At 53.5% G+C, this 103403-nt stretch overlaps 9 protein-coding genes across 14 annotated transcripts; 4 read left to right on the top strand and 5 right to left on the bottom strand.

The window, feature by feature from the left end:
* Window positions 1-489: 489 nt before the first annotated feature.
* Window positions 490-36261, bottom strand: ACSF2 (acyl-CoA synthetase family member 2). Its single transcript, XM_050319256.1, has 16 exons — window positions 36122-36261; window positions 30943-31138; window positions 29098-29226; window positions 28089-28142; window positions 25857-25975; window positions 25477-25639; window positions 24954-25049; window positions 23856-24004; window positions 23174-23265; window positions 21968-22044; window positions 3231-3338; window positions 2959-3110; window positions 2402-2543; window positions 1036-1146; window positions 793-861; window positions 490-702 (listed from the first exon to the last, which is right to left on the bottom strand). Exons 1-16 carry the CDS (start codon window positions 36208-36210, stop codon window positions 652-654), a joined length of 1797 nt encoding a protein of 598 aa, XP_050175213.1. The 5' UTR covers window positions 36211-36261; the 3' UTR covers window positions 490-651.
* Window positions 12362-20692, top strand: CHAD (chondroadherin). Of its 2 annotated transcripts, none has more exons than XM_050319257.1 (4): window positions 12362-13216; window positions 16940-17103; window positions 17282-17427; window positions 19714-20692. In XM_050319257.1, exons 1-3 carry the CDS (start codon window positions 12437-12439, stop codon window positions 17421-17423), a joined length of 1086 nt encoding a protein of 361 aa, XP_050175214.1. In that variant the 5' UTR covers window positions 12362-12436; the 3' UTR covers window positions 17424-17427; window positions 19714-20692. The 2 variants fall into 2 exon arrangements, with proteins under 2 accessions (XP_050175214.1, XP_050175216.1); XM_050319259.1 differs by having other exon boundaries at window positions 19717-20692.
* Window positions 36262-40278: 4017 nt separating the features above from the next.
* On the top strand, window positions 40279-44603 carry LRRC59 (leucine rich repeat containing 59). Of its 2 annotated transcripts, XM_050319328.1 has the most exons (7): window positions 40279-40520; window positions 40870-40929; window positions 41429-41587; window positions 41891-41995; window positions 42586-42658; window positions 43124-43297; window positions 43802-44603. In XM_050319328.1, exons 1-7 carry the CDS (start codon window positions 40416-40418, stop codon window positions 44044-44046), a joined length of 921 nt encoding a protein of 306 aa, XP_050175285.1. In that variant the 5' UTR covers window positions 40279-40415; the 3' UTR covers window positions 44047-44603. The 2 variants fall into 2 exon arrangements, with proteins under 2 accessions (XP_050175285.1, XP_050175286.1); XM_050319329.1 differs by lacking the exon at window positions 40279-40520 and having other exon boundaries at window positions 40874-40929; window positions 41433-41587.
* A 1443-nt stretch (window positions 44604-46046) lies between these two features.
* EME1 (essential meiotic structure-specific endonuclease 1) lies at window positions 46047-50322 on the bottom strand. The gene is made up of 8 exons (XM_050319327.1): window positions 49860-50322; window positions 49654-49781; window positions 49382-49474; window positions 48820-48941; window positions 48490-48622; window positions 48020-48135; window positions 46881-47070; window positions 46047-46535 (listed from the first exon to the last, which is right to left on the bottom strand). Exons 1-8 carry the CDS (start codon window positions 50320-50322, stop codon window positions 46359-46361), a joined length of 1422 nt encoding a protein of 473 aa, XP_050175284.1. The 3' UTR covers window positions 46047-46358.
* A 198-nt stretch (window positions 50323-50520) lies between these two features.
* On the top strand, window positions 50521-53712 carry MRPL27 (mitochondrial ribosomal protein L27). The gene is made up of 4 exons (XM_050319473.1): window positions 50521-50565; window positions 51918-52040; window positions 52766-52833; window positions 53307-53712. Exons 1-4 carry the CDS (start codon window positions 50544-50546, stop codon window positions 53511-53513), a joined length of 420 nt encoding a protein of 139 aa, XP_050175430.1. The 5' UTR covers window positions 50521-50543; the 3' UTR covers window positions 53514-53712.
* A 6894-nt stretch (window positions 53713-60606) lies between these two features.
* XYLT2 (xylosyltransferase 2) lies at window positions 60607-73481 on the bottom strand. The gene is made up of 11 exons (XM_050319319.1): window positions 73324-73481; window positions 67874-68345; window positions 67228-67403; window positions 66729-66931; window positions 66248-66328; window positions 65882-66098; window positions 65311-65487; window positions 64177-64439; window positions 63865-64060; window positions 63105-63438; window positions 60607-62771 (listed from the first exon to the last, which is right to left on the bottom strand). Exons 1-11 carry the CDS (start codon window positions 73474-73476, stop codon window positions 62449-62451), a joined length of 2595 nt encoding a protein of 864 aa, XP_050175276.1. The 5' UTR covers window positions 73477-73481; the 3' UTR covers window positions 60607-62448.
* A 1054-nt stretch (window positions 73482-74535) lies between these two features.
* On the bottom strand, window positions 74536-79075 carry LOC126641999 (CMRF35-like molecule 2). The gene is made up of 7 exons (XM_050319235.1): window positions 78954-79075; window positions 78516-78854; window positions 77698-77824; window positions 76578-76684; window positions 75965-76038; window positions 75252-75389; window positions 74536-74972 (listed from the first exon to the last, which is right to left on the bottom strand). The coding sequence occupies exons 1-7, from the start codon at window positions 78991-78993 to the stop codon at window positions 74838-74840; spliced, it is 960 nt and encodes a 319-aa protein (XP_050175192.1). The 5' UTR covers window positions 78994-79075; the 3' UTR covers window positions 74536-74837.
* Window positions 79076-79777: 702 nt separating this feature from the next.
* On the bottom strand, window positions 79778-86686 carry LOC126642197 (protein CD300H-like). The gene is given in 6 exon segments (XM_050319625.1): window positions 79778-80069; window positions 80293-80380; window positions 80584-80919; window positions 81307-81328; window positions 81330-81378; window positions 86589-86686. Coding segments are annotated over 6 exon segments (885 nt in total).
* Window positions 86687-86730: 44 nt separating this feature from the next.
* On the top strand, window positions 86731-102262 carry RAB37 (RAB37, member RAS oncogene family). Of its 4 annotated transcripts, XM_050319330.1 has the most exons (10): window positions 86734-87095; window positions 92303-92413; window positions 96581-96691; window positions 98456-98497; window positions 98654-98720; window positions 98806-98858; window positions 99373-99438; window positions 100194-100250; window positions 100518-100594; window positions 100708-102262. In XM_050319330.1, exons 1-10 carry the CDS (start codon window positions 87036-87038, stop codon window positions 100811-100813), a joined length of 750 nt encoding a protein of 249 aa, XP_050175287.1. In that variant the 5' UTR covers window positions 86734-87035; the 3' UTR covers window positions 100814-102262. The 4 variants fall into 4 exon arrangements, with proteins under 4 accessions (XP_050175289.1, XP_050175287.1, XP_050175290.1 ...); XM_050319332.1 differs by lacking the exon at window positions 100194-100250 and having other exon boundaries at window positions 86731-87095; XM_050319333.1 differs by lacking the exon at window positions 96581-96691 and having other exon boundaries at window positions 86751-87095.
* Window positions 102263-103403: the final 1141 nt, after the last annotated feature.

Genomic DNA, 103403 nt, shown 5'->3' on the forward strand with positions numbered 1-103403 from the left:
GGAATTTTGGTATTTCTGCAAAAAACCTTACTGTCTGTTTTGACCAAAACAACAAAATAAACTATGCCAAATTTACCTCGGAGAATTTTTTTTTTGGGGGGGAACACCTGGGGGAGCTGTGGGAACAGGGTAAGCTTTTCAAGCCAGCCTTAGGGAGCCACTTCTCATGCAAAGTTTCATTATCTGAACCCCTTGCCCCTCATTTCAAGTTCAGTAGCTATTATATGACCCAGGAGTCTCACAACACCCAAGCAGAGAAGGCATCACCTACCCTGGGAAGCCAGGCCAGGGTGCTGGGACTTAAAAAATATCAGTGAAATACCTACCAGCATCTGTTCAACTCCTCTGAAATGGCTGCAGCCAAACTGCTCAGAGACACACAAGATTTTTAAATCTTCATAAGGTCTTTCAGTAACCAGACAGGATTCCAGAAATAAGCATCCCTTCCTCACACCACAGTATTTGTCCTGGCAAAGAATCAAACCCAACTGTGAAAAAAAGACGTTCTGTTTTATTGACTAAAAGTGCCATCAGCCTGATGTCAGGGAGGGAAGGTCTCCACTGCGTAGCCCAAGGCACAGGTGAAAAGCAGACTCAGAGCTGCTGGTCCTCCAGTTGATTTATCCCAGTTTTTGCTCTGCCTTCCCAATCTCAGAGCTGAAGGTGCTTCTCCATCTGCTCCCTCAACTTGTATTTCTGAATCTGGAATAAAGTGCGGAGAGGAGGAGGGAGACTCAGGCAGCAGCTGGGACAGGAGGCCAGAGCTCCTCCCCTGCCCCAGCCCCCTCTTACCTTGCCTGAGACAGTGAGTGGGTACTGGCTCACAAACACAAAATAACGTGGGATCTTGAAATGGGAAATCTGGGAAGAGGAAAAACAATGGCTACACAACCCCCTAGGAACAGCACAGCCAGCCCAACTGGCACTGCCAGGGCTGGGTCCCCCAGTGCTCTAAATCCATGTGTTTTCATCTGCCAGTCCCCAGCAGCCACTGGGTGTACCAGTCTGTCAGGGAGCTGAGCATGACAGACCCACCTTCCCTTTGCAGAAAGCCTTAATCTCTTCCTCAGTGCAGTCCTGCCCAGCCCTCAGTCGGATGCAGGCACAGATCTCTTCTCCCATCCTCGAATCCTTCACACCAACCACCTGGTTGGGACAGATGGACAGTGTGACCCCTGGGGACAGCCCTGTCCTCTGGCAGGGTGTGTGTGCTGCCCCATACCACTGGGTGCTGGAGCCATGGTGTGGGGCTGTGTAAAGGCAGTTTGAGCTGCTTGACCATCCCACTGGGGCTTTCTACACGATATCAAGCCCCTCCTGGAAGGAGTTCCCAACTATTTGCCAGAGGAAAAGTGGCAGAGCAAGCTGAGCACCTGGATGCCAGCACCTTCCTCCTCTGGTTTTGCAAAGTGACTGGAGTGAGGGCTGAGTCAGACCAGACCAGCTCATCGTGCCTGCAACACGGATCTGTTGTCCCTCCGCTTCCCAAAAAATGGGGCAAGAGGTTTCACAACCAACAGAGAGACTTGGTAGACTGCCATGAGTGCTTTGGGATCTCCAGATGGAGTGGCAGGGGTGGGATGAAGTCAAATTAAAGGATTATTTGAAACCCTTACAATTTCAGATCTTAGTGGACCCCCGCCCGTGACACCAGGAGATGGGCTTCCTGAGCCTGAGCTCTCTCCAAAGTTTGCTCACACTATTCCACAACAATCCTACTGCCATTCCCTGCCTTGAACCAGTATCTCAAAATCCTAGAGACACGTCGATCCTTTTGAGTCCAGAGCAGTGACACAAAGCCCTAGAAACCACATAAACAGGGCTGGTTTGCAACCCATCTGCACTGGGACTGTTCCAAGGAGAGATGCTCGCCTGGCACAGGCACAACACTGACTGAATAACCAGTTTATTTATGGGGAAACTTGTCTGGCACAAAACCTGGAGGAGAACAATCCCAGCAGACTGAGAGCAGCTGCTCAGTGCTGCAAATCATCGCTGTCTTGAGAAGGGGTGAAACAAAGTCTCACTCCTCATCTCCAGGGACTCACCGGAGGAGTCTTTTTGGATGTCAGAGTTGAGTAATTACTAGTAAAAACTGTCCTCCCAGACTGCTTTCCAAGTTAAGAATTTCAGAGGGAGCTCAGTGGACAGGCAGTTTAAAACTGAGGAATGACAGGCACTTTGCAGATGTGCACGAGGGGATTGCTCAAATCGATGTGCCCCACTTCAGGAGCTCTGCCCACCCCTCCCATGCCATGAGCCTCTCCCTCCTCCTTGCCAACCAATACTACACTGCAGTTGATGCTGAAAGCAGGAAGACAACCAGGTCTCAAGCAGAAATCTCTGCATACAGGTTTCCCAAAAAATAGCTGCTCACCTACCTCACCTCCCTCCCACTCACCTGGACCTCCTCAACCTTGGGGTGGGTGTGGAGAAACTGCTCAAGTTCTGCTGGGTAGACGTTCTCTCCACCACGAATAATCATGTCCTTGCAGCGGCCTATAATTCTGCAGTAGCCGTGCTCATCCAGGGTCCCAAGGTCCCTGCAATGACACCACTCTCCTAATCCTGTCCCAGCTGGGTGGGAGAATGGCTGATGCTCCCACAAAGTCAGGCTATCCAGAGGGTAAAGGCTGAGGTGCCAGCTGAACACACGGCAGAGATCAAAGACTCCTGCTCCAGTCACTGGCAGCATCCACACTGCACCAGGGTTTAGGGGGGAGGCAGTTCTGTGCCCCCACAGTCCCTCCATCCACCAGTGGCCAAGTGATGATCCCCTTCTCCAGGGACACTCAGCATCAAGGGCTCTGTACTAAAAGCTGTTCTGAAGTGTCACACATAGATCAGAGGGATAAATTAGGTCAATTTTCCTTGCTTTGGAAACCCCAGCCAAGCACACCCATGCATCCCTTTCCAGTGTGGACAGTCTGGGAGGAGTGGGGCTGTTCCCAGACTCACCCTGTCTTGTACCACCCCTCAGGAGTGATCACTTCACTCGTCTTGGCGGGGTCATTCCAGTAGCCCAACATGACGCAGTAGCCGCGGATCTGAAGCTCCCCAGGAGTGTTCAGAGGCACAGGCTGCCCTGTTTCTGGATCCTCAATTTTTGCCTGGAAGAGAAGAAGGGCTTAGTCAGAGCCCAACGTGGTGGCACGTCCCAGCTCCAGCACCAGAGAGGGAGGTCTGCTGCAGGCAGAGGACACGGGGCGGGTGGAGAGGGTGATGGTCACCTCTGTGTGGGGGAAGATGTATCCCACTGTCTCGGTTCTCCGGACCAAGCTGTCATTGGGGAACCCCATGAAGGTGACAGGGCTGTTTTCCGTGGTCCCATAGGCAACCTGCAATCACAGGAGAGGAAATATGTCTCAGGGGGAAAGGGGACCACACAGCTCTGGGCACAGGAAGGAAAAAGCCAGTGCTGACTGCAGAGGAGAGTGGGGTGGGAGGAGTCACAAGTCATTCAGGTCACAGGCAAGCCCTGCTCTCCTGGCTGTGGATGGGGCTCCCCAGACACTCCTGCCAGAGAGTCTTGGAGAAACAGGAGCTAAAGCAGCACTGCACCTGCCCACCACAGCCTTCCTCACCTCCATGGCAGTGCTCCAGACCCAACCACACTTGGAGAGTCATGTACTTTTCACACCCCAACTACTATTCTTGGAGGAGTTCTCCCTCCTATTTTTTAACCCTTTTTTTCTCCAAGCCCTGTCCTGTTGACTCCACACCATCTCTGCCAGCCCCTGACTTTGCCTTGGTGTCCTTGCAGCCAAGGTGCTGAGTTCACCTTGCATCTTCTCCAGCTCAGGGCACATAGGACATCACTTTGGAAAAACCCTGGAGCCAGCAGCAGGCTCCTGTGGGAGACGGCTCATCCCACAGCTCAGCTGCTTGCTCCAGATCCTTTTGTGCAGACATCAGCCCCTCTAACCCTCGTAAGGGCATCACGAGGCTGCACAGTGCTCAGCACAGCTGCCCTCACAGACCAAAAGCCTCACAGCAGGACAAAAGCTTCTCGCTGCTAAACCTCCCTCACCGCTAATCCCAACGGCAGGCTCCGAGTCACCTCAGCTGAAGGTCACTTCTCCTTGGAGGAAAATTCCAGCGCTTTATGCCCAGCTCAGTGGCCCGCTGAGACAGCAGGAGCCGTGCAGGAGGTGCTCTGGGCAGCTCTGAGCTCTCAGGAGCTGTGTTTCTGCAGCGTGACATTCTGGAGCACTGCTCTGGTGTCTCTAACCTGCTCACTGCGTTCTGTGCCACCAGGCAGGGTGACACCAGTGATGTCACCCCAGTAATGCCACCAGTGGCCGCTTTGCTGGGAGAGCACGGCTGGGAAAGGGCTGATGCTGGAAGTATTTGCTCCTTTCTCCTCCACATTCTCCAGACTGACATGTGAGCAGCTCTGACCTGCTGAATCACAAGGCCCAACCATATTCTTACAGCCTTGGCACCACATCCTGCCAGTTCCTTCCAAGCAGATGCCTGGGCACGCCTATCTGGTTATGGCTTCTGCATAGTGCTCATCAAGCTCCAGGCACTGACCCCCAAATTAACAAGGGGATCTGCAAAGGACTATGATGAGGCATTTGAACAAGCATGGAAATATCCTGAGCGAGCTAAACACAACACTGCTATAATGTACAGCCCTGTGTAATAACACTGGAGCACGTGGCACTTTCCACAGCTCAGGGCTGCTGAAGGATCTCACGTTGGGCACAGTTTGTCACGACGGTTGATGCTCTTGTTGACTGCACTAGGGTCAGCGTAAATGCGAGCTGCAGCCTGCTCTTAGCCAGGAGTCTGGGGGAGAACGTCTCCAGGATGCTGCAGGGACCATCTGGTGCAAACTGCTCTGCTAGGAGCCTGGCAGCCCCCAGGGAGCGACTGTGAATAGGCTTCTCCTACCAGACACAAGGACAGCTTCCCAGTCGGGTGGAAACCCACAGCGTCTCATGCTCAGACAGGATTTCTCTCCCACCCACTAATACGAGTCCTGTGGCTGGATCAAATGACTGACGAGACACAAATCCAAGACCTTAAACACTTATTAAAAATCCCAGGGCCTTTGTTTTTTTGTTTTACTCTGCTGGATGAATTGCAGTGTTGGTCCCAGGATCCCAGCCAAGCCCTGAGTCAACCCTTGCCTCCTCTCCGGGTCGCTCCAGCAGTTTAATTGGACACAGGAGCAGGCAGCTCCCTGGCAGGACGATGCTGCGAGTGCCGTGGCTCACCAGGCTCCTCCAGATGCCTGGCAGTGTGCCGTGCCCGCCAAGCACCGGCTGTCACTGCCTTGGCTTGTGGCTTGTCCCCATAAACACCCTCACGCCCTCAGGAACGGGATTCCTGACCGGCCCAGAGGGAAACATGGGTCTGAACCTCCAGCCCCAATCTGCTGCCCCATCCCTGCCTTCCCCTGCCTGCACTAGCACCCTATTCGGCAGCCAGATGTTGCTGCAGATCTTTCCAAGGTGTTATTTCTCTCCTGAGATGGTTTTCCCCAGCTGTATTCCCAGAAGGAGGCTGGAGCAAACCCTTGTGCAGCACTGCTGTCCTTCCCAACCCTTATCTGACACGTGGAGCATCCTCCAGCATCTCCATTGTCAGCAGCAGATGGAACAGCACTTCCTCAAAACCCCAAATAACAATTTAAACTTGGAGATATCCATTAAGATTCCTAGCTTTCATGACCCAAAGGGACACTTAGCATCATCTAACCTTGTCATCTGGTGCAATTCAGTCCAGAAAACCTCACCCAATAATTTCAGCATCAGCTCCATAATTTCCACTGGAGCTGTATCTAGTGTCAGAGCAAAGCTTTCCAGAGGCAAGGGTCCAGCTCAGCCCCTTGGCTTCCAGAGGAGCTACAGGAGTATAGAATATAATTAACTGTAAAGTCTTTTTTTACTGTAGGACCACAAGTGACCCCCCACCAGCCAGATCAGTCCTGCCTTCAGTCATGACAAGGACAGCTCCAAAACAAACCGCTGCCTGACTTGCTCCTACCAACAAGAGATTCATTCTTTGTGAATCCTAAGCCTCTGTCTAAACCAGGAATAAAAAGAACATCTTAGCAGGACTGTGTTTTTTGAGGCACATTTCACAAACATTTCCTGCTAGTCCTGTTTAAACACTGGCCACTGCGGAACAGGCAAAACAGCCTGAAGAGGGAAGCGTCTAAAAATTAAAAATAAAGTGAAAACAATCAGACTCCAGTCTCTTTAGTAAACATTTGGGAGGCAGGCTGATCTGGTGGGGACAGTGGGGACTCTGAAGATCCTGGGTTTCTCCCAACTGTGCCGCTTATTTACTGCATAATTTGGAACAAGCCACATTAGCCCTCTGCTCCTTGGTTTTCCCCTGCGTTCAACAGCAATAAAAACACCCACTGCCCTCTGTGTTCAACTGCTGCTGAAAGGCTGTGATGAAAAGGCTGGATCTGGTACTACCAGGACCCAGAGTGGGGTTATACCAGCAGAAGGTCAGGGGTACAGGAGGACACTCACCCCTGGACCTGAGAGATGCTCAGAGAGGATCTTTGTGACCCTCGTCACCACCCTCTGGTTGTGCCACGCTGGAGGACGGTGATGGCAGGGCTTGAACTGCCAAACTAAAACCTACAGAAATTGAGTTTTGCTGGAGACAATATTGGCCTTGGAAAAAAGCAGCAAATTGACTGTGAAATAATAGGGATTTTCAGACTTCAAAGAGGGCGTAATGAACAACAGAAAGCAGGCTGGCAACCCAAGAGATGTGCTCAGGGACCTTGAAGAGGCCCTTTGAACCCCTTTCAGTGTGGATGGATCTAATTATCCCTAAACCCGTGCTGAGTGTGTGTCTGTCTCAGTTATCTCCACCAAAGTCAGCCCCAGCCCCTCCCACCGCAGCCAGCTCCAAATTGTTCTCAACTGAGCCACGACCTTTCCTCATTCAGCTGCTCGCTACCAAGATCACCCTAAACTTTACTGTCCTCTGTGCACACCTTGCTTTGGAGATATCCCACCATCCCAAACTGTACTGGAATATTCCTGAACCTTCGGGTCAACTTTGCTGCTGCACAAAACAAAGTCTGATCACATCCAGCCTGTGTCACACCGAGATTTCGTTTCCTTCCCCAGCAACAGTACCATCTTTGTGTCAAAAACGTCAGGACACAAACAAGTAGGTCTTGTAGGACAAACCTCCAACGGTGGCCACCCTGTTGGCATCTCTCCCCATGCAGAGAGCTGCCAGACAGTCCCAGTTTAGATGGGGCTTAAAAGAGTTCCCAAAAATATTAGGTGCCCAAAGCACCCTCTCTGTGCTGTGGCACGCAAGGGCTTTGCCCCAGGAGGAGACCACTGCAAAAAGGACAACCCAGCTTGCCCAGGCTGAGACTGCCCTGGGAATGAACCTCCTGTTATTGCCCAGTGAGGACAAGCTGCTCCTCACAGTCTGGAGTTAAAGCTGCCTCTCTTCCCTCCAGGCCGAGCACAAGCCTTGAGGCTTGCAAGCACTTTCCTGCCAGCGTTGCAGAAGTGCTGCCCAGTGGCAACCAGCAAAGGCATGGGCAGTTGCTTACTGGTTTATCCACAAAAGATCTTTGCTGTGGAATTAACTCCATCCTTCCTGGCACTAGTGCCAACGCATTTGGGAAAAGCGGAATTAAAAGGAAAAAGTGAGAGGAAATGTGCAGAGAAAAAGTGTCTTGTGAAGGGAGAAAACCACCATTTCGGGAGTACCTGAATGCTCAAAGCTGTCAGAGAAGGAAACTTAGTAAAAATCTAGAGTCAGAGGTAACATCCCTATGGATTTGGAGAGCTCAGCTACCACCAAAGACATGGCTGGAAGTCCAGGATCTTGTTGCCTCCATGCTGCATTTTCAGTGTTCTCACATCCCATTCTCACAGCTTCTGCAGCCACTGAAGCCACCTACTCGCCAGGTCCCCCCCAAAATCGAGGTGGGGTGGGTCGAGGAGGCCATGGACAAGCAGGGAAATTGTCACCATGAAGAGCCCATTTTCCATTTTGTGAATAGGTGGAACTCATGGCTCAGGATCATTTGGGAAAGCCAGAAATCTTTGATGGATGTTCCTCCAGGGAAGAAGGCTCTGCTCTCCTTCAGAGCCTTCAAGATCTGCAGAGAGGACAAGAGCCCTGGCCAGAGCAGTGGGATGCTAGGGAATGCCTGGTGCCTTGCAGGGGGAACACAGAAGGGCTGGGAGAGGCAGCAAGGGCTGGGTGAGCTTCACAGGAGAGGCCAAGAGCATCACTCAGCAGCTGCTGGGATCAGCAGAAGGGAAGGGTGGGTGGACATTACAGGGAGCCAAACTGGCAACAGATTGATGGGTGGAGGCCATGCTACAGTGGAAGAAAACCATCAGAAGGAAGGAGGTGGACCCACCACCACCCCGTCCAGCTCAGCAAGCAGCCTGGGTCCCCACACTGCAATGACAGGGACCCTTCAAGCACATCAAATAGAAATGGTACCTCAGGTCTGAAGTCAGAGCCCCGGATGCCACTGTCACTGATGGGACCTTCAAGTACTGCTGAGAAGAAGGGGAAACATGGAGACCCTCTGGGGCTCCCCACTGCCCACCCACCACTGCTCTGCAAACACTGCCTGGAGTGTGCTCCGTGGTTGGGACAAACCCCTGGGACACTGCAGAGCTGGTGCCTCCTCCCACCCCACTCCCTCCCCAGCACCTAGTGCCAGGCAGAGGCTCCACAAGGCCTGGGGCACCTCATGACACCCCCCAAAGCTTTCTGAGCCCTCATCTCCAGCCAAAAATGAGGAAGGCTACACCCCCAGGCCAGCTACACTGGTGTCACCTCAAGAAGATAACTGATAGTGTGCACTGACACACAAAACCAGACATGGAACCCCTAAAAGCTAAGGAATCAGGCTGAAAAGAGAATGGAATATTTTAACATGGAGCTATCTTGATATGCCAGAACTGTTAATACTAACGAAAATAAAGATTAGACATGGAAAAGACCATCTCCAATGTTGCATCAAAACAGCTCAGACCAGCAGCACCAAAGAAACATCCCGAATCTATATTTATACTGTTTAAAAAAATGTATTTATTTCCTTATCCCACTATGCCTCCAAGAAGAAGAGGAGGGGAGTCCAGCACCTGAAATCACCAGGAATGTTTGCACAGCTGTTAATCAATTAAGAAAGAGAGGATGGCAGGATAATCCTGCCTCTCCTGTGATGTCCTCGCAGTGCCAGTCCCGGGGGACGTGCGAGGTCGGGGCTGGCCAGGACCCAGCTCCCTGTGGTCTCCCACCACAGCCCAGGAACACAGACACTGCTGCATTGTCACCTCCAGACTGCGAGCCACCCACGAGTGGGACCCAGGCAGGCTTTTGAGGATCACTGGATGTTTGCTGGCCCGTCGAGGGCTGCAAAACCCGGTGTGGGAAGACCAGAGAGCAGCTCAAAACACAAACAGCCGGGAGGGAGCCCAGGGGCGAGGTGCCAGCGCTGCGGCAGATGCCAGCCAGCTCCCACCACAGGAATGTGCTCACCAAGGCTTGGAAATCAAAAAATATTAGGGGAAAGGACTTCCTTTTATTCACTATTTGTGCCTGGAGAAATGGAGCTGAGGAGCAGGCGCCTTTTCCCTGCTGCCACTCCACCGTGGCACCAAAAATAATCCAGCATCCACATAACCTCTGCTGCAGGCATGGGGCTGGAGGGAGTCCTGGGGCAGGGACAGCTTCCCACCTCACACCAGCATGGTGGCAGCTAATTCCCAGATTTTCATGAGGAAGATATAGGTCTCACTGGTATTCACAGCACACACATCCCTGTAGGGAGACAAGGGTGTCCCTCTTCCCCAAAATTTGCAGCCTCAGCCAGTAAACAGATAAGGGTCAAAGAAAGGGAATTTTATCCTCAGAGGAAGAAAGAAGAAAGGAGATTTGAGCAGTTTAACTTCTGAAAGAGGTCTTGTTCCAGAAATACACATGGGTAAGGATGTATTTATGGATGGGGTTTGCAAGGCCCTCACCAGCTTTTTGCTCCAATCTGACCCACACTGGTCAGATTTCTGGACAAAATCTCTGGAGAACTAGTAAGCTGTGAGCTGGCATTTTTCACAAGGGGATGGGAAAACCAAGTACCAGACACTCAGGGAGGGAGCACAGATACACTCCCCAGATTCAGTGCCCAGCAGAAACAGGCTGGGTTTTAAATTTCACCCATCAGCTGCTCTTGCACAGAAGAGCTGGTATGTAACCACGGGAATTGTTCATCAAACGATTACAGGTCAGGCTAGAGGGGTTGAACGTGCTCAGAGGAAAAAAATAAAATCAATGTGTGGATAGAAGATGATTCCTTAAAGGTGAATTTTTTTCCTTTTCCAATCATTCACCCAGCTCCCTGCCTGAGCTTTACGAGCAGCACGCACTCAGTGGCACTCTTAGTCATAGGATCGTGGAACAGCAAACTGGAGAGGCAAACAAGGAAAACACAGAGGGCTCTGTCTACCTCCTCTTTCTCTGTCTCAAAGGTCTTGACCAAGACACTCAAAGAGCTCCTCCAGAGACCAAAGCATGTGCATGATCATTGTGGTGCCTACTGAATCAGGCACGAGCCAAAATACTACTGCTTTTACCACAGAGTTTTAAGTCCTACAGTGACCAGGAGGTCCCTCCAGCAGGAACCTGGAGCTCCTATGGTCAGACCATCTCTCTGGATATGACAAGCCCTTGGTGCTGAGGTTTGCTGCTCAACGTCAGGGCATCGCACCCCAGGGCTGACAGGCACTGGAAGCCTGACGTGGCCTGGTTTGCACCAAGGTTCCACATTACATCATCGTTTGGCCAACACCATCTCTCCCACAGGCTCACCAGAACCACAATCACACCCCAGAAGCCCATTTTTCCCCAAAAATTATTCCTGCAATGAAAACACAGCTCAGACTGACAGCTGCTGACCAGAGCAGGGCTGCCAGGCAGTTTGCATAACACAGTCCGGAGCATGCTCGGCGGCGCTGGCTAATTCCTCACTGCAACAATGGAAAAACCCAGAAATCTTGGTGAATAAGCCAGTCTGTGTCCTAAGTCAGCCCTTGGATTTCCTCCCTTTCTTGAGCCTGTCTCGCCTCTGCTCAGGCTCCACTGGGGCTCTGCAGCCAGCCCCAGGAGCAGAAATCTCAACAAGCTCACAGTTATGTGCTCGTCTCTCAGCTGCCTGCTGCAGCCAGGAACTGGCTGGAAATCAGTTCAAAATGTTCCAGTTCCAAACCCCACCCCACAGCCCCTGGATCTCTCTCTTCACACTCACAGAAGCAGCCGCTGGGGCTTTTAACCACTTTGCTTTAGCCTTCTCTATTGGGAGAGCAGAGGACGTCCCCTGTGTTGTTAATTCATCTTTGCTACTGCCACCCCAAGACAGAAGCCAAGGAAAATCCCAGTCCCAGCTCTAGCAGTGATTTCCTTGCTCTGCCAGCTCTCCATCCCTTTACCAATGTCCACACCTCTGCCTGTCCACAGCTCTGTCTCGAGAGCCACAGGCATTGCCAACCACCTCCTCCAAGCCAGGCACGCAGCACGACATCACTGCCTGGCATTTCATACCCACCAGTCCATGTCACACCACTTCCCTGCCGGCTCTGATGCTGCCCCATCCCTTGTTGGAAGGCATCAGCCACGCACACAGGTGTCCTGACCATGACCATGGTTGTGTCATGCTCAACTGCTCATAAGACACAGCAGAAATTAGGTCTCTGTGCTCCCTTTCTTGTCCAGCTCCTCAGTGCAGTCTAGACCTGGAAGTCTGCAACCAAAATTTTGCAATACAAGAGCAACTGCAGCACTGTTGGCCTTTGGCATGACCCCATATCACTCCCATCCCTGGCAAACTCCTTTTGAATCAGTGAGACAAGACTCCAATCCCCCCCCCAAAACACTTCCTCTGTGAGAACAGGCCAAGGTTCTTCTCCCCGAACCAGCTGAGGCTAAACAGAACTCAGGAGCCTGCTGAAAGCTCCGGCACGAGGTGGCTGTGGAGCACAGCAGTGCTCCCTGCTATGCTGTTCAACCAAAACAGGTTGTTTTCCCCCCACTGATGAAACTGGACCCCACTTGGCTCAGCAGGGACCAGAGAGGTTCCCCACTGAGCAGGTCTGCATTGGTTCTTCCTGACTATTTGCTTCCCATTTTCCTCCAGAGAGGAAAACTACCTCTGCACATCCCTCAGCAGCAGGGCCAGGCAGGGCTGTGGACACTCCTCTGCCTGGTGCCAAGGGGTTAAGCTCACAGTAAGTTCCCAGAGCCAGTTGCTTCCAACTGGCTGCTGCCTGCGGTTTGTGGGAAGGGATTTTGCTTTTTAATAACATTATAAATAGGGCTGTGTTCAGTATGCTGCAAACCCAGTTACTCTCTCTCTCTCCCACCCATCTCCCTCCTCCTCCTGCTCCTCTTCCCACCACACTTTATTCCAGATCTGACCATGAATGGGTCAGGTTTCTTCCTCGGTGTCCTCAGCCTACTGGCATGTCTTGCCCCCACCATGCAGGCATGTCCCCCGAGCTGCCACTGCCACGGGGGAGACCTGCAGCACGTCATCTGCGACAACGTGGGGCTGAAGAAGATCCCCAAAGTGCCTGAGCAAACGCGTCTTCTCAACCTGCAGAAGAACAACTTCCCTGTCCTGCCGACCAATGGCTTCCGTGACATGAAAAAGCTGGTGTCCCTGCACCTCCAGAGCTCACGGATCAAGGAGATCTCCACCGGAGCCTTCCGGGGGCTCAAGAGCCTGGTCTACCTCTATCTCACCGACAACCAGATCAGCGTCATAAAGCCAGGAGCCTTCGATGACCTCTCTGATCTCACCTACCTGTACCTGGACAAGAACAAGATCCCAGACCTACCCAAAGGGGTCCTCTCCCCTCTTGTCAACCTCTTCATCCTCCACTTAGGCAGCAATAAAATCCGGGAGCTGAAACCAGGGGTCTTCAATGGGGCTAAAGACCTGCGCTGGCTCTTCCTCTCTGACAACTCCCTCACCAACCTCCTACCTGGGACCATGGAGGATGTAGAAAACCTCGCTGTCCTCCACCTGGACAAGAACCAGCTGAGCAGCTACCCTGTGAATGCAATGAGTAAGCTGAGAGTGCTGGAGGAACTGAAACTTTCTCATAACCCAATTGAGGTCATCCCTGACAATGCCTTCCAGTCCTTCGGGCGATACCTGCAGACACTCAACCTGGACAACATGAAACTGAAGAAGGTGAGTCCTTTCTCTTTCCATTTGCTCCAGATAAGAAACATGGGGCTTGGTTTTCTTCCCTTTTGCAAAGCCCTCTATTTGCTGTCTTTCCCTTGCAGAGGAGAGGGGAGATGCAGGTCTGCAGGCTCTGCAGGCAGCGAGGCACTGGCCAGCTGACAACACCCTGACGTGGCTCTAGCAAAGGATGAGAGAGTACTCCACCCTTCTATTGAGTTATTTTATGCAAAACCAAATTATCTGGAGCTGATTAAACCCCTTGGAAAGGCAGCACATTCCCTCCCAAGCTGGAGGTGACACAAGACACTGACAAAGGTATTTGGGATGCTCCAGGACAATGAGCAACCTTCCATTCTTCCAGAAACAAGGTGTGAGATGTGAGGTGAACATCTGCCTTGTACTGAAGGGACTGGAGGGCAGTGCCTCCTTGCAGAGCAGAACTGCTCTGCCTCCTTTGCTCAGCCCCAGTACCTGCTGTAGGTTGGGAGGGGGAGACTCCTCAGATGGGCCATGAATAGCCATGGCTTCTTACCCACACCCTGCAGGCAGGTAGACACAGGGACCTTCACCTTCACCTCCCCCAGGCCTCCCAACCTGACACGTTATAAAGAAAGGTTTGTTTATTGATGCTCTCTCAAAAGGAACTCTCGCAGCATCTTACAAAGGGGCCCTGTTCCCACTGGAGAGGAGGAGGGATGTTCAGGTATCCCGGATGGCAAAACAACCCCCTTCTTTTTCTGTGAGAACGCAGGATCCATAGGCAGGAACATCACACTGGCTTTAGGACCTCTGAAATGCCAGGCAGTGCAGGAACAGAACCCAGCACTAGTGCAAGAGCAGCAACACCCTGAGGCATCCTGATGTCCTGGGGGAATACTCCAGGGGTGGAAAGGGAGGGCAGAGCAGAACAGTTCTCCCTGGGATGATGCTTTGCCAGGAAGCCCAAGGACAAAGAGTATCCAGGGAGGCTGGGACTTCATAGCAAAGCAACACCCACCAAGTGCAGGAAGATGCGATGAAAAAGAGAATTTCTTTTGCAACAAAGAGCAACTCAGAATGTCTCACAGAGACGAGCAGATCACAGGAAGGGTATCAGGAATGCAGAACAGCACAATTTTCAAGGGGATATAGCATCTTAAAAACTTCATAAACTGGAATTACAGCTTGCCCAGGTGGAGAACAACACTACCTAACCAGCTTGGTAGCACTCAGTCAGTACTTAAGTCCTTGTCCAATCTCAGCATTAACCTCTACAGGATGGGACTGAGTAAACTTGAATCTTGACCTCACTAGGCAAGACCTTAAACATGATGTCACAGCACTTTTGTAGACTCAGTTCTGAGGCACTTTCAATCAAATTTTATAGGTTAAATGTTGTACCAGCTGTAGAGACATCAGAATCCCAAGTTACACATTGAAGGAATTAGACTAACCCATGATGCTGGGATGCTCCTGGTAATTAAGTGTCCTCTGATTGACCAAAGAGCAAAGGTTAAAAATTCTAGCCAGAAAAAAAAAGACTTTGTTTTTCACAGTGACCACCTGTGGAGAGGATCTTTAAAGACTCTTCTGCAGCCAATGGCTCCTTTCCTCCCACACAGCCCAACAGGACACCAGTTTACGGGATCAGCACTGACAGGGGTGGCTTCTGCAGCTTTAGGGCTTGAGAAAACAAAGCTCCCAGTTCAGCATTGTCTCTTCAAATCCTCAAAGGCCTCATACCCACACGGCCCACACATGAACTTTGCACTGCTAAGAGACATCGAATCACAGAGGCTGCGTGACCTAGGAAATCACCACCAAATACTCTGAGTGCTGCTGGCACTGGACTGCAGCTCTTTCTCCTTCACAAACATACTGTCCTCAGCTGTTCCCTGCATGATTGCAAGGTTTTTGAGCTGATCAAGTGTAAAACCCTTCCACACAAATCTATCCCAGCCTAAATGGCATTTCAGCAGAAGGGAGAGGGACCCTGAGTCTCCAGCACAGAGCTCCCCCTCCCCACCAGCATCAGAGACCCACACCAGTCCCCCACAGGGCTGCATCACACAGGCCAGGACTCACCATGTACCTCAACATGAGACCAGGCAATGCAGACCCTGGAAGCTTCACATACACCCATCTTTGCACATTTCAGTGTAAAATAAATTAACAGCAGCAATGCTCCGTGTAAATAAGGGAAAAATCACCCATTCCTTCACAAAGACACGCTCTGGCAGGCAGCAAGGCAGCTGTTAGCAGCAGATGCAAACTCTTCTCAGGGGGCTGGGAGAGGAATGAGCAGCTGAGACAGTAACACCACTGTCCAAGCCTACCGCCCTGCTGCGCGGCATGCCAGCATCACTCTGAGCAGCTCCACTATCAGCACACTAAAACCTCCCAAGGTCAGCTCAGCTTTGGACTGCAGAGGCCAGCACCACTGACTGTCCAACAGCTACAGGGATCTGGGAGTCTCTTAGCTAAGCTCTAATCCCATCCAGTATTGCTTAATTTGGAAGATGACAAAAGTTCACAGCTTAAAATAGTGCATTTCCTCCGTCAAGCTTTTCAGCTCAGAGAGCATGAACACACTCTGATGGTCCATCTGAAATGCAAGCTTCTGGTCAGAAATGGGAGCACAGATCCTTGGCTGTGGGGGGCTTCAGGTAAACCTCATGAGCCTCCTCTCCAACCTTCAGAGAAAGCTTTCCCCTGACTTTGAGAAGGGCGAGAAATGGTTTGTCACATCCAATAAGAGTTTTGTGCTTTGTCAATGAGCCCCTCTCCAATCCACCAATGCCAAGGAAGTTTGTGTTGAGGGGTTTGCTTTCAAGAACTTTACAACCTGAGTAACCATGGGTTGAAAGATGCCAGGGGTGAGGCCTCAGGAAAGAGAGGACAGGGCTGCAGAGCCAGGTCCACAGCCTCTCTCTGCTTTTTGGCAGCTTTTTAAAAGGAGGCTCTACCTTAAAGCCTCTCCATCAATTAAAAAAAAAAAAAAAGACAAATCTTTCAGCAGCCCCTGCAAAAAAACAACTGGAAATGAGAAAAAATGGAGGAGGCTGAGGTGCTGGAAACCTGCCTGTATATCTACACTGCTCAGATGCCAAGTGTAACTTTCCACTCTGAGCCCCTGGGCACTGCCAAAGTCTACAGCCCCTTCAGACGCCACAAACACTCCCTCCTTCAGTCGCTCCAGGACAGGCAAGGCAACAGGCTTTGGGAGGACTTCCAGCCTTGGAAAGCAATTCACCCAGAAAATATCTTCATTTAGCATGGCTCAAAAATAAAGAAGGCTGCCAGACTTCACCTTATTTAGTGATGTGGCTGCACAGACAATCCCACATGGATTTGGGACGTAGCTCTCTTTGTAGGAGACTCCATCCTCCTTGAGCCCATCAGCCTGTTGCCTCTCTTAGGTGGACAGAGCTTCCAGCAAGCCAGGACCTTCCCTTGCTCTCTCCATGCTTCATAATACCACAGAATGGCCTGGGTTGGAAAGGACCTTAAAGATCATCTCTTTCCAACCCCCTGCCATGGGCAGGGACATCTTTCACTATCCCAGGTTGTTCAAGTCCTGTCCAACCTGGCCTTGAACACTTCCAGGGATGGGGCATTCACAACTTCTCTGAGCAACCTGTGCCAGGGCCTCATGTTCTGCCACTAAAAGCCTTGAAGAGAGGAACTCAGGTTTGAAGTCCCCACCCCCAGCTCCTCGTTCCTCTCCAGAAAACCTCTGTGCTTCAGTTTGCAGACAACGCGTTCTCCGGCGTGACCGTGCTGAAGACAGCCCACCTGGAGAACAACCGGCTCACCCAGCTGCCCCGGAACTTCCCCTTCGACAAACTGGAGACGCTGACCCTCTCCAGGAACCCCTGGCACTGCAACTGCCAGCTGGCAAATCTGCGCAAGTACGGCATCGCGCGCCCTGTCCCTCCCCGCGGTCCCCTTGGGGGTGGGTGCCCCCCAGGCTGGGTCAGGGAAGGAGACGCTGCTCTCATGCTTGGCAGCTCTCTCCTCAGCTTACCCTCTGATGTCCGTGGTTTGTGCCTCTTGTAAGCTCCTGGTTTTCCCCTCCCCGTGTCCCAGGTGGCTGAAGGGGAATCGCACCCGCACTGAGGACACGTGCTCCACGCCCGCGCAGTACCGGGGACAGTCCATCAGGGACACCCCCGCCCTCCGCACCTGCAAGCTGCCCACCAAGAGGTCCAGGAAGGGAAGCCGTCATTGAACACGTAAGATGGTTCTCTTTTAAGCTGATTCCCTTTCAGTCACACCTGCAGCAAACCCTGATGCCACCAAAGGCGCTGGGAGTTCTGTCTCTGGCTGAAAATGACGCCAGGTTACACTCACGACAGCTCATCCATTCCCCCAGTGATGCCTCCTTCTCCTGGCAATGCTGAGCTCCATGAGCTCCCAGAGCAGAGAACGTGCCTGGAGCATCAGGGATGGAGTCAACTCTGTAAAGCAAACACGGGGATAAAGACAGGCCTGGGGTGGAACGTAAGGGCAAAGCATGTAAACAAATATAAAACAGAGAAGCAAGGGCTCTGAAAATACACACAGAATAGCAATCAGCTTTGAAATCTTCAGAGCTCCTACTGCAACATGTGAAAAATCCAATCTCTTTTTGCAGTAATTATTGTACTTCAGGAAAACAAACAAAAGCCCTATACTATAACAAGGTTTAAGCCTCAGTCATGCCTCAGGAATCATGATGATTTGCACCCATGAAACCCCATACCAAGTCAAGATGTAATTGTTGGGTAACAGAGATAAACATGATATATCAAAACAAGGGTGGACTTAGCCCACCCTTATCCTGAGCTGGGATCACACAGGCTTTGGTTTTCCAACCAACTGGAAATGCTCGGCCCTTTGCCCTAGTACAGGTCCTCCAGGTCTGGTGTGAAATCCAGGGCAGGACATTGCTGGGAAATCTGGCCCCAGACTGCCCAGCCCAAAGGAAAATAGATACCTTCCATAAGGAGCAGTTCTTGATCCAGCTCTTGCCTTTCAGCAAATACAATTCCCATCCAAGACAGCCAGGTATTTAAAAACAAGGGCTGATGCCTTCAAATGAGTATCCCAGCAGAGGGAGGTTTGAGACAGCAAATATTCCTTGGTAAGGTGTCCTGGGCCAGAAGGTGAGTCAGAGACAGGGATGACTCTCCCTCCAGCAATGAGCTTGCTGACAGCCACCAATCCAAACACTGATCCCACAAACACCTTCCACAGCTGGAAACTACCAAGAGTATTAAATTCAACCCACAGAGGAGCAAAAAAGCCACAACTGTCATCACTCCATCCCAAGTGGAGTTTAATTTTTCCCATCCTGGGAATAGGTCTGAGGCTTGTACAGATTCCAGAGGACCTTGAATGAGCCTGCATTCGTAAGCTCTTGGGAAAAGGGAACTTTGCTCATTTGTTAAGGAAACTGCAGTGATCCTGCACTGTGCCCTTTCAGAACAGAGAGGACAAGGCAGAAGTCCCAAGGCCAGTTATGGCCATTTGGTCCCCAGTTCACTAAGGATATGCACAACAGGATGGAGAAAGGAAATTTATGGCCAAAATGTCAGGGATTATGCCAGCTGTTCTGTGCCTTTCTAAAGTGGTTATTTCTCTTCTAGTGCCAGAGGTTTTATGGATTAGAGATGGAAATACCAGTCATTCCATATAGGGCGGGTAAAGTTCCGCTCTCAGGACGGAAAAATTTCAGTTTTCTAAACCACAATACTTAAATATTTTTTATTTACAGGTCTGACCCTTCTTAACCTTCTTTTCTCCCTGCCTGAGCTCAATCCCAGCTCACTCCTCTATGATGAGAGTAAGAAAACCATGAAACAACAAAAAACATACCAATAATGCCTATTTTTTCCATCCAGCTCCCTCAAACAGGCTTACAAGTGTTAATGGAATAGAAAACTACTTATTCCAGTCTCGCAGAAGACAAAGCTCAGTGCCTTCAGGTGTCAGGGCCAAAATGCAGGTACACAAACCCACTCCAGTGTGGCGAGCATGAATTTTAAGGAATATGAAGTACCTCTGACTTCATCTTGCACCTCTTGAGAGCAAAGCAACTTTCTGTCAGCCACAGGGGATCTGTATTTCAGGGATGACTAGGGTCACTGACCACATCTGAGATGAAAAGCTGCTTTGTACTTTATAAAATTCTACCTGTCCTGGATTTTCAGAACTGGGGCACCAAAGCAATTCACTTCTCTTGAAAATTTTGCTCTGGGTTTCCTTCCTTCCTTTACCAAGAAAGTGTTCCTTGATCATCAACACTTTGGGTAAGATACTTAGGGGTCACACAGCAACCTGGCAGAAGAGCTCAGAGACAGGACTAACCCATCTCCTCTGCTGTGCAAACCTGCAACAGCTCCTTGACTGCCAGCTCCTCACTTCCAAGTATGGGTTTCATTGGTTGATTTAAAAATAAACAGACAAATGCTACAAGTTTATTGCTGTGCTTGAAAAGTCTCCTTAAAGGTGTGGCCTTCTCTCTTTTTTCACCCTAGCAGGCCCCGGTATGGCCCGTCCTGGTGACCGGTCAATTCAACCATCAGAAAACTACTGACTTCTGAGTCCTTCCTTGAGCTTCTCCTACCTGTCAGGAAACAATCCTGATATATCCAAACACCTCCAGCCTCCTCCGACTCCCCGCTTCTCTGCTGATCGCAGGATGGAATCCACCTTTTCAATCTTTTCCGACATCTATGTATTTTAAAAGAGGCATTTTTAAAAACTAAACTATGCATGACCATACTAAGACAAGCTAACCTAGATCCTGCCGGTAAAACACAGTCATCTCTCCCAGAGCAAACACAACCCACGTCCCCCATCAACCAGTTGGTCGCTGTCTCTCCCATTCCAGCGGAGTGGAAGCAAGTGGGAAGGTAGGAGCATCCCTCCCCCAGCTGCTTGAAGAGGAAAATTGGTCTCAACCCACGCAAAGAGACTCCTCTGCCTTCCCACGGAGGGGATCCCTGCAGGCCAGGGCTGAGGGGACAGTGAAGCAGTGACCAAGAACCAGAGACCCCGAGGCTGAGATGCCTTTCACACCAAAAGGCAGAATTCTCCCTAAACCGGTCAGAAATCCATTAAGGGAAGCAGTACTGGGAATCCCCAAAACTGGAGCTATCTGAAGATTGGATTCCCTCCCACTCTGTGGGGTCTGCCAGGATGTACGTCCAGGAGGAGAAGGTGTGCACCGTGCAGCTGGCTCAGGCAGCCCTCCTCTCCTCCCTGCCCATACCCCAGAGGATCTAGCAGGACACCAGGATGACTGTGGTTTATTGTCACGGCTATTACAACACCACAGTTTCAATTTAACTACGTTTTTTTTAAGCCTAAAGAGTTATATAAATATATGTATATTTATTCCTCCGTAACTGAGTGTAAATGACCTTTAAGAGGGTGAAAACTCCTCTGTCTCCTATATAGAAATCAAATTGTATATTTTCTTATGTACATCTTCTGTATAAAGCTCTTGCTGCAAAGATGAATTCAACAAGTCTCTCTGTGTCTGTCTGAGGGCTGGAGGGATCAGGAGTAACATGAGACCCGTGGCACAAATATAGACTTAATCCTCTTTATCCCATGGGCAGAACAACTGTTTGGGAGGGTTTTATTATTTCTCTCTCTACAAAACAGGAACATGTGACACCTAATGAGTCCTGGGCATTTGCAGTAATGCCTGAAAATATTTTGTGAGGCCAAACTCAAGCCTATTATAAAAATAGGTAGCTGTCACCTGACAGAGTTTAAGCAACAGCGCCAGGGCTGTCCCTGGTGTTATCAGATTGGCATTAAGAGCATCATATCCAGGAAAAAACCCTGGCTGCCTCCGAGGTGGCTCCAGGACAGATGCCCTGGATTCCCCTGGCCCGTGGCAGGACACACAGTTGTCCCTGTAAAACCCTGGTGCAGTTGGGGTCTGCCAAGAACAATGCACCTAATCTGACTCCCAGCCCCACGTGTTTGTCCATCACATCAGCCTACTTCCTCAGCCTTCAGAAGCAGTGTGGTGCTGAACTAACTTCCTCCAGAGTAAAACAGCAACAACAACAACAAAACAAATCATTTTTTGGCTCAGCCATTTGTGTGCAGATGGCAGGACCTGCCTAGGAAACGTGTCACCTGGAGTGCCACCGGCCACCTCGCTGGTGGCCCGTTCTCCTCCACGTGCAGGACGTGCTGATGCTCTTGCACAGGCCCAGGGTGTCAGGACACGCAGTGGAGCAGCAAAACACATGGCCCAACACGTGCTGCCCTTCTGGCAACACAACACCCGGTGCTGTGCAAGTGGATGGCACCATTCCCACGATCCAGTGACAAAAAACACGCAACAAGGTTTTGCGTCCACTTGCAACCAACTCGACAGCCCCACGGCAAGAGGGACACGGGCACCCACCCACACCAACACAAACCAGCAATGCCTCTTCCTTCACCATTCTGGCAGCAGGGACAACAGAATGTTTATAAAAGCTTTGAAATGCACCAGCAGAATTTCAGTTTATGGCCCTGAATGCAATGTCTCCTCACAAAGCTTTCTCCCCAGGTCCCCAAGAGCAACCAAGCAGAACTCCCCTTCTGCCTCCCAGTCCCTTTGCATCTTCTCTCCTCAGCCTGGCCTCGCATCCAGGGTCCCATCACGCTGATCCCAGAAACTGTGGCACCACCAGGTACAACTGTGGTCCAGACACACCCAAAATTGGGGTCTCACCACAACAAACAGCCCTTGTAGGTCTGGTCCCAGTAGCCACAACTCACCACGAGCTCTGGCATGTGCATCTTGGTCATAATGGTCTTCATGATCTCAGGGGGAACAGGAGAACCTGCAATGATTCCTGGAAGAAAGAGGAAAATACCTTGGAAACCATGTATTTATTCCCAGGAGCAGTCCCTCAAATGGTTCTGCACTCCCAGAGTTCAATGCTGGCAAGATTTTTGGGATACAATGGCTCATGTCAAAATACTTCCTATATTTATAGTTACTTTGTTTCATAGTTATTTATAGTTATTGTAGAAGCAAAGGTTGCAGCAAGGCCAGTTTGCCTGAATGAATTAAGGGTTGGCAGAGTTCACTCGTTAGGAAGATAAAACTTTATAGCACAAACCTAGTCCAAGCTGCAGTTCCCAAAAAAGGAAAGCTTCAGAGGAGAAAGAGGTGCAGATTTTTAGCAGGACAAACACTCCCATCAATCCTCATCATAAACCTGAAAACCCTTCCTCCTGCCTTGCACAGAGTAGCCCTTCTGGGAGAGGGCAGATCCCATTGCCACCTGTTTCATCCCAGGATGACAGAGCAGAAGAATGGAGCAATATGTGGGCTTTTTTGGGGAATAGGGTGAGACAGGATCATTTTTCACATAGCAGGGAGGATTAGGTAACTGCTTAAATATTTCTTTATGCTCCAGCACCATCTTCTCTCTGTGCTGTTACTGCCTCAAAAGGGCTGGTGGTCTCCTTGTTTCAGCTCAGCTATTTTCAAGGTTGGTTGCAACAAGAGAGGAAGCTCCATCACAGGGTATCACACCCTCTCCAGCACTTGGATCAGTGACTTCACAAACTGGCAGGAAACTTTAAGTCAGAGAGAGAAATCCCAGCGTGGCTCTGCTTTAGGAACTGCACCAGCTTGAAGCACAGAAAGCATCTGCTGCCACACGGTGGTGGCCGGTGAGATGGGAACTGAGGAAAATCAGGCTATTCCTGATACCTCCCCTGGCAGCTAAAACAGAAAGGTCCTTTCCTAGTCTGCCTTAAGATGAGAGAAGAGTCCTAAAATACATCATGATCTAAGGATTCCCCAGGGAAAGGAAATGTAGCACCAAATTAACGGAGGAAACACAAGGCTCGCACAGCTAAACTCTTCCCACCAGAAGAGCCATTTGCTCACAAAACTTAACACAGCCTCCCAGTAGGGAACCAGGAATACCCCGTTCCTCAGGATTTTTCCATCTGGGTTCTGAGACTTACCTCCCCGGAGAGATGACAGGTCGTAGGAGTCGAAGTCTGGCTGGGAGAGCATGTCTATGAACATGGTCGGTGTGCCGAGGAGGAAGGAGCACCTTGAGCAAGAGTGGGGAGAAAAGGCAAAGCTGCAGAGCCAGAACTGGGGGCAGCCCAAGCTCAGCACCCCAGCTCAGCACCCATCCCATCCCACCCCACCCAGGGCTGCAGAGCAGCAGGAGGCAGGCACAGCAGATGTGCTACTCATCAGCACACAGAAATACATATATATAAATATATAAACATAGACATATATGCATGTATGATGCAGACACAGCAACAGCTCTTTTGCTTCACAGGTTACACTTGAGGAACAATCTGGAAACACAAGTGAGCTGGACTTAGAGAAGAAGGGCAGGTGTGTGAAAACACACCAGCCACAGCAAACCAAGACACCACTACACCTTCCAGCCAATCCTGTGGTGACTTGAAGGATCCTTTAATGCTGGGAGAAGTGACACACTCCCAAGCACAGCTGGAAAGGCAGATTTCGGCTCCTGAAGTGCCTGTGCAAGTGCGTGCACCAGCAAACTCGACCCTCCCACCACTGGAAGGAAAGGTGTGAGCAATGTCCTGGCAGGCAGGGCAAGGGAAGCAGCACAGCCACAGCCCTGAACTGCTCTGTAATGAGACACAAATGAGCTCTCACTTCTCTCGAGACACAGCCTCCAGCGCAGCCTTCCCCTCGAAGCTGGGAGATGAGAAGATGCAGCAGGACCCGTGCAGGGCCATCACCATGCAGCCTCCCACCGACGCCAGGCAGTGATACAGGGGCGCAGGGAGGCAAAAGCGACGGTCCTGGGATGAGCCAGAGACAACAGTGAGGAGAGGAGACCCCCCCAGCCCGTGTCCAGCCCATCATCTCACTGCTGAAGAGCAAAGATCTGAGCAGAGAGACATTTTTTCCTGATCAGCTTGTTGGAAATCTGACATTCAGCTGTGCTCCCGTGAGGGGGGAACACGACTCTTGATACCTCCTGCCTTTAATAAAAATAACCTTGGGAAGTTTTTTTAATGTCAAAATTTCATTCTGTAATTTTGCAATGTCTTTTTTTTTTTTTTTTTTTTGCTGGACTCTTTAGTCTGGTATTGCTTACACATTATATGCCAAAAGAGAAGAGTGGGAATGCTGTGACAGGCACGAAATATTCAGGATTTGGCACATGCTATTAATTTTATTTCGTTTGTGTTTTTTTTTTTTTTTTTAAACACCAAAGGCTCCGAAGACTGATTGAAACAACTCATCTATTTTCTGGATCAAAGCTGATATGTTAGAAATAAATACTTCAGAACTTCAAAAGAAAATATTTGCCTTTAACAATTTTTAAAAGAAACTACAAATAGAGAGGTCATACCCTGATAAGAGTTATGAGACTGTAAACATGACATTAAATGAAGTCATGTAAACCAAATTAAAACCTCATTCAACAGAATTCAAAGCTAACACCCAGTCTTGTAATTACTTGAAATGAGTATTTACCAAAAGGAAAAGTGAATAATTTCATGATTTTTTCCCCCACAAAATGATAGCTCTTTTTTTTTTTCCCAAAAAAAAGCTTCACATGAAACTAAAATGAAACATCAATGAACTCCATTGAAATGTAAAATACTGTGCATTAATATCCCTCGATGCCATTTGCAGCAAAACATCCTGCCCTGTCTCTGAGCAAGCACCACCACTCCCCACACACGTGGTCTCTCTGTGGCAGTGGAGACCCCCCAAAACTGTGTTCCCACCAAAACCCACCTGCTGTGTGATCCCCAGCCTCAGACCAGCCAGATGGGCATTATTCACAATGTTCCTGTGGGAGAGGGTGGCTCCTTTGGGGCTTCCCGTTGTCCCCTGGAAGACACAGGGGACATGCAGTGATGCCACCTTTTCTGAGGACGAGCTACGCCTGCTCTGCAGAGATTTCCCAGGCGGACCCTGGGGTGATCTCGCACTTCATTCTCCGATCAGACATGGAAGACTGTTTTTTCTTCTTTAACAGAATCCGAATCCCAAACCACATCAAAAACCATCCCAACTTCAGCTGAACAGAATCCACCTGACACCCTCTCATTTCCATCAGCCCTTGACATAGGGCTGAGCAGCAAGAATGGAAGAAGTAAGGGGAAATGCTAGAACACTTCTTCCATCCCACAGCAGAAGCTGGAAGCTTGTTTCCAGAGAGCAGAAGGCAAAGGAAATGGGATGCTCAGCACCACACATGTCTTTCCCCACGTCCCCGGTAAGAAACTCAACGACACGGAGCAGGCACGGCACCTACTGAAGTGAACTGGATGTTGATGGGGTCACTGCAGGACAGGGTCTGCTCCACTGCCCTTAGCTGCTTCACATGGCTGCTGTCCCCAGCCTGCATCACTTCATCCATGTGGAAGGTGCCAGGCAGCTTGGAGTCCAACATGATAACAGTGGATAAGTCAGGTAGCCTGGCAGAGAGAAAAACAGCATCGGCAATAACAGAACAAGGAGAAAACTGCCCACACAGGTGCACACTGGTCAGGGCAAACCTCCAGGCCAGCCTAACTTCTCTTCAGATGAGACCAATTACAGGTCTCACCAAAGCCTGAGTCATGCAGCTGAGGGGACTCAAGGCAGGACATGGCTGTGGGGTCAGTGCAAAGACACCAGATGTTCTTAACTCACCTTTTGCTCTTTATTCCCCCTGGACTGGATTTTTCTATCTCAGGACACGACTGCTTTAGAATCTCATAGAATTTCTGTGTTTTAAATTGAGTGGGGAACACCAGTGCCTTACAGCCAACCTGTGGAGGGAGACAGAAACCCGTGAGCAGTCACGTTGGGTTGATGGTCAGGACACAACAAAGAGCAGCCACCACCAACACAGGAACCACAGGGAGGTTCACTGAGGACAAAAGCAAACACAGTCCTTAGGTCTGTGCATTCATAAAACCCGCCAAGGGCAGGGCAGGGTGCTGTCACTGCACATCCAGCACTCCAAGCCTGGATCCAGGCGTGCAGCCAGTGCTTTGCACCTCCCTGGTGCAGGGATCAGGATGGGCTGGTTGATTTTTGCTGAGCAAGAGAGCAGAGCTGCAGCCTGAGGTTCTCTCTTTGCCCAGGATCAACACTCCTTGTTGTGAGCACAAGGCAAGCAACTGATTTTTCAGATTATGAGTCTCAACACTAACAAAAAAACTCAGTCCCAAAATATGAACAAATAAATAAAGTTAAAACAAATTAATTTGTGTCGGTCTGAAATGAGGAATTTTGAGGAGCTCTGGAGAAACAAAGAAACCTAAAGCCTGCCTCTAAGGCCAAGACATGATTTTATTGTGGCAGTTTTTTCATAAGGTGTTCCTTTTCCTAAGATTTTTTTTTTCACATCTTTTTAAAGTGTTAGCTATTTTGAAAATGAAAACATTTTTCATTCAACCCTTACATTTGCATAATCCCGAAACAAAGCGCCTTAATTACTCCAGGAATTTTCATTTCTTTCTCAGCAGAGGAGATTTGCTGAATTTGATCCAGATTTGCAAACTGCTTTCATCTTCCAAAAAAACGCATTCTTGAGAAATAAACTATTTACAGAAATTATTTACTCGGCTGTTTTCATAATTTTCCCAAAGTCTGGGAAATGAGAAGACCAAGGCTATGCCAATAAATTATCTGTAAGTACCCTCTGGGCTTTGTCAGAAAGGAAGATAAACATTTGCTCTGTTTTCTGGAACAGGCTGCCCAGCACCCAGGGGACTGAGGCTGTTTTGGGCCTTTGTAACTTTTTACTATTAACTCCTTCAAACTGCAGCTCTGGTTGAACCAGCTCTGAAAAACAGATCCTATATGAGGAGAGGAGCTTTGCAGGGCTGATGCTGTACGAGATAAGGATCCCTGGTTGGGCAACTCCCACTTGGTTTCAACCTGAATGGCAGCAGACCTGCCTTCCAAGAACCTGGAACGTGAAACCCGTCATCAGTTTGCTTTTGCAAAGCCCTGGAAATACAGTAGGACTGCAAGGTCTTGTTATTCTGCATACATTTCCATACACACCAAAGGGAGGGAACCTGATGGAGCAACAGTGGGGCCACACAGGCAGACAGGATCCAACAGGCCTTCAGGAATTTTGTTGTGCAAATCAACAAACACAAACAAATCATTAGCAGGGTGGAGAAAATGAGAGATCCCAGTGCCAAAGGTGCACAGAAAAGCTGGGAATGTTAGCAAACCTGGGAAGGCAAGACAGGAGCAATCCCCAATGGAGCTGAAGCACATTTCTGCTCTCACCCCATCAACACTGCATATTTACACCAGAGGAGAAAATCAGAGCAAACTCTCACACAGGGAGATGGAAAGGAAAACAAAAGCCAAGTCTTGCATGGGGAAAAAGGGAAGTACTGAGTTGCACATTCCAGGGTGAGAGAAGCAGGAGGACATCCAGCCTGGAAGAGATGTGCTCCACTGCAGCACTGGGTCCAAGCCCTACACAGGAGAACAGGAGTGACACCAGCAAGAGCTGTGAGAGGGTTAAACGAAGGATAAAATGAGAATTCAAACTGCAGCCCTGCAACCCAGTCAGAGAATTAATGATACAAGAGAAAAGTCTCCCTCAGTTGCTAAAAACTATCCACTTTCCAGGTAAAACAATAAACTTGGATGGCGCTGGGAACACCCAGAAGTGTTCCCTCCCCTTTGATTTAAAGCCAAACAAACAAATGAACAAATTAGCTTCTTAATCTTAATTTTTTAGCTATCAGATGTCTAATAACCTGAATTCCTTGTTATTTGAGCTAAGGAGCCTGAGCAGCTTAAATTGATTGGTGCTCTGCACATTGCAGGCTCTAATTCAGGCAGGTGTACTCTCCCAGATGTTGCTTGCAGGATGTTCTCAACAAGTCAATTCGTGAGTGCCATACGAACCTTCCTGAGGACAAACTCCAGCTCAGAGGCCTGGTAGGCTGGATTCACAGATACCTGAGAGAGGGAGAAACAAGAAGGTCGATCGGAGTTACCCTTGCCTTGAAAATCCTCCCCCCAGCACATATTCCAACAGAAAAGTTCTCCCAGGGATAAGCCACACTCCGAGCCTCTCCTCCAACCCACAAAACTAAGAGCTCACCACCAGAGGGGTTCCACACCCACAGAAAAAAAAAAATCCAAATTCTGTGATTGCACAAAAGAAAACAGTCCCAAAAGAGATTTATGTGAGGGAGGTCACACCGTCAAAACAGAGTTTCTAGATCAAAACTCAAGTGCAAGTCAGGATTCTTGATGGATAACTGGGAAAATACTTTCTCCAGTCCAGCTCTCCACAGAAGCAGTATTGGCTGCTGAAATTGAGTTCACCCCCAGGTTCATACTGAGCCTCCACCTTCATACACTCCTCCACCCTGTTCCTGCAGACACTGGGCTAAACCAGGATGAAGAGAACAGACCAGAAGGCTGACTTTAGACCTTACTGTCCAAATAAGGTGCATTTTGGTGAATATGCCAGGTCATATCATCAAATTAAAACTGCCTTTGGGGATATGCAGCTTGGACTAGACTTTTAAGTCAGCATTTGTGCCTTGGAGCAATACATTTGGAAGGGACCTAACCAGTTGGTAACGGGTTAGGACAGCAGCATCCCACAAAAAGTGGTCCTGCTGGCAAAAGCACATCTCCTTCTGTCATCAGCTGCTGCAAGTTAGTTCACAGTAGTTTCTTGCTGCTCCATCCTCTGTAGGGTGTTTCCCTACAGAGTGGAGGACAAAGATGCAGAGAGCTGCACAGATCTTGTTTAAATACAGCATTCAGTTATAGACAACGTGCCAGGTAAGAGCACAAAAAAAAAAAGAGACAGCAAACTTTATTCTGCAGTATCTCCTACTGCTTCTTTGTTTCCTTTCCCAACAGACTGCTAAAAACCCAGACACAGCAAACTCCTTACCAGGATGATTCCTGCCTGGGCACTTGCAAACTGCATGAGAACCCACTCGTATTTATTGGGTCCCCACATCCCCAGTCGGTCTCCTTTCCTCAGGCCAAGAGCCAGAAGCCCAGCTGCTGCCTGGTCCACCTGTAAAACACAGGACAAGAGCCTGAGGATCACACATGGGATGCAGTGGGGCTCATTTGTCTCCAGGTACTGCTTTCTGGGGAAAAAGCATCATCTTTATAACTGAAATGGGACAGAACGTCCCATGACAGGCTGCAGCAGCTTCTGAGCCTCAGAGCACAGGCCTGCTCAGCAGGTTGACTGAAAGCACAGAAATAACAAGCCTGGAACAATACCACAAAACAGGAAGGAAATTAAAATAGGCAATTAGGTACAAACTGTTGTAAGTTAATTCTTGCTGTAGGACTACTTAGTGCCTGGCTCTTCATCAACTACACTGAGGACTAAGTCTTACCCACATGCTAGGCTCATCCACACTGTTGGATCTGCCTCCCTTTTGGGATATCACTTACTTTGAAAAGGACTCAAGTAAAGAAAATTGTATAGTGTGATTTTTGACCAGTTTGGGAGGAGCAGCTGAGGGAGCTGGGGGGGCTCAGCGTGGAGAAAAGGAGGCTCAGGGGGGACCTTCTCACTCTCTGCAAATCCCTGACGGGAGGGTGGAGCCAGGTGGGGTCGGGCTCTGCTCCCAGGGAACAGGCCAAGAGGAAAACTGTACCAGGGAAAGGTCAGGTTGGACATCAGGAGGAATTTCTTCACAGAAAGGGTTGTTAAATACTGGAAAGGACTTCCCAGGGAGGTGATGGAGTCACCATCCCTGGAGGAGTTCAGGAAATGACTGGACATGGCACTCAGTGCTCTGGTCTAGTTAACAAGGTGGGGATCCGTCAAAGATTGGACTCAATGATCTTGGAGATCTTTTCCAATCTTAATGATTCTGTGAATCAGTGATTCCTTAACTTGAATTCAGCCACTATATTAACAACCACTTTATTTTTTGAGATGGTAAGTGTGTGTCAGGTGTGCAGATGTATGAATAAATATTCTGAGGTATTCAGGAAAGTTTTTATAGTTATGTCGTGTTCTCAAATGAATTGATGAAATTTACCTTGTAGGAGATATGAATTTGAAGAAAAGCTATCCTCTGATTTAGTTCGGAATTACAGTTTACTTCTTAAAATCAGGGTGAGCACAGCTAATCTTGTTTATCCGAATGGATGTGACCCAAACCACACTAAGCCTAAAAAAAAACCCTCAGGAAAAAAACAAGTCCTCCTATCCAAGATCATAACATATACTTAGTGGAAAATTTCCAGGTAGTTAGTCTTGAAATATTGTCCCCCGATTTCGAAACCAGCTAAACATATATTTGTAAGCAATATGTACACACACATACACATAGATATACCCACACATACCTGTGCATGTAATAGTGAGCCCTAATCCTTGACTTTGCTCCATTGCCTTTGGGCTTAGATAAAAAACTTCCACACACCCAGGATCTCTGATAGTCAGAACTACTAATACAGAAGGTGGAGTCTACTCCAGTGGAGAAAACACTGACTCAGCCCACAACCCATCAGATAGAGGTGATAATTTTAAGGTATGAAAGTTCACTCTGGGATATTCAACAAGCAGTTTGCATACGCTGCCTCCTCCATTTCATCTCCAGGTTCTAAGGAGGACAAAGGCAGCACGTGCCCATCGGTGCGTGCCGGGGACACACAGCACACCTCAGTCCTGAGCTGAGCAGTGAAACCATTTTCCATTTGTCCATCGTATCTGCTGAGGTTACCCACCCACCTGTGCTCCCTGAGGGGTGAAGCGGGCACTCACCTCCTCTTTGAACTGGGCAAACGTCCTCCGAACCCCATCCCGGAAGAACACCAAGGCCTCTTGGTCGGGGAACCGCTCAACTGTCCCCTCCAGGCACTGGCCCACGGTTTTGTCGAGAAGGGGAATGTCTAAGGGCCCCTGGGCGTAGCTGTTGGTCACTCCGGGGGAGACAGAGGGCACCCTCGTATGCAGGGCACTGTGAAAGCAAAGGAGAGGACTCTATTTAATACAATCTGTCCACACAGTTCTCCCCACCTGGAGGGATTATCCACCTGCCAATAGCATCCAGAGTACACAAAGGACATTCCTGTAGAGCCTCCATCCCTCCGTGGGAAACCAGGACTCTGCTCCCTGGTGGAGAAGGAGCCTCCACCAGCCCTGCAGACTGGGCACAGCCTGGTCCTACCATCACCCACCTGCAGTGAAAACTACTCAGACAAGTCGGGACATCTGGACAGACCATGGACTCTGCAATTTACTGAGAGATGGCAACTGGGCTGGGTCTTTCTGCAACATAAATAACTGGGAAGGAACACAACCAAACCAGTTTGTAGATAAATTCCCTCAACTGGCTGAAAAGAGCAGACAACAGAGAGAGAGAAAATTAAAATTAAATTCAGAGATTGGTCTCCGAAACGGTCAGCAGAGAAGAGTCTAATCCTGCAGAATAAAGACTGCTCAAAAGAGTTCAGAGAAGCTGAGCTGTAACTGAGGCATCTGCAAAGGAATGGTCTGTGTGTACAACAGCAAGCACTGTACGTACTCAGTCTCTGCCAGCTGGAACACAAGGAGTTTATAGAACTGCAGACAGCATCCATAAAACGAGGAGTTACCAGGGAAATGAGGGGTAGAAGTGCAGAGGCAATAATACAGCAGGGAGGAGATGATCCCTAGGCAATCACAGGACTGGAAGAGAGGAGCAGAGCAGGGAGGGGTTTGAGTAGAGCAAGGACCGGGGCAGGAAAGGAGCACTGAGGTAGGGTGCATAGCTCAGAGGCCGTGTTTGCAGATTCAGTTTATAATGGGTGGGATCCCTGCATTAGACAGTAAAACCAGTTCAGCCTAAACTCAATTTTCCCCCATTCATTATGGGATCAATATTCTGCAAAGACACGGTGCCATTTACCACAAAAGATTTATTTTCCTGCCCACAAGAAACAAGCCCCAGCATGGAGTTACCTCTTCCGTGAGGTGAAGTTTGGTCGTGATACCTTCATGGGGCGTTTTGCTCCAAGAGCCAAGCAAATAACCTGAGCCTCTTCCCCCCCACTGCTTTTCAGCAGATGGAGGACTGTGCAACTCCCACTGGGCTCTGTTCAGACAACTTTCCTCTCAGAGCTCTTGAGCAACTCACATCAAGGCTGTAGAGCTGCCCGAGGAGGAGGGGAGAGGACAAGTCCTAAACTGAACTACTCTTTGAAAGCTCCTGGGCAAGGCACATAGATAAACTAGGAGATAAAAGAAAGCTCAGCAGAAGAAAAGCCTTTATAAATATAGGTTCTATAAAACAAAGGCTGGAAAAGCTCTCCCTAACCCAAACAGAGGACAAACGCTCCTGGGAAAGCAGTAAAAGCCGCAGCAGCCACTGACACTTGTTGGTTGAAACAGCGACCAGAGAAGTCCCTGTTCCCTGTCACAGGGTGGTCTCAGAGAAGCAGGTGGACAAGGAACCCTCAGGCTGTTTGCTAGAGCATTTACTGGAGACAACCACACTTGCATCTCCCTCAAGCCAAGTCATTTCCAGTTTCAGCAGAGCCTGGTCCTAAATCCCCTGCTGTTCTCTGCCAGCTGAGGCACAGGGATGTTTCTGAGCAGGCAGGGAGCAGCTGCTGACCCGGTTGCGCAAGAGCACTTCCCAGAGCACCGTCCAGGGGTCAGTGGGAGCCAAGCAGGCTCAGCACTGGCCTGGAGTGGGAGCAAGCAAAGACAAGCCTTTCACAGACTGCACAGCTCCTCCTCGGGGGACACCACCCAAGGAGCCAGCTGGTAAAAAAATTGGTGCAACACATTCTTCTACCGCGCGATTGAAAAGCTGAACAACAAAACACCATCACAGAGAGAGAACTGGAGAGGGGAGGGAATATGATTAGAAAATTCAGATTGAGAAAATTCAATCAAAATCAAAAGCTTCCAGCTGAAAGTCTCCTCCTCTCCCCAGTCAACCTTCCAAAGAGGTACTTGCACAATGCTTCATTGCCAATGAAAAGGGTAATATCTTACACTGTCACGTCTTGGCAAAACATTACACAGATCAGGCTTTCTGGGATTACTATCTCAGTATTTTTCCAGGCCTGAAGAGCCAACAGGTTTCACTGACTTTGCAGAACCAGACTTTTACACTAAATGCAAGAAGGCACAAAGGCAGAGCCAAATGACAAAGGTCCAGGCTTCATGGCTTGGCTTCCTCCCTACCCCTGAATATGGGGATGAAAGAGCATCAAAGAACAGTAAAAGATGTCATTATAAATCCCCATGCTCCAAAACACTATGAAAATACTGCTGGTTTTCCCCACAGTGTGAACACATGCACAGCTTGCTCTCAGAGGTCTCAAGCATTCACATTTTCAAATGAAAGCATCAGCAGCACTGAAATTAATGGCTAAGATATCTCATGCTCATAACCCAGAGTCACAGACTCCTCTCAAAGCAATAACTCACATCATTTCTTCAAATCCATTAAAGTAAAATTCACGACTGCCATTGAGCCTGAGCTCCCCAAATTCTGGTCTGACGTTCACATGTGCTTCAACATTTCTGCATCATTTCTCTGCTGGCAGTGGCAGAAGTGAAAGGCATGAGACAAAACACAGCAGGCTGCTGGAAACACTGGGGGTCAGGAATGGAAGGAATGAGGCAGATACAAGATATGTTCATAATCAGCAGCATCGTGCTGGAAATCACGTGGGGTTGGTCTCCCTCCTGCCTACAGCCTGCAGAAGTGTATGTATCTGATCCGAAATAATGTATCAAGAGACCTCTACAAAGAAAGGGTCCAAAGGATTTAGAAATAATCTTTGTGTTCATCTTTGTTACAGAAAACAAGTAATTCACCCTTCACCTCTTCCTACAAAGCCTCTGGTGCTGCTGGAGATAAAACAAGACCAATGGTATGATATTACAGCAGCTCTCATTTCCCTGACTCAGCTGGAGGAGCGCAAATAAAACTCTACTTGCTCTTGGGTGTCAGCACAGACTGTAAAACACGACTTTTGGAGAGCACGTGTCTTCTGTTAGCAACACATTTCAGCAGCAAGACAGCCCGCAGTGCCTGCAAATGAGCCAGCCTCATCTCTAGGCTGTTCCTGAAAAACTCCATGACCCTGAAGCAGGAGCACAACTGAACAGAGAGACATCAGAGACCGGGGAAAATGCATCCCCCTCCTGTTCCATGCAGAAGGCAGGAGAGTAGCCAAATCTCAGCAATCCCAGAGAGCTCTCCTGCCTGAGGGAAGGATCAGAGTGAAGCAAGCACTCTGGACTAATCTTAGGAAATATTTGTATTTATCTCGGAGCAGCCCCAATCAACAGTCTGGAGTTGTTGATATAAGATAACCAGCTCTGTTTTGACCTTTAACTCTTCATCAGTCTCTACAGAAATTATCAAAAGGGATGAGAAAGGAACACAAGGCAAAGGCGTCATCTCCTGTCCCCTGTTTAGCGTGAAGGACATTGACCTGACCAGTCCCTCTGCATCTGTGTGAAAGGCCTTGCCCTGCAGGGCTTAGGAACTGTCCTCACTACAGAGTTCATACTCAGAAAGGTTCATGGACTCTCCTGCCAGTTCCTTTGCTCATGGACATCTACCAGGAGCTTCTCCCCACAAAGCAAGAGCTTTTGTGTCTTTTGTGTAACACAACTGCAATAAAAGGGTGGTGAAAGTTAGCCCTGCTCCGACCTCCCCTCTTCTTTGCTCTGTTGACTAAACAGTTAACTAGGTTCTCCTTTTTGTTTGTTTGGTTTGGTTTGAGGAAGGATCAAGTTCCCAGGGTTTTCAGACTCCTTCTGCAGCACCTTTCTGGACTTTCTGGTTATGTTTTTTACTGTGATTCTCTGCCCTCAGCACTCTTCCTTTCAAAAGCATAAATAAGCCTAGGAGTAGAATTTAATAAATTTGTTTTTATAATGTTACTAGAAAGAGTTTACTGTCTAAATTTGTGGTCTTCTTCTCCAAGGGCTTTGTGTTCCTATCCTACAGTTTCACTTCTGGGCTAGAGTGAACTGTAGTGAACTCTCTGTCATGCTTCCCTTCTGATCCAATTTCCTAAGATTTTGAGAAGGAATCTTGGAGCATCCACGATGAGGTGGCTTCAGCCACCTCACTCCTAATGTCAAACCAGCTGAAAAGAAACACCTGAGCCTCGCCTGTGGAAAAACAAGGAACCCCTGTGGTTCTTGGGGAATTGCTCACTGGAGGTCATTCCTCCCAGTGAGCATTAGGCTCTGAATATCAGCTAATCCTTCAGAGTCTTTCCCAAAGCCAGTTGCCTTCCCATTGCTGTTCTTTCACACAAACTTGCTCCAAGAGGCAGCACTGAAGGAAAGCAAAATTAAGAACTGGCCTGAACTCCCCAGAGGTCCTTGGTGCCCTGGACCTGCTGTGTCCCCAACCACCCTGCCCACCCGGGGTCTGCAGGACTGCAGGGGGACAGGGACACTGCCTGCAAGTCAGAGCACCCAAGGAGGGTGAAGAAGCCATTTGATATGTTTGATGTTACTGAAATCAGGACGGAGCTGTTGCACAAAGTTCAGCCCTGGCCTGAACATTGCTCCGTAAACTGTACAGGGCTCCTCCCTTCGCCTGTTCCCCTCCCAGGCTGGGTGGGCAGACCCAGGGGGTGCAGCCTTCCGTGTCCCACTTTGGAGGGGCTTTAGGGAAGCCAAGGCAAGTGACACACACCGAGACGAACCTGCCCTCCCCGCATGCGGCCACTCGCCTGGCTGGACACCCACAGCTGCCCTATAGCCCCTGTCCCCCATCACACATGGTCTGCCAGCCTCTGTGCCCTACAGTCCCCCATCGCCAGTCCCCACAGCCCTCCACCCCCTAGAGCCCCCATTTCTTCTCATCCACAGCCCCCTGTTCCCCGTAGCCACCCATCCCCTACAGCCCGCACCCCCGGTTCCAAGAATGAACCTCCCGTTCCCCCACACTCCCTGCCGGTCCCCAGCCCATCCCTACCTTCCCGGTGGGGCTCCCCGCCTCCCGCCCGCGCGGCGCAGGACCCGCAGCCCGTGCCGGGGCAGCGCTGCCAGCCGGGCCGTGGCCATTCCTCCAGCGGTGACAGGACGCGGGCACCCGATGGGGCCCGGCCCGGCCCGTCGCTCGGAGCGCAGGGGCGGTGCCCAGCCCGCCCCGGCCCCGCTCCGCCCCATCTTCGGAGGCTGCGGGGCCCCGGGACCCTCTGCCGGCCGCGAGGAAGCGCCGGGTGGGACGGGGAGCAGGGAAAGCGCCCACCCGAGTGCGGGGATGGGGGCTCAGAGGGAGCCCCCGGGACACGGCTGGCAGCGCGGGGTCCCGCCGGGCATCTGCCCCGTCCTCGGCCAGTCCACTGCCCAAGCCCTGCACCGCACCTCCATTCCCTGTGCATTCCCACTCCGTTCTTCTTCCCGGCCTGCCCCACCAGTCTGTTTCTGCCTGACCCCAACCACCCCGAATGAGCCCCTCCACCCAGATGAGTGGGGGGGGACTTTGGTGCGAGACAACCAACATCACTTTTCTCCAAGCCTGAGCCCTGGAGACACCAACTGACCTCCAGCACTATCCACTCAGCGAGTTATCAGTTACGACACCCCACTAACAGCTTTAGGCACTCCCTGGCTCGTGTGCCCTCCTATGGGAGGAGGAGACGCCAGCTGGGAACTGCAGAGCTGCTCCAGGGAGGAGGCCCCCTCACGGAGAGCAGAGGTGTGGTCAGGCACCAGGTGAGGAGCACGGTGCAGCTGAGTTCTGCAGCAGCACTGATGATGAACAGGTGACACATCATCCTTCCCCGCTTGAAACGACTGACAGCCCGTCTGGCCACTGCCTGCAGCAATGGCCAAAAGCTAATTAAGCTGGATTATAAATTTGAGCCCAAAAATGCTCTGTGTCTTTTGAATACCACACGGGCATTAACCAAACAGTGCTGCCAGTGCTGGCCTGAGACATGGGCTGCTTCTGTAGGCGTTTTGCAGCTCTGCCTGGGTGGGAGCTGGAATTAGTGTACCTGGACACAGTGTCTGTAACACAACGAGCACAAGGGTGCTGATGAACAAGAGCATCAATATTGGCCTCAGAATGGTGAATCTCAGACACCAAAGCCATAAATATGCTTGTAACAGAGTAAAATACCAACTGCCACCAGACCTCTGGTGTCTAAACCTTGAGTTTAGAAACAGGAAGGATTTTCCCCAGTGTGCATCTCATTCAAAATGAGTTTGTTCAGTGGCAGCAATGATAACATTTGCTTTGGTAGGGAAAGGGAGATTTTTGTCCTTGAAATGTGAAAAATTGGCCATGGCTGCAGAGGGGACACAGAGATCCACAAAGTGTCTGGGAATGTTCTCCATCCCCAGGACGGTATAGCCAGCTTAGGCCCACAGGGTCACAGTAAGGATTGCTACATCAGGATTAGATTGACAGTGTTCATCCCGCTGCCCTCAGCAGTTCCTGCTCCATTCCCCTTGCTGATGTTCTTGCAGCCTTCCTCTAGCAGAGAGCATGGATGTGCCCTGTGTTATGGTTTGTCTTGTGGATCTTTGAAATCTTTCTAGTGTACATGCACAGGTACCTCTTCAAGTCAGTCCCACTGCAATCAGCAGCAAGGTGAGTTTCTGGATTCCCACAGGTGACGTAAGGCTGTGTGACATTCATGGCCAGAAGTTGTCCTTTCACTGTTTCAGCACAGGACAGAGCAATTATCTTTGTCTGTGCTGATGGAGCATCTGAGGGCTCAGTGTTGTATAATCACTGGGGGGAAAAAAGAAGATGTCTGGGATGCAAACACCTCACCTTTAATAAATAAAGATAAAGCTGACTTTTGGCTTGATCTTCCCATGTAACAATCATTAGCCCACAGGGTGAATCCTGGTTAAAGAAAGAATTAAATGAAGAATTATGCAGAAGTTAAGGTGACCTTGACATTTGGCTATGTTTGTTAAAGATTGTCAAAGCAGAGGTCGCCTGAAGCAGTACCACTTCATACACCATTGCATAAGGTATCATTCCTTTCTAATGGAGATTTAAAAATCTGCCTTCAAGTTAATCACAAATAATCAGGTAGGTTTTGTAACCATCTACACCCCTGTTCGTTTTTTCTAAGAGCCAAAAGCTCTTGGATTTGTTTTTGGGTTTTGCAAACCCAGATTTCAGTCCCTGCAGCACTGCACAGACAAGGACTTTTCCCAGAGATGCAGAGGGTCTTGCTCAGGTCCCCCCAAAGCCCCTCTGGAGCAGAACTGTATGTGGTGTCTCCCAGCCACAAAGGGGAACTGCACAACACTTCATGTGAGTCCTTTGTTACCTCGGGGTAATGCAGGGCTCAGCAACCACCTGCCTTCCTCAGAGATCTGGCAATGAGAGGCTCCTCCACCATTCCCTTGGGACAGGTCTTCTCTGGCCCTTCCTTGGTCTCCAAACATTGTTGTGAAAAGCTGAGGGATGGGAGAGGCTCTTGGATGACTAGACCTTGCCCTTCTCAGATGAGGGCTCTTTAGTTTCTGGTCACCTTTGTAGGAACAATACCATGCTTCGAGAAACTTCTATAATCTCCTGGATGAGAGCGCCTTAAACTCAGGCAGATTTTATTGTACTTTCTATGAGGCAAATCCTTGTGTGCTGGTTTGGGGTGCCTTTGCTCAGAGACTCCTGTGGTCACTGTTCCCTCTGTGCTGAGCTAATGCTGGTTTCTGGGTGTTGGAAGAGACTTACTGCCAGCTTAAAAACTAGCTAATGCCTCCATGGGGTAGATGTGCTGCAGTAGTGAAAACATCTTTGCAAGGTCCTGTACTCCATGAATCACGCAGGGATCAGGGAATTCAAGGTTAGTCCTCATTGTAATCCCATTACCAGGTGACACTAATTTGGCTCTGCTGCAGGCTCCTTTCTCTTTCACTTTCTCCACAGCAGGTCAGGAGAGTGCTCTGCTCCTGTGGCAAGGGAGCAAAACCAGGAACAACCATTGAGTGTTCCCCCTCTGAAGAGACATCGTGGGTAACAGTCCAACCGAGAGGGAATTCACCCCTCAGACTGGGGAGACTGTGGAGAGACTGTGAAGCAGCTGTATCAGCTGTTGTAGAATGAGATATCAATCACTGGGTTTCTGTGTTGTTACTGAGAATATTGGCCGTTTACTGGTTGGTTTTCCATGGGGCGGTGTGTGATGCAGTGATGTGAGTGGATGTGAATCTCACCCACCCATGGAGTTGGGCTGGGAGTTCTCCTTTCCTTCACAGGGTCATTTCACGTGTCCAGATGCAAACTCCTGCCTGCCTGGCCAGGGTCCCAGGGCCAGTGGGATGATGGGTGGGGTGCCCCAACACAACTGTCAAAAGCTTTCACTATTTACATGTTTTAGCAAACAAAGGCATTGTTTATTGGCTACAAGTTACCTAGTTCTTGTATTCTGTCTTGTGTTGGTTAATCATTCTCTCACTTCCCATGCTGATTAGTCTGCATGCTCAGTCTTTCTTGTCCTTTGGGGTAGGGGGTTTCTTGAGTCTGTGGCTGTGAGTCGGTGGTCGCAATCTCCCCCCGCCAGAATTACCTTTTACACAGTCAGAGCTGATTCAGCGCAGTTGCTGAGTTGGCTTAATTAGTTTCTTCTTTATCTTGGGGGTTCTGCCAAATGTCCTTGTGGCCCACAAATTCCGCATTCCTTGTGCCCACTATCAGCGGCACATCCTTCTTCCCAAGCTTTGTCGACCTCCCCCTAGGTCCGAGATCGCTGAAACACGCCAAGCCCCAAACCTTAGCAGGGCAATTCCACCGACGAGTAGCTCGTCTTCCCAACACCTGGGCATCCCTCAGAGCCTGTTACCTGCCGTTACACGGATTAAATCTCCCTTCTTGCTGATCGGGCCTGAAAGCGCACAGAGAGCAGACACCGAAGAACATCCTGACTGTAAGGACATCTCCATGCCCCGCACGCTCTGCCGGTAGCGGCGGTGCGGACGGTGCGGTGCTGGCGGTGCGGTGCGGAAGGTGCGATCGGTGCTGGCAGTGCGGTGCTGGCGTTGCGGTGCGGTAGGTGCGAGCGGTGCAAGCCGGTGCGGTGCGGGCGGTGCTGGCGGTGCGGCCCCGCTCCGGGCCGGCAGCGGGCGCGCTCGGCCCCACGGCGGGGGCTGGCGGGGCCCGCGCGGACGTGGCCGCGGAAGTGGCTGGCGGGGCCGGGCCGTGCCACGCCGGGCCGGGCCGGGCCGTGCTGAGCCGTGCCGAGCCGTGCCACCTCCCCGTTCCCACCCGCATCCCCTGCTGGCGGCTGCCCGGCGGAGCCATGTCGCGGGGCGGCGGGAAGGGGCTGAGCCTAAAGGACAAGCTGGACGGGAACGAGCTGGACCTGAGCCTCTGCGACCTGAACGAGGTGCCGGTCCGGGAGCTGGTGAGTCCCCGGCGCGGCGGGGGTGGGGGCCGGCGCGGTCGCCGGGAAGGGGAGGCGCGGGGGAGACAGATGTGTTGCGGGGGTTGTGACCTGGCCTGCGGGTATTTAAAGCGACGGGGAAGGGGGTTCCGTGTCCCGCCGGGCCGGCAGCCGCTGTTCAGAGCTTATCCCGGGATAAGAACCGCCTTTGGACCCAGAGACCGATCCGGAGATGACGCGACCTCGGAGCAGCCGCGGGGGATGGACAGACTGATGCGGGAGAAACCGCAGAGGCCGAGGCATAACTACCGGGTGTCAGAGGGGCTCGGGTGAACCTCCGCGTTCATTTAGCGCTTTATTTCTCTTTCAGGCTGCTCTTCCAAAAGCTACTATCTTGGATTTGTCCTGTAACAACCTCATTTCCTTGCCGGTAAGATGCTTGAGAGCCTTTGTGGGGATGAGTCTGCTGGGAAATATTTGGAAAAGATAACTAGTGCTTCTTCAGAGGCTCACCAGGAGGTTTGGAACTGGTGCTTGTTCCCCAGTCCTGGGGTGGCTGAATGACTCTGTTGTCCGTGACGGGTCAGTGCTGGTGGTGGGTTTGGCTGAGGCAAGAGAGAGGAGAAGGTTGCACTGTGTGAAGATTGCAGTATCTTCCTGCCAGAGCATCCCCAGGTGAATACAGACCAGTTTCATCAGCAGTGGAGACTCGGGTTTGTTCCTATCATATTGCCATACATCACCTTGTTGTTCTGCCCTATCTGTCCCACCCCCATCTTCTGAGGAGAGTGGTTTTCCTCCATCACAGTCCCGTAGTAAGTTAGGAATTTGAGGCTGATGTGAGGTGCAGGCTGTGTCCACGTACTTGCCGCAGAGATTGCTCCGTAAAGGTGCTGACCAGCTTTCTTCTGGGTTTCTCTGGGTTTTAGTCAGACTTCTGCAGTTTGATGCATCTGGTGAAACTGGATTTGAGTAAAAACCGGCTTCAGCAGCTGCCCTTGGACTTTGGCCGCCTGGTCAATCTGCAGCACCTGGACCTTCTGAACAACCGTTTAGTCACCCTGCCAGTCAGCTTTGCACAGCTCAAGGTAAAACTGTTTGCTGGGCAGTTATGTAAAGCTTTGGGATGCAGCCCAGGGTCTTGTGATCCTGCTCAAGTTGATTTCTCTAGTAAAGCATCCATCCTGCTGACTACCCATTCCAAAATTCAGCTGGCTCTGCACGGCAGCTCGGTGAAAATTCTCTGTCTATTGAAAACGTCTCTGCTCATCTTCTGTACCTGTTTCATTCATCTGAAAAATAAGCAGTCCTTTGCTTCTGTTTTGGATCTCTTAAATAATTGAAAGACTGCTGTGCTCTTACAGCCTCCCCTTTGTCGTGCCTTTCTGCAGAACCTGAAGTGGTTGGATCTGAAGGACAATCCCCTGGATCCTGTCCTGGCTAAAGTGGCAGGAGACTGCCTGGATGAGAAGCAGTGTAAGCAGGCTGCTGTCAAGGTAAGGAATCTGCTTTTTTTCTTTAGTTTCATGGCTTTGTCAGTGGTCTTTCTTCCTCTTTTTGCTTAGCAAGCTGGGCAGCTGCTGCAGCAGTCTGAAGTTTCTTCAGGCATTGAGGTGCAGGTTCACTGCACTGACTCCACTGCTGCTGTGCCTGTGGAGAGCAAACACCTGGCTGAGGACGATTCTCCTCCATTGGTGGAGTTAAGAGAGGATTAAATGCTGGTTGCCAAGAAAATAGAGGCATAATCAGACATAATAATCCATGCCTAGGCTTATTGTACAAAAATCTCTGGAGAAGTTCTGGCAAACTATAGGCTCACATAAATAGAAATGTTCTGTGATCCCCTGTATCGTCCAGCACCAGTTTGCCATGTTTGTTTTTAATGGGAAAATCTCTTTCTTAATTGCAAAGACTCACACGGGAGGGTGTGAGCTCTTTCTCCTCAGAGTTGTGCCTGTAGGGGTGGGCAGGGTTGGGTGTCAGCCCCGGCTGACTGTCCTCAGCCACAATCCAGCCGTTCTGTTCTGAACTGACTGTGCCACGACCCCCCTGCAAAGCCCTCAGGTTGTTTTCTTGGACCTTGAAGGTACTGCAGCACATGAAAGCGATCCAGTCCGAGCAGGATCGACAGCGGCAACGGAAACTCCAAGCAGAGCGAGGTAGGCACAAAGAGCCCCCACATGCTGTCTGCTGAGGACTGCTCTTGGTCTCTCAAACACACCCAAACATACTGAAATCCATCTAGCAAATTGCCATCTAACAAATAATTCTAGCCATTCAAATCCTAAGGATTCAGGGAGCAGCAGATTAGAAGGGCTGGAGGGGGAAACATAGCAGGAGGTAACTATGTGATTTCTTGCCCAAATAACAGTTAGATCTCTAAATGGAATGTGATATAGGTTACCTATTAAAATATGAAAGAAAAGCATAGGATTTACTTTAAGGGAAGTCTAATTCTGAGGGAGCAAAATGCAAGGTTTGTAATACTAAATAAAATGATAAAAAAAGAGGATAGTTATTTAACTGGTTTCTTCATTCCAATCGGGATCAGATGAGCAGGTAATAAGGAAGATGGCAATGACAACCCTTTAGATAAAAGGAAAAAACTTCCTGTTAATCCCCAGAAATGGAGAAGAAGCGTGAAGCAGAACAGCGAGCAAAGGAGGCTCAAGAGAGGGAACTGCGAAAGCGAGAGAAGGCGGAGGAGAAGGAACGCAGAAGGCGGGAATATGATGCTCAAAAAGCTGCAAAACAGGAGATGGAGAAGAAAACTAAAAAAGAAACGGTGCAGACCCGAAGTAAGTAGTTTCAGTTTTGGGTAGGATTGCATCAGATTTCATCTTTGTCAGCTCAGGTACTGGGAGAGGGTGGGAGTGAGCAGGGGGGAACCTGTAGGAGTTCTGATAAACTCTTGCTGCTGTGCCCTTTTCCTCTTTGCCTGTGTTCCCATGAACTGTGGAGCTACAAGATTCAAGAAGTTCTCCAGCTGTTCCTAATGAGAACTTCCCTCCACTCATTTCAAGTGTACTGAACTACACGTGCAAAACCAGATCTTGTGCAACAGAGGTGCTTTACACCCTCCTCACTGCTGCCCACGAAACTAAATCTGAAACTTTTCATCACAAACAGTTAAATCCTGCACATCTACCTATTTACCAGAGCTAAGTAATGAAGATTCATGACAAAAGCCAACTGCAGCAGAGGCTGAAGTGTCTTGCCTGAGCAGTTTGTTTCCAAATGCAGACTGTTAAAGATACTCGATTAATTCCTCATGTTCTGTCCTGTCCGTGTTCTCATTACAGAGCCTGCCTCCAGCTCCCGTCCCCCTCAGCCCCCCCGGCACAAGCCCTCGTGGTCACGGTCGGTGCTGAGGGTCCTGCTCTTCGTGCTGTTCTGCATCCTGTGTGCCCTGGCCGCCTGCAAGCTGACGGAGCTGCAGCGTCAGCCCCTGTGCGTCAGCGTGAACACCCTCTACGAGGACGTGGTGGCTGCCCTGCAGAACCACAAAACCCTGCAAAACATGCTACAGCACAACTCGCAGCAGTGATTGTCCTGGACGGGCACTTGCTTCGTCAGCATCTCCTTCCACCATCTACGCAGCCAGAATTCCTATGGAATTGTGTTCTGATGAAACTGCTTTGAACCAGTCAGCGTTGGTTTGCTGGTCCACTCCACAGAGCAGAGTTATTGTTCAGATCATCTTTGCTGTGCATGTTTTGCAGTTGGCCTGTAACTCCCATTTTTTGCGCACGTTAAACCTAAACTTGTTACCACTTCTCACCTCCTAAGTGGTGGAGTTCACCAGGATTGTGAGGTACAGGAAGCTGCCAGTCTATAGGAGTGGGAAAAACCAGCCCTCCCCTTGCCTGGGTAGCTGTAGCTCAGAGCTGGAGGTGGAAGGTTTTTAATACATATCCATTCCTTGCTCTCATTTCTGTTTGTGCTAAAATTGGTGATATGGCTGTATGGGAATAACACACTAAGGCCCACTCCAGGACCAATTACAGGCGTGTAGGATGGCTGTGCATCCGTATGTTGGAGCGAAGAGGCTGATGTGCTACTGAAAGGAGCTGATAATTTTCAATACAACAGTTTTCACAGCAATTTGCCTGAACTGGATGTTTATGTTGTTAACGCGGTTTTAGTTTTAATTAGGTCCTTTAGGAACAGCCAGTACATAGGGGAATGACTCCTGCCTGCTGTATCCACGGTAGCAGCACTGGGTGGCACTGTGGGAGCACTGGAAAGGAACTAGCCTTGGGGCTGAGGGAAGACCGGGAAGTTTTGTGGCTTGCACCTGGAGAAGAAAACTCTCCTCTGCAAAGTCCTATTAATCATTTATAATTTCCCCTAGAAAGTATTTTAAGATTAACTAATTTTAAATTTTCCTTATAAAAAAACCGGAACAGAAGTTTGTCATATCCTTAAGGGCTTTGTGAGTACTAAAACAAAGTTAGGATTCAGAGTATCCATGGTACAGACTCCAGAGACACCCTACACTTCTCCCCAGAGTCGCTCCCTCTTCTCATAATAATCACTGGAATAATCACTGCCAAGAGCAGTGTCATGGGGAGATCATCTGTAGCAGTTCACACCAAGGTCACCACCGAAACCTTCACCTTTCTGTAACCTGATGATAAGGCTGTGGTTCCGTGACTGTCACACACGATGGAGCAGCAGCACGAGTATCAGATAAAAGGAAGGAAGTGCTGCCTCTGCCTTATCAGGGTGTATGTTTCCAAACCTTCCTTCAAACAGCTTTAAGCTTTGCTTTTGGTGTCTAACTCATCCTGTTCTTTATAAGATCCTTGCTCCCTATGCAGAAACGTTCAGGAAAACGACAAACAACATCCAAAGCAGCATTTTCCCCCCTGCAGCAATTCCTGCCAGCGGCTGGGAGGGCTCAATTGTGCCATCCAGGCAAGTGCTGCATAGGTTGGCAAATGCTGGGCTAATACAATTTATTGATTCAGGTCAGCAGCGCTGCTGGCCAGGCCAGGGCTTCTGCTGGATGCCAGGAGCGATCATGGCAGGTGGGGGTTTTCCACCGGAGGCAGCGCAGTTCCAAAGAGTTACCTTCCACACCTCGGATGCAGTTTAATTCTCTCAGCACTCATCTCGGTAAGTGCTGCTGTGACAAAAGCCCTCAACTGTCCTTGTGTGCACACAAGTGCTAATGGCTGCATGGACAGGCCCTGTCCCCAATCTAATTAAAAGGAAGCTTTTTCTGCCAACTGTTTAGACCTCGTAATTCCAATGCATATAATCAGATTTCGAGACCCTCTCTAGATTAAGCTGTCTGGAGACTGAATCAGGGCAGTCTAAATTTATGTCTGAAAATTAGTCTTACTCATTCCCATCTGCCACAGCGGAACACAGAGTCTTTTTTTTGAGGTAAAGTTCTTCCACCTCGCTAGAGCAGGTGCGGGGGGGGCAGCTCCATGTTGCTTTAGCATCAAAATTTGTCCCAGAGAAGACAGAAGGTAACTCCTTGCAGTTCAGGAGAGCAGCAGGAGGCATTCCTTTCAACAGAGGACATACCTGTCTATATGCAAGACAACCCATTAAGAAGCAAAGATTATTCAAAATTATTTATTTTATAGAAAGACAAAGAACATCAGTACTACGAACTGTGTGCAATTCATGCTCTTGGGGAAGATGTTTACCATTTTCCTTGTATAAACTCCAGCCATTCAGCAACTTTATCCAACTTTTTTCCTACAATAAAATCTAAAGGTGCTTCAAGTCTTTAAACGAGGATCAAGGACTTATCTAAGCACTTCTTCACAGAAGAAAACCGAACAATTCAACCACTGAACAGTTCAACCAGTCAAACAGTAAAACCCTTATTCCCTGGAGCTACCCAGTGAAATCCAGACAGAGGTCAGGATTGTGGGAAGTCATCTGCAGATAGATGCGTCGGGACAGCTCCGGCCCAATCCGCCGGGAGGTGGCTGTCACACCCTCACCACGGTGCACTGGGATATTGGCCAGCATGTTCTCCCGCTCCTGGTCCGAGGAGCATTTCCTATAGGCCTAAAGGCAATGCAGAGGAACAACTCTCACCAATGGCTCAAAAAACCAGTCAAAGCCATGCACCTGTGACTGCTCTGCCCTTCCACAGTGTCCGCTCGGTTTTTCACCTGGTCCCTCCCCAGTCCCATCCGTGACCTTGGAGAGCAGAACCAGCGCTTCTCCCTCGGTGGTCTGCTCTGGGAAGCCAAAGCAGTGGATGCCAAGGAATCAGTTCCTTCACTAACTTAGTGGACTGCTCATACAGAATCACTGTACCTAATTTAATACCCATTAAAGGATTTCTTCCACCCCTTACATCAGCTGGCTGCCTGCACACAGTGCCAGGTATTCCCGAGGCATCCTCACCTGGATCAGAAGCTGAGGAGAAGGGTAGGCAGACACGATAGCCTCAGCCATCGCAGGGCTGACCCGGTTAAACTGCTCTATCTGCCTGGTCCAAACTTTCAAGAGACCCTTTCCAGAATGATCCACCTTCACCCCTCCACACCAACGCTTCTCCAGGTAGAAAGGGAAGCCTGTATCCTCTCGTTCTCGCCTAGGGAGAACAAGGAATGAGGAAGCAAATGAGACAATGAAGAAAATTCTGTCCCTGTGTCTGTAGTCACAGAGCCAGAGCACTGTCCCTCACTTGTGCTGTTAGAGAGACTGCTGACATCAAAAGAAATGTTGACCATTTGACCCTATTTGCTTTATATTCATTACCAATTTCTTTAAGTCTCAGATCGCTATAGAAAAAAAAAAGCAACCCTGACACAAGCCAACACACAGAAAAAATGGTAAACAAGAATTCACCCTCTGGCTGTCAACCATAACACTTTCACATGTAATTTTTAACAACATCTCGTCTCCTCTCATGGCTGACATGGAAAATCCAGCAGCTACTGTGAAAGGAATGCCAGGATTGGGTGAGACTGCATGAGATGGCTTTCTGAGCTATTGCTATGTAACACACTGCTGTCCTTCCTTAACAGAAACAGCAAAGTGGTTCATTCTCAGGCACATCTCTCTTGGTTATGCACTGTAGAAGAAAAGCTGGTGCTGTAAGAGCCCAGCCCTACTTGCATTCCCTTCTCACTCCAAAAATCTGCCTTAGAACAAGAGCTTTACTCGATGTCAAGACTCCAGTGTGAAACTTGAGGGTGCTGAGGCACTGGAGCAAGTTGCCCAGAGAAGCTGTGGATGCCCCATCCCTGGAAGCATTCCAGGCCAGGCTGGGTGGAGCTCTGAGCAACCTGGTCCAGTGGGAGGTGTCTCTGCCCACAGCAGTGGGTTAGACTGGATGATCAGGGTCTGTCCTCACCTCTCCAAGGGCAGAACATCAGTTTCAAGAAAAGTCCTGTGTTGAGGGAGCTGCATTAGCAGCTGCTCTATGTTGCCTGCTCTTTTAAAAAACCATTATACACTGTGTTGTACCTGCTATTCCCTCCCAGTAACTGAAAGTGCAGCCTCTCCAAACGAGGACCAAACCTCCTCTGCTTACTCACTTGAATGGTGCCTCAGCCACAGCTTTTGTGAACATAGTGGCGTATTCCCCCAGCTCCTCACAGCTCTCAAAACAGCTGACCTGGACTTGCGTGCTCAGCTGCAGATCCACCAGGGCCTGTATCACCATTGGAAACAACAAAGGAGACAATCAGTCTCGTCACATCAAACCCCACTTTCGTCTGAAACAGAAAAGGGTCGCAAAGATCTCGCTGTAGAACAAGAACAGCTGCCCTCTCCTCATTTTGGGAACAGCTAATTTACAGCACTGAAGTATTTAGGGGCAGTCTGTCTCTGCCAGGTAGTATCAGTTCAGTGTCCTCTGAGCTGCCACACTCTTGTTACACACAGGCCACCACGGATGGGCTTTGCCAACTGCATCCTCCCATCCAAGAAATGGTGACGAGGTCAAATGTTCAAACACTGACAGACAACAGACGATGGCTGCGTATCTGTTTTAAAAGGTACTCACTTCTTCCACGTCCATTCTGGTTAACTCCAGGCCAGAATTCTTAATTTTCTTTTTTCTCCCTTTTCTCTGTTCCTCTTGGTTCCCATGTGCTGCTGCCTGTTGCAGTCTCTGTTTTGACTGAACTCTGAGGGACCTAAAAAGAGTAAAGTAACACCAGGGTGAGAGGCTGGATGGGCCTTTGCTTCTGTTTTCGTATGACAGTAGAGCAGTTCTGGGTGGGAATACCACTTATACTTCAGTCTTTGCTAGTAGGAATTTACGTAAACACCTATGGCATTTTTTCAAGGCCAGAGAAAAACATAGAAATGTTTGGAGGGAAAGAAGTTTGACCTGAAATAATTTTCTACTCCAACTACTGCCAGAGCCAGAATTTTCCCAGGTAGTTTCTTCATCACATGAGCTACATAGCTCTGCAGGCTCATCTTCTGCCCTTCTGTGCAGCTGTCAGCATTCTGCAAATATGAATGGGGAAAAAAAGGGGTTAAACCATTCTGTGGTACACATGGAAGCACAGCAAACTATGGCTTTGGTTCTGGGTTTGCAGATGAGCCTGTTCACACGTGCCCTTCAGGGTAAGCAGGCAATCCTTGACCCCGTGTACAGTTATAGCAGAAATTTAAAAAATCACACTTGATGGAGCAATGTTACCTCTTAGGGACGTATTAAAATTTTTAACTAGAAAAGTTTGTCAGAACTTTACATTATACAACCCAGTGGTTTTGATCCATTAATGGCTCAAAACCCCAGATTTCTGTTTTACTGAAACCCTGCATTCATCCCACACGTAAGGTTTCGTCCCACACTGAAACATTCCTGCCACAAAAAGGGATGACAAAACACCAGTTTTGCATCAAGGCATGTACAGGAGGACAAAAGTCATAAGCACTCTCACTTGTTTGTAGCTCTGAGCCATGGACAAAAACTCCCCCAAGCCAAGCAGAACCAGGACATTTGGTTCTTCTGTCCATTCTTCTCCTCCTCCCATCTGTTCAGATATGAAAACAAACAGTCAGGCCAACAGTCTGTTTAGAATTCACTCAGACTCCCACTCAGAGCTCTGAGCAGGGAGTTCTAGGGGGTGTTTGTGTTGCTAAATACAATTGCGAGCGAGTGCAAATAACAGACGGAGAAAAAGGCAAAAACATCAAGATTTTCCTTACACACCTGAGACGACACAGTCTCTCTCCTCCAGGTGATACTGCAGGGAACAGCCTGGTTCTCAACCACACAGGAATAATTGGCAGCCTCCAAAGCTCTAAGGATCTGCTCACCACCTTCTACCTGTAAGAGGGCTGAAATCGGCACACGGGTCAGGCCTCCAGAGAGGAGACAGTCAGTGCAAAGCAGGTGCAGGCTGTCAGGACAGTTACCTGGATCCAGCACCGCTGTTATGTACTTCTGGCACTCTCCCGGCCGCTGAGCTTTCAGCGCCTTAGCAAGGGCTCTCCTCCTCTCTTTCTCCTCCTCCTGCAGCCTCCTCTTCGCCTCTCGCTCCTTCCTCCTCTCCCATGCAGCCTGGCAGACTGCCTCCCTTTCCCTCTGACTATACCGCCGCTTCACGGGAGGGAGGGACGCTTCTGTGCTTGCCAGGGGGCTACTGGGCTTGTCCGAGCCGACCGGCAGCGCGGGTCCCTCAGCATCGCATGTGGCGTTTTCACCGCCACAACACCCTCCTCCAGGCGGCTCCGGGTCCTCCTCCTCCTCGCTGCTCACCAGCACAACTTCGCGGTCGGCAGGCGGGGGCCGCGGGAGGCTCGGCTCGGGGGCCTGCAGCAGGGAGCACAGGCTGGGCAGCTCGTCCTCGCTGCCGCTCTCAGAGCGCGGCTCCGCCATCGCCTCCCTTCCCCTCAGGGAGAGACCCCCCCCCAAGGCCACCCCTGAGGTGTTGGTGGGGGCAAAGCCCGCGCTGGGCGCTGATTGGCCCGGAGGCGCGCGCGGTTGGCGGCGATTGGCCCGAACGCGCGCGACGCGCGTTCGGGCCAATCGCCGCCAGCCGCGCGCCCCGCCCCGCCATCCCAGCGTGAGGCGGCGGGGGGGGGAAGGAAGGGAACAAGATGGCGGCGCTGGGGCGGCTCTGTGAGTGAGGGGGCGGCTTCGCCCTCTGAGGGGAGTGGGGAGCGGGAGGGTGAGCTCGAGAGGGGTTGAGGGGTGCGCCCTCCTCACCCCCCCCCACTCTCCAGCACCACCGCGGGAGGTCGCGTCTCCCCCCTCCCCGGGGAGCTCGGGGCGGGGAAGGGTCAGGGGTTTCGCGTTTCGCCCTGCGGGGCTGAGGCGGAGCCCCCGGTGGGGTGGGCGGGTTTGTGTAAGTGAAAGTGCGACTGTGGTTCGCTCTGTGATTTGATTGCCTGGGGTTCGTCACGTGCCGGAGGCTTTCGTTGTACTCAGTGGGTCGTCTCCTGAAATTAGTGGGGATTTGTAGGGCAATTAGCCTTTTCTCGACATGGAATCACGGGCAGGTTTGGGTTGGAAGAGGCCTTAAAGAGCGTCTTGTTCCAGCCCCCTGCCATGGGCAGGAACACCTTCCATTATCCCAGGTTGCTCCAAAGCCCCATCCAACCTGGCCTTGGATACTTCCAGGGATAAGGCAGCCACAGCTTCTCTGGGCAACCTGTGACAGTGGAGAATTTCTTGCCAATATGTAACCTAACCCTCCCCCTGTCAGTTTGAAGCCATTTCTCCCTTATCCTGTCACTCCATCCCTTATCCCATGTCCCTCTCCAGCTCTCTGGAAGCCTCTTTAGGCACTGGAAGGGGCTCTAAGCCCTCCCTGGAACCTTCTCCAGGCTGAACACCCCCAGCTCTGTGCTCCAGAGTCCCTTATTGCCATTCCCAGGGCTCTGTAATCCTTTTTGAAGTCATTAATCATAAAAATCACAGAATCATTAAGGTTAGGAAAGACCTCCAAAATCATAAAGTCCAACCTTTCTACTCATTTTGGATACTCAGACTGCTCCTGGATGCATCACTGATTATATGCTTATATATCATACCAAATTGGAATCTGCTTATTTGTAAGATTTCAGAATATAACTGAGTAAATGCCATTTGGTCAGAGGGGAAACTGAAGCAGAGATCACAACTTGTCTACTTGCCTCTTCTCAAAGCAATGTATAAGCAATATAAACAATTAAAGGGCATCTGTACTGCATTTTGTAAGAAAATGAAACAGGAATTCGTGCATGTCCTTTAACATCATTGTTGAGTTTCATTCCTCCCTGGGTAGCAGCAGCACTTGAGATGTGTCCTCTTTGCAGGGAACTTAGGCCATGGTGGTTTAATTTATCTTGGAAGTACTTTTTTTTCCCAATAGGGCTTTCCTTTGCCTTTAGTTTTAAAGCCTCTCTTAACTGATACCCTTTACATCTGACAAATGAAATTATGTGTAATAGTTTTTCCAGCTGATGCTGTGGTTCTTTCTCCAAACCTAGTTCTAACCACTCCCCAAACAAGCCTGGTTGCTGTCAGATGGGCTTCTAAGAAAAGCGGGGGCAGCTCCAAAAACTTGGGTGGCCGCAGCCCTGGGAAACGCTACGGATTCAAAAAAGTAGAAGGTAGGTCTGAGCACCTGCTGGGTCTTACTTGCATTTCACTGGGTTCTTCACAGCTTCTCCCCTGGTACTTGTCACTTGTTGAGTGTTTCAGGAGGAGGTGGGCAGGGCATTTTCCAGGAGAAAGGAAAGGGGAGGATCAGTGAAGCCTCGTGATCGAGGGTCGCTGGTGGGAGGGCGGGGTGAGTCAGCCTCCCACCCCAGGAGCCCCGACGGCCACCAGCCAAAATTGCCTACAGAAAATGTACTTTGGTTTATCCTTTGCCTCTCTGGAGCACCCGGAGGGAGGGAACGCCGTGGGACACCTCATAACTGCACTGCACTTTCCCCCCACGCTGGGTGGAAAAACTGAGTATTTCCCATGTTTACAAAGGAGAGAATTACGAGGCTTAGCAGAAGCCAAAGTGCAGATTCTTGCAGCTGAGTGCTCAGTAATTATTAGCTTTGCTGATGGAAACATATCGATGTAAAGGTAATAAAACAAATGCCTTCAGCAACCAGAAAATGCCTTGTACCTCAGAAGCAATCTTTTCACACTTGACTTTTTGCCATGCCCCTTATTTCCTGCTAACAGCATATTTGTTAAGATGCTTTTAGCATTTAAAGTAATTTTTCCTAGGAAAATGCCCAGAGAAAGCTGTGATTTGTAATTCCTGGAACAACTTGTGTTCTGCCAGGCCTTTGGGGAGCTGTTTTCCCTGGAGTCTGACCCTGTCACTCTCTTGCAGGTGCCTTTGTCCACGCAGGCAACATTTTGGCTACGCAGCGGTTGATCCGCTGGCATCCTGGCGCTCACGTAAGGCCTTTTCCCTCTCTTCCCTGGTTCTCAGAGAACAGCAGCCCACCCAGAGTCCCACACCCACTGCCTCCTCTCCTTCAGTCTCATTCTTAATGCTCATCCCTCTGTTCTGTATGTCCTGACATCGGAGTTTCATTATCTGGTATTTGTTGGTCACGGAGCCTGCTCAGAGCCACCCCTGTGTCCGTGGGACTCAGGGGAGCTCTGCAAGTTATGGATATCCCAAAACACTTCTGTGGCCTGACTGGGCACTTGTGCTTCAGGGTGGAATGGATGTCTCCTCCCTCGTACCAAGCACCATTGCAAACCGATTGCTTGGAAGCAAGTTGTGTGGCTTTCTTTTATTTCAAAATACAAAGCAACAGGTGCTGTTGAAGCCGGGATATCAAAACGAGGCAGGCCAGTGATCAGATCTGCTTTAGCTGCGGGCTTCCAGCCCTTCCTTTCTAACGCTCCTCATCCTCTCCCAGGTGGGGATGGGCCGTAACAACACACTCTACGCCCTGGAGGACGGGATTGTGAGATACACCAAGGAGGTCTATGTGCCCCCGCCCCGCAGCAGCGAGAGCAGGGACGTGATCTGCCGCCTGCCCAAAGGAGCAATCCTTTATAAAACCTTCATCAGTGTCATCCCCAACACAGAGGTAGGAAGCTTCAAACTGGTCAAACTGCTCTGAGCCTCCTGCGTCACGTGGATGGGAAGGACAGACCACTACGGCTGGACTGGCATCTGAGGATGAGAGTATTCTAGCTCTGGAGATACCAGTTTAGGACTTGGTTTTGCTACTAAAGCACGGGTGGTCAGTGTTCAGGCACTGGGATCACCTGCTGGCATTTGTAAGAGTGTTTAATAAATGCAGTGGGGCATTGGGTGAAGGTCTTGGCTGATCACAGAATGTGTTATCGTGTTCATTTAGTATCTGGACAACCTGTTCCATTGTGTCACTGGATGGTTCTTTCTACAATCACTCTTATGTCCCACTAATAATTCCCTCTATTTTTACTCATTTTTCGTCATTACTGTTCTCATTCACAACACTGCAGAACAGATCCTTTTCCACGTGCACCTAACACTGCGTTCCAGGAAGCTGGATTTTTTCCTCTGTCTAACTCAACTCAATGATTAACTCAAATACCTGAATGTTCCATTCACTGGCCATGTGAGGCAAATTCACAGGCATAACTCTAACTCATGACTAAGTTCTGGGGCCTGGTAAGATACCAAAGTCTGGGCTGGCATTTGAAGCTCAGTACCTGGAGGTGTATCATAAAGCCATAATCCAGGAGACTTAATCCTTTTATCTTTGAGTCATTACATGATATTTTTGAGCTTATATTGCTCGAAATAAAGGAGCCCAAATGCCTTGTGGCCAAACTGATCTCATTTTATCTACAGGTTGGTAAACAATTTGAAACATTGACTCTGCAGTAGAAAACAGGCTATCAAAATTGGTGGTGTAAGGACACCGGTGTTGACATTATTAGACGATTCTTCTGCTCTGCAGAAGACCAGGTGAACTGGGTCAGCCACACGTGTCCACCTGTGTTTCACATTCTTCATGGAGACCACCAGCTGTTGTGTCCACATGTCTGTCCTTCCCCCAACTGCAGATCCAGTCCCGTGGTTCGTCTCAGTGGTCGGTGTTTGCACACAGCAGGTGACACAACCCCGAGCCTCTCCAAATCCGTGTCTGAGGTCTGTACAAAGCTGCTGTCGGTGACAGGCTCGTTGCTGCCAGAGCACACAGCGATGCTCCAGTGCAGATCCACTCACGGTGGGGACCCCCCCTGGCAGGCAGCACAGGGATACAGTAAAACACTTGGTAACCTACAAAAGGAGTGAAGTAGCACGATACCAGGAGTGCCTGAGGTCTGATCCTTGGAACAGCCAGCAGTGCTGCCTCACTGAGGTACAATGTGCTGCTCCTGAGGAGCTGTGGCCGAGCAGACCTTCCCCTTGGCTCTGCCCCGTGCAGCTCCAGCAGCTGGTCCGTCTCCTTTGGTAACAGTGTTTGCCAGAGAAGAGCAAAGCTTCTGGTTGCTCTGCTGCCTGGCGATGGCTCCGTGGTTGTCCTTGTGCTGCAGGAGGGATGGCAGTGCTGGCTGGGTCTGGGCTGACTGTGGATCTGGGTGAAGGTTTGGCCGTTCCTGCGGAGGGGAACAGTGTCCCAGGCACTTCTGTCGCTGACAGCACAGGAAGGAGCAGCAGGCTGAGGCCGAGGCCTTACACTGCTGTGTTTCTCTGAGTTTGGTAGCTGAGAGGGGCATGGAAAGGGTCTGGAACACCACATCTGTCCAAGGTCTCTGAGCTTATTCCTGTTCCTGAGAAAGCTGGAGGATGCCTCAGAGCGTGCTCATAGGGAGGCGGCATCTATTGAGGGGAGAGGAAGAGCATTACAGCAGATCAGAAATAACCAGGAGATTATCCCACCTCTTCTTACAGAGCGGATGACAAGGCTCACAACCACCACCAGCCTGAAAATTAAGCCCCCGCAGCCCCCAGCACAGCCGGCTGTTGGCGGGGGAACACCTGGAGACAAGCTTAGCATCAGTCTGCAACACAGCACAGCAGAAACCTGCCCCCCTCACACTCTGTGCCACGCTCCTGCTCTTCCCTCTTCCCCTTCAAGGACTTGGCACAAGGCCAGAAAAGACTTTTGTTAAGAGAGGACTGTTATTCACTTTCCTTTAACCAGGGGAAAAAAAATCACTGGGATTTACAGAAGCACCTACAAACCAGGCTTTCTACCCAAGCTTCAGCAGTGAGTCTCACTGCATAGCAGCAGAGAAGAACCTCCAGGCCTTGTCACATTTATTCTGGCAGAGCTGGACTAGCCTTCATCCCACAGCACGTGACAGGAGTGGCCCAGGAATGTTATGGAAGAGCTCCCATTGCAGTTCCTCAGCTACTTGTCCTTGGGGATTTACTCTCCTGTTCTCTCAGTGCTCTGGTTTCATAGAATCACAGAATGCTTTGGATTAGAAGGGACCTTAAAGATCATCCAGTTCCAACACCCTGGCATGGGCAGGGACACCTTCCACCAGGTCAGGTTGGTAGTTTTAGGGCAGGTACCACTAGTTACAGCTCCAGACACTGAGTGGCAAGTGCTGACAGTGCCAGACCTTATGGCACAGCTTTAAGAGCTCACAATCCAGGTAAATCAGTGAGTTTACAGTGCTCTGCTCAGAGTTTTAAATGTTTTTGTTCTGCTTTAGACAATGAGGTCTCTGTTAACGGGAGCCTCTCAGGATGCTGCTGCAGGACCTACGTGGCAGGTGCACTTGCCTTTCTATTATATCCAAAGTATCATAACAGGCAAAGCATCCTACTCATAAATAAGCCATAAACACTTAAAGGTAATAGCAAGGGACCTCCCAGGAGTGTCCTGCATGGAGAAGGGAGCAAGAAATTATGGAAGCCATAGAGATCCAAAAATAACATTCCCAGCTTGGACTTGTATGGAGCAGGTGATCCGAAGTGCCTATCCTTTCTCCCTGGGGCTCTGCCCTGCCTCCCAGCACAGGCATTTCTGCAAACACACCAGGGGGGAGATGGATCATTAACCAGCACAGATGTACACCAGAGGAGCCTCCTGATACACTTTGTGCTTTCCCAGAGATAAAGGCTATCAGGGAAAGGCAATCACAGAACAGAGTCCTCAGCTACCACCAGCTGCTGAAGCAAGACACAGACATGGGCCAGAACAGGGACTCTGCCAGCCCCCTGGGCAGGGAGGGGGAGCTCACCTCCTGGGATGGCTCTGCCCACAGCCCAAACCTCTCCGCAATCATCTGATGGATTTCCCGCTGGCGATCTTTCTTCCGCACGCTCTCGTAGCTCGGCAGGCGGGGCTGCTCCCAGGAAGGGAGCCGGTAGGTGCTGGGGGGTCCAACACAGAAGAGCTCGTCTCCCTAGAAATGCCCATCCCAGGAAAGAAGGGTCAGTGTGACAGTGGCTTGCTCTCTTCACTGGAAGTTCATGGCCTTGTGCCACTTTGAGTTACTTCAGGGTTCAGAGTTGTAGGTGCCTTTCCTTCAAACCCCAGAGAGGAAATCCCTCCCAGGAGGCAATTACACCTCAACCTGCTGTGCAGGATCTGAAGCCATCAGGGATCCTGGCACTTCATGCCCAAACACCTCAGGGCACCATGGTGTTGTCAGTATCCCTGCCCCTCACACCCCACCTCCCCCTAGGGTTTTACATACAGGCAGCACTTCCCAAAGCTGTGGGACAGCACCAGAAGATGCTGTCCAGCACCTTTTCCATAGGTGAACCCAAAAACCACAGTTTTTTTCCCAACCTCATGAGCATCTTTGCCCCCATTCCCACCCAGCTCCCGTCAGGGATCCTGCCATCACCTGCATGCCGGGGTTCTCGGCAGCGCTCTCCAGGCGGGAGGCTCCACGCTGGGGTCCCACCAGCCGCTGGCTGCTGCTGAAGTAGGGCGGGGGACGGTCCTGCAATGAGGAGGACATGAGCAAAGTCAAAATCCCTCACATCCTGCCTGGCAGCTCACATGGGACAGCCTGGGAAGCGGGACTCTGGCAGAGCTGCTCCCTCTGCCCATCTGGCTCATGCAGCTCTCGCTGCTGGCAGTCTCTGCCCGTTCCACACCACCGATGGCTCAGGCACATCCTCTCCGGCAGCACAGGGCCCGCTGGAAGGGGCACAGCACAGCCAGAGGGACAGCTGGGCCCAGGGCAGGGTTTCATTGAGACTCAGAAGAACTATCTCCCTTTGAGAGACAACAAAACCCAACCCAGTTATTTCACTCGTGTGGATAAGAGCTCCGTCGCGTGCTCAGGGTTACAGAATTTGTAAACTCTTATCTACCAAGGTTGTTGTTTCAGGATAACGCAGCAGGCAAATCTGCAGGGCAATAGCTGTGCTACTCCTGAGCAGTCTTGCTCCAGTTAAACTGGATTCCCCGTCAAAGTGTTGAGCAACAGTGAGCAGAAATCCTGCTCACAGAGCATGGCCCCTTGTGCCAGAGCCAGGATTTGAACCTTGGCCATTCCTTGCTCCCAGAAAACCCCATCTCTGCCAGAAAGAAACAGCCGAGAAGCTCCCAGGGAGGCATGTGAACGACTGATTTACTTTTGCTCTTAACAACCAAGGAACTGTTTGTCTTGGCCCGACAGCAGAACTACAAAAGCTGCAGGAACACAGGGCCAACTTTGGTATCAATAACTGATGAGCAAAACCAGCACAACTACACCTGCCCAAGAGCTGCCTCACACGCTACAACTGCTTCACTTTATCGGATGGAAATGCATCCTCTATGCGTTCCCTTTCCGTATATAGTTCTTTGCATCCATCTTTCCCACACAGCCCTGCTTGAACCTCCCACCCCAGAGCCAGGCCCCAGCACAGCGCAGGCTCTGCAGCTCAGGGTGCATCCTGCACTACCTCAGGGAGCAGCTCCACAGGGCAGGGATCACGGCAGCAGTGTGTGCCATGGGCAGGCAGCAGGGAGGGAGGGGGAAAGGAGCAATGAATCACGGCTGCACCATCAGTGCAGCCCATCCCCACTGTGATTTTTGCTGGGGACTTCCCAGCCTGCACTGGACTATTAGATTTGCCTTTCCCAGCTCAAGTTTCTCCATCCCTTGGTAGCAAGGCTGAACGTCCCCTCCTCTCTCAGGAACTGTAGAGCTGTACCTGCAACCCTCTCCTCAAGAGCCATCCTGCAGCTCTGGAGGCCGAGCTTTCCCCAGGCAGTCACCACCATAAAAGCAGTGCTGGCTGCACACGCTGCTCTTTTTTCCATCGGCTTCCCCAGTTGAAAGCCAGCCCCAGGAAATTAGAGATGCGAGCGAAAGGGCTTTGTGTCTCACTGCTCCTTCCCTGGGAGCTGTGCACAAGAGAGCCAGCAGTCAGGGATGTGAGTGGCTTTGTCTGCCTTTGCCCTCAGCTTCCAGCCCCCTTCCCTGCTGGGCCCCTTCTCTGTAAAGCAGAGCCCAACCCCACACATAACTAACTGTGTGGGGGAAGAGGACACCCCCTGAGCTGCGTGGGGAGCAGAGGGACCTGTTAGTGTCGGGCCTTGGAGATACAACCCCAACGGCACAGCCAGGCAGGACGGGGTGGGTGGACAGATCTCTGGAATAGAGTGGGAGCAAGGAGGCAGCAGAGCCCAGCTCATCCATCAGTAACCCCAGCCAGGCTGCAGGAGATGAACCTGGCAGTGCAGCCCCACAGACCCAGTACACGGGAACAGGAGCTCGGGGCGGGAGTGGGGGGAGCAGACGGGGACTCCTGGGCAGCAGGAAGAGAGGGAGGTCTCAGAGGGCACTCACATACTGGCTGGGGGTCTGGAACAAGCGGCAGGAGCAGAGGAACTGGCAGCACATGGGGTCCCGGTGGTACAGGAGCAGCAGCAGGATGAGGATCGCCACGATGAAGACGGAGGTGGATACCGCTGCCGGGGGAAAGGAGCGGTGAGAGTGGCGAGTGAGCCGGTGGCCCGACGGGCCCGCGGGCCTCCTGCCCCTCGCCCAAGCCCCCTCGGCTGCCGCAGCACAGAGCAGCTTGGAGAAGCCCCGGAGAAGACATTCCACCTGCTGCCCGTCCCAACAGCGCCAAAGCCCCTTTGTGCCCAACATCTCTCTCTCCCTACGAGACCGGGAAAAACCTGCAGAGCCGGGGCGGGGGCTCACCCCATCCCGGACCGCGACAGCGGGGACCGGCTCCGGGCGACTCACCCCGCATCCCCCGCCCGGGGCTATCGGCTCTCTCAGCACCACGGCAGGGTGCCGGCTCGCCAGAGCTCCTGTCTCCGGGAACCCGCGGCTCCCACCCGGCCCACGCGCTGCTCCGCGGAGCCCACCGGCACCGCCAGCCCCCACCGGCACCGCCAGCCCCGCCACCCACCTCGCTCGGCCCCCAGCCCCGGGAGCCGGCAGGACCCCGCGTTAGCACTGGACGCCCAGACCGGGGGTATCCCCTCACCGGCACAGTCCGGGAGGCACCGGCAAAGGCCGATCCCGCCCGGCGGCCGCCCCCGCTCCGCTCCCGGCGCCCGCGGAGCCCCCGCCCGGCACTCACTGGCGGCGACGACGATGGCCAGGACGTTGCTGTCCATGCCCGCGCTGGCGGCCGCCGTGCTGCCCGAGGCCTCCCCGGGCTGCGCCATCCCGACCCGGCCGCCGGCAGCCCCTGCCCGCCGCCCGCGCCCCACCGGCCGCGACGGGCGGGGCGGGGCCGAGGCGGGGCCGGGGCGGGCTCAGCGCTCCCGGGGCTCCCGAGCCGCTCCCCTCCGCACACGCGCCCGGGCCAGCCCGGCTCGACCGCGGGTGCCCCGGCCCCGTGGCGGGGTTACCGGAGCCTCGGGGGGCTCCCGGGATCAGCGACACGCGGCAGCCCCAGCACTGCCCCGCTCCTGCTGGGCTGGGCTGCGGGAGGCTCCTGGCCCCGCAGGCACCAGGAGGTGCCCGCTCGTTAGCTAATTAACACCTTAGTTAAGTGCCATGTCAAGGCTAAGTAGCCCGGTACCTGCAGGGCACACGCTGCCAGGGCGTAACCGCGCTGAGCCCCCGGCTCCGAGCTGTGTGTGAGCTCTCACCCTTCAGCCACATGCTATGAAAATCCCGAGTTTGGTTTTGGGTCATACATTATCCTCGCCAAGCGAGGTCATTCTGCCCCAATACCCTCACACCACCTGTGCCGGTGCCCAGGAGGGATTTACACCCTCACCGGGTGAGCCCAATCTCCCCCCACCCTTCACCCCTTCCAGACCACCACAAAAACCCGACACGGCACTGTAGAGATATAGATATATTTGTGATGATGTTGCATATTTAAGACAACTTTACATAATGCTTCTGACACAGAGTTTTGGCATCCTCCCCTGTGTGGCACCTCTCCCCTCCCACATCCCTCCACAGCTCCGGGAACACCCCAGGCAGGAGTGGGCACAGGAGGGGTGGGCCAGGTGCCAGCAGGTACTTGCCCTCACCTACGAAGGTCTCCATCCCCTCCATTTTACAACACACCTCTTGCAGCACCAGCATCCTTAAATCTGGAGACTGAGAGTGTGAGACTGGGCAGGAAGGGAGAGATGGGACACAGGAGGAAGCTGAGGATGGCACAGATCCATGAAGACAGCAAAAACCCACCAGCTCCTGAGACCCTGCCTTGAGCAGAGGGTTGGGCCAGACAGGCTCCAGATAATCCCCAGCTGTGATGTGTCTTCCCAGGGTGAAACCAAACCCAGACTTCTCCAGGCAGCATCAGTCTTGGAGAAAAGAATGTTGGAGGCAGACCCCGAGGACATCCTGGGAGGACAGCGGGGAAGGGGGATGCTCCACTGCAACCCTTCCCAGGGGGACGTGGCGTCTCTTCCCTCCGGAGCAGGGGGAAGCAGAAACAGCAGAGAGCGGATGGAGCCGGCTGGACCTCGTCTCGCCTTTTTGGTTCCTGTCCAGGGAAGCACAGCAGGTCCCAAGAGCTTCTGCCGACGTAGGAGAAAAGAAAAGGTCAGGCAAAGGAGCTGTGGCACGGGGCAGCCCTCCAGGCATGGCAAGCTGCTGTCTCATTCGCAGCAGGACGTTGGCCCCATGGATGATGTTTTGGCAGGGGATGGGGGCATCCCTTTGCTGGAGTGGAGATGAAAGTGGCTGGGTCTACAGCGGCTTGTTGGCCTGGAACTACACACTGAGCGCTCCCCACTCTCTGTCACACAACGCACCAGGGCTCCAGACATTTGGCACAGTCAGGCAGCTGCCCCATGGGACAGGCAGCACCCCACAACCTGGGGCAACCCTGCCCCAGAGCAGCAGGCTGTGGGTCCCCAGCAGCCCCCAGCAGGAAATGGGCAAATGGCAAAACAACAATAATAATAATAACAATAATAATTAATAATAATAAAAAAATATGTAAACGACCCAGCACCCTGTCCTGTAGCACCAGGACACCCAAGAGAACAAGGTATGTTACAGTCTGAGGGGAGATGGAGACACAAGGATTTCCCGGCCAACGCGGGCCCTCGTCTCTATTGCACTTTGCATCATATATATTTCTATATATATATTTATAAAAATACAAACTAAAGGGCTGGGGTGGAGGGGATGAGATGCAAGCCCTGGGCCAGCAGCAGCTCTGTGCACATGGCAGGCTTTGACCCATTCTGCTTCTGCCTGTCCCCAGTCCCTTGCCAGCCTCCTGGAGGGGCAGCCAGCAGCAATGGCCTAGTCCTGCTGAGCTCCAGCCCAGGGCTGGGCAGGGTGCTGAGTTGGTCCAGAACCTGCCCACCCACCAGCTATCCTTCCCTCCCTCCCACATCACCCTTTCCTGAGGCTCCAAGGCCTGGAGTAACAAACACACAGCTCTTCCCAGGCGCCAGACATGTCCCTGCAGGGACGGGCACCCCTGCATGCTCTCCCTGGCCAGCAAGGGCCTCTTCCTGGGGAGGTGGGCAAGACCCACCTCCTGCCTCTCCCTCTGCCCAAAACACCCCAACAGGAGAAGGTTTTCCCCTGCCTGAAGGTTCCCATTCTCTCTTCTTCGAGTGACTACGGTGCAAATGGCACAGGGTGATGTGGTCCGGAGACACCCCACGCCAGAGATGGAGGATGCTCCTCACTCCCAAGGCCGCCCCCCGGCTGCTCCTGCTACCTCAGCCGCCCGTCAGGTTTGACGGGCCCCAGTTCCGATTTGGGGTCCGGGGAGAGGGAGCTCCAGGAGGTTTTGCTGCAGGTCTCCAGGGAGGTGCAGGCAGAGGGGCTGCTGACACAGACATCTGCCACAGCCCAGAAGGTGCCGATGGCAGCGTCCGCCCAGTCCTCCAGTGCCTTGCCCGTCAGCTGCGCCTTCCGTGCCGCGTCCTCCTCCGCCGCCTCGGAGCGGGGCAGGTTGAGGATCCCCCCCAGGCCCTGGAAGTTCTGATCCATGTACTCGTTGCGGGGGGGCCCACCATGCAGCCAGTTGCTGTCATCTGGGTGGGGACAGGGAGAGAAGAGAGAGGGGATCAGCAGCGCAGCAACATCCCTGCCGGTCTTACCTCCCACTCCAGGAGGGCACACCACCTCATGCCTTTCCAATCCCAGCTCCCTTCCAGCCCAAGGACTGGGCTGCTGCTGCAGGAAGGATCTGACTGACCTGCCAATGGGCCTTCCACAGCTGCCAAAAGGCCCAGTTTAAGGATTCACATGGGCAAGGTGACACCAGCAGAAATGGCTCCTGCCTTGTCACCAGTTGCAGCCCAGAGGCCAGCACAGGGGGATGCACCTTGGACCCTGTCCAGCCCCAAGCTCCAGAGCACCCTCACCTTTCCTGAGAGGTTGCTTGCGGTTGAAGGTCTGGGGCACCACCAGGAACTGGTTCTCCCCCAGAGGCTCCCAGAACTGCAGGAGGCGGATGGTCCAGATGCCGGGGCGCAGGGGGTGGTTGAGGGGGGGCTTGTACTGGGTGAACTCTGCCTCGGCATCCACCGTGATATCGTAGGAGGCGGCAATGACGTAGGTGGGGTCGATCCACACCACTGTGGCCGTCAGGTTGGGGCCCCGTGACCACTTCTGCATGGCCACCGGCTCATCAAAAGGCCCCATCAAGCCTCCGAAATTGCGGAACAGTCTTTCCTTGGGATCCCACTCTGTGCCCACCTGGAGGGACAGGAGGTACAAACAGTGGGATGCTGGGCAGAGAGAGGTTTTTTTAATCAGCTGAGGTTTTGTGTTTCACCTCCCCAAATTAGGGAAGGCATAAACCTGGAAGCCTAAATCAATGGACAACCCACCCTCCACGGCTCATGTGCCTGCACCATTCCAGCACTAATCCAGCCCTGGGAGGCCTCCTGCAGCTGCAGGTGCTGGGCACCAGAGACTCAGCTCCCCCTAAAAGATCCTCTGTAGGCCTGTTCCCCACTGATCAGCTCCACATGCCACACAGAAACCAAATTCCTAAAGGTTTGCTCTCAAGACACCGTGGCAGCACTGTGTCCCTCTGTCCCCAGAGGCGTGGGGCAGGTGGGGGAGAGGAGGAAGGGCAGCACAGAGTGGGAGACCCAGGGAGGAGAGTGCCTCATTTACCTCAAGATTTTGCAAGCGGTTTGCCTGTCCTCCGTGACCTGACAGCTTCAGAGCTCCTTGGGGCATCATCCACACCTCCAGGGACTCTGCCTGCCCAGTTGCCAAATTCTGCACTTCCTGCATCACCAGGTAACCCTGGAAACGGTCGTCATAGAAATATAAGTGCACACTGGAGGGGAAGCCCCGGGGTTCAAATCTGGATAAAGAGACAGAGAGAGAGAGAGGTTGCACATCTTAGCACTGGCATCCTCCCAGCACGAGGTGAAGGCTGCCACTTGGAGCCTGGATAGAGCCCTACAGCAAACACCCCACCTGCAGTGCTTGTCAGCCTTCACTGCCGGCGTGGACACGGCTTTGTGGAGCCCCAGCCTGGAGAAGGCTGTGTAGAAGGTGAGGGTGACATCGCTGAGCCCGCTGAGCCCGTCCACGCGGTCGTAGACGTTCTCCCAGTAAGCCTTGAGGGCCGGGGTGTTGGGGGGGTAGCTGCCGTAGAGGTGTGTGTCCAAGATCTCCAGCACCTCCTGATTCACTGTTGACTCGAACTTGCGGGCGAAGAAGGTGGGTCTGGAGAGTTGCTGGAAGAGCACAGGTGTTTCTAGCAGTGTTGGCTTCGCTCGCTCTGCCCTCCCACCCCAGCAGGAAGAAACGCTGGGACCCATCCTGTCCCCTTTGAGGGCACGGGCTAAGGAGCAGCACAGCACAGCCAGCCTGTACGTGGGATCCTCTATGACAGGATCGGTGGGAGCACATAGAACGCTCACTGGTAATGCAGATGGGTTCCCATCTCTCCCACTGCCTCCTCGTTTCTGTGCTCAGAAGCAGCCATGTGTCATCCAGCTCTTTTGCTGTAATCTCTATTCTGATGGGTCCCCACCCCACAAAGCTGCTGCAGAGCCCTGCACAAGCCCTGGCCATGTGGCACAGCCTGCAGGATCAGGGCTCTGCTCTGGGCTCTGCAAGCCCAAGACTGTTGGAAAATCCTGCCAGCTGCTCTTTTCAGAGCTGGGTCTACCTCCCCCAAACCTCCCGTGTTCAGTCTACATCCCCATGCACTGAGAGCATGGGAGACCGTTTGTCACAAGGCATTTTGTCCTGCCAAAAGCACCAGCACTCTGAAGGGGTTTTACCGAAAAGGTGTTTGCCCCAAGTGATAAGATCGTAGGGAAAGAGCAGGGAGAAAGTCTGGGAAGAGGAACAGCACTGCAAGTAGAAGCCTGGCTGCAGGGCAAGACAATCACCCTGCTTCCCGGGTGTTTACAGACATGTCAACATTGAGCCCCACAGCAGCTGGGGAGCCAACTGGTCCCTTGCAGGGCTGGGGCGCAGCTGGTGGGGACATGCACAGCAGCTGGCACTGCAAATCCAGGGTGCCCGAGGGGCAGCTCGGAGAGGAGAGAGACAGGGAGCAGGGGAGAGAGCAGGAGGAGAAAGGAGGATCTTTTTCACCTGTAGCCGGAGGAAGTCCTGGGGTTTGAAGTCATTTGGGGAGCACCCGCACCAGTCGACTATGTGTTTATATTGGCACTTACAGCCCAGCTTCCGGTTCCAGTTGGTCACTCGGAGGTTGTTATCGACCAGCGTCTCGCAGGCGTGGCTGTTCTCCAGGACCGTGTGGAAGAAGGACTGTGCATGGCAGAGAAGGGACAGGACACCCAGTGGGGATGGAGGATGGGTGGTTAATGGAGACCCCCACCCACAGAGGAACAGGACAGACCTCCACTGCTCCCAAAGAGAAGCTTATCCCTGTTCCCAGCACAAGGTAACACATAAGGGACCAGGTTGTGCACCAACACCACTCCTTATCTGGCCCAGAGGGGTGTCTGGACCTAAAGCAAGGCTGGATGTAAACATGACCCTTGGCCTGCCTGATCCTCTCTCGTATCTGTCATGTCTGGACAAGGAGAAGCACAAAGCAGAACCAGCAATGCCCTCTGCAGCTACCCAGGGATGAAGTGGGACAGAGATGTTGAGCACAGTGGCAAGCAAAGCCAGCCCGTGCCCCGCAGGCAGCACCCACCTCGGCTGGCAGGAGCGTGTAGGTGTAGAACTGGCGCAGCTGGGACACGAGCTGGTCGTCGGCATAGACCACGTACTCCACGAAGCTGCGCGTCAGCGAGAACCAGTCGGAGCCCCCGTCCACCACGATGCCCTCGGGAATGTGGCGCTCGCCCAGCCGCCACATGTGGGAGTCACACTCGTGGAACAAGCGGTCCAGGCCCTGCTTCTTGATAAACCTGCCCATGTGGATAAGGATGAGGAGTTAGGATTGTCAATCACTTTGCTAAGTGCAGCTCCGTGCAGAACATCTGCCCCTGCCCAGCTGTTTCTGAAATCCCTCCTTTATCTGTTCCTTCAGCTCAGCTCTGCCCTGAGCTGGGATTACCTGGCATTGTCTCGGCCATGAGACTTCAGGAAGTTCTTATCTCGGTATTTGGACAGGAACATCACCAGCTCCTCATTGGTCCTGAGGTGCAAATTAGGAATCATTAATGCCCCTGGGGGGAAGCAGCCAAGTAAACACTCACAATGCAAGAGCCACCAGACACAAGGAGCCTAAAGCTGTTTGCTGGGTGCTGACTCAAACCCTTGTCATGTCACTGGGGAGACACAGACGCGGCCTCTCTGCCGTCTGGCGCCTCATGTGTGTTCCCCTGCAACACCCAGACCGCAGGAAAAAACAGCCTCCGAGGTACTGGCTGGGCTCCTCTGCAGAGATGGGACCAGCCTGGCCCTGGAGCATTATCACCAGCACGTGGGTGCAATCTCCAACCCCATCTTCCTCAGCTCCCTGCTCCTCCCTGCCCCTCCCAAGGCTGCTGCCTGAACACCACCAGCATCCTCCCCTGCCCCAGCAAGGTCCTCACCTCGTGGGGTAGTCGGTGGCACTCAGGTTGATGAAGAAGTCCCAGGGCCACTCAGACAGTTCCAGCAGGTCCTTCATGCTACGCAGGTACATCTTCAGCAGGCTGGCACCTCCCCAGATGGTCACCATGCGCCAGGGTGTCACACGGATGTTGGGGTAGTGCCGGGCCAGCTCCACGGCCTCGCGATGGAGGTAGTTGGAGCGCTGCCAGGGAACAGGGCTCACCCTCAGCAGGGAGCTCATCCTCCTGGAGCCCTGCCCTCCTTGCCACTAGCCCAGGGTCAGCCCTTGCAGGAGCCTCCACGTGGAGGGGAGTGATAAGACTGCTTTGGGCAGGGGGAACAGATCCTGCTTCTGTGGGGTTGCAGTAGAGGCAGGAGGGTCACAGCCACACAGCAGTAAGGACAAACCCTATCCAACCACTTCCACCCAGCTCTGCTCCCCGTCCCAGGGACTGATGCAGCACTGTTAGCACCCCCTCCCCTCATCCCAGCACACACCTTGTCGACGTGGATGTAGAAGAAGTGCTGCTGGTGATACACGGCCTTGATGAGCCGCTTCAGCTGGCGGATGGCCCTGCCGTGCACCACCAGCATGTAGGCGATGCGCACGGGCTGGCTGGGGGGCACCTGCTGCAGCCGGCTCTCGTCCCACTGGATGACAGGGCTCACCTTGCCTGTGCGGGGAGGGAGAGGGCTGTCAGCCACCCCTAGACTTGTCATCAACCACCCAGACCTCCTGAGCAAGGGCAGGGGACAGCAGAGAAGCACAAAGCCTCAGGCAAACCCCAAACTGGCTGCAGTGGCAATGAACAGTGGCAATGAACAGTGGCACACTCCCGGCTTGTCTTACACTGGCAGGGACACTTTGAGGGAGGGGCTGTCCTTCTCTGCCCCCTCAAAACAGAAGATGCAGCTGGGTGGGGCTCTGACCCCTGCAGCGCTGTGGGCTGGGATGAACAGCCCAGCTTAAAGGAGGCTGGCACAGCTTTGATTGGATTACAGAGGCAGCAGTAATCTGGGAATCAGTGACAGATTGAGGCCGCTTGCTGCCAGGTGGGTCAGTGTGGTGACACAAGGAAGGTGGCCCACACGCCTGGGATATTCCCGATGCCCAGAGTGAGCAGGAGAACCCCGCAGGACTCACCCGAGAGCTGGCAGTGGCGAGGCACGGACTGGGGCATGAGGCTGCCGGCCCGGTGCAGACACACCACGTTGGCGATCTCCTGTTGGCACTGCTTGGTGCTGGCCCGGGCCAGCGCCGACAGGGCGTCTTTGCCCGTGATTTCGCACTTGGGGGTGAAGCTGTTCTCGGTGGGCTGGGGAGCGCCCTCCACGCTGCCCGTGTCGCCCTGCTGGAAGACAGCCAGCTGGGCCTCCCCGCGCAGCTCCGTCAGGTTCCTGCGGCTGGAGGAGTCCGGCGCGGCCGGCAGCCTCCAGCCCGGCCTGTGTCTGGCGGTGACGGCTCTCACCACCTTGGACACCAGCGCCCCGGGGCTGTCCGGCCGGCTCCGCCACCGCCCATGCTTCCGGCCGGCGCTGCCCCGGCGCCCGGCAGAGCTGTCCGAGTCCTTGGAGCCATCGCTGCTCTCGGGAAACCCGGCTTTTTTCTGCCGCTCCTGTTGCGGTTCCATGTGGATGCAGAAGAGAGGACAGACAGCGTTAACTCGGGCCTGCTTCCCACTGGCTCTGCCAGCGTGCTCCTCAGAGCATCCCTGTTCCCAGTCCCCACAGAGCTCGACGCTGCAGCACGGCAAGTGCTCCAGGAGAAACAACTGTGCAGCAAAGGATGTTACACAGCCTCCTAAAACCCCAGGCTAAGATCCCACAGCACCCTCCTGCATGGTCCTATGCCCCTGTCACAGGGACAGGCTAGCAAGGGAGACTTCAGTTTGCACACCCCATCATCACAGCACCTGACACACACAGAGGGTCTTGCTCTTTGTGGCTGGGCTTGCTGCAGACTTAAGTGCCACCATGGGTTGTTCCTGCACCAGCCACCCTCCATGGTCCTGCCCACGCAGAGGCATCCCTGACAGTGGAGAAAAGCATTGGGCTGCACTGGCAGCCGGTGGTTATTTTATCAGGAGGCAAATGGACCAGCTCTTCCCTGCCATGACCACACTGTGAGCCCAAGCCCAGCACAGTGAGAGTCCCAGGCAGCCATAGCTGTGCTCTCTGGACTGAAAGCACCAGAGAGGCATCAACCAAGTCCTGCCCACACTCCCTTCCCTGGGCCCCAGCTCCCTGCACCGGGCTGGGGCAGGCACTGCCATCACCACCTTCCCTAGAAATCCAGTTACAAACCCTCCCATGGAGCCAAGCGGATGTGTAATTAATTATGCTTCATTACCTTCTGCCAGGCTGGCTGGTGAGCCAGCCCTGGGGAGAGCAGGGAGTTGAGAAGTTTGGATGCCATGCTTGTGGGAAAGAACTTTCCCAGCAAGTGGTACCCGTGGGGCTGGGGCTGTGTGTTCCCACTGCAGGTGCTCCCAGATGACAGGCAGGCAGCTGCCTGCTCTAGCCAGGCCTCCCATGGCTCTCTCACAGCACCCCCAAACCCTGACTGCCCAGTCACTGTGCCAGGCACCACAGGGGACTGCAAGGCACACCCAGGGGTATTCCTGGGTAGCAGCATCTCACGAGGATGGGCAGATGCCTCACAAGGACAGCAGGACTAAACTAGCCCCCAGCACAAGGAACCCTATGGGCGTAGCTCCTGGGAAGGTCACAGCCAGGAGAAAGCAGACAGTGGAAACGCTGGAAAGCATGTGGCGTGATCTGCCTGCTCCACAGTCCCTGAACCACCCTCACTGTGGTGGCACAGCCTGCAAACCATGGCCAAACCACTGCTGGGGTTGGTTCAGCAGGGATAAGCCAAGTCCACTTCCACCCAGACAGGTGTCACGGGCAGCCTGAGACAGGCAGCAAACCCTTCATTGGTCACCATGCAGGACCATCTGTTCCACAGCTATAAACCTGTTTTCCTCACCAAGCACCACAGGAGCAGGCAGTCAGGAGGCCACAAGCGAGGAGCGACTCTTCCGTGGGCTCAGCCCTGTTCCGACAGGAAGAGACTCACTGGTCCCACTCGCACCCTCCACTCCCCAGCACACCTGAGTCCAGGGATTCCCCCCATTTGATGCCCACCCCTGGTCACAGTCCTGCTCATCCCCCTGGAAGGAGCCCTGTTCCCAGCTCACAAGCATGCCTGGCTGCCTTTCCCAGTAGGGAAGTTGTTAGAAGCATCGCCAGCATTTCCGGAGCTGGCAGCTAACGAACTCAAGGGTTTCTAATTACTGCACCACAGCAGAGTAATCCCTCCACCCCAGCCTGGCAGGGAACAGCTCTGGCCACAGTGCTCTGCTGTATTTAAGACTCTTGTTGGACATTCAGTGAGGCTCCCCATCCCCATCTCCTCCTCCTGACACACACAGATGACTCCAGGCACCAGGCAGGGGTCACTCAGAATCACAGAATCATTTAGTTTGAAAAAGCCCCCTAAGATCATTCAACTGTTAAAGCCACCACTAAAATATGTCCCCCAGTGCCACATCTACACGTCTTGTAGATACCTCCAGAGACTGTGACTCCACCACTTCCTCACCCAGCCTGCTCCAGGGCTTGACAACCTTTTTGGTGAAGAAATTTTTCCTAATATCCAACCTAAACCTACCCTGGCACAACTTGAGGCTGTTTCCTCTTGTCCTGTTTGCTTGTTACTTGAGAGACTTACCCTGTCCTGCCTCCCCCAACGTGACACTGCCACCCCACAGTGCCACAGAGCTGTGGGTCAGGTATCTACCTGCACCCAGTCCTCAGCACAGGTCCAAGCTCTGCCACTGTGAGGAGCAGAGTTAACAGCACCTGGTGTCCTGCAGGATTCCCTCTCTGGTTGTCTGACTCTACTGTCTGCCACATACGAGCACTCATCAGACAATACCAGCACTAGAGAAATCCAGAACTAAATTGGCTGGAGTCAGCCCTCTAAAAATAAAAGAAAAACCCAAGGAATCTCTTCTCTAGAAGAAAAGACATTTCATAGGAAGCTTCTCTGGCAGCCACAGCACACAGTGGACACCAACACACAGCCCCCAGAGAGATGCCACCTCCTGCCTGGAAGGACGATGGAGACGAGGAGGGGAAGAGATGTGACAGGGCTAAAACACTTCACCCCAGTGACAGAGCCTCTTCTCCACCCACAAGGACACTTGGTGGTTTGGGTTTTCCTGCTGCCAGCTCCACTGTGGACTAAGTGCTCCAGGAAGTTCATGTGCTCGCTCAGGAGTTGTTGGAGTCACCACAACAGAGGAAGGATCGCCCTGGTCCCTCGGGCTCCCACCTCTGTGGGGACAGGCTCATGTTGCCCACAGTAGGAATGGGAATTTCCTCTCCCATCAGTCAGTCTGGACGGGGATTGTGGCATTTGATCCCAGTGGAACAAGATAACTTGGTTTCCTGGAGGTAGGAAACTCAGTGTTGACCTGGGAGGATGGAGACAGATCCAGCTACTCCTGGTCTGCACACCATAAAGCATCTGCTTGGTGAATACAGAGAGCCTGCAGGACCCCAGAACCAGGCTTGAGAAGAGAAGGGATATATCCAAGCAGCACAGCTGGCTCCACAGTGTTTCCAGGACTCAAGTCTCCCTTTCTCCCTCCACAGCCAGTCACAACCCATTCGTGGTGGGGACGAGCTGTGTCCATTAGTGGGAAGGAGCCATTTACTCTGGCAATTAAGAGATCCCAAACTTCCCCAAATCATTCTAGGCCCACAAGGTCAGGCTCTCCTGGGAGTGTTCCTCTGGCTTTACCAGAAATGGCCTTAGGGGAATGATGACTCCTCCAGGTCTGGCCAAAATCAGAAGCTGCAAGAGGGCACAGAAATCTGCCATTTTACAAGAAATAAAGGTTAACTGGACTTTTCCCAGCTTGCTAATGGGTTTGGGCTGTCTGTAAAATTCAGCATCGTTCTTGTCTTCTCCAAAGAGGCTCCTCAATTCCCAGGCCCTGGAGTCAGGGCTGCTGAGGGTGAACCATCCCCTTTCCAGGCATGGGGACCCACAGCCAAACCTGTCAAACCAAAACTGCCCAGCTCAGCTTTGGGACAAGACATGGGGAATTCAGGCAAGGACCAAGGCAGAACAAGAAAACCTAGGAGGCTGCACAAGGCAGGAGTAGAGAAAAGCAGTACAGGATGGTGCAGAGGAAGAGGGAAGACAGGACAGGGGAAGTAATTTGATCAAGGTCACAGAAAAGGGAAAGGAGCAGTTGGGCACTCCTTGGTACCAGATCAGTCTGCTCTCACGCTTGCAGTGCCTCTGGGTCATGGGCAACTCCATGTCCTCTCTCTTGCCACATTTATTCCCTGGTTCTGTGTCAGGGATGGGTGTATGGAAGCACACAAAGCTGCTCATGGCCGTTCCCCTTGGCCCAAGAGCTCCTGGGGCTGGGAATTAACCTGAGTGAGTGGTGTCCCCTTAGAGACTTTCCCTATTCCCAGGGGCTTCCCAGTTCACCTTCTCAGCTCTTTACTCTCAAGGAAAACTTTCTAGACCTGCTGACCACGGGATCACCCTCCACACCAGGAGGCTTCAGCCACTGCTCCATCGAGACACAGGGGGCCTGGACACAGTCTGGGCAGTAACCAATAAAAAAATAAATCCAAATAAGCAACCCAGAGACCAGGAGCTTTGTTTGAAGGTGGCAGCAACATCCTACAGCAGCCTGGGTCCTCCTTGATACCTGCTCTGTGCCTGACCTTGGGCAAACTCCTTCAGCAGCCTGTGCCTCGGTTTCCCCACAGTCACAAGAAAGGAGTGACGCATTTCGCCCCAGCAGAGTGTTCTGGTACAGAGACAACAGGGACTATAAAAGGTCCTTGTCCCCTGGCGCTTCACAGGCACACCCCTGACTGGGCCAGGTACACAGGAGCTGACACAAACTTCCTGAGCTGCTGTGTGTGCCATCCCAGCTCTCTGAATTCCGTGTTTTATGGTTTGGGTGCCACCGACCTTCTCACAACATCCTCCAGACCACAGAGAAGTGGAAGACCCGCATCGAGCCCCCAACACTCCCTGTGTCCTGCCAGACCCCAACCGACCCCCTCTGGGCTACAAGCTCCCTTTCTCAGGCGCTGTGACCCTGCACTGCTGCAGATGGAGACCCCTCACAGGTGACATCCCACTGCCCACCCCAGTGCCCCGTCCCCATCAGCCTGGGGCTGTGGGCCCCCCCACTGCCAGCGACCCCATCCCGGGTCCGGGCCTCACCAACCGCACACAGACACCCTGGGCGTGGGGGGGAGCACCCCCTCTGTGCCCCCCTCCCAGCTTCCAGAGTAAGGGGTCACTCCAGTCCCCCCAGGGCACTTTCCCTCACTGTGTCCCCCCCCCCAAAAAACCCCTCCTAGCACGCACCGCCTCCCCATGACCCCCAGGCCCACTTCAGGACCCTCAGACCTCCCCTTTCCCCCGCGTCGCCCTCAGCCCCCCAGAGCCCCTCCATCCCCTTCACCGCCCCACCCCGACCCCTCACCGACCCCTCCCGGCAGGCCCCGGGTGGCCACCCCTCAACCCCGCTCCCTGCCGCGGCGCACCTCGGCCGGCCCCTCCTCGTCAAGGCCGGCGGAGCTCCAGAGGACGAGCCCCTGGAGCAGGAGGATGGCGAGGGCCGTGGCGGCCGCCAGCCGGTACCGCCGCACCAGCTTCCTCGCCCGCCCTCCGGCCACCATCGCCCCGCCGGCCACCATCGCCCGCCGCGCCGACAGCAGCGCTGCGCATGCGCCGGCAGCGCCGGGGCGGGGCCTGGGGAGGGGCGGGGACAGGGGCGGGGCGGAGGGGAGGGGGCGGGGCCGGGGTGTGAGGGGAGGATGGGGGGGAGTGTGTGTGTATGTGCATATCTATGTATATATTTATGTATATATATATATATGTATGTGTGTGTACCCTGGGATGCGTGTGTGAGAGAGTGTGCACTGGAATGTGATATGTATGAGTATGTCTGTGAGAGAGTGTGAGTGTGTGTGTGAGTGTATGTTCATCGGGCTGTATGGGGTGTGTGTGCAGCGGGCTGTGTGTGCACGCCTGTGTGCATGTGAGTGTGTGTCCGTGTCCGAGTGTGTGTGCGTGTGTGTGAGTGTGCACCAGCCTGTGTGTGTGTGCACTGGGGCATGCATGTGCGTGCATAGGTCCATGCGTGTGCAGTGGTGGGTGCATGGGTGTGCGTGTGCACTGGGATGTGTGTGAGCACTGGGACGTGTGTTTGTGTGCAACTGAGTGTGTGTGTGTGCAGTGGGATGTGTGTATGCACTGGTACATGTGTGTGATGTGTGTGCACATTGGGGTGCACGTGTCCGTGTGTGCTGGGGTGTGTGTGGCCATACGTGCATTGGAGTGTGTGTGTCTGTGACCACTGGTGTCAACCTGCCTGCCATGGGCAGGGACACCTTCCACTAGCCTGGGCTGCTCCAAGCCCTGTCCATCCTGGCCTTGGACCCTTCCAGGGATGGGGCACTTCCCAAGTGGGGGTCAGGAGAGAGGCCCTTTCTTCACCAAGACCTTAATGCCCTCCACCCTCCACCCAAGCACCCTGTGCAAATGTACTTGGATGTAACATTTCCCACTGTCCTGTTTCCCAGGAGCTGCCAGTTGGCATCAGCGTGAAAAAAGTCACACTGAAGAGATCCCTGGGTTTGGAAGCTTCAGCCCCCAAGAATAATGCAGAAGGACAAGTGGGACGGGTGGTGGGTGCAGGGAGCCAGCCCACCCACAACCCCCAGCCCAGCCTCGCCTCCCCTGCCCAGCTCCCCAGCACCCTGCCTGGCGGGTCTCTGGCCTTCAAGGGGGAAGGTTTTATTCCCAGCACCACTGCTGTATGGATGAGAACTCCAAATTCAAAGGGATGATTTTCTCCTCATCCCGCTCTGTGTCTCCGCTCAACCTCATCCTCCCCAGCGTCGCTCCAAGCAAACATCCGAGCCTCAGCCTCGGAGAGCAGCAGCTCCACTGTCCAGCCAGCTCCTCCCTGAGTGGAATGCCAACGTGATCCCCTCCGTGCAGGTCCCAGTGGCATTCCTGGCAGCAGGAGCAGCCCATGGGGCCGAGTGCTGCCTCACACCTCCCCAGCTCTGCTGTTGGGCTCCTCGCTGGGCCGTGGAGCTGGTGGCACGTTGCTGTAGATCTGCTCCTGCTGCCGCACAGGCTTCTGCACCCTGGCATATATCGCCTCTGTTTCCTCTTCCACAGGCTGGGAAAGAGGGGGATAAAGGAAAAACATCCCTTGTGGGGCTGCTCCAGGGAAACACTGTCTGCTGGAACCTCTCTTGGCTACTTTAAGCACCCAGGAGCAGCCATGGGGACTGGAGTGGGAACCCACACTATCCATGGTCCCTTGCAACCCAGTTTGGCGAGCCCCTTTGCAGACCCCTCCCTCCCCACCCAGCCCATCCTACTGCCCATGCCATCACCCATCTGCCCCAGCTTTCCCCCCACCACCTCCAGCCCAGCACTGCTGACATTCTCCTACCTTAGCACTGTGCCTGATTTCCGTGTACTCGACTGAGGAGTTTCCCAGGCTGCGGAAAGCCTCGGCATTGCTGTACAGCTGGCTCTTGGCTGTGCCCATGTGGTGGTTAATGTCTGCATAATTCAAGGCATCTGCTCCCTGATGGAGAGGGATGAGCTCTTAACCTGCTGCTGCCTGCATCCACAGGGGTGGGAGCACGTCCCACCCTGCTGCCTGTCCTGATGGGTGCCGAGACTGATGGCTGCAGGAGCACTGGGTGGAAATAAAACCTGAAGAAAAGGCTGGTTCAACATTCCCCAGGAGAATTCTAGTTAGTGACACCAGCCTCTCCTCAAAATCTGGCAGAGAAAATCAGAAAACGCTTTCCAAGCAGTGGGCAAAGAGCAGCTGCTCCACTGCTGCCTCAGGTGTGCTTTGCTGCAGGTTCCCAGGTCTGTTTCTCTCAGAGGAGCAGCTCCCATGCTTGGAGGGGCCTGGGGGCAAACCTCTCAGCCCAAATCCTAAATTCCCTTCCCAGGAACACTCTGTGATAGTCACACAAAAGCCCTGTTTGTGTCTTTCTGTTGGCCAGCAGGGCCCAAAGAATCCCTCCCAGCCTAAAGTACCATGAGCCAGGCTGACAGCAGCGGCTCTGGCAGCTCAGGGTGTAACGCTTCCCCTCTCCAGGAGAACTTAGGGCATGGCATCCCAAGACCTCATGAGGTTTTCCTTACTGTGTGTGAAACACTGCGAGTCCTGTCCATCTCTATGGCTGCTCCGGAGAGGGCTGGATGGAGCACGGATGTAGCTAGACATGAGTGAAAACAGAGGAAAAGAAATTAGTTAAGAAACTGCCCTGCCACCATGAATCTCACCGTAAAGCAGGAAAGGAACCTGTCACCCTGTGAGCCATCTAAACGGGAGCAGTTCTTCAAATAAAGGCAGATCCCACCTTCCAGCTGGCAAGATCCCTTCCTATCCCCCCCCCGTCCTTCACTCTGGCCTTAAACTTTGTGTCAAGCTGAGTGCAAGCCTCTCCCACCCAAGTGAGCCCATCTGGGGAAGCTGATGGTGCCCAGACAAACGCAAGTAGGTGCTGTGCCAAGCAGCACCCACCCCTAGGGCTGCTATTCCCTGCTCCCATGGGGATGAGACCCGTGGGATGGTCCCACTGTTCCCTCAGGGGAAGGAATCCTCCTCGGTGGAGGTCTCAGTGATGGTCCAAGGAATTGGATGGATCAGGAAGGGAATGGGGGAGGAAAAAAAATATAAAAGAAAAAATAAATAAAGCAAAGGCAGGTTCTGGTGCAGAAACAGAGTGTGTGTGGCAGTGACAGCTTCTCTCACCCTTTTTCCTCTTCCTGGACAGTATAACCAGAACAGCAGCAGCCACTGCAAGCAAAAGAAGAACCACTACCATGCCTGGAGTGAGGATGTGTTCAATCACGTTCAATCTGCAAGGTAAAAAGGGCTTCAGTTCTCACACTTCTCGGGAGGAACCAGCACGGAGCAGGGCTGCAGGAAGTGGCTGTGGGTGACGGGGCTTTCCCTGGGAGGAAGGAGAGCAGGTCTGGGGTGGTCAGGTCACCAGCTGGGCACCGAGCAAAACAAACCAAAAACTGCAGAAGCAAACTGACACTGAGGTCCAGGAGCTGCTGAGTCTTCACTGGTTGAAGGATGGGTTCCTGCATCTAATGTTGCTCTGGTTTAGCTCCGCTATTTGTTGACCTTGTTTGTAATGGGCAAGCAGGCAAGGTTGGCGTGCCAGCTACCCATGGAGCATGCTAATGGGGAGCCTCAGCTTTGCCTGCTAGGCATCACCTCCCAGAGGCAGGAGGGAAGAAGAGAAGCTCTGCAACTCCTGTTTAATGCTTTGTCCACTATCTCTGCTGGGCTGTGTGTTTGACTACAAAGCAGAACAGAGCACTGGCCTCCACTTGGTTTCCCACAAGCAAACAGTGCCTCTGATTTTGGGGAAGGAAATGGGGTCAGTGTTGCAGGCAGAAACCACTTTTCCCATGGCAACAGCTCATGTCTTGCTTAAGCTGCAAGACAGATGGGGGAGAAGCAGGGCTTTTCTGGGGCCATGTGGCCAGAGACATTGGAATTATTGTCACAGAGTCATATAATGCTTTGGGTTGGAAGGGACATGTAAGATTACCTAGTTCCAATCCCCTGCCATGGGTAGGAACACTTTCCACTAGACCAGGTTGCTCTGAGCCCCATCCAGCCTGGCCTGGAACACTTCTAGGGATGGAGCATCCACAACTTCTCTGGACAATCTGTGCCAGTGTCTCACTGGCCTCATAGGGAAGAGTTTTTCCAGATAGAGTGGTCTCTAAAGGCAAAAGCAGGATATCTGGATCCTTAAGAGAGGTGTGAAGAGTCTGAGAGTTGCAGGGCTCCAGCTGCACCAAAGAAATCTCGTTGAGGGCCGTGGCTGCTGTAGGCAGGAGCTGCTACTCACCTTTGGTTGCTGGAGGGATTTGGTGTCAAGTGCACAGTTCCCCCTTGGGGAGTTGTCTGTGTGGGGCGTGTTACAGAGCTAGTCAGATCAGTGTGCTTGCTTGTGGTGGAGGTTGGTGATGGGGTGGCTGTAATGAGAAGAGGAGAGGCTTGTTTGTTCTGTCTCCATGGGGAAAAATGCTGTGGGTTTTTCAGTGAGTCAGAAGTGACCCACTTACTGTCACACAGGGAGCAGCTAAAGGACACCCCTTGAGGTGGGAAGGCTGTAAGACCCTACTACTGCCCAGGGGCTTTTCACAGTCCTGCTCCCCCTCAAAACATGCACAAAACAGAATAGTTCACCCTGCAGAAAGGAGGTCTGGGTACCCCATGCATCATTCAGTATAACACAACAACTCCACATATGTGTCCTACCTGGCAAGGCAGTGGGGAGGGATGTTCCTGAAGCCCAGGGCCTGGTGCCCAAAGGCACTGCTTGTCTCAGGTGGGAAATGGGGCAGCACAGGGGGGTGAGGAATTCCCCACTGTGTTGCAGTAAGGCGAGGACGGCACAGACAGAGACAGCAAGATCTAATGAGAGGGAAAATGAGGCACAGAGAGCAAGGTGGTACATCCCAGCAATGGAGGTGGCTGATCCTGGAGCACTGAGAAGGGGCTGTGGGGAGATCTGGGCATGGAGAGAGGGTGATGGTGGCACCTACTGCACTGTAGTGGCATTGGCACCTATCACCTGCAGGACTGCCCCTACTGCAGCCTTTGCTCCCAGTACTTGGACGGGGACACATCAGGGCTGGACCTGGGGGACCAACAAGTACTCACCTGGCAACACGATCACCTTCACATAAGCACTCTCATCAAACTGGTACACTGCGGTTCGCACCCCACAGAGGTAGATTCCTGCATCCTCCTTAGCCAGATCCTCCACGGTCACTGTGAACACCCGGCGTGTGCGGTTATCCCGGATGGAGAATCGGCCCTTCTGCACCACAGGCTGTGACTCCGAGGTGATGATGATTTCCTCAGCACAAGTAAGGATTGTTCCTGGTTTGCACCAAAACTTTGGCTTCTTCTCCAGGCCAGGCCGGTACGTGCAGGTGACTGAGAGGGACCCCCCCAGGTATCCCCGCACAGTCCCGGGCCCCGTCACTGCCCCACAGCCTGTGGGACACACAGAGCCGTGAGAGTGCTGCCCCCACACCGACACCTCCCAGCCCATCGGATGATCCAGGCTGGCCCCAGGGATCCCCTCAGCCCTACCTGGCAGCCATGCCCAGACAAGCAGCAGCAGGAGCCACATGGACAGGGTAGCCTGGGCCACAGTCAGGGCAGCCCTACTGCTGCTTCTGCTCTGTGTCTCTGGGGCTTCGCTTCCTCTTCTGTGTGGAATACTAACTACTCTTCCTGCTGGACATTCAGCAAGAGTGTGGGGTTTCCTGTTTCCTGTCAGCTGTGTTCCTGCCTTGCCTGCTCACTGCGAGCACTTGCTGTGCCCCCATGGCAGGACACAGTTCTGCCTCTTACTGCCACACTGCCCAGCCTCTCTCGCCAGGCACAGCACCTGGCGGGGGACCTGCCTCTCAAGGGCTGGCTCAGCACTGCACAGGGACCCCCTGAGCCCCACAGTTGTGGTAGGGACAGTTGTGGAAGGACACTCATCCCTGGTTCTTGCTCAGCTGGAGATGGGCATTTGGTGGCATCAGACAGGGCTGGCAGGCCTGAGGCTCCTGGGGCTGAGGGCTCCTCTCCCCAGGACAGGGCTCAGCTGAGTGATGGTGGATCAGGTGCCCCCATTGCCCCTGTGCTCCCATGTCCCTCCCAGTCACAATGCAGCGTGTCCCCACACAGTGTGTGCATCAGCACTGACAGCCACAGGCACCCTGGGCCGTGCTGGCAGCTGAAGGAAGGAGCAGGTGGACAGACAGACAGGCAGACAGGCCCCTGCAGAATACCAAGGCTTTATTGCAAAATTGTCTTCATTTGGTAGCTCCAGCTCAGCAAACACAGGCTCTCTGCACCCCAAACCCTCCCCTCTCCAGCACTGGGGCTGCCAGGAAGGGCAGGGTCTTCACAGGGTGGGAGAATCACCGGGAGCCGAGCACCTTGTGGCATGGGGCAGCCGTGATGGGTGGCACGGCCCCAGCAGGGTGAGGGGGGAGGGGGCAGGAGGGCGTCCCTGGGGCTCTGAGGTCGGCTGGGAGAGAAGGTTGGCAGCCTGGTGTCCTGGTGCTGCTGGAGGCCTCAAACAGCTGTTGGTTTTCCTGGTTGCAGCTCCTATACCGCCTCCTCATCCAGGCTGCCCCACACACCAGGGCCAGGGCTACGAGAAATTTCAAGCTGAGGAGGAGCAGCAGGTGGGCGACACTGAGCTGGGACCTGCATGGAGAAAGGAGGTTATGCTAGAGCCTGTGTAGGGTCTGTGCAGTGAGGATGAGGACTGGGGCACTGGCATGTCTGCCAGCTGCCCTGCTTGCCCCTAGGATGCTCCCTGGGGCTGCTGCAATGGAGGGACACAGCTGGGAGATGCATGCAGGGAAAAATATGGTTTTGGCCAGGGGATGCTGCTGGGGACTTGCCCAGATCCCAATCTCTTACTCACAGCACTGGAGGTTTCCTACAGCCACTGGAGCCCAGAGTGTTGCTGGTCAGCAGGCCCATGTTGCTGCCCTCGGTTGAAGTTGAAGCAGCTGCGAAGGAAACAGAGTCAGAGTAAAGTGGACACCCACCCCACACACCCCCTGTCCTGCCCCCTGCACAGGGGTTTCTGCCCTGAAACTTCAGCCATGGAGGTGCAGGAGGTGGAGATGGGGCTATCCAGCAATGCCATGGGTGCTGTGGAGGAGGAAAAAGAAGGGGGTTACTGCCAGCTTTGCTTCCAGCCCCATTTTACCTGCAGAGACCATCACCCTGGTGGTGTGGGATGTGCTGAACCACAGTTTCCTCTTCACCCCACAGGAGTACTGTCCTGCGTCCCCTGGCGTGACACCGCTGAGTGTCACCGTGAAGGAGTGTGCCGTGTGGTTGTCCCTGATGGACACCCTGCCCTGTGTCACCATCACCTCCGAGCCACTGGTTTGGATGATGTGGGCAAAGCAAAACCGCAGGGAGTTCTGGCGGCACCAGTACTTGGAATTGAGCTTGTAGCCTGGCTCGTAGCTGCAGGACACTGCCAGCGAGCTGCCTTGGTCAACTGTCACCTGCTTGGGGCCTGTCACTGCCCAGACACCTGTGGGGGACAGGAAGAGGCGCTAAAAACACATCCTGGCAGTGCCTTGGGGAACCAAGAAGGATCTGAGCCCAGGGTTCTTGGGGGCACCCAATCCTGAGGGAGGCTGTGTCTGTGCACCCGCTGTGCCAGGGAGCTCTGCTGAGAGGAGATGTCCCCATTTAGGAAAAAAAGAGCCCCCATGAAGGTTGTGTGTTATTAAAAGAGTAAAAAGCCTTATTCCCAGGGTTCACATGGCAGCAGTAGAAGCACATCTCAGAGATCACCCCCCATAACTGCCACAAGAACAGGTCAGGATCAGCTCTTGCTGTGACCATGGTGACCATCCTGGTCTGGTCTGGCCCCAGCCTCTCCACAGCTCTGCCAGAACCCCTGAGATGGAATTGCCTGACCTGTGTTCCTGGCTCTCACCTGGGAAAAGGGTCCAAACCAAGAAAATCCTCATTTTCCAGCTTCTTGCTCCCAGTGTGGATTTTCCCCCGTGGTTAGTCATGAAGAACGTTGTAGGACAGAGACAGCTCCACATTCACTTGTGTGTCCCAGGAGTTTCCCAAGCCTTATTCTCCTGTCACTTCTTTGGGCAGTGCTTACCCACAGATGACCCTGGATGTCTTTTTTAAGTTAGTTGCTTCTTCCCCTTCACCCAGGCCTATATGACTCACCCTGGGGTGTTTCATGAGAGAGACTCTGTTTTTCCTGTGAAATAGTCACTGGGTTCCCAGCAAAATGCCAAAATGCAGGAGGTTCCTCTGCTGCAATGCCCATCCCAGTGGGGAGCACAGCCTCTTTCCCTACAGAGAGCCCAAAGGTCTTTGGGGGGCTTTGCAGGGGGTCCAGGCCAGATCAGGGATGCAGGGATGGGGTAGAGTGAAGGCAGGTCTGCCCCTGTGGAGCTGTGAGGGACTGGGATGACAGAGCAGGATGATGGACAACCATCCCTCTGCACTGCTGCTCCCCGGCTCCAGAGCAGGCTGCCAGTGTGGGCTGGGCTGCTTTTATTTGTTTTCTCAAGCAGAAATGCCTCTTTTCCTACCCAAACCACCTTCTTTGGCACAGCCTGGGGGTTTTGAGTGACAATGGTGTTTTAAATGCTTCCACTAAAAGTTTCGGGAACCCAAACACAAAAAGCAAGGCCTCTTCCCTGGCAGCTGCCTTGCTGATGGCTTTCTTCCCTTTTGCCCCTTGGAAAGAGTAGAAAGCACAAACCTCCAGCATCCCCTTCCCTCTCTGTCCCTCATCATGGCAAGAGGAAGCTCTGAGTATTCCTTTTGATCACGATATAACCCCTTCATTTCCATCTAGTTGGCTGTGAGCCAAGATGCTGCAAGTAACAGCAAGATCTAAATTCAAGAAAGTAGCTGGAGATGGCAAACCTGCTTTCTGCTGAGAAACTTCCCACAAAGGCTGTGCAGATGAGGCTTCAGCCACTTCATCTTCCTTGGGTGTGCACCCCTGCCACTGCTTGGCAAAACACAGTGAGTCCTTCCCACCCTTCCCTTGGAGCAGGAGGAGGACTGGGAGAAGCGGCTCAGAGGTAGAGGCTCCGAATGGAATGTGCACAGGGAAGGTGCCTACAAAGGCCTTTACTGAATGAGGATTTCGAGGGCAGCTCAGTTACCCGAAAGCAGCCAGAAGCACTGTTTCAAAGAGCCACTTTGGTAATGTTTCTGGGAAACTTTTCTGGCCACATCCATGCTGCGTCATCTCCATCACCTCACCACCAGATGTGAGGCGTCATTTCCCCTTCCCTTTCTCTGTTCCATGTTTGATTCTGGAAAGGATGAGAAGCTGCCCAGTCCAGCACAGGGGCTGGACCCCCAGCACAGACCGGGGCCACTTCCTCCCCATCACAGCAGTTCCCAGGACTGTGTTACCCCACTGACTCCATTTCAGTGACTGAAGGCAGGTTTCCTTCCCGCCCCGAGGATACTGCAGTGATTACAGCCCCCCAGCATCAACACTGCGACTCCCATGTGGGGTTTTACTCTGATATTTCTCCTCTCAGCTGCAGGGTAAGGAGCTGAGGGCCCTGGCTGAGCTGTCAATGGGGGTTTGCAAAGGGAATGGCTCCAGTTCTGTGCCTCAGCCCCAACCAACTCAGCAGCGTGTGAACGTGCTCGTGGAGGGGAAGAGCAAGATGGGAGTAGGCAGAAGTGAGAAATCCCAGAGTGCTGACACAGGAGTCTTTGTCACTTGAGGGGCTGTGATATTTATTCCAATTAAAATGAAAACCGAGAGGGAGTAGAGCAATCCAGGCAGAAAACAGTGCAGCAGAGCGTGATGAGGAGTCACGTTGCCTAAAATGGGGAGAGCCCTGAAGAGAGCCCTCCCAACACCCTTCAGCCAGGGCACAAGTGCTGGGGTGCTCCAGATAGCCCGGGGGATAAATTAACACAGCCACCTGCAGAGGTGTCAGGGTCCTGTGAGCCAAGACCTCTCCCTTTTGGCAGCAAGTGGCCCGGGAAGCACAAGGCAAGGCTATTCTGTGGGAGAGGAAGCACTGCTGAAACACTCCTCTGGAATCCCACTGATGCATCCTGACAGGAGCACATCAGCTTGTCTTTTCGCCTCGGCCACACGCGGGGCTGGATGGAGCACTCGGGCGCGGCTCAGTGGCCGTGTCAGCGAGCAAAGTGTGTCAGGAGCCCCTGCAGCGCGATCGCTGGCGACGTGTGAGCACGGCAGCAGGAGATGAGGTGAGCTGACACCTGCCCTCCTGCAGCCTCTGCCCCGTGCCCGCCTGTGGGCAGAGCCCTCAGCCCCTGCCCAGCAGAGATGAGACAAGGCACGACACCGCCAGATGCTGCTTTTGCCCCAGTTCTACAAGATTCTGGATCCGGGTTTAGTCTCTGGAATTGGCCCTAAGGAAAAGGCTCAAAATGCTCCTGGGACAGGCAGTAATTGAGTCAGTCAGTGAGGGCCCAACACCAACTTGTGGGTCCCTTCCAACCCAGAATATTCTGTGATTCTGTAAGATCTTCCTCAGCTCCCATCCCACCGTATTACGCATTGCCACGACTGAGCCTTTCCAGAGTCCTTTCTGCTCTGTTCTTCAGTGACATTTCCAAATCCTGATTCTGTTATTTAATCCAGGACCCTTGAAAAATAATCAGGTAGTGTCAGTCTGTTCTTTCCTGGGCAGATTCAGCAAGTTTGGTGAAATTGTCCTTAGGAGATAAGGCTGAGAATAATAATTGCTAATGTAGCTCCTTTAGTGCTGGCTGATTGAGCAGGCACTGTCTGATCTCTCCTTTCCGCTGCCATCTCAGATAACCAAGATAAGTTCAGATCATTCCCAGATCTCTTGATTTAGCAAAGCCAGTAAAATTGGCAAAAAATACTTGTGCATTTTGTGGACATGGAGGATTTACTCTGAACTGTACCTTAGGCTGGACTCAGCCAGAAACCACTAAAGTAGGGGTTACTTATTGCAAGGAAATCAAGAATCCATGCTGTGTGGGTTCAGAGGATGACATTCTGATTTCTCCCTGGCTCATGGGGTAGGAATTACTTCAGCAGGCCTGATCTTCTTCAAAAAGTGTTGTACATGGACTCCAGGGAGATACTACAGTAGGTTAATGGGATTGGGCAGCAGAGAACAGCAGGAGCAAGGAGGAGTACAGTGAAGGAGTACAGAAGAAACTCCTGAGCTGGATTTAAATCTTCCACTGTTAGAGCTGTTCTTCTCAAGGTAAATACACAAGTAATTAGGCTATCGGAGATACAGTCTACCAGTAAACAGAACAAACAATGGAGCTAAATTGCCGGTTCATTTGGAATCACTCCTGCCGTTTGCAGGTCATTTCCTCTCATTTCGTTGTTCTGAATTGACTTCAGTTGGTCAGATCTTGCTCAGGGCTATAAACTGCTCGCTGGCGCCCAGGGACCCCTTTTGGGGTCTAGGGGAAGCTGGGAGAGTAAATGGTTTGCTCTGGATGGTGGGGGAAATGCATTCTTCTGTGTGTGAGGGGAGGCGGTGATGCAGGTGTCGGACTGCTGGGCTCTGATAAAGCTGCTGATAGCACTTATCTGTGACGGGTCAGGTCCTCCAGAGCCATAAAGTGGGATAAAGACCTTGGAGCGGCGCCAGGCTGTGCTGCTGCCTGTCTTTGCCAGCAATCTATGTTGTCTCATTAGGCTGTATTACACTTGGCGATATCATGATAGATAGGAGAACTGTCTTCCTCCTGAGTGCAATTAAACGTGCAGGGCCAAGTGTGTCTCTGGTGCAACGCCAGTGCCTGCAGAGGGACTGGACAGCTTGGCTCTGTGAGGCTCTTCTAGCTCAGCACAAGCTCCTCTCTGCTCTCCTTTGTGACTCAGAAAAGGAAGCAAATGTTGCTGGAGCTGAGAAGGGTCAGAGGATGCTCTCTGAGCCCCAGAACCTCTCCTGCAGCAGGGAGCTGCCAGATATTCCCATCCTGGGATAAGCAGGTCTGGAGCCTCATAGCTGGTGGGCTGTTGGGGTGTTACTCTCCTCTTCACTGGAGGTAAAGTTCATCCCACCTTCTGGGAGAGGTTTGTCTGAGTACCAGCACAGCCTGGGTGCCCCGGGCAAAGCTGCACGGTGTCTGCAGCAGACCTGGGTCTCTGGGGTCTCTGTGGCCCCTGGAAAGGATTGTGCTGACATCCACGAGAGTTTTAGCATGGTCTTGGTGCATTAAAAGAACAGAAGTGCTTTGGCTTTGTTGAAGCCACCCTGAGATTTGCTGTTTTTGTCTTCCTGGCCCTACTTGTTGTGGAGTGTGTGCACTATGTTGAACTACAGTGTTGGTTGCACCACTTGTCAATTATCTGATCCAGACTCTGGGGCTCATGATATAATTTATTTTTGTGCTATTGATTGTCTTCCAGTGCACGAGGCCAGTGGGTGGTCTGGCTACACAATTGTCTGTGTCAGGTTGGGTTGGGCATCTTGTCCTCAGGCGAGCCTGAAACACCCCATCCCTCTGAGTTGTTTTTCACTTTTTCTGGCTGTTGTTTGCCAAGTCAGATCATCTGACCCAGCAGAACCGTCTCTACAGTCAGAGGAAATAATGGGCAGATATAATTAGCAGTGTCAGGCCCAGGCAGTCAAACAGCAATCGGACAGGTGCAGATGGCTCTTGGAAGCATGGTCTGTTCCTCTGGCTTAGGGCCATCTGCTTATCTGGAAGAAGGGAGCTGGAGACTGAATTTCTCTTAAATAAACTTCTCGGTAAAGATTAGTTTATTTCCAATGCAATCAGCAACATCAGATTGCTCTAAAGGGAGTTGTAAAGAAGAGATCTCAATGAGATATCAGCTGTCACCTCCAGGTTTAGGCACAGATTCTTCCTGTTTCTAAATACAATTTGTTTTTCACTCCAAGCAGGGTCCTAACTGGGCCCTGTAAATGCAGTGGGATTCCAAAGGGGACCTGCCGGGGTGATCAGGCTCAGCAGCAGTTTGGTAAAGAAGCTGCAATCACCTGGCTAGCACGAGCTGCTGCCCCTCCTTGGGGTGACACCCTGGTGACCACGCAGCTCTGTGCTTCCCCCTACCCGTGGACAGCCAAAATCTGCGTGGGCTGGCAGCTGGAGGGGCGTCAGCCGGCACAGCCCCGGTGCGGGCACAGGGCTGGAGCAGTGCAGCGGACCTGGCTCCGCGCTCTCAGCTCGGCGGCTGATCCGAGCCGGTGCAGGGCTGACCGTGCCCCGTGGGCGCCTCCTGCAGCGGAGGGAGGAAAGGCAGCGATTCCCGGTGGCGAGGACGGAGCCCCGGGATCTGCAGAGCCGGGGGGCTCCATCACGGTGGTCGGAGATGGGGAGAGGGACCGGCGGGCTGTGCAAGCGTGGGGGGAGCTCCCACCGCCTCCCCGCCCCCGGGCGGGACCGGCCGCCCCCCGCGTCCGCCCCGCAGCCTCCCCGGGCGGGGGAACCCTGCGAGCGGCGGCGAGGAGCACCGGGCACCGCTGCGCTGTTCTGCGGGGACCGAGCGGGGCCGGGCTGTGCCGAACCGGGCCGGGGCTGCGGGGCCGAGCCGGGCCGGTCGGTCCCGAGCGGGGCGGGCGCTGCCCGCGGTGCTGAGCAGGGCCGGGCGCTGTCCGCGGTGCTGCAGGGGCGGCCCTGCCCGGTGCCCCCCGATCCCCCCCGGCCATGGGGTCCTACGCCGCCGGCCCGGGGGGGGAAGGATACAACGAGGCGCTGCTGCACAAGGTATGGATGGGGATGGGGATGGGGATGGGGATGGGGATGGGGATGGGGGGGACCAGGGATGGGGCTGCAGAGTTCACGGGAGTGGGGGGATACAGGGCAGGGCGCCTAATTGCACTTGTGGAAAAATTGCATCGCTCTCCGCTTCTCGCTCCTCGTCCCCCGGTGAGGTCCGTCCGACACCTCCCATCCCGGCGCGGCAGTGAGGGGATGCGGCTGCAGCTCTCTCTCCTTCCCGGGCCTGGACAGCCCGCAGGGGTTGGCCCTGGTCCCAGCCACCTCCCGGGTGACGGTGGGGACTAGTGGGGGGTCAGGATTCGGCACGTTTGGGAAGCCAGGAGCGCTGGAACGGGGCCAGCCCCGCGGCACAGCCCGCAGCCGCCCTTCAGCCGCTCCCGCTGTCCTGTGCGCGCTCAGGGTGGGTCATTGTGGAGAGGCTGGGGCTCAGGGTGGGTCGGAGGAGCTGAATCCCGGGGCTCTGTTTGTCAGGAAGTCGGGACTTCCCTGCTATGAAATAGTTGTGTTCCGAGAGACATCCATTCCTGCCCTCCTTCCTTTGAAACCCTCTTCTGCAGGGTTCCTGGCACTGTGTTTTGTAACTCCACTTGCACGGAGGGTGGTCGGGGCTGCTGCTGTCCCCGCAAGACCTGGGGAGCTCAGGTTCTGCTGCGGGGACAGCAGGAGCAGGGCTTTTGCTCCCTGCAGTCAGACACTGCCCTGCAACTCCTCTGAAGTCATGGAAAAGACACTGATCTCTGTCAGATCCACCCACCAATTCTTCTTGCTGTCCTCACGCTGCTTTGCTGCAGTCCCCAGTGACTGTGCAGGGATTGGCACCCCCTGGGGAGCAGGGGAAAAATAGGGATGGGGCAAGGCAGGGGAAAGGGCTGGGGCTGCGTGGATCCCTCTTTACAAATGCCAGTCTGTTCTGTATCCTGCTGTACTCAGGGCAATGTGCCCAGCCCTTGATTAGCAGAAAAATATCAGTTACTATCAGCTCTCATTTCTGTTGTACATGGAGTACGTAGGACGTGCCTCCAGGGATGACTGGAGAAACTTGGATTCTTTGAGGAGCCTTAACTCTCTCTTCTCCAGCAATGAGCTGCTGTTAAGGAATGACATTGGTGGAAATGAGTCTCTGGGCAGAAGAGCTGCCCAGGCAAATAACCATCCCAGTCCCTTGTTCCCTGCTGTTTCCCTTGGTATTTTTCCTGGCTGGGTTGCTAATCTTGCAAAAACAAGTCTGCTCTCACTTCAGAGGTGTGAGGCAGCAAATACCTCACTAGATCTTGTGTCTGCACAAGGAATCACATTTCAGATGTGCTGAGAAACCCCAGAGAGCTTTGCACTCTGGAGACAAAGGTTAAGTGTTTTCTGGTCGGTGGCTAAACCCAGGCCTGGGGAGGAAACGGGTCAGGAGCAAACCAAAGAGGGAACAGGAGAGGTTTGTTCTGGGCTGTTCCAGAAAAGTTTCACTCGACACCAAATGCTGAGTCCTGCTTTCAGGTGGTTTGACCCATTGCCAAATCATTCTTCCTCTTGTGGGATTCTTGGATCCATTTAACTGGAACAAGCCCCAGTGGCAGAGGATGTGCTCCTTGGCTGTTGTTGATCCAAGGTGTCAGCAGGGGGTTTGCAAACAGGGATCTCCTGCGTGATCTGAGCCAGCTTTTGTTTGATGCACAGCTCTAGAGCTCATGTCTGCAGGGCTGAAATAAAGCCTCTACCAGGGCAAGGGCTCAGCCAGGCTGGCAAAGGGCCCTGGGCTCTGTCTCAAGCCAGTGTAAGAGTCTTGACCATGGTGAAATAATTCCTGGGCAGGTGGAGACAGTCCTGGAGTGTTCCTGTGGCACAAGACAGCTTCAAGCAGCACCCAAATTGTCCTGGAGCATTGCTTGGAGAAGGGGAGAGGAGTTAAAAATAAGTCTCAGAAATGCACCTCTGAGAGCCCCTGAGAGTGAGGGGTTGAAAGCAGCCACAGCTTCACTGTCAGACCTCTCCCAGGGCCATGTCCCATCTGAGCTCTGCAGGCAGCTGTGCTGGGGTGCACATACACCTTTACCACAATTTGTTGTGATAAATCCTGCTCACCTGAGCACAAACCTTTGTGTTTGGGCCTTCAGGTGCTCTCTGAGAGCAACAGCAGAGCCCGTGGAGGGCAATTCCACCCTCCCAGCATCCCCCCTGACTGGGGCTTTACCCTGTCAGGCTTCCACTAGCTACATTTAGCTCAGGTCCAGGTACCACATGCTAAAGCTCAGCAATGAACTGGGAAGACAACTCCAACCCACACACTCTGTCCCAGATCTCCTCTGGCCTGGCTGGCACTGGAAATGCAGCAGTTGCCTCCCTGTGCTGCCCTGACAGCCGTGTAAACTCATCTTCCCTCAGCAGGTTAGGCCAAAATACCTCCTTTGCTCACTGTCTGCCAGCACGGGGAGGGGAAGTTAGAATAGGTTTGCCCTCACCACTCCATTGCTTTGCCCTGTCCCTACAGACTATGCTGAGCCAGCAAAGATTTGGACTGGATGTGATTCATCTAGGTCTGATTTAGCCACAAAACTACTAATTCAAGGTGTGGGGAGGGATATTTTCTCTTTCCCTAAGGAAGAGCAGGCAGACAGGTCTTTTCAGGAAGGACCAAAAGGAATCTTGTAACATTTTACCAAAGCTTTCCAGACAAAGTAAAAAACCTGGGAAAACCTGGGTGGCTGAGGGGGTGCTGAGGAGACCAGGCTGTGGCTCAGGATGAGGGCAAAAGGTAGGACAGGTACAGAACTTTGTCACTGGGAGACTTTTTGCTATCATGACTCAGGCATATCCAGCCTGAGGTTTCAAGAGCTGGCCACATCCTCTCCACAGCGGAGTTTCTATTCTTCTGTTATGTTTATTCGGTAGCCAGGAGGGTCACAGTGATTTCCACTGTGCAGTCACTCCACAGACCCCATGAGCTTTTCCTAAAGTCGTTAGGAATATCTCTTGGCTGATCCAGGCCAACTTTTACTATTATGATTAAGTCATGAAGCAATTCATGAGTTGTCTCTATTATAAATCCCATTTAAAATATTAATAGGGGAATCTGCCTTTTATACATGTACTCTGTAAACCTTGGGCTCTGGAGGCTTTCTGGTGCTCATTCCAGCCAGCTCTCCTCCCTCCATAATTAATGTTCTTCTCTGCATTAATGGCTCCCAAAGACAGCACTGCAGGCTGCATCCAGTCTTGTTGCACCTCCCAGGACTAGTATTTTGTCTGGAAATAGTATGTAGCCCAAAAAAATGCAGGACTGGAGTGCAGGAGCTGCATGGTAATGAATTCTTGGAGTGTTTTCCTGTGGGGCTGCTCTCAGGCATGTTCTGATCTCTGCACAGGGGAAAGGTTCTGGGCCCCAGGGCAAAGCCAAAGGGGATTTGGACAGAGAAATTTCTCTCAGGGACAGGGATGACCCAGCTCCTCTGACCCACGTGCCAGGGCTTTGCCCAGACATTTCTGCCTCCCAACACCCCCCCAGCTCCCGTGCAGGCTCAGAGCTCACGAGGCTGCTCTGAATGTACAAGTGACCTGCAAACAGCCTAGTTAGGGAGGGGGGAGAAATCTCCGGCTGCGGATCCGGACGCAGGTTGCTGCCTCTCAGCACTCCGGTCTGTGCAGCCTCGTGCATCTGGCAGAGGGAGCAGAGGCTCCCTCCTGCCAACAGCTCCACTTGTCAGGTCAGGCTTTTCCCAGGAGATGTTTGGTGTTTGGGATGTTTTTTCCATGGGAAAGCGCTCATTCACCGCAGCGAGTGTTCACTGAAGCGTGTCGTGGTGAACAGGCTCCAGGCAGGTTGTGGGGCAGCGCTTTATGCAAGGCAGCATGATGGTCTCCTGCCAGACCACGTTCCTGCATTGCTTGTGGTCCTCAAGCTCCTTGGCTTTTGGCTTCAGGTCACTTCCTTGGGGTCTGTGGGATGGCAGGAACCACGGTGCTGGGTGCTGTGGCATGTGCCCGGTGTCCGGAACCCTCATGGCCTCCCAGGGCATGGAATCAGGCCTTGATCTGCCAGGGCTGTTTGTGCACCTGGTTAAACACATTCCTTCACGCTCATCCTGCACTTCACAAGGGGGACACACAGTGCCTGAAGTGGTGCCAGGGTAGGTTACACCCCAGGGCATCTCAGGGCAGGGGAGGCGGTGGAGGAATGGGATCAGCCATGCTCAGAGGCTCCTCTGGATGTTGGGAAGATGCTGAAGCAGCTTCCAGCATGGGGATGAAGGGCTGAGGTGTCCCAGGATGGAGAATGGGATGCTGGAGCTGCATTGGACTAAACACAAATCAAAGGGGGAAACAACAGCTGCAGCAGAGGTGGACGCAGAAACTGGGGAGGTTCCACCCCAGTACCTCGTTGGATCAGCCCTGCATCCTCAGGGGTGACAGGATCCTGGTGACAGAGGGGACACTCAGTGTTTTCCAGAACTACATCTACAGGAACACCCATGTCCTGAAAGACAGAGCCAAATCCACTTCTGAGCAAGAAGCCTGTTAGGAGAGTGTTTATTTTAACTTGTGTCCCTGCGAAAGGGTTGAAAGTGCCTCTGTTTCCTGAAAGGATGGGAATGTTTGTGCCAGTGGCTCTGAGAACAAAACCCAGACACCAGCAGAGGGGAGGGAGGGTGTTGTGTTTGCACTGCAGGTCTCCCTTAGGTCAAGGATCTGGAGGGATGGAAGCAGAAGGGAAGATTGGCTCCTCAGGGGTGCACTGTGGGTACCAGGACCAAGGGCTGGCTGTTCTCAGAAGGTGACAGCATGGCCTCAGCTCTGACACCTGCAGAGCTCCCTCATCCCTCCTGCTTAGGGACAAGCCAGCCTTGCTCCCCATGGGAGAGCCCTGGGACTTCCCATGGAGGGCTGGAGAGGCAGAGGGGTGCCATGAGTTTAAACACAGCAGCCTTCTGGGGGGGAGTGCTGTGGGTTCACAGCATTAAAGCAGCACAAAGACTGTCCATTGACCCAGCAAGGCTGTGTGGCTGTGGCTACAGCTGTGTGCAGCAGCTGCAGGAGATACTCTCTTTGCTAAACAATATTGGACCTAATCCAGTGACTCCAGAGTCCTCCCGAAGAGGTTTTCCAACAGGCCCTCCCCAAATGTCTGACCCCTGGCTGCTCACTGTGCCTGGAGGCTCCAGCATCACCTGCACCCGTGCTGACACATCTTTGCCTGGTCCTTGCAGACAATCCTGGTGGGAGACAGTGGCGTGGGGAAGACGTCTCTGCTGGTCCAGTTTGACCAGGGCAAGTTCATTCCTGGCTCCTTCTCCGCCACTGTGGGCATTGGGTTTACGGTAAGAGATCAATCCCTGGTCCCTGTGTTGTGCACCAATCCTGAGGAGCAGCTTTATTTGGGAATCAGAATCTATGAATCTTTGATTCTGAGCAGTGTTAAGCACAAAGAATTGGAAAATTTGCTTTGTTGCTGCTGGATGAGAGGCCCAGCTTGGCTGTGTGTTTGTTGGTGTGCTTTGGACTGCTTGGAAGGATGGATGGACAAAGATCCACATTCCAAAAGACTTGTGGGGCCACGTCTGAGTGCAGCCTCTTGCATGACACATGGAAGGCTGCTTTTGGAGTATCCCTGCTCTGCCAGGGAGATGCCAGCCTGTGTTCTGCCTGTGTCCAGCCCAGGGCTCTCACAAAAAGGCAGGCAGATGGTGACAGTGCCTGGGAAAAGCACTCGGCTGCCATCCAGAGCTATTTGCAGAGCTGCCGCAGGGTCTCCAGTGGCTCTGATGTGCCTGTCCCCTCTCCTGAGGGAGGTCAGGACAGGAACAGTGCTTGGGACCTCACCCCAGAGAGGCTGTCATCCCTTTATCATCATGGCAAGGCTGGGGCTCAGCAAGGGGCTGTTACCCATGGGGATGCTATTACCCACAGGGATTTTCACTCTAGTTCAGGCCAAGGAAGCAGGGAAACATGTGGTACCAGTGTGGGGAGTCTGGGGCCAAGCAGCCTGGGGTCTGTCAGCCAAGGGCATCCCTGTGGGCAGGCAGAGGAGGCTCAGCCACACTACTGATCTCTGCTGGCTCCTGGCTGTCTTGATCCTCCTGCAGCAAATGCCAGCAGGTGGAAGTCATGCTCAGCCAGGCATTCTTCCTGCCCAGGCAACTCCATGAGCTCCAGCACGGTTTGCCATATCCCTCCAGCCCCTTTCCCAGCAAGCTGCAGGAAAGCTCAGCCACTTCCAGGAGTTCCGAGTGCCTCCAGCCTCCAGCTCTGGGCACTTTCCTGGCCAAAGAGCATATATAAACTATAAATCCCCCAGCTGGGTCTGAGCGCAGTTACAGGACTGGAAATACAGGTTCTATTTCCTGAGGGGCCGAGGAAGGCTTGGCTGGAGCCGGGGCCGGTGTCCCGGGAAGGTGCAGAGGCGGGTGCCGTCACAGAGGGCATCTCTGCCATCAGACCTCCTGCAGCCACGTGTGGCCTTCACCCCGAGAGCAGCGAGGGGCACGGCTCTGCACTGGAGCCCTGCACCCCTGAATCCCAGTGGCATGAGCAGGGATGGGGGTTGGCCTGAGGTTTGCCCTGGCATGGGATAGATGGGCTGGGTATCCCAGGGAAAATAGATGAGAGGGAGCTCAAGGGTCCTGTCCGTGGAGTTGTGCCCATAAGGTTGAAGACGTTGGGCAGCTGTAGTGTGTGGACCTGGATGGGGTTTTACAAAGAGAGTTTTTGGGTAACACAACATCCCTGTCTCTCTTCAGGAACTTCTCTTCCATTCCCATGTGTGGGCTTTTCCCAAACACAGTGTGCTGTGAGCCGCGTCCCAATGGCTGGTGTAGGATGCGGGGGGCTGTGAGCAGCCGTGGGGAGCGGGAGGTGTGGCAGCCGTCCAGGCTGAGATGCAGGAACCGGCTCGACACAGAGCGCGGCTTCCGCGTAACGGCAGTGCTGCCGCTTCCCCCCGGCTCTGCTGCACCCTGGTGCTCACCCGGCCCGGCACGGCTGGGGCTGCCGCGGGTGGGGCAAACCTCCCACCCTGGGGTGCGAGTGGGAGCTTCCACCCCCACTGTCCCGGCCTGGCAGCACCATGGTCTCCATCCCTACACCCCGTGGGGGACAGGGGGCTGTTCATTTGTGGGCTGAGCTGTTCCTCGTCTCCCCATCCATGTCCCCGGAGGGATGCGCCAGTGCTCTGCCCGCCGGCCAGTGCAGCGCAGCCCCTGGCAAACCCAAGCGCCCCGGGGGTCCCCGGTGTGCGGGTGCAGCGCGGCAGGTTTCCACCCTTCAGCTTCTTCTACATCCCGTGGCCGGGCTGGGCACGGAGGCCGCCGGGGGTGGCATTGGCCGGGGAGGAGGAGGAGGAAGAGGAGGAGGAAGGCGGGTGGGGCCGCGGCTGCCGCTGGTCCCGCGGCGTCGGGACTCGGCGGCTCCACTCGGGCGCACCATGAGCGGCCCCGGCGGGGTGGCGGGGACCGGGACCCCCCCGGAGGAGAGCGGGGAACCCCCGACAGGCAGAGGGGACCCTCCGGCGTCGCCCCGAGACTACGAGCTGGCCGGCAAGGTGGGAGGCAGCGCTGGGTGAGAAGGGATGGACCCACCAATCCCTGCCTGGGCTGGAGGTTTGGGTTCGCGCACCCACCCGGGGGAGACCGAGATGGGTCGGGGGGGTTCCCGGGGGCCGCCCGCTTCCTCCGCTGCTGCGATCGCGCCCAGGAAGCGGCGGCGAAACGGGGAAGAGGGAAGAAGGCATCAGCTCCAGCTGAACCTTCCAGCCCCTGCCCCAGGAGTGCCCAGATCTTGTAGGTGTGGGGATGGGGGTCCTCTCTCCCCGGGAGGTGGAGATAGAGGGTCCCTGTTTGCGGGCGGGGGGAGGTTTGTGCCCTGGGGGTGTCCCTGCCCGGCAGTGGCAATGGGAGGGACCAGTTGCAGGAACAGGGCTTTGGGGGGACTCTCAGGGGGGTCAGGGCCGAACTCTGCCCCCTGAAAGCCTGTCCTGATCACCTACGGGCAAGAGGCTCCTGCCAGCACGGCAGTGGTGCCCTCCATGACACAGGGCAGGGGAAGCAGGACCCCATCCAGCCCATCGCAGCACTCCAAGGGCTCCAAGGAGGGAGCAGTGTGTGCCCCGGAGCCAGTCCAGGACCACTCCCCTCCCACCCTGCAGCCCCCCGCCTTGCAAATGCCTCTGCACCCCTGCCAAGCCTCCGGGTGGGATCTCTCCTCCCTCAGTGCTCCCCTCTTCCCCATCCTGGATTGGGCGAGGGCTGCCTCAGGAAGCACCTTCCTCTTCCCGGCAGCTCAGAGGACCGATGAACCTTTTACCCAAAAAATTTAATATGCAGCCCCAGGCCGAGCTCAGCACTGACGGTGTCAGCCCCAGCACCTCCTGCTGCCTTGCTGAGCCGGGACTCAAAGTGGTTCTGCACACTGCCACTTTCCCTAAAACACTTTTCCTCTTTGCTTTTATCCTCTCTGCTCTGACTCATCTCAGTGGAGGGTAATTTTTATGTTTGAGGGAGGAAATAAGTTTCCAGCTTGGTCAGGAGCGAGGTGGAGGCAGAAAGGAGGGGTGTTCCCAGCTGCCCTCCAGTCCCACGGAAGCACTTGACCAGCAAAGTGAGTTGGCAGGAGGTAAAGCATTTCCAGCCCCCAGCTCTGGCATTTGCTGTGCCATCCCTGTGGAAGGTGGCTCACTGTGTTTGCCCGTCCCAGGGGCAGTGGGGCTGCAGGGGTTTGCATTTCAGGCTCCAGCATCCCAGCAGGGTGGGAGTGTGGGGACAAACCTTTTTGCTGGGGTCCTGCTCGCTGCCATTTTTTGTCAGGGGACAGATGCAGGCAGAGTTAGGTTAATGATTGCTGGGCAGGAACAGGCTGCTGCAGGTGAGCAGGAAGAGCACAGCATTGGGAAAAGCTGTGATTATGGAGCCCAGCATCCGTCCTGGCTGCTGCCTGCCTGGGTCCGGCCGTGCTGGAGTGGCCGGGGAGCCCGGGGTTGAGCCTGTTTGCTTAGCAGGAGGGGAAAAAGCACCGTGTTTGCTTTGGTGTCTGCAGCAGGCCGGGCCCTGGGCACAGACAGAGAGTCCCGGACACGCAGGGTTTGCCCAAGCCATGCATCAACCCTCGGGCTGGGCACACCCGGGCCAGGGGCAAAGCGTGGGCGGAGGTGGCTCCATGAATCTGGGAGATACTGCCGGTTTTCCGGGAGCCTCCTGAGGGGGGAGGTGGCCAGGGGCTGCCTGGGAAACATCTCTTCTTGCTGCGGTACCTACCTTCCCGCCAGATCTCATCTTCTGCTCTCCTGCTCTTCCGTGGCTGTGGGTGCTCTGCTGCCCTGGGGCACGGCTTGGCTGCACCTCTGGGGGTCCCGTCCTACCCCCAGCTCCCTAAACCCGGCAGGACTAGCCCTGGGGAAAGAAACAAAGGGGCAGAAGGGTCTAGGAGGGTTGCTCAGCACCGCTCAGCGGTGCTGCCCCCTCCCGCTGACACCTCTCCCTGCGCGCATCTTCCAGGTGATGTTGCTTGGAGACTCGGGCGTGGGGAAAACCTGCTTCCTGCTCCAGTTCAAAGACGGGGCCTTTCTCTCCGGGACGTTCATAGCCACCGTGGGCATAGATTTCCGGGTGAGACCACAGCTGCCAGCCCCTTGCTTCCCCCGACCCGCACCTCGACCAGGACGGAGTGCTGGGAAGGGGGAACAGGAGGTTTCCAGCCTCTGCACCCCAAATAAACTCCCAACCAGCAGCAGGCACTTGCTGAAACCCTTCCACCTCTCCCTTGGAGAGCAGTAACAGACAGAAGAGCCCACTGGTGTTGTCACCTCTTGCCTTTAAATCAGCAGGCAGCCTGGGTTTAGCTCATCCTGGCTGGATGTGTGGGCTGGGGGTGTAGTGGGCGGCCAGCCTGCTCCACCAGCTGGGCTGAGGCCAGGGGCTGGCGGGAACAACTCTGGCTGTCCTAACTTTGTGCTTTGAAAGGGCTGAAATGGGCTGCTGAGTAGTTCTTAAGATCACCTTTGAACAAATCCTGTTCAAACCCCCGTGCTGCTCCCTGCTCACCAAATTTCAGCTGCAGGGCCTCTCTGGAGGTGTCCAGGGAGGCAGAGCTGTTTGCAGCACAGGGCAGAGGAGCATTTCAGCAGGCTGGAAGTCACAGGGGCGTCCCCAGGCAGGGCTCTGCCTGCAACATCTGACACGTGTGGAGTGCGGTCGCTGCTTCCCCTGCCCCCACAGCGGCAGCTGCTCTGGTTTCCCCCCTTGTGGTGGAACTGGGGGCTGGGTGAGCAGGGCCTGGGGGAGAGAGAGGGCTGTGGGTTTACTTTGGAGGGGTTGTCGGATCTGTCCTTCTGACAAAGTCGTGAAAGAGGGAAAATCTCCTGTATTCCTCTGCTGGGCTCAGTGCTGGTGTCCCTGATGGTGTTGCCAGCCCTCAGGTACCTGCCCTGCCTTGTGCAAGCATCTCCTCCAGCAGCTCACAGCTCACTGCTGGCAGGAAATCCCCAGAGTCTCCTAGGGCACGTTTTTGTTTTATCCAGCCCATTTGCTCAAGTTTTGTCGTCTCCACATGGGCTGAATTTCCATTTCAAACAATTCCAGGCAACCGAATTATTTATAGGGGTCTTCTCTTTTCAGACTCATCCCTCCAAGTACGATTCTTCCAGAGTCTTAAAATAGCTTTTCAGTAACTTCTGCGTTTCTTTCTTCTGGCCTCTGGAGAGAAGTCCCTGTGCTTACGAGTTGGGTAGAGCTGTTGCTTAAGCCCTGATAGCTGCCTTCCCTGCTTACATGGAAATGCCTCTTCCCTTTCCCAGCCCAGCCCAGTTGCCTGGCTGCAAACCATCCTGACCCAGGAGATTTCCTCCTGCCACGCTGGATAAAGCCGTGTGCTACATGCAACCCCCCAGCTCAGTATTTGCAACCACATTTGAGGACCAAGCAAGGCTCCCACCAGCAAGGAAACCTGAGCAGAACACCCAGATCATCCACTGAGTGTCCCCAGGAAGCTTGTAGCATCCAAAGCCCTTAAATTGCTGTAAATAACCCAAATTTTTAGCACAGAGCTGGTTCCTTTGGACACAGGACAGGGTGCTGGCTGTAGGAGATGAGCTGGAACCAAAGCAAGTTGGGATCTTGCTGTCCTGTCTCTGCTTGTTCTGCTCTGGAAGGAGGGATTGTTGCTCTGGGATGTCCCTGTAGCTGCCAAGCAAGCAGGATCAGGGTTTGTAGCAATTAGGCTGCAACATCCATCCCCATGGGCAGCCTGGCTTCATCCCACTGGCCCTGGGAGAGCAGCTGAGGGGCTGAGGAGTGCCAGCTCTTCACCAGGGCTGGCTGGTGCGCCAAGACATGCTTTGGGCTGATAAATGTGCTCTTCCTTCTCTTCTGCAGAACAAAGTGGTGGTCGTGGACGGCGTGAAGGTGAAGTTGCAGGTGAGTTTTGGGGAGGGGGAAGCAATTCCCAGCCACATCGCTGGAAACTTCCCCCAGGCTGAGCGTGGTGGGCTGTTGGGGCACAGATCCACAGAGTCATCCCCAGCTGGGGAGGAGGTTCCCCTCCCTGCTCTCACTGGGGTGGCTTCTCGGCAGATCTGGGACACGGCAGGACAGGAGCGGTTCCGCAGCGTCACCCACGCCTACTACAGGGATGCCCAAGGTGGGTTTGGGATCCGGCAGCGATGGGGGAACTGCCTGGAACGCATCCCTGCAGCTTGACAATGCCTCTGCCTCTTCCCCTCCAGCCCTGCTCCTGCTCTACGATATCACCAGCAAGATGTCCTTTGACAACATCCGCGTGAGTCCCCCTGTGGGTCGGAAGTGTGTCCCCCCACAGGGATTGGGGTCGTGGGTGCCCTGCTCGGCTGGCTGGGTGTTTAGGGCGGTTGGGAACATGTTTTACAAATAAGTGCCTGCTGTTTTGTCCAGACCCAGCCAGCTGGGAGCTCGTCCCAGGGCACCTGGCTGGGTCCTGCATGGCTGGGTGAGTTTTGTCCAGGGACATGGAGAATGCCTGGAGGGAGAAAATGCTGTTTGGGAAGGATGTGAACTACGGGTAGGCTTGGGCTGTAGCCAGGAGACGGGGCGTTTTCAGGGCTGTTTGGCTTTGATGTTGGATAAGTTCCCGTGCCAACAAAATGGTCATTATTCCTGTCCTCGTGGAGTGGTGTGAGGGCTGAGGGGAGGGGCAAGGATTACCAAGAGGATGTGAGGGCTGAGGAGGGAGAAACAGGGGTACCATGGGGGTGTAAGGGCTGAGACAGGAGGGACGGAGGTACCTCTCATCCCGACACAGCCCCACTTCCCTGCAGGCCTGGCTGACAGAGATCCACGAGTACGCCCAGAAGGATGTGGTCATCATGCTGCTGGGCAATAAGGTGTGTGCAAGGTCCCCCTTCACTCGGGTTTTTGCCATGTGGTGCTGTGCCATGCCCGGGCCATCCCCATGGCTGTGCAGGGATGGGGTTCGGTGGGCTCTGCCTGCCAGCTGTGCGTATCTTCTGCTGGGATCTGCTGCTTCCTGGGCTCAGCCAGGCCCAGAGGTGGCCCCAGAGGTTTGGAGGGGGCCGGGGGTGGCCAGAGTTCCTGACAACCAGTGGGGGGCAGCACGAGGCTGAGGCTCCCAGTACGGGATGCTCCCAGCATGGGATGCTGCAGGGTATGGAATGCCATTCTGGCCTGGATGCACTCCTGAATCCCAGGTCACTCTGAGCCCCAAATGCCCAACCAGGTCCCAGATCCTCTCCGGGGGTCCAAGATGTTACTGGGTGCCCAATGCCCAGCTGGGTCCTGGATTTCCCCCTGAAACTGGATGCCTCTGGATTCTGGATGATGCTGGGTATTTGATGCCAAACAGGGTACCAGAGGCTTCTTGGGTCCTGGATGCCCCCAGGTGCTGAATGCTGCCCCAGGTCCCCAGTGTCTCCAGGGTCCTGGATGCCCTCTGACATCCTTGATGCCACCAGGTCCCAGATGTTCCACAGATCCCAGATTCTCTGGTCACTGGATGCTGCTGGATCCCTCATGCCCCTCATTCCTATCAGCCCCCTGAGCACCCCACACTGCCTGCTTGCCAAATGCCCCAGGGTGCCAGCTGGCCTGGTATGTGGTGACATTTTCCTTCCCTTGGCAGGCTGATGTGAGCAGCGAGAGGGCTGTGAGAACAGAGGATGGAGCATCACTGGCCAGGGTGAGCTGTACCAGGGTCTAACCCAACTTCATCCCCCAGTCAGTTGTCTGTCACTCAGGGTCCCCACACAGCTGTGCCATCCCCTCTGATGGGTGCCCAGACCCACCTGCCTCTCGGGCAAACAGCACAGCAGTTACTTAGACAAAAAACCTGGGAGAAGGCAGGGAGAGGATGGCCCCCAAGCCTTGGCCAGGCAACAGGGGTGATTCAGAGGGGCAGGAGGGCATTTTGGTGATAGCCACTGATGGGGTTGTGCTGCCCTTGCAGGAATATGGGGTACCTTTCATGGAGACGAGCGCCAAGACAGGCATGAACGTGGAGCTGGCCTTCCTGGCCATTGCCAAGTGAGTACCTGGGGCCAGGGGGCCAAGCAAGGGAGGTGTCCCCTGCAGCCCCATCACCTCCCACACTGATGCTGGAGTGTGTGCGTGGGGGTAACGCAGCCCAACCACTCCAGGGAGCTGAAGCAGCGAGCGATGCAGCCGCTGGAGGAGCCCCGCTTCCAGATCCACGACTACATCGAGTCACAGAAGAAGAAATCCAGCTGCTGTGCCTTCTCCTGAGGGCGGCCAGGAGGAGCCAGCAGCCCCGGGGGCACAGGCAGGAGATGGAGAGGGGCCGGATCCTGCCCTCGAGCGCCCGAGGGAACCAGGTCTGACAAGCCAAGGTGGATGGGACAATACAGCGCAGCAGAGATGGCATGAGGAGGGCCCTCACCCTGGTTCCAGGATCCAGGGGCCAGATCCTGCAGCCCTGTGGAGCAATGCCCAGAGCTTGCTGCGTGCCACCGTGGGAATCGCTGTGGTGTGGTGACTGCCAGCCTTGCCAGTGAGCCACGGCGATGCCTCCATCACCCCGGACACAGCCACACACCTCACTGAGCGACACCTGGAGCGGCTGGAGGGGCAGTGTGTGTGCCATGGACAAGCCCCCCTGCAGCCCCCAGCCCTCTCCTCCCTTGCAGCCATCCCTGCTCTCGGTTCTGCTCTTGTCTGACTGGAAGGGCCTGATCCAGCCCCTGCATCCCTGGTGCTGCCAGGCTCTGGCTTCCCTCCAAGGATCCTCGGCTCTGCCCCCCGGGCTGCCCCACGCCCCAGTGCTCATTTGGCTGTGGCTCCTCTCTGCTGCAGTTGCTGCCATTGGCTTTTATCCTCCTGCCACCATGAGGGCAGTGATATCCTCATTGTATCCTGGCTCTGCTCGAGGGAAGGGCTGGGATGGGGAAGGGTCCAGCCAAACCTGCTCCTGGCCCATACAGCTATCATAAGAAATAAAACTTCCCTGGGAGCACCCAAATGATGCTCGGGGCATTTTAGTACACAAAGCAATTTGAAAACAACTTTATTTTTCCCCATCTTGTAGTCATGGGAATTAGAGGAATATAATATATATATATATATATTTTTTTTTTTTTTTTTAAAGAAAAGCCTTTTTATTTTCAATCCCTCCAGACTAAACCACGCAGGAGATGCTCACTGTGGCCTGAGGTGATGCTCCAGCCCTGCTGGCTCCCAGACCGGGCTGGGTTTCTCTCCCATCGCTGCCCATGTAACACAACTATTCCTTCCTGCTGCTGGCAAACAGCAGCTGGAACCCACTCTCTGGAGAGCAGATGCCTGAGATCCTCCAGCCAGCAAATGCTGCTCTGTTGGGCATCAGCAGGGTACAGGGGCAAGGCTTGACCTCTGTGTTGCTGCACATCCCTGATGCTCAGCCCAGCACTGCTGGCCCCTCCAGCACATTGCCTGCTCCCCTGAGCACTACCCAGGGCAGTCAGATGGTGAATATTTGGTTCTGCAGCTGAAGCACTCATGTGAAGAGCAGCTGTGGAGGGCATGGCACTGCTGCACGTAGGAGTTGGGGACTGTCCTGCACATCTGTCCCCGCCAGCACCTTCCCTGGCCCTGCGCCTGAGCTGCTCATCTCTCACCTGCCCCAGTGCCTCCTTTGCCTCTGCACTGCTCCTGGGTCTCTCTTTGCAAGTTTACAGATTAAAGCTGAATATTTTTGAAGCTTTGCATCTGTCTGGTTGTTTATTTCATGAGAAATCCCTGCCCTGGGTCTCAACGTGGGAGGCTGCTGCACACAGGCGCTGCAGAGCTGCAGGGCCGTGGGGCCGTGGGAGCAGCCGTGGGGAGGGGGAAGCACCCACAGCCCCTTCCGCCCCACTGTGTCTTTCGTTGCACATTTCAGACAGTCCAAAGGTGAGAGGGGAAGAGTAAACATGGCCTGTTAAATTAAAACCAACCTCCTCCCCTGCTGTTCTCATGGTGCGGAGTCCAGCATTCCCCAAATAACTCCGTCTTCCCACCAATGGCATTGCTGCTGCCGCTTGGCTGATGTCTGCAAAAAATGCTGGATGGCTTCAACACAAACAGACGTTGGTTCTTTTCTCTTTTCCCCCCTCCAGCCTAAACTCCTTTAACGTCACGGCAAGATGCAAAGGGCAGGAGGCAGCTGGGGTGCAACGGTGCTGCCTGTGCCCTGCCATCCTGCGGGCACTGCTGGACCCAAAAGCAACCCCAGCTGTTTCCTTTGCTGCCGCCTTTCCTCCTTATCACGGTCCCATGCTCAAACCAGCCCTGCTGGAGCTGGGTTTTGTTTCCTGACTTGGGGTAGGGTACCTCCATCTCCCCCCTGAATGTGCACAATCAGGTTGTGCTGCTCACAACCCCCTTGCCAAGGCGAGGGCTGTGACACGGGTGATAGAACCCCCCATCCTGGGGCCGTACCACAACACGCTTGCCCTGGTTTTCCTCTCTGCAGGCATCTGCCTCTGGCCGCCGTGGGATTCCTCTCTGTCACGTTTCTCAGGGCCGAGCGGCCGCAGGCAAATGCTCAGCCGAGTGGAGGAAACAAATGAGCCCACCCTCGGCTCCCAGCTGGGTCCCACGGAGCTGGAGCATGGCCACCCCGAGCACATGAGGGGTTCCTCAGCCACTGAGGTCCCTTCAGCAGGGGTCTGGAGCTGAGTCCCCTCTGAGGGATGTCTCCCAAGGGCAGGCACCCATCTCAGTGAAATGCAATCCCCGCTGCCCTGGGGACCTTTGGCCAGGTGAAACTTCAGCCAGGCCCAGCAGTGGGAGACACCAACATAGCTCCGTGCCACCCTCCCTGGGACAATTCCAGGAGCCAGCTCTGCTTGGCACCAGC

Source organism: Myiozetetes cayanensis, unplaced genomic scaffold (genome assembly GCF_022539395.1).
Source record: "Myiozetetes cayanensis isolate MyiCay16 unplaced genomic scaffold, myiCay2020 scf22, whole genome shotgun sequence".
Lineage (NCBI taxonomy): Eukaryota > Metazoa > Chordata > Aves > Passeriformes > Tyrannidae > Myiozetetes > Myiozetetes cayanensis.

Bases quoted from the DNA above. Each gene is read 5' to 3' on its own strand.
- CHAD (XM_050319257.1), top strand. From the start codon at position 12,437: ATGAATGGGTCAGGTTTCTTCCTCGGTGTCCTCAGCCTACTGGCATGT. The intron at 13,217-16,939 runs GTGAGTCCTTTC...TCTGTGCTTCAG, and splicing joins ACAACATGAAACTGAAGAAG to TTTGCAGACAACGCGTTCTC. The intron at 17,104-17,281 runs GTACGGCATCGC...CCCGTGTCCCAG, and splicing joins CAGCTGGCAAATCTGCGCAA to GTGGCTGAAGGGGAATCGCA.
- ACSF2 (XM_050319256.1), bottom strand. From the start codon at position 36,210: ATGGCCACGGCCCGGCTGGCAGCGCTGCCCCGGCACGGGCTGCGGGTC. The intron at 25,640-25,856 runs GTGAGTTAAGAA...TCTCTCTGCCAG, and splicing joins GGGGGAATAAAGAGCAAAAG to GCTACCTGACTTATCCACTG. The intron at 862-1,035 runs GTGGGTCTGTCA...TCCTCTTCCCAG, and splicing joins AGGCTTTCTGCAAAGGGAAG to ATTTCCCATTTCAAGATCCC.
- LRRC59 (XM_050319328.1), top strand. From the start codon at position 40,416: ATGTCGCGGGGCGGCGGGAAGGGGCTGAGCCTAAAGGACAAGCTGGAC. The intron at 40,930-41,428 runs GTAAGATGCTTG...TCTGGGTTTTAG, and splicing joins ACAACCTCATTTCCTTGCCG to TCAGACTTCTGCAGTTTGAT. The intron at 42,659-43,123 runs GTAGGCACAAAG...GTTAATCCCCAG, and splicing joins GAAACTCCAAGCAGAGCGAG to AAATGGAGAAGAAGCGTGAA.
- EME1 (XM_050319327.1), bottom strand. From the start codon at position 50,322: ATGGCGGAGCCGCGCTCTGAGAGCGGCAGCGAGGACGAGCTGCCCAGC. The intron at 49,475-49,653 runs GTGTGTAAGGAA...ATATCTGAACAG, and splicing joins GAGAGACTGTGTCGTCTCAG to ATGGGAGGAGGAGAAGAATG. The intron at 48,942-49,381 runs GTGAGAGTGCTT...TCATATTTGCAG, and splicing joins TGGCTCAGAGCTACAAACAA to AATGCTGACAGCTGCACAGA.
- MRPL27 (XM_050319473.1), top strand. From the start codon at position 50,544: ATGGCGGCGCTGGGGCGGCTCT. The intron at 50,566-51,917 runs GTGAGTGAGGGG...CTCCAAACCTAG, and splicing joins GGCGGCGCTGGGGCGGCTCT to TTCTAACCACTCCCCAAACA. The intron at 52,041-52,765 runs GTAGGTCTGAGC...ACTCTCTTGCAG, and splicing joins CGGATTCAAAAAAGTAGAAG to GTGCCTTTGTCCACGCAGGC.
- XYLT2 (XM_050319319.1), bottom strand. From the start codon at position 73,476: ATGGTGGCCGGCGGGGCGATGGTGGCCGGAGGGCGGGCGAGGAAGCTG. The intron at 66,329-66,728 runs GTGAGGACCTTG...TTTGCACCTCAG, and splicing joins GCCACCGACTACCCCACGAG to GACCAATGAGGAGCTGGTGA. The intron at 63,439-63,864 runs GTAAATGAGGCA...CTGTCCCTCCAG, and splicing joins ACCGCTTGCAAAATCTTGAG to GTGGGCACAGAGTGGGATCC.
- LOC126641999 (XM_050319235.1), bottom strand. From the start codon at position 78,993: ATGTGGCTCCTGCTGCTGCTTGTCTGGGCATGGCTGCCAG. The intron at 77,825-78,515 runs GTGAGTACTTGT...TTCTCATTACAG, and splicing joins GAAGGTGATCGTGTTGCCAG to CCACCCCATCACCAACCTCC. The intron at 74,973-75,251 runs GTAGGAGAATGT...CCTCTTTCCCAG, and splicing joins AAATCAGGCACAGTGCTAAG to CCTGTGGAAGAGGAAACAGA.
- RAB37 (XM_050319330.1), top strand. From the start codon at position 87,036: ATGGGGTCCTACGCCGCCGGCCCGGGGGGGGAAGGATACAACGAGGCG. The intron at 98,721-98,805 runs GTGGGTTTGGGA...CTTCCCCTCCAG, and splicing joins CTACTACAGGGATGCCCAAG to CCCTGCTCCTGCTCTACGAT. The intron at 99,439-100,193 runs GTGTGTGCAAGG...TTCCCTTGGCAG, and splicing joins TCATGCTGCTGGGCAATAAG to GCTGATGTGAGCAGCGAGAG.